At 38.4% G+C, this 111,308-nt stretch overlaps 1 protein-coding gene across 2 annotated transcripts; it reads right to left on the reverse strand.

Annotated features, from left to right (window-relative positions):
• Positions 1-9,435: 9,435 nt before the first annotated feature.
• Positions 9,436-110,960, reverse strand: fut8a (fucosyltransferase 8a (alpha (1,6) fucosyltransferase)). 2 transcript variants are annotated; one of them, XM_056245659.1, is made up of 11 exons: positions 110,808-110,946; positions 64,734-64,790; positions 39,336-39,832; positions 29,100-29,218; positions 26,135-26,297; positions 24,632-24,746; positions 21,530-21,767; positions 15,502-15,748; positions 14,565-14,741; positions 13,083-13,233; positions 9,436-10,823 (listed from the first exon to the last, which is right to left on the reverse strand). In XM_056245659.1, exons 3-11 carry the CDS (start codon positions 39,536-39,538, stop codon positions 10,491-10,493), a joined length of 1,746 nt encoding a protein of 581 aa, XP_056101634.1. In that variant the 5' UTR covers positions 39,539-39,832; positions 64,734-64,790; positions 110,808-110,946; the 3' UTR covers positions 9,436-10,490. The 2 variants fall into 2 exon arrangements, with proteins under 2 accessions (XP_056101634.1, XP_056101635.1); XM_056245660.1 differs by lacking the exon at positions 64,734-64,790 and having other exon boundaries at positions 110,808-110,960.
• Positions 110,961-111,308: the final 348 nt, after the last annotated feature.

Consider the following 111,308-nt stretch of genomic DNA (forward strand, 5'->3'; position numbering starts at 1 on the left):
TCGGACCTTCAAGTTGCCCTAGCAGCTCTGATAAACGTCCAAGAGTCTTTTCAATTTCGCGCTACTAGGGAGAGAAGTAGAAGGAAGGTTGTACGCAGGCGCACGGACTTGTTGTTGTTGTGTGGCAGTGCTTCACATTGCCACCTAGCCGCCTGGAGTGCATACTACATCGCATTTCTAACACTTTTACGTCTCCATATGCACGCAGATTTCCCCCCCATAACGCTCGTCTAAACGCAGAATAAAAAGTGAAAACGAAACGCCACTTTTGCGTTTTCTCTTCAGATCGTTTCCGTGTAAACATGGCCTAAATAACTGCCACCATTGCACTAAATTCAACATTATAAAAAAAATCATCCCAAAAATATTTATTTTATATTAAGCTGACAGGGTATTTTTTTATAAACCTGAAATATACTGTTTTATAAATAATATATGAAATGAAACAGTAATAAATGTAAAATAAAAGTTAACTTTTTTGTCCTTGTTTTTCTATAAAAAAATGTTGCCGACTCCAAAGTGCCCACTTGAAAACTCCTGAATTAATGTGTCTCATGCTTAGATGATTAAAGCAGTATTGCTATGATGGTAAAAAAAACTTATAAAGATTGAATATTGGTTGAACACTTGAATGAATGAAAAAAACAACAACATAGATCTGTGTCTCTCCTCATATTGTCTCGCACACACAAGCGTACACAGTCCATTTAATGACAGCACAAATGACAGACAATTACTTCTTTTCAATGCAGAATTCTGCAAAAAGCTTTTAAAGTAACGGATTCCATCTGCTGTCTGATGTGGTTCAGTGAATTCTCATTTACGAAGCTGACGAAGTCATTTGTCATTTCAAAGCATCCATACGACTCGCCGCCAGTTGGCTGAAAGAAAGCTTAAGGGGAAGTTTCACCGTTTAAAAGCTGCCGGGGTCACTGACATCATTTCGAGAGACGTCAGAGAATCTCTAAACTGCTTTATATTTGTAATGAAGGTCAGTTTAGGACTGGTTTAGAAGGGGTTGTGTCTGAAAAATGCATGAAAACCTCTTATCTGCGGGCCTATGAAGCAAGAAGCCATTGCTGTATTGTTTTGAAGACTGACTGAATTACAATTACAAACGTAATTGTTACACGCAAATGTGGTGGGGGTTCAACTTAAAGTCCCCCTGTAGTCAATCATTTTATACCTTAAAACTCATTTTTGATCACCAACTCCAAACTATTGCTTCATTTAGTGTAGACCTTGTATAGCCCCGCCCGTTTCTATCTATCTATCTATCTATCTATCTATCTATCTATCTATCTATCTATCTATCTATCTATCTATCTATCTATCTATCTATCTGTCTGTCTGTCTGTCTGTCTGTCTGTCTGTCTGTCTGTCTGTCTGTCTGTCTGTCTGTCTGTCTGTCTGTCTGTCTGTCTGTCTGTCTGTCTGTCTGTCTGTCTGTCTGTCTGTCTGTCTATCTATCTATCTATCTATCTATCTATCTATCTATCTATCTATCTATCTATCTATCTATCTATCTATCTATCTATCTATCTATCTATCTATCTATCTATCTATCTACCAAGGTTGTTGTGTTTAGTTAGTGTACTTGTTTAGCAAGAAGACAGTGAGTAAAGAGTGATGAGTAAAATAGTTCTACCAGCAAGACTCGGGAGAATAAATACTGTAACAATACATTTATTGATAGCCCAGCAAGCAATAAAGTTCTTTGGCGTAGGCTCCATCCATAGCTCGCAATCCGAGGGTCCGGACTCTGCATTTCCTGCCTGAAGACGAAGGCAGTGGCGCAGCCGACCCCCTGTGAGGTATAGGAAGGGACCATCCTGGTGGTGGTGGGGAGGATGGAGGTGAATGAAAGCGTCAGCATCTGCGAACTCAAACGTGTAAGTACTGGTCTTTTATACCGCAAGTATTAGACACGATTGGATAGATGAGAAGGTAATAAGTGACGTATAGCAATTGAGTCTTCCTGGCAGAACTTAATGCTAAAGCTTCCATTGAATTCTGCGACAAATCGAAATTAATGTCAGCGGTAACCGACAGCATGCAGATGAATGACAGAGCGTACCTTGTATTTAACCCTGGGTGTTCCTTTAATCTTATTAGATCAAGCCCACGCTACAAGACCGAAGGTCGTCGTCCAGCAAATGTTACAAACTCACAGTTTCTTGTTTCCCGACTGGTTACGGTCCTGAAACTCATTTCTCACACATTTACAGTCGTGCTCATAAGTTTACAAACACCTCGGAGAATCTGCAAAATGTGAATTATTTTAACAAAATAAGAGGGATCATACACAAATGCATGTTAGTTTTTATTTAGTACTGTCCTGAATAAGAAAGTTTACATTAAAGATTTTTACATGTCCACAAGACAAAATAATAACTGAATTTATAAAAATTACCACGTTCAAAAGTTTACATACCTTTGATTCTAAATGTGTCGTTACCTGGAGGATCCACGACTGTTTTTTTGTCCCTTGTTCGTCCTGAGCAGTTAAACTGCCCAATGTTCTTAAGAAAAATCCAAATTCTTGAGTTTTCCAGCATATTTTGCATATGAACCCTTTCCAGCAGTGACTGAGGACAATTGAGGGACTCAAACACAACTATTAAAAAAGGTATTCACTGATGCTCTAGAAGGAAACACGATGCAATAAACGGATAGTTCACCCAAAAATGAATATTAGCCCATGATTTACTCACCCTGAAGTCATCCTAGGTGTATATGACATTCTTCTTACAGACGAATACAATCGGAGTTATATAAAAAAAATGTACTCTTCCAAGCTTTATAAAGGGAGTGAATGGGTGTATGTCTTTGGAAGTCCATCTTAACGCATCCATCCATCATAAAAGTGCTCCACGTGTCTCCGGGGGTTAATAAAGGCCTTCTGAAGCGAAGCAATGCGTTCGTGTAAGAAAAATATCCATATTTAAAACTTTATCGACTAAAATAACTAGCTTCCGGCAAACGACCTTACGCATCGATTTACGCCAAAAGAGTAATTTGGATATTTTTTAATATAACTCCGATTGTATTCGTCTAAAAGAAGAATGTCATATACACCTCGGATGGCTTCAGGGTGAGTAAATCATGGGCTAATTTTCATTTTTGGGTGAACTATCCCTTTCAGAGCCGGGGGTGAAAACTTTTGCACAGGATGAAGATGTCTACATTTTTCTCATTTGGTTTAAATATATATATTTGTTTTATTTAGCACACCCCTTCAGAAGCAACAGTTTCCCGGAAGACAAATTAAGTACCATTTACCTTGATCTTCAAATTCAAAAAGTTTTCACCCCCCAATTGTCCTCAGTGTGAAAAGATGGATGTCAAAATAATACAGTCACTGCTGGAAAGGGTTCAAATATGCAAAAGATTCTGGAAAACAAGTTTTAGACAGGAAATGATTACATAAATAACACTGACAAATTACAACGATAAAAGTCAAGTTCACTTTTTAGTCTTAAGCCCTCGGGCCTAGAAAGGCTTACCTTAAGCACATTGACATTCAGTAACTGAGTCGTGATTTATTTAGGAAGGAATTATACTGTACCCTCATACCTTCAAATCTCTATTCTATAGTCCTGCATCTAGAGCGGAAAAAGACAGATGGAGAGGGAGAGGCGAGGAGCGGCTGTAAAAGTAAAGACGTTTAACGTGTGAAGAGATAAGAGCCGTGCTGCAATTTCTCGGCGTGTCGAGGCAGAGACGCAACCTCTTAATCACCCAAGCTATCAGATCAGCCCAGCTGCTAACAGCGCTAAAAGCCCAGATGCTAGAAGACCAGAAACATGCTGTTTCAGCCAACATGCAAACTAATGCCAACGAGAGGGAGATAGAGGGTGATGTGGGGGTCTTTGGCAGTTAATTGAGGCTGCGGGCAGTCAGGACGCTAATCATTCTAGAAAACCCATTCTAGAGGCAATGCTTCAATTCCTGCTTCTACAAATTGTTGCCCTTGATTAGAGCACTTCATCTCCTGCCTCCTAAAGAATTACAGCTGCTGTTTTGTAAATATCCAGTTCAGTTAAAGGGATAGTTCACGCAAAATTGAAATTCTGCCATTTGAATGTCATCCCAAACCTGCCGTTCTTTCTAAGGCACAAAGGGAGTTAATTAGCATTTTAGCTCTTAAAGTCTAATCTATTTTCTAAATGCATGCTATAAATCTTATTGTGAATGATTCATCCGTGTACGTTTAATTTTTGTTGACATCATAATATTCAAACCAAATGTCCATCCAAATCTCTATCTTTTAATGAACTGACAGACTCCTCTCTGGTGAGGTATGTCTGACTTATCCAAAAAATTAGTCCGCAACTACAATCTACAGCATTTCACATTCAGATGTGCCTCCATCCATTCAACAACCAATGGATAGAAGAACCAAGTCACTGCCCTACATTTTTTTCTTTTCGATAATCTGTTTCACTCGGATGTTCATTTCAATACAGAAAAAAAATTCTGTTACATTGTGAGGGAATATTTTCAGTAAATAAATTGAAATTCTGTCTGTTCCTCAATCAAAGTTATCAAATGGTTTAGCAATATGGGCCACTTTTATGATACTTTTCTGGAATTTTTGAAGTTTGTTTCATTATATAAAAAACATCATCATAAACATTCTGTTAATCATCTTCTTTTGGCTTCCACAGAAGAAAGAAAGCATGGACTAGCATGAAGGTAAGAAAACACGGACAGAATTGTAGTTATTGGGTAAACTTTGGTGATTGGTGTACCTTTAAGACATGTCGTCTACAGTGTTTTATAGCAAGGCCCACATTTATCTGAACTTGGAATCAGGTCAAAACACTGAGGAACCCGAGAGGCACCAGAAAAACAGATCCAGTCTCCTTCTGAGAGCCTCCAAGAACAACATGACATCCTGCTGGGAGAGAGAGCTTATTTTCCTATTTATTATATTTTCATAAGCATATGGGGTTCATTGGTCAGTTCAATAAATAATTGTGAATAGCAATTTCATTGAAATACCTGCTCAGAGTCTGCTGTGGTTTAATTAATGAGAGCAGTGTGTGACCTGTGTGTTCAGGAACACCTGGGAGAAACGTTCATTCTGTTTAGCCCACCACTGGGAACTGAACTTGGTTTCAGAGCTGTAATTTGGGCTATGGCAAATCGGGCTAATTTGGGCTATGACACACTCACACGCATGCATCTGATTTGTAATTAATTGTTGACAGGACTGAAAATCTCACCTCTCTATGGTACTAAAATTGCATAAGCAGGTGGCACATCTACACACACGTTTGATTTGAGACTTTCACTGTATTTACTTGGCGCTAATATCCCTTAAAGGGACTGTTCACTGCAAAATGAAAAGTCTGTCATCATTCGAAATTGAAACCTGTTTGACTTTCTTTGTTCTACTGAACCCAAAAGAAGATATTTTGAAGAATGTTCATAACCAAACAATTTTGATCGACCTCGACTTCCTTTCTGGATGGACGGAAAATTAGATAGACAGTCAGACAGAAAAACATACGGATGGATAGATGGATAGAAAATCAGGTAGACAGTCAGACAGACAAAGATACAAAAAATCATACGGATGTATGGATGGATAGAAAATCAGACAGAAAACCAGACAGACGATAGATGCATTTTTTAACAGAAAGCAACTTGCACTGAAAAAATATGTCAGTCCCATTGTTTTGTCTCAAGATGCACACCAGTAATGTTTTTTTTTCTAGGGCATGCTTATAAAAGCTACTGTAACGTCATCTTTATGTCATGATGTGAAGTTGTGGACTCGAGATCCTATATTAAGGGAACGACATCTTTTTTTAATGCATAAACTAACCTGTGTGACCGTTGCAACCTGGCATTATCAGAAATTGAATTTGAACTTATTTTGAACTAAAAATTACAAAAAAGTGCAGAATTAATATATATATACACAGGTCCTTCTAAAAAAATTAGCATATTGTGATAAAGTTCATTATTTTCCATAATGTAATGATAAAAATTAAACTTTCATATATTTTAGATTCATTGCACACCAACTGAAATATTTCAGGTCTTTTATTGTTTTAATACTGATGATTTTGGCATACAGCTCATGAAAACCCAAAATTCCTGTCTCAAAAAATTAGCATATCATGAAAAGGGTCTCTAAACGAGCTATTAACCTAATCATCTGAATCAACTAATTAACACTAAACCTGCAAAAGATTCCTTTTAAAAACTCCCAGCCTGTTTCATTACTCAAAACCGCAATCATGGGTAAGACTGCCGACCTGACTGCTGTCCAGAAGGCCATCATTGACACCCTCAAGCAAGAGGGTAAGACAGAAAGAAATTTCTGAACAAATAGGCTGTTCCCAGAGTGCTGTATCAAGGCACCTCAGTGGGAAGTCTGTGGGAAGGAAAAAGTGTGGCAAAAAACGCTGCACAACGAGAAGAAGTGACCGGACCCTGAGGAAGATTGTGGAGAAGGACCGATTCCAGACCTAGGGGGACCTGCGGAAGCAGTGGACTGAGTCTGGAGTAGAAACATCCAGAGCCACAGTGCACAGGCGTGTGCAGGAAATGGGCTACAGGTGCCGCATTCCCCAGGTCAAGCCACTTTTGAACCAGAAACAGCGCCAGAAGCGCCTGACCTGGGCTACAGAGAAGCCAAGACCCAACACTCTGGATGAGCTTAAGGCCGCTATCGAAGCATCCTGGGCCTCCATAACACCTCAGCAGTGCCACAGGCTGATTGCCTCCATGCCAAGCCGCATTGAAGCAGTCATTTCTGCAAAAGGATTCCCGACCAAGTATTGACTATTGAGTGCATAACTGAACATAATTATTTGAAGGTTGACTTTTTTTTGTATTAAAAACACTTCTTTTATTGGTCGGATGAAATATGCTAATTTTTTTAGACGGGAATTTTGGGTTTTCATGAGCTGTATGCCAAAATCATCAGTATTAAAACAATATAAGACCTGAAATATTTCAGTTGGTGTGCAATGAATCTAAAATATATGAAATTTTAATTTTTTTCATTACATTATGGAAAATAATGACCTTTATCACAATATGGTAATTTTTTGAGAAGGACCTGTACACTCACCTAAAGGATTATTAGGAACACCTGTTCAATTTCTCATTAATGCCAATTGATCACACGGCATCAACCAATCACATGGCAGTTGCTTCAATGCATTTAGGGGTGTGGTCCTGGTCAAGACAATCTCCTGAACTCCAAACTGAATGTCAGAATGGGAAAGAAAGGTGAGTTAAGCAATTTTGAGCGTGGCATGGTTGTTGGTGCCAGACGGGCCGGTCTGAGTATTTCACAATCTGCTCAGTTACTGGGATTTTCACGCACAACCATTTCTAGGGTTTACAAAGAATGGTGTGAAAAGGGAAAAACATCCAGTATGCGGCAGTCCTGTGGGCGAAAATGCCTTGTTGATGCTAGAGGTCAGAGGAGAATGGGCCGACTGATTCAAGCTGATAGAAGAGCAACTTTGACTGAAATAACCACTCGTTACAACCGAGGTATGCAGAAAAGCATTTGTGAAGCCACAACACGCACAACCTTGAGGCGGATGGGCTACAACAGCAGAAGACCCCACCGGGTACCACTCATCTCCACTACAAATAGGAAAAAGAGGCTACAATTTGCAAGAGCTCACCAAAATTGGACAGTTGAAGACTGGAAAAATGTTGCCTGGTCTGATGAGTCTCGATTTCTGTTGAGAAATTCAGATGGTAGAGTCAGAATTTGGCGTAAACAGAATGAGAACATGGATCCATCATGCCTTGTTACCACTGTGCAGGCTGGTGGTGGTGGTGTAATGGTGTGGGGGATATTTTCTTGGCACACTTTAGGCCCCTTAGTGCCAATTGGGCATCGTTTAAATGCCACGGCCTACCTGAGCATTGTTTCTGACCATGTCCATCCCTTTATGGCCACCATGTACCTATCCTCTGATGGCTACTTCCAGCAGGATAATGCACCATGTCACAAAGCTCGAATCATTTAAAATTGGTTTCTTGAACATGACAATGAGTTCACTGTACTAAAATGGCCCCCACAGTCACCAGATCTCAACCCAATAGAGCATCTTTGGGATGTGGTGGAACGGGAGCTTCGTGCCCTGGATGTGCATCCCACAAATCTCCATCAACTGCAAGATGCTATCCTATCAATATGGGCCAACATTTCTAAAGAATGCTTGTTGAATCAATGCCACGTAGAATTAAGCAACGCATTCTCATCCCAAAGCGTAATATTTTGACTCTTTTGCCAAAGCGTCTATATCCAACGCATATGGCACCCTTTAGCGTCAATATAATACGCTTCGGTTTTGGGTAGGTTTAGGTCTGGGGTAGTGTTAGGGTTAGACCACTAGGAGGCGCCATATATCTGCGTCTCATATGACGCTAAAGGGTGCCATGTGCGTTGGATATAGACGCTTTGGCAAAAGAGTCAGTATATTACGCCTTGGGATGAGAACGGGCTCAATTAAGGCAGTTCTGAAGGCGAAGGGGGGTCAAACACAGTATTAGTATGGTGTTCCTAATAATCCTTTAGGTGAGTGTGTGTATATATATATATATATATATATATAAGAACATAAAAAAGAAATGATCTGTGAATGGATTTAAAAGACTGCGTGATAGGATGGACAAAACCTGTTTTCTTGTAGGCCTATTTTATTTTACTTAATATTTTTATATTATTATTATTATTATGTCGTGGCTATGACAACTTTTATTCTGATAGATATAGATATATATCAATATAGACAGGTAAGATACAATAAAAATAATGTACTAAATAAATATTTTTACACATTTATCACATATTTATAATATGTTTGATTTTTACAGCATAACTAGGTCTTCATATTTTAGAAAAGGAATTCTTCCCAATGGGGTTTGTCAAAGCAAAAAGTTTGAAAACACCTGTTGTAGGCACATTCACACAGTCAGTGTCAGTGATTGACAACCATATTTTTCACACACTCTCAAACTGTCCTGCTCATTCAACAGCTTTCAAACAGTTCTCGCTATATCGCCTGACATTGTAAATATAAATAATGCCGACGTCTAGAACATTAGAAAGCTTTATATCACAGATCATATGACACAATCAGTTCAATAAGGTTCGGTTCACACAGATTTATTGACATAGCGATTTTGAGTCCTGAAAGTGTCAGGAAGCTAGTTCGGTTAACATACTCTCGTTTGTAACCAAACTGTGTGTGAATACAGCGGAATTTAGTGCACTAAATTAGCACTGAAAACATATTATGCTACTGTGTGAATATAGGCCAAATATAAAACTGGGACAAAAAACTGTTGTGCCAGCACAATAATTAAACAAAAAATGTAGTTTGTCTACACACACACACACACACACACACAATATTATAATACAGACATACACACAATAGTAAAATACAGACATAGACCAGATTTGGCTGATCAATTTATTTGATCTGCTTACCAAAGAGACAATGCCCGCAAACATAAAACAATGAACAACTCCTTCATGATTAACTAAAATTTATAATGACAGCAAGTGTCATTCTTACCATAATTATTCTTTCTCTTCTCATCACATCATCATTATCATATCATTAATAATATTAGTATCCTTATCTTCATATTAAGTGTCATTTTCGTATCTGTTTTGTATTTTAAAATGTAATAAAATGAAATGATCTCTTAAAAAACATGATGGACACACGGCTGTGGATAAGACACTACATGGAAAGGAGGGGAGGAGTGTAATTCTGCGTGGAAAGGCTGGTCCGTAAGGCTCCAGAGTCAAAACTCTTTCCGTAAAAGTCAATCGCCCTCATAGGCACCGTTTCCGCACACTTCACACACAAACGCACATACACACTCACACAAACACATGATAAACCTTACAGTGAAAATAAAAACAGCATAAGTCACATTTAAAAGCACAGTATGGCAGTGGAAATTAATAGCTCATGGGTGTGAAGAGGAGTGTCAGTTGGCAAAGCGATGGCATGAGAGAAACAAGTAGAGTGAGGCTAGAGTAAAGGATGCCATCATTGTGCACAAGGAGGTATAAGAGCATAGGAGGACGAGAATAACCCGGGTTTATGATTCCTTTTTTTCATGATCGGTTTGGAGTCGCAATGTTTCTTCTTCCAGTTGTGTTCTTAAATAAACTTATTTAGTCCCCTTCATTACCCGGAGATTAATTAGAAAGTACTACAGTACAGTGCCTTCCGTTTCTGTTGTCTTGAGTTCATGCCCTTTGTTTTTTGTCTTCCATGACCTTGATTGCCATTTCAGGGGGACTCAAGGTCCAAGCACCAGAGTTAGGAAGATGTCCCAAAACCCTTTGAAGAACCCCTAGACAACACACACACACATGTACACGAACACATTCATACACACTCACACACAAAGTGCATTCCCATTTGGGTGGTCCAGGGTTTCCTCATTTCATAAACAAAGAGTATTTGTACTGTCTTTCTCTACGGCTTCTTGAGAAGTTTGTCCGCCTCTGGGTACGTGGGATACTTCACTGTCTCGATCTTCTCTTTGACTTTATAGGAGGGGTAGAGGCCAGTGCGGCCCATTTTGCGGTTGATTCCCTTAGAGTATCCGTCCCAGTGATTGCCCGCGACGCCGATCAAGTCTCCAGGCTCTAGTGGGATGTCTTCGCTGTTACGTGGTTGGTGCGGGTAGATGGCGATCTGGTTGTGGGCGTTCTGCCCACCAAAGTAGTAGATGTCGTCGAGGGAGTAGAAGAAAGAGGAAGCGTCTGGGTGGAGAGTCTGCATGATCTCATAGGCCACTCGACACACCTGTGCACAGTGGAAAGGAAAACAAAGACACGTGTTCACAAGCTCCTTTCAAGCAGAATCATATGAGTGGAGATGAAAGGGATATGTAGTTTCACCTGACAAAGATGAATGGACTTTACAATGGTTAAGTGCTCCTCATAAAGAGATGAAGTGAAGCTTAAGGAATATTAGAACAAAATACCCACAGTCTGGAGCTTACTACACACAAAAATGTCAAGATTTCGGATTTCAAAATCAGAAACTTGGATCTGACTAGCTGGCCTTTGCAGGGGTTTTTAATCAGTTTGTCGGGAAACAAAATCTTGTTTAAAATGTATCAGACTGGCTGCTATAATGATGGATTAAGAAAAGTTTTCTTTCTAATTCTCGACATCCTGTGGTCATTTTTATGGATCTTTACGATTGTTGATTGGTAAAGTCTTGCTCTTGGAAGGCTACCATACTGTAGAGTAGGGCTGGGCGATATGGCCAAAAAAAGGATCACGTTAAAATTTTTCATATCAGTCAATAACGATAATTATAACAATAAATGTCTAATCTTTATTTCTTTCAAGTTTAAAGGCATTTTACTGTAGCTTGAGTTGGGATGCAGATGTAAATGTATGTGTATTAACAAAAAACAACCTAATTTTTACAGGGTAAAATTTGGTCTTCCATAGTATTTGGATCTAGTGTTTGGAGTATTTTAACCACAGGTAAAACCACACATTGCACCTCACTACCAGGGTAAAATATTAATTATATTGCTTCTATGGTATTTGTTATGAAAAACAGTAGCCTAAATACATTTACAGTAGTATAATACAAATGCAAACTGCTATAGATTAATAACAAAAAATATTCCACAATATTCCACATTTCTGCCACAATCCCATGTTTTCCCATGTTGGTGTTTCTACAGTAAATCATGGTAAATGTTGGCAACTTGTGGATCGAAAAGCCTTCTAACTGTATTGTTGTGGCTCAGTGTTTCTGGGTTTATTCTGTTTTCTGCATCAGTGTTGTTGAGAATGTCAGAATTGTTTCATCTGGCTTTAAAGTAGTTGAAATCACAAGGCTGATTTGTGATTTGTGGTTTGGTTTGTATGTGAGAACTCTGCACCGAAACGCTTTTCACCGGCTGTTTAGTGGTGGCGTGATTGAGACTGTCAGCAAGTAAATGCATTCACTTTAAGCTCAGTGTGTTTTGAGCCGAACTGATAAATGTTCTGTGTGGTGCGTGGTTCAAACAAGCAGCTCTGTGTTGTTCCACTTTTGGCACATTCACCGTTTATGTTTCTCATACGCAACAGAAATGGCAGGCCTTATCAGTTATTGCCACAAGCTGTGATGGTCTGCAACGCGCATGCGCAGAATTATTTGCAGTGCATAAACATTATATCGAACACTTATCGAAGTTGAGGTGTTCAGGGTTACTTGAAAATAACAGACAGGTGTGTTGGAACTGAAGTCTACAGAAAGGAAGTCCCTCCAGAAGCAGGGTTGGCTACACCTATGACTCCAGTGAGATCTTGGCTAAAAGTCTTGGTACACTGTGACATCCATGGTCTTTTTTTATGTGAGAGTGCACAATTGTAGCAAAGGCTGCTTCCGCTCGTCCCATTGATAGCTGGTTGGAGCAATCACACTGCATGACTGTGACTTCATCAGAAGTCATAATAGGAATTAATCAACTGGCAATAAATATGTCACACTAGCAATTTGTAATATACAAATATTAGTTAATATCATTGATCTTGACGGCCAAAATCGGCCGCCAAAAACTGTACAGTGTGAATTTGTCTTAAGTGGGCAATTCCTGGCCAGAATAAATAGACCAGATTTTTTGTCGATAGTAAAAGTTTGGATTTGCAAGACTATTTATTGCCAGACACCATTTCTGGCATGAAAACTAAAATCACAAACCAAACATAAAGTCAGCATGCTATTTCATAGCTAACCACAAAGTCTGCAGAGAGGACTTGAGTTTATCCATAAAGAAATAAAATAAAATAAACTGAAAAAAGCTAAAAAATAAAAATAAAAAACCTAAAGCAAATTCCCAAACCAATGTTTTGGGAAGAGGAACAAGAAGAAATGGAGAGTTATAGAATGGTCAAGTCTTAACCCCATAGAAATGCTGTGGGACAGTGCATGCAAGAAAAAACATGCACAATTCAGTCATCACACAGCTACAGGTGTTTGGCGAGCAGAAAGGGACATGACCATGTAGGAGACAAACAGAACAAAAACTTCTATAAGAAGTGGGTCAGACTGTACCTGTGAGGAGAAGGTGCACACTAAGAAGTTTGTCCTGGAAAGGAAGTGGATATCCAAGATGACTCCTCTCAGAGAGTTTTCAGTGTAGCGGTTGTGTAGCCCAGCAGACCATGAAATAGAATTATCACTAATAAATTCATAATCAGGGTACCTGCGAACAAACACAAAACAAATGTTGATTAAAAGGCCCTCCTGATGGCCCACCTCTTGCTGTTCCAAACCCCGGTCAGCTGCCTAGATTTGGCCAAATTCTAATGCAGCACTGCATGTATCCTTTGCTAATAAAAGAATCCCAGAATGCACTCTGTGCACAAAAGGACTTCCCTTTTCACATTAATAATGATTATTAAATCTTTCTAGTTATAGTTATCGTTACAGTTATCATCCATGGTGTGAAAGAGCCTTTAGGCCGTGTGTCCACCAAAACATTTTTAGCCAGCTGAAAATGCCAGGCGGTCTTCTGAAAATGCCTAGATGCGGGCGCTTGAGAGCTTTTCGGTAGCACAGCACTTTATTCAGAGACATTGTTTTAAATGATTTTGTTTCACTATTGTGCTTGTTGTTGTCATCTGCTGTCGTTGTACAAGCAGTATGTGACGGTTGGTTGCTGTGGTATTTATCTCGTCCCTCCTCCACTGTGATTGGATGGCTGGGTAAAAAGTGATAGTGATGAGCACAGCGTTTTACCCAAAGCTGAACGTTTCTCAACTCTTGGCGTCTGGAAAAATAGACACTCAGCACCTCGTCACGTTGCTGCCGTTTTTAAATTCGTGGCACTCCCATTGAAAACAACTGAAAAAATAGTCTGGCCTTGGGAAAAAACGCTTTGTGGTTGGCCTTAGTCAAGTTGATAGTCAAGTCAAGTCAAATTTATTTATATAGTGCTTTTTACAATACAGATTGTTTCAAAGCAGCTTTACAGAGATAACAGGAAAATAATGCAAAAAAGTTTGTTTCCAGAAGAAAATAGCGTCACAGTCCAGTTTAAGTAAGTTGAGTGATGTTTCATTTTTGTTTAAAAAAAGTTATTAATTTAGATCATTTATATAGCCGCTCTGGAGTAAACCATGATGTCATCGTCCAGCTCAGTTCAGTTCTTGTATAATAGTGTCAATGCAGGCAGATCAATATTATTGCTGAATATTAAATTAAATGTTAAATTTAATGTCCCCAACTAAGCAAGCCAAGCCAATGGCAACAAAGGTGTAAAAAGGCGACAGTGGCAAGGAACCAAAACTCCATCAGGTGGCCTTGGGAGAACCCAGGCTATACCCTTACAGTGTTTTATTTCAGTCACTTAATGATGATGTTCCATGTTGGTTAGAATGGTTACAACTTAGTGTATTCTTAATGATTCTAAGCTGTTCTCTTAATGATTCTTTTTTATTTCTAGTTAAAATATCTAAAGATCTTTAAGACAAGATCAATTTAATTGAGAAGAAACACTGCATGGGATACTAAGACTGTATAAATTGCACTCACTTAGACTTGGCCTCTTGCAGTAGAGAGGGGTCGTCGGTGGCAAGGTAAACCCGTTTCTTGTCCACATGCATGCGCTGGGCCAGGCTCTGGTAGTGGTCCTCCACATGCGCCATGTACTCTTCTATGGGGTGGAATGCCGCCTCCGTCCCTACCTTATCTGTCCGACGCACATGTACCCTGGAGAGAGGAGCAATTCCTGGGTCAGGATGATTGTGTGTGTCCGTTTGAGAAAGGGATTCAAGGTCGCCAAAGAACAGGAAAAAATACAGACCAGCAGAATACAATTGTGTTATTTTTTTTAACGGATGTGTAAAGGTTTTACGCTTTGGGGTGCCGGTTTTCTGAAAATGCCAACCATTATGTGTCTATGTGTGAGTGTAAGGATGGGCGCCTGAATAAAAAGATGACAGAAAAAGTACGAATAGTGTGTGCGAGAGAGATAGAGACAGAAAGATGGCTGTGAGTGGTTGCGCTCCCAGTAGAGAGCAAAGTGGGTGTAAGTGGAGATTGATTGTTGGAGCAGTGGTGGCTTGTGTGAAAGGGTCTATCTCCTCCTTTTCTCCCCCTCCTTCCCTCTCTCGCACATAAATACATTCAAAAACTTACAGTGCCTGTGTTTCCTAAGCTTGAGGAAGATTAAACACATAGCTTTAAACAATGGGACTACTATTGATAGTAATCATCATTATTATATATCAAAAAAAAAAATACATATATATATATATATATTTTTTTTTTTTAAATTGAAAATCTATTATTTTGGACTAAAAATTATTTTGAAAAAGCTTATGTTTTAGCTGATTGCTTAATTTCCCAAGAAACAATGAGTCACAATTATTTTAATAAGTATAGTAAGCATAGTACGTTCTGGCTTCACTAATAAAAAAAACAGTGAAATATGTGAGTGGATTTGATGGGATAATGTGTAATGTCTCACCCTATAATGGGGTGCTTGAAGCCCAGCTTGTTGGTGGCCTCTTCCATCTCCTTCATCAGCCAGGCCTGAGGGCGGATCAGGTACTTGACAAACTGAGACACCCACCACACGGCTGGATCTCCGTGAAGCCTCTGAAGTCGGTCCGCAAGGTCTTCAGGGATGGCCAGGGGCAGGTATGGGGGACGAGGGTGCAGGCTGTCCACGATGGGCAACTCTATGACCTGAACGTCCCGATCGTTTGCTTCACCTACAGACAAAGGCACAAGTCAATGAGCGGAAAAGATGAAGGAATGCACTGGAGAAATGAAATATTGCAGAATGGACTGTAAATTGGCCCAACATGCTTTTCCAATATGAGATTAATTTACAATTAGCAAGTCAATAAAGCTTGACGGAGAAGCTGCTCACAAGGAATAAAGTGTGTGGGCTGAGAACACAGGAGCAGGAGAGGAAAAAAAGACCCTTAGGCCACAAACATAATACACGTAGGTATAAAAACAGATTCAAATGCCTGCTGTACATCCTTTACATTACATTAACGCCTTTGGCAGGCGGTTTTATCCAAAGTGACTTACAGTGCATTCAAGGTGCACAATTTGTCAGTGAGTATATGCCACATACATCACATGCCTTCTTGCATTAGTGTGGCGGTAACAAACCTCAAGGGGTGAGGTGATGGAGTTCCCTTCAAATGTCTGTGCCATTACACTGGATGTGTTATTATGTGCTTACACGCATGCCAAGAGTATGTTTTAGGCCATGGGGATGTAGAATATATTGGAAGCCATATCAGTATATATATAATGCGCATATATACAGTTACTGTGCAAATGCCTTAGGCACGTTAGTATTTTCAAACACACAAAAAATGGTTTTAAGCCAGTTATTTATCTTTTGCTGTAGTATGTCATTAGGAAATATCAGTTTACATTTCCAAACGTTCCTTTTGCCATTAATTATAATAATCACCAGAAAAAAAAAACGGTTTTAAGACAGTAATTTATATATTTTGCTGTAGTGTGTCAGTAGGAAATATCAGTTTACATTTCCAAACACTCCTTTTGCCATTAATTGTAATAATCCAGTGAGATTTTTGTATGCACAAGGAGTCTGACAACAGCTGGTATGCTCCAAGCGGAGATCTGATCTCACCATCATTGAGTCTGTCTGTGATTACATGAAGAAACAGAAAAAACTGAGACAGACTAAATCCAGAAGAACTGTGGCAACATCTCTAAGACGCTTGAAGAAACCTACCTGCAACCAGCATACCGGCTGTTGTCAGATTCCTTGTGCATACAAAAATCTCGCTGGATTATTACAATTAATGGCAAAAGGAATGTTTCGAAATGCAAACTGATATTTCCTACTGACACACTACAGCAAAATATATAAATAACTGGCTTAAAAACCATTTTTTTCTGGTGAAAATACTAACGTGCCTAAGACATTTGCACAGTACTGTATATATATGCGCATTACATGGTGGCTGAAACACTCTAAAGATAGCTGGAACAAAAGGCAATAACTATTGAAAAATCCATATTGTTCCACTAGCATGTAGTAACGGGAAAAAAAACTTTATCAGGGAAAAACATCTTCAAAGAGACTGTGTGCCAGGTTTAAATTATGCCTTATGCAGCATTAAATGTTAAAAAGTATTTTCACACAAAGAAGTGTTGGAGAAACTCCCCAGCCGTTCTTATATAACCTTGCTGTTAGGCTCTTTGCATGAGGATGAGGTTTTTCCAGCCCAGCACCCCTCATTGCACTGATAAACAAAATAACTCTCTCTCTCTCTCATCCTCATTAGAGCAGCAAGAGAATCTAAATTACATCTTGTCCTTGCATCCCGATGAATAAATTGAAGGGGGGGTGGCTTCAGGGGAGGAGGCTTCTTTATTATTTTTAATTCATGTTGTCTATGCGTATGTACCGCTGAAGCGACACTGATTCATTTTAATGCCGCATGTGTTTGGGTGTGTATGTTGCTGGGGGTATTTTCTCTAAACGCCAGCAGGATTATCCTGAAGGATTTTGTTTGCCCTTCGACCCCGTGCGTGTTATAACTAGAGGCATTAACAGGGTTATGTTATGTACATTATTGAGAACCATCTCTCGAAAGCTCCACTAGAATGAGCCTGAATTCATTTGGGTATCGTCAGTATGGGCGTTTATTATGAGAAGCCGAAATGTTAATGTTAATGTGTGAAAACTGATGGCATGGAACTAGCAACACCAAGGTCATGGGTTCGATTCCCAGGGAACATAAAAAACAGTGAGCACCGGACCACATCGAGCTCCATCTTGAATACATTGCAAGTCGCTTTGGAAAAAAAATGCCTACCAAATGCATAAATGTGTGTAATGTAATGAGTTGGAATGGGATGTTTAATTTCACTCGCTCCATCTCTGTCAATCTCACTGGTCCGTGGAGTGCAGAAACTCAGACTTTAGGGCAAACTAAGAGAGACTGTGTCCTCTGGGAGGAAAGAGTGATGGGAAAGCGCTGCTTTGTTTTGAGGTCATTTCTTTCATGTTTTAAAGGCAGTTTCTCCTTCCCCTCTGCTTTCCTTTTAAGAGCACAGCAGGTTCACTCCAGCTGTAGAGAGATTTCCCCGAACACTGGATTCAGCCTATTAGACAGACTCTTACGCGGGACCAGTGTATAAAAATGACCGTAAGTGTGTTTCCCAACTGAACACTTCAAAAACATCCATAATTGAATAAATGTTCTTGCATTTATGAAAAACAATCAACTGACCAGCACTCCAATTGACAATTTAAAACAGCGAGATGCCAAAAAAACGTGTACTGAGAATTTTTTTTTTATTATTATTACAGTATATAAAATAAACAAAATGCTCATCCCCAATCTCAACACAAGAAACAAGCAGATGAAGTGTATTTTCAAGGTCCCTGATCACTTCTAAATTTCACCTAACCATCTGGCACATTTTTAGCATGGACTGAATTTAATTAGGGATGTGCTAATATCAAAATTCTGCCAATACTAATAAGCTAATAATTTGTTTTGTGTTATGGCAGATAACCGATAAATGGCAGATATTACAATTCTATACTATCTCGCTTGAATAAATAAAAAATTAACTATAAAAACTAAAATTAATCATTTCAAATGCAAAAAAAATTAGGCATCACAATATTATAATGTATATATTTGAGATGTTGATAAAGGTAATCTTAATGTGCAAATATGGGAAATAAGCATGAACAATAACATATCCAGTATTGACTGATATATCCGAATTCACAAATTCAAACAAAACTACCGGTATATTATCTGCCGATAACCGAAATACTGTACATCCCCTTTGTACTACAGTCTGTTAGCACAAACTTCTAATGAATAAGTAAGTATTACTCATTTAACATTCGAAGAGATCAGCCAATCATAGCTGAGGTAATTTGAAAAGTTTGGGTTCAGTACGATTGTTTTTACGATTAATACTTTTATTCAACAAGTATTCATTAAATTGAGAAAAAGTGAAAGTAAAGACACGGAACCCCTAAAGCAGGGATGGGCAACTTCGGTCCTAGAGGGCCACTGTCCTACAGAGTTTAGCTCCAACCCTGAAAAAATCACCTGCCTGTAACTTTCTAGTAATCCTGAAGACCTTGATTAGCTTGTTCAGGTGTGTTTGATTAGGGTTGAAGCTAAACTCTGTAGGACGGTGGCCCTCCAGGACCGAAGTTGCCCATCCCTGCCCTAAAGGTACGTGGTGGTGGAAAAAATGTAGGATGGGAGAATTTTTTTTTTTTTAAATCTTTTGCGTTCCCTCGCAAAACTTTTGCGTTCCCTCGCAAAACTTTTGCGTTCCCCCGAGAAACTTTTGCAATTCCCTCGCAAAGATATTTGCGTTCCCACGCAAAAGTTTTGCGTTCCCTCGCAAAGATATTTGCGTTCCCACGCAAAACCTGTTGTGATCTCGGACAGACACTTCCTGTTTAATGTCCCGCTGGCAGTGCTTCAGAGCTCCGTACGTTAATGGAGCGTTTCATAGTGTTTGAACTTGGACTCAAATATAAAGAAATGCGGTCCGTGCCTAACTCAAGGAGTTCAGTGAAGTTGGCAATATATTCAAATAGGCTATTCGAACTTCCCGGATCAATATTCTTGAGCTAAACGTTGTTAAAACACAAACGACACCTATTTACAATCACAGTTAACCGTAGACAACGAGCTACAACCCAATTCTCCTCAAAACGAGCTTTATAATATAAATTTATCTCTAAACAACAGCCGATTGAGACAAGTCCAAATAAGGGGCCGTCTGCAAAGTGCAAATCCCCAAACCCTTCTGCACATTTTATATTATTAAACATATTCTATAGCTTCACTATGACACACTGTAGCTACTGTCACCAAATTCAGTTCACACATCACCGCTCTCCTGCTGGTTATACTACACGTAGTTTGATAAAAAAAAGCATAATTGTTATGATTTTTTATTATGAAATAAAATCAGTAACTTCACAGTTATACAGTGTAATGCCATCGAAATTCAGTAAGCAAATATGATGCAAAAGCTATGGTTGTGACTATTATGTTAGCTGTGCACAGTACCAATATAATTTGTGTAAATAATAGGCCTACTTATTTTTTATGTGCTATTACTTCCCATACTATCTTTCCTGTAGCTCAAACAGTAGAGCGTTGGTGCTTGCAATGCCAAGGTCATGGGTTCGATTCCCAGGGAAAAGCAAGAACTGATAAGAATGTAAATGTGTACCTTTGGATAAAAGCGTCTTCCAAATGCATAAATGCAATTAAGTGTTCTATAACCAATATTAGAGCAGTGATGTGTGAACTAAATTTGGTGTGTTACAGTGAAGTTATTGAATATTTTTCATAATATAAAATGTGCAAAAGCAGTGTAGTATGACCAGTGGGTCACCATTGATGTGTAAGCTGAATTGGGTGGCACTACAGTTTGTAACATTGAAGTTAATGACTATTTTTGTATTTTTGAATATGAGTTGATGCTGTAGTCGTTTTTTGGGTTATATTGCACTTTGCAGATGGTCCCTTGACTTGTCTCTCAGCCGCCTGCACATAAAGATCCATTTAGCCTATATTATAAAGCTCGTTTTGAGGGGAATTGGGTTGTAGCTCGTTGTCTAGGTTACTGTGGTTGTAAATATGTGTCGTTTGTGTTTTAACAACGTTTAGCTCAAGAATATTGATCCGGGAAGTTCGAATAGCCTATTTGAATATATTGCCAACTTCACTGACCTCCTTGAGTTAGGCACGGACCGCATTTCTTTATATTTGAGTCCAAGTTCAAACACTATGAAACGCTCCATTAACGTACGGAGCTCTGAAGCACTGCCAGCGGGACATTAAACAGGAAGTGTCTGTCCGAGCTCACAACAGGTTTTGCGTGGGAACGCAAATCTTTGCGAGGGAACGCAAAAGTTTTGCGAGGGAACGCAAAACATTTGAAAAAAAAAAATCTCCCATCCTAAATTTTTTTCCACCACCACGTACCTTTAGGGGCTCCTTACATTTAAACAAACACAATCTAAAAATTCCTTTTTAAATAAATGCTATTCTTTTGAAATTTCTATTCATGAATCTGGAAAAAAACAAGCATCATGATTTCCACAAAAATATTAAGCAGCAAAACTGCTTTCAACATTGACAATAATAAGAAATGGTTCTTGAGCAGCATATCAGCATATTAGAATGATTTCTGAAGGATCATGTGACACTGAAGACTGGAGTAATGATGCTGAAAATTCAGCTTTACCATCACAGGAATTAATTACACTTTTAAATATATAAAAAAAAAAAAAAAAAAGTAAATTTATAATGAATAAAATGTATTTTGAACAAATAAATGTAGCCTTGCATTCAGCATAAAAAAATCTTACCAACCCCAAACTTTTGAAAGTAATCATTATAATAATAGTTGAAGTGTGAATTAGTTATTGCACTTTCTTGCCTTGTGTGTGTGTGTGTTATGTGTCCTGTCTTGTTTGAGTGTGCGTGTATGTTACTGACCAGACCAGTGTCCAGTGGAGGCCCCCGTGCGGTCAGTGCAAGAGTCGCTGACGGGTTTAAAGACGGTCTCCCAGCCGCCGGTGGCGTAGCGCCAGTTCTGTGACTCCAGTATGAGCGTGCGCTGTGTGCCATAGGCGATCATGAAGCAGTAGACCACATGATGCAGCTGGCAGCCGTACCCACAACCCTTATTGATGTTACACACCAGCTTGCGTGCCTTGCTGCAGTCCGGAGGGTTCTACAGATCAGTAAAGAGAAAGAGAGGTTTGAAGGTTTCTACACATACAGGACAGTTTTTGATACTGAAATCGTACCTTAAAATGTCTGAATTGCATTGCATTACAGTAGAAAGACAGTTTGAGGCTGCTGTATACAGCATTTTTACAGTCCAACAGGTTCCTTGATCTGCTAGATGTCAAAAACACCACATGAATTTGCATTTGGCAAGACAGACAGCTCAAGTGTCTTCTGTACCGTGCTGTTCACTGAGCAGTTCAAGACATTTGTATTATACATCTTTCAAGACCACCAGTAAGAAAAAAACATGATAGAATACAGAGAGAACCAGATTTGTCAAGTTCTCCAATCATCTCTGGCATGAAAATATTTTTAGTATGTGCTGGAGGAAATGATAAATTTGGCCCTGATGCCTGAAAAAAATAATGTCTTAATGATCTTGGCTGGATGAAAGAAAACGAAACAAACAGGACGAAAAATGGTCCCTCCATCTATTGCTGTTTCTCTCATACTGGGGCAATAGAGAGGAAAATGACTGGAGTAAAGAGAAAGGAAGGAGCAAGAGAGAGATAAGAGATGGATGACAGCAGTGTAGTGAGACAGACAGAGGACCGTCATTCTTCATAAGAGACAAGGCTTCTTTGTTATCAACCTGTCTGTCTCTCACACACAAAGTAAAATACACTCCATCACTTTAATCACACTCCAACTCTCATTACCGTTTCAACCCGTCTCTCTGATGGAGAGCATTGAAACAAAGTTATTAGCCAAAGTTAATGTAGTACAAGCAGTACAAAAGTTTCCCCCTGGGCCCAATGAATAGGTTCTAATACCAAGCAGTGTTTCTCAATCTTTGCCTGACCCATCAGACCCAATGCCTACCCATCATCATCATCAATCCAGGAATGTGTTACTTTTAACTCATATTAATACTGAATTTTATTTAGCATTATCATTAGATAGATATTATAACAATGCTTCACATTTAATGACATTTAATGGGATAAAAATGTAAATAATGTTTTGCTGTATTCAGCCTCAATATTTTAATGTTACAAATTATAAATAGATACAAAATATTTAATTGATGGATTCTATAAAACAATTATTATATATAATGTATTGTGACAATTATTGTGACAGTTTGCTATTTGAATAAGTTTTAATATGCATTCTTTTTTTTCTATGATGGCAAAGCTGAATTTTCAGCAGCCATTACTCCAGGGTTCATTGTAACAGAAATCAATCTGATAGGCTGATTTGGTGCTCAAGAAACTTTTTAAAGTCTAAAGTTTAAAGTCGTTGTCCTGCTTAATATCTTTGTGGTATTCTTTGATAAATAGGAAGTACAAAAAACAGTTCTGTATGTATATGAAAAAAAAAGAGATATTGATTATTTCATAATAATTGTCAACAAAAAACACGTGGTTGGCACAAACCATATGTATTCTAATTGCACATAAACCCATTTTAATGTGATTTGTCATATTTTATGTCAACTTACAGAGTTTGCTCGCTTTTACTAAATGACTTGAATACCACACTCTGTGGTATGCAAATAAAATAGTTTGATTGGACGCATGGCCTTGAGATTTAAAGCGAATGAAAGCCTAAAAATAACTAAGCCTATTTAGCCTCTATATGCACTTAGCATTGCAGACCTAAGACCCCTTTTTAGTTTATACCACTGCTTACTGTATAAAACTTAAAGATAAATCTATCACAAATATGCAGTTACAAATATGATTATCAGGTAAAAGCCACAATGTGCTGTTGACATTCCATCTTTAACTTCACCGTGTGACAGCGGTTTAAAGTCTTTCTGCAAGAGAATCAACAAAGAATCAGAATCAAGCTGAGCTCTGCTGATTACAGCCTATGTGCTTGTGCGTGGCACTGCATTGTGTTGCAGCTGAATGTCAGTTTAGTCTCCAGTGTGGAGTCAGTGCAAAACAACCGCCCCATTCCATCTCAGAGAGAGGGACAATATACTGCTGTCCCGCCAAATGAAATATAATCACCCCTCTCACTGATAAATGGGGAGAGGGAAGGAGGAGTGTGAGTGAGTGTATGGGATCTTGTTCAGCTAATATACTTTATTCTAAACAGACACCATGTTTAATAAAAAAAAATAAAAAAAACATACAGACAAAACAGAGGCAGTGAGGGATGGAAGCAGTGCCAATTACTATAGACATGAAGGGGGACCCCAATATTCATATGAGCCAAGCAATATGGGTTGTTCAATGAAAAGTATTCAAATTTTTACATTCCACAGTTCACATGCTGATCAATTAATTAAATGAGAACTTATTGAATGGAACGGTTCACAAATCGCACTGAATTATTAATTTGTGAATAGGATCGATCCAACTGCATCTGTTTTTGAGTCAACAACTCACTGATTTACATGATCCAGTCAGAGCGAGTCCAGTTAACAATTTACTGAATTCACAAGTCTGACTCAAAATGAGCTGAGAACGGGAGATACTTTGAGCTTGAGTGCGTACACGAAAAGTAAGTAATTTTTACTTAAAAAGTAATTTTTAATAAAAGATGATTTTGTTTTTTTGAAATGAATCGGTTAAGTAAATGATTCAGTGATCCTTTAATAATATCAAAAGACTCACTTGTAGCCAGCTACTGACAAAAGGCACACTAAGCGAATTTGGTTTGCAAATCTGAACAAATCTTTTGGGTGAACAGGATTCAAAGATTTTTTACAGAACTGAATCAAAATCTTAGCCACAAATACCATCTACTCGAACTCAAGGGACAAATGACTGAAAATGTAATCATAAATATAATAAAGCCTTTCTAAAAAACGTTTAAAAGGAAAACAATTAAGGTGAGTATGTGATGTACCTGTAGATACATGATTCTGTTCTGTACTAGGTCGGACACTTCTTGAGCTTCCTTCTCTCTCCAATCTCCAGCACCATCTGCCTGGCTCAGATGATACAGGTCAGTCATGATGGACCTAAAGATCACATAAACACCACTGTAAAACACAGCTCAAAACTACAAACAACCACATCACAGCGTTTCTGCTAATTACACCAATTGATTATGGCTAATTACAGAGCATTTTGTAAAGAAATAATATTAAATTAGTTTTACAGCCACAAACTAAAGTCAGCCTAGCCTATGCCTTGCTAATCATCCACAATACAATTAAGACTGTTCTAGTAATGATTTAAAAAATGTTTTGCGTCTGCTCGGCATTACATGGTCGCCTTTTTTCTCAAGTGTGAGAAAACGCACTGATCTAAACATACACACTCATTAAACCTCAGTAATGGTATTACTGCCACATGAGATTACAGCTGTTTAGAAAGAGATTAGATACAGAGAGAGTTTTTTCCCCTTTTAATAAAATGTAGTACATGATTAGGACAAGTCAAAGTGGAGCTTGTGCAAAAAATAAAAAATATATATAAAAAAATGTATTAAACAGTTATTCATTTTTCTATTGTATAATAAAATGTTTTGATGCCTGTACATCAGATATTTAAAATGTAGTGGAAAAAAAAGCTTATGTAGTGAATTTTTTCTTTTTGTATGTCTTTATATTGTATTGTAGGTTATCAAGTTAATTGTGTAATGCAGATTTAATGAGAGTATAGGGACTGGGCAATCGTTTCAAATGTATCCTTGCAGAGCGTTTATGTTATGATATCTTAATAGTTTTTTAAAGCTACAGTTCAGACTATTATTTAAATTAATTTATTCCGTTTTTATCGTAATTGTACAGAATGTTCTGTTTTTATATGTTTCGAAAAAAATATGACCTCAAACAGGAAAAAAAATCCTAAAATTGATTTCAGGGGGCGAATATATATATATCTTTTTTAAATTTCTCATATTAAGTTTACTACCGTTCAAAAGTTAGGGGCACGTAAGACTTTTAAAAAATACTTTTATTCAGAAAGATGCCGCAAAATGATCAAAAGTGACAGTAAAGACATTAATAATGTTACAAAATATTTCTATTTCAAACAAATGCTGTTCTTTTGAACGTTATATTTATCAAAAAATACAGAAAAAAGTGTCACGATTTCCACCAAAATATTAATCGGCACAGCTGTTTTCAACATTAATAATAAGAAATGTTTCTTGAGCAGCAAATCAGCATATGATAATGATTTCTGAAGGATCATGTGACACTGAAGACTGGAATAATTATGCTGAAAATTCAGCTTTGATCATAAGCTGATCATAGAATACATAAAAAAAAAAAAAAGAAAGAAAACTTACCACCCCGAATATTTGAAAGGTATGTAGATTTATAATACAGGCATATCTGCCTTACTGGTCAAAATATATATGCGAGTGTATTCATGATGTATACATATTTGTGTGTATAACCTTTGTTGGTGTCCCAGGTCCTGCAGGAGTGTGTCAACATGTTTCTGTAGTGCTCCAGTCTCCACCAGTCCCACTTTCTTCACCTCACTGCGTACGAAATACCACAGTTCCCTAACACCGTTCTCCACCTTCCTCCTTAGCTCCTCCTGGTCCTTTCCTGGGCCTGCAAACATGCAAAAACAAGCATTTGTTTATAATGTTTTTTTCAAAATAAATGCTGTTCTTTTAAACTGTTCATCAAAAAATCCTGACAAAATTGCTTTTAACATTCAACAATAACAATAATAAGAAATGTTTCTTGAGCACCAAATCAGCATATTATAATGATTTCTGAAGGATCAGGTGACACTGAATACTGGAGTAATGGAGTAATCACATGAATAAATTACATTGTAAAATATATTAAAATAGTTAATATATATGTAATCTGCTCATTGTTATTAAACCAAAAATAATAACATTATATACCATGCTCTATAGAAATCTATATTGACTGACGTCAAAATAAAATAAAAAAACTCATTAAAGAAGTTGCACCAAATAGCATTCAGGGATTTGTCTTCATATGTGGTGTAGAGCGTTTGTTTCGTGCTGTTGGCCATATGAAAAAAATATGTGTGTACTGTAGTCTGTGTGTAGGGGTGTGCCGGTTTCAGGATTGGTGATGACGGTTATGACGTGAGTCAAATGTGACGGTTCGTAACATAACCGTCGTCGTCCGGGGGTGGGGGGTTATAGGACGTTCGGTTGAATAACTGTTCGTCTGTTATAGGACAACTCGCTCTTAAAATGAACAGCAAGACAACTAGAAGTGAATGTGCTTTCCATTAAATGAATCACACACAGTAAACAAAACCTTAACAAATGAACTTTGCAATTTAGACGCGCAAACTGCGTGCCGGTGCGGTGAGACATACATGCTCGGTCATCCTCGGACGCGGCGCCGCGCGCGCTGTTACAAAAAAAGCCGTGCACACAGCCAAGCGAAATGAAGTCTTGCCGGTCTTGCGCACCCAGCGCGTCATTTTTTTGCCGTACGGACGCGTCGAGTATAAACAAGGCTTAACCGTGTCAGCGCGCGCTCTGATCGGTAAAGGGGGACAGACCTCTCCCGAATCATCTCCAGCACTCAGCCTCCGACGCACCACTAACTCCACCTCCGTTTCCCTCGTAAGCTGATATTAGTATTTAAAGGAGCTGTATGTAAGAAATTTATTTCAATTAATCATAAAATGGCCCTGAAATGTCACTAGACATTAAGAAATCATGTACATTTCAAATACTTATATCACTGACAACAGTAGTCTGGCCTGGATATTGTCATTTAAAAAGTGCAGTTGCAGCCCTCAACTGATGTTGATGTTGTCATGTTGTGTTTTGGTCTGATGCTCTACCCTCCACCTATCTACCAATCACGAAGTCAGTAGTGTTGCGGCATCCGGGTTGCCAGCTCTGCTCTAGTTACCACAGCTGCAGCTCGTCACGTTCCTGCTGGATCCTGCAGCTGATCTGGCAACCTCGAGTCAGGGAGGAGGGGGAGGGGATACACCACTCTACAGTAATTTGACAGTGATTGCAGTACTAGTTTTGGCCACAATCTTACATACAGCTCCTTTAAACATTCTCTATGATAAAAAATGTTTGTAAAAAATATTTTAATAGAGCGGTTTTGGCGGTTATAGAGTTCTAATGACGGTGTTCAACTATAACCGTCGGTCTCACGGTTATATAATAACCGTCACACCCCTATCTGTGTGTCCTGTGTACATGTGTGGATGCTATAGGCAGCGCAAAGTGTGTGGGATTAAAAAGCGGTGTCAATCAATAAGAGTGTCAGTGGCCGTAAAACAATCCGGAACATGGCTGTGACCCTCTGTGTATAGTGTTTCTCTAGTGCTTCCTCTCAAAAGATCATTCACTGCAATACTATAAGAGCTGATGACCCAGAAACCAGCCACAGAGGATGTGTGTGTGTGTGTGTGTGTGTGTGTTTAGGGTTATTATACAGGACTGAGGACAGGTTCAAAGCTTAACACCGTGTCTACATCAGAACGTGACAAAAGCAAATAGAACCCATTATAATCAACGATGCTGTCTACACCGAATGTGGCGCGACTCAACTAAGTCCCGATTGTAAACTGATGCCCCATTCTATTTCTGATGTACTTCAAAACTCGCATTACTTCTACTAGCATGATAAGTGAACCAGCATCCCTGGATCTCTGCTGGTCCACATAAAGTCTTAAATATAAGTTAAATTTATACACTATCTAACATATTTAGAATTACATTTATTTTTAAATGTGTCTGGAGAGTCTAAAGACTTTTTGGGGCCACAGTATATATGCATGTGTCTGTAGACAGAAGGCAAAGGGTGGCTAGAGGACGATTTACACAGACCGCCTGTAGTGATATGACCGTCCTTCACTGCAAATAATCACTCTCATACACACACACTTTTCATCCATATTAAAAGGTTCCTATTAATTTGACACGTTTCATCTTTCCTTCACTCAGTATTAACAGCAAGCTATTACTGCACATCTGAAAAAGAGCCGTTACACACACACACACACACGCGCGCACTACGCACACATGCGCACACATACACACGCCAGCGCGCGTGCACACACACACACACGCATGTGTTTACTCAACACTTTTTTTAGGATGACCAGAAGCTTACTAAATCTAACAAAACCTCCCTTTGAGAATGTCTAGAGACATCTTAAAGTAAAAAATAAATAATATAAATAAATTAGCTTTATATATTCAGAGATTAAATAAAATAAAATAAACATGAAAAATGTTTTCTTTTAGAGTTATGGTTTGGTTTGTATAAGTTAATTTGTAAACTACTGGCCTGACCCAGCGGGAAAAAATCCTATTGTTCTGTTAGCTTTACATGAAAACTATAAAATTATGTGGTGTCCATTTATTTAGATAAACGTATGTATTTACACACCATCAGCAGGGAGACTACGGTAAGAGTTGATCTTCTCCTTCGCTCTGATCAGTTGCTCTTCAAGTTTACGTAATTTACCCACGGCTCCAGGACCACCATCGGCCTGTCCGTCAGGTAACCTGGAAGACAGAGAGAGAGAGAGAGAGAGAGAGAGAGAGAGAGAGAGAGAGAGAGAGAGAGAGAGAGAGAGAGAGAGAGAGAGAGAGAGAGAGAGAGAGAGAGAGAGAGAGAGAGAGGAGAGAGAGAGAGAGAGAGACATGTTAGCATGGCCCCTTGCCTGGGGAACTGGCATATTCATGCGTTGTGCGTTAAAGCTTATGATCATTTGAACCGGTGTGAGCAAGAGTGAACGTGTGGCCTACTGGGTCAAGGTGAATTGTGGTTGGCTAATTTCCCAGGGGCCTTTGCTCCTTGCTTCCAGTTCCAATTTAATGCAATGATCAGTTGCGGCATCCTGTATACTACTCTCTCTCTCTCTCTCTCTCTCTCTCTCTCTCTCTCTCTCTCTCTCTCTCTCTCTCTCTCTCTCTCTCTCTCTCTCACATTAGTTTAGCTATCTAAATTGGGACATACCATTTTTATTGCTTTTCTATAAAGCCAATTATAATTTCCATACACCAGGAGTCTCAGACTCATATTACCTAAGAGCCACTTCATTCTGCTTTTATCTCTAATATATGCACAGATGTATCGGCCAACATTCGTATCGGCCGATAAAAGCAATGATTTTCACTACTCATCTGCTATCGGTCGATTGTTTAAAAACAGTATCAATTTCTGAAAATAAATAGCAGTTGAAAACAATAGCTCTGGTGACTCTGGTAACTTTTTTGCATTTTTATAATAATAATAATAATAATAACGATTTATTTTCACAAATATTATTCCACACACGGATGTTTTCAAATACCCCTATGAAAGGTTTCGTCAGATTTTGTGGCCAAAGTACATGCAAACACACACATCGCAGAGCTCGGCCCGCCTTTTTTCTCATGCACAGCTCTGTGCCCTTGCAGTGGGTTTGTAGTGGAAATCTGAGCTGTATTTGAAATGTGTTTAGCATGAATGGAAAGCATTGTGAAAAACTGCCTCACCTGAAAGAGAGAGAGACACCAATAGAGAGAAAGAGGGGGAGGAAAAATGAAGATAGGGCTGCAGAAGTCTTATCTGAGGAGAGAGGGATGGAAATGCATTCGTGTGAAGGCGTGCATAGGGTTCTGAAATGGAAAACAACACATTGCCATTTCACCTGGATGCAATTGGTCATATGGATGTCAGTCAACAGAAGGAATGACAGAGAAAAAGAGAAAGAAAGATGGGTGAAACTGAGAATGAGAGGGGGAATCTGGAATTGGAGAAAAATTGCCATGTCAAACATTTATGTCATTCTTGGCTGGTCAAGAACGAAACGAAAAGAGAGAGAGAAAGGAAATAAGCGAAATTGTGTGTGTCTGTGTGTGTTTGTGCAGGTTTGGTTGTACTTGTGAGGGCCAAATGTTCTCAGTTGTATAGTGAAATATTATCACAACCGACAAAAAGGACCTATAAAAAGTCTTGTAAATCGGCCAAACATGTCCCCACAAGGATGGCATTATCAGAAAATATTTTTTAGTCCCCAAGAGGAAACCGCTTTTAAATCATATTAAATTGTGTTTTTGAAAATGTAAAAAATGCTGAAAGATTTCTGTGATGGGTAGGTTTAAGGGTAGGGTTAAGCGGATGTTTAGGTATTTTACCTGAAAAAAGGCACAAATACTGATATGTGCGCTGCAAAATTTTCATTAAACTTCTGTGCTGCACTCCACTCCACTCCACACACGCTAACTTCCCCCTCTCTCATGGATTCAGATGCGCATCATTGCTTACAGTACATGGCTTGAATTCCCCATTTCTGGCGGGACCCGTGTCCAAAGTGGAACACACTTCCAAATCGGCTGTGGGGATTCTCATGAGGGGAAGTACTTTAGTGAAGTTTGCGAGTGTATGTCTAAAGCAAAGCGGAACACAGCCCTGATTTGCCATGACAAAACAGAGAAAACTGACCAAGAAGGAAGTTTATACTAATGCTCACTGTAGCACCTCTTGTGGCAACACTATGAATTGCAGCATGTGAATGTGCAACATTTTGAAACACTTCGATGTTTGAAATCAACCTTGTATAGCTAGAAGTATATGGTGTTCATTTACACTATTCAATGTTTGGGGTTGGTAAGAATGTTTATAAAAATTAGTCTCTTATGATCACCAAGGCTGCATTTCTTGAATGAAATATACAGTAAAAACAGTAATATTATGAAAAATCATTACAATTTAAAATAACTGTTTTCTATTTTAATATATTTTAAAATGTAATTTATTTCTGTCATGATAAAGATGAATTTTCAGCATCATTTCTCCAGTCTTCAGTGTCACATGATCCTTCAGAAATCATTCTAATATGCTGATTTGCTGCTCAAGAAACATTTCTTATTATATCAACGTTGAAAATAGTATTTGCTGCTTAGTATTTTTGAGGAATATGTGATGCATATTTGTAAATTACAAATGTATTTTTTTATTAATTAAATTTAGCATTAATCTCTTAAAAAAATTCTTACTGACTCCATACTTTTAAAGAATATAGTGTAATTGAGTAAAAGCCTAAACGCCTCTGACAGTGCAAGACCCCCCCCCCCCCCCCCATCTAAAACAACATTTAATGTAATCAATACATCAATAATCAATCAATGAGACTTTACCTCACTCTAAATCATTGTTCACTAAATATGCAGTATCACACATAAATAGGTCACATTCGAAATTACAGTAAATGTTGCGGATGCAATTTAATGTTGTCTTTTAGACTGGCACAGCTAACACAGTCCTGACACACACTTTAAAAACATAAACCTCCCAAACGGTCCCCCACAAGAGAACATTAGTGTATGTGTGAGAAACAGTAGATGGTCTTCTCTCTAATCCGGTAACATTTTCTAAGCCAGTAACAATAGAGGCTACACGATTCACATGACCTCCCTCCTCTTTCTTTCTCTTTCTGTTCTCCTCATACATCACCTCTCCTCAGAAACCTGAGCTTCATCATGTGGCATTACATAACCAGCAATCACCAGATAATGAGGCCACATCACTCACAGCAGGGGCAGAGAGAAACATTTAGAAACACACCAGAGTTTGGGAACGGCTGTCAGAGAGGTGTGATGGAAATCCCACGAGGCTTCGTGTTTTCTGCTGACGCTGAACTCCTGCGAGATGTTGTAGCAGCCCACAGAGACACTTGTACCAAAGTAGGACACATACACTTACAAAAAAAGCAGACAGGATGAAAATAAGTGTGAAAACCGTAAGTGAAAGATGCCGAAAACTGTCACACGCAGGCGAAAGTACCAACGGCTTGCTGTGGGCTATGGTTTTGACCCTCTATGAGAACATTTCAGAGTGACAAGAGCTGCCAGTGAGGTAGCAAACAGACAGTCAGTCAACCTCTTCAGTCATTACTGACGAATTGGAGGACATTTTGCATGACACCTGGTGTGTAGGTGTGCGTGTGACAGAAATATAGATGTGCAGAACAAGAACTTGATGATGCCACAACATGACTACAGTTTCACTATGACTAACCGTGTTAAGTGTAATGCAAGCTCAGGATTTGTATCCAGAAGGTTGCTGGTTTAAACCCTGCAAGAAGTGAGCCGAGAGCCATCACTATTGTGCCACTGAGCAAAGCACTTAACCCCAGGTGACTGCAGAGGGATTGTCCCTCTAATAAGTTCATGGTGCCATTGTGTTAAAGCTGCTGAAACAAATTTGTGTGGTCCTACTTGTGTGGTGATAGATTACAAACAATATCATAAGTATTGAAAACTATAACTGATTGGCATAGTCTCAAATGTCATTGTGAATATTACTAGAGGCTGAATGCACTTTTGCCAAGATTTATGCTCTAATTTGTAGTCTGGACGAGTCAACAATAATTGCTGAAAGTCAATTCTGCAGATTTTGGGTAGTTGATTTTTTTTTTTTTTTTCAGAAAATTGCAAAGTATATGCTGGGCACATACTCTATATTCATTAGACTATGATTCCATCAAAGAATGATTCCATTCCATCCATTTGGAGGATATCAAACATGTTTGATATTTTGAGCCGATTATAGATCTTTGTGTTTGTGTTTGGAATGAATTTGATTGTCTGGTAATGTGTGATCCTCAGTCATTTAGTGTATTAGGTGCCTAGTTTTTCTTTGTAAAAACCTTACACGTTTGAATTCAACAAAGAATTGCCTGTGAAAAACCCTTTGACTAATGCTTACAGGGATAGTTCACCAAAATTTTTAATTCTGTCATCTTTTACTCCCCCTCTTGTCATTCTGTCGAACATAAAAGAAAATATTCTGAAGAATGTTTTTCTCTATACAATGGACCCTATTGATTTTAATTGTGTGGACAAAAACAACAACACAAAACAAACATACCAAACACTGCAACACATACCTTCCTTTGTGTTTATACAAGAAGACATACAGGTTGAGAATGACATGAGCAATTTTCACATGACATGAGCAAAAAAGGTTTAACTATTAACTATATTAACACAAAACGTAGTAAATATGACATTTTGTCAGAAATTTGATAGCAGTAGAACTAAATGTGTTTAGCATTATTTTCATAACAAATGACACATTTTCAATGATAGAAACCAAACGGATGATTTGACCTAGTCGTATTACAAATAGCCTAGTTAGACTATGGATACTACATGAGAACTGTGTTAATTTTTCATAAGGACAAAAATGAAATAAAGAACTTTAAAGGCTGGACCTCAATGAATTATGGAGGAAGCTGTCCGTTTTCCTCTGGAGTAAAATCTGTTCTGTTCTAATGATCTTTGATTGCAGGAAAGAAAATCCCTTTCTTTGTGTGCCTTCAGAAATTTCAACAGGTACATCAATAATTAAAAGCCAGATGAAAGGAAAACAATATCTGTTAAGGAGCCCCAACTCACTGTCAGAATATTTGAACTAAGACCTATAAAAATTAGGTGTTAATTAATGTTTAATTATTGAAGAAATTGTTGTTAATAAATGGGAAGTAAATTTTAAATTGGTGGCGCTATACTGTCAACTGTCCGTTTCTATGGAATAAAATAGGCAACATTATTGGTAACTGCACTTATTGGTACAATACAATAAAAATATCATTATTTTAGGTAAAATGTTCTGTTAAATCCCAGCTCTGCCGCAGCGTGTGCTATGTGTGTGCGTGAAGTCAATGACTGTGCCTGTTTGCAAATGATGAGGCTTCTAAAGTGCACATTTGTTATACAAATGTGAGTAGGATCTGAAATAAGTGTGTTTTCACATTTACAGATGACTGGTGGTGGTGTGGAATAATTTGTTTTGAAAATTTGTCAATGTGAGTTGTGTGTGGGAAACCTAAATCAAAGCTAATTACAGTTTGATGTTTTTTATTACAGCTGCACCAAATAGAGAGGCCAAATAAAAGGCCAAGTCTAAACCCAAGTGTAATTAGTCACATTTAGTAGGTACTAATGGACTGTCAGTGAATCCAGAGTTCACAGTCGCTATGGCGATGCAATGCCAGGCAAGGACCTCATGGTGTGACTGGCTCTTAGCTCACGTGGGGCGTGGCCTCTCAGCAGCATCTATTGGCTGGACAGCCATTTATTGAAATCAAAGCAAAATCTGAAATTAAATCTCTCCATTGTTTCTCCAAGACAGTAATGAGATTAAATGGAGAGCGAATTGAGAAAAGATTACGAAAGAATTCAGCAATCAAGTCAGAGATCTCGATATGAACTCAAATACCTATTAGATATGCCATCCAAATATATCATCACATTTGTTTCTATTTTTATTTCTCCCAAGGAATAAATATCTAAGACCTGAATGTGTAATGTGACTATTTCATTAAATCTCCTGAGCTATGAAAGAGCAATAAAACTTTACGTTTTGCTGCTGATAAAAAAAATCTATTTCATGCAATGAATCCATCAGAAACATTTCATAATATATAAAATTGTCTTAAATGTAGATCCAGGCAAACACAGACAGCCTTGCACATGCTGGCACATGTCTTTGGGATATCTGTGTCATCATAAAAAATGTACATATCAGCTCTTATCATGAAAAACATCAGCTTCATCATCCAAAGTCCATCTCCACCCTTATCCTTTCCAGTTTTCCTGCACACACACGAATATATATCTAGAGACAGTATTAGAGGAAGGAGATGAACCACTCTGAGAAAAATCATAACGCAGAATACGGCTATCAAACATGATGAACTTGGAGACAGAGGAAAGTAGATGAGGAGGAGATGAAGCATCAGTGGGCTCTAATAGAGAATCGTAGTGTGTGTGTGATAATTCCCACAGGAAGTGCTTAATGAAGGACTGACAGCACTGATAATGTTCTGTGGTGGTGAGATAGGAGGAGAGCTAACCGTTTCAAATCGTTAGAACTGTACATGTTCATAAATTACAAATAACACTTTCTTCATTCTGTCCTACTTCGAGTAGGGCACGCACGCATATACACACTCTTAGGAGTCAAATATCTCTATGCAAACCCTTCATCAGAATTCAAATTCAGGAGTTTACTACATCAGAGAAATCAGAGCAACTGAAAACATGCAACAAACAACACTGACTGTTCATTGCTTTTAACAGAAAAGCTCTAAACAGGTTAATAGGTGGAGTTCTAGGTGGTTAAGGCTACGTCTACATTAATCCGGATACATCTGACAACGGGGTTTTTGTTTCAAAACAATCTCCATCCACACTAGCATTTTCCAAAAGTTTCTCATCCATACTGAAATGTTGGGAAATGTTAAATTCACCTTACTGTGCATGCGTAGTCTTATATAAGCTGACTGAGATGATACAGCCGGAACAGACATAATAAAGTTCTCATGCTATTCTTCTGGCAGGATCATTTTATTTAGTAAATTATCTCACCATTCACTGATGCGTACAGGTCGCACTCAGTCACCATTATATGTTTGGTCTAAAACGGAACTGCACTCATGTTTTGCCGCAGGATTGCAAAAATATTGATCTCGCACACCCCTAGTTCAACTAACAAGAATTTAATATTAAGTAACTTATAGACATTATAGACACAGTATTGCCAATATAAATAGTTACAAACAAAGCCACAGCAAGAATCTACTGTTGCACAGCTCCCAGCATTGGCATTTTATTCCTGAGCAAATCAGTTTTTGAACGAATCGGAGTGAATGACTCAATCATCCAAAATCAAATACTGTCTGTGTAGGTACTACTTCGCGAAAAAAGTATGAATTTCTGTTGTATGAATGAATTCTGAATTTACTACTATATCCACCATGCGACTTACAGTTGCATCACTTCACTGCCATTCACAACTGCTCTCCTGTTGCATAATCGGATAGTAAAGTGTCCTTTGGATACACACTTCAGAATCTTGTAGTAGTAGGTCATCCAGGTACTTTTTGGCAGCTGCTTTATAAATACTTTGAATTCAAACGTACTATTCATTTCAGGTATTGTTTTTTTCCCACTACTATATAGTAGAGGAGCCGGCATATTTGAACACAGGGTTAGTATACTCTATGTGAACGGAGGATTGTCATCATTGCAGTGTGACACCCAACATAAGTTATGTGCCACACTAATCCAGATTTGTTTGGGGTGTGGTAATCAACATTATGCCACAAATGCTGTCAATTGAACTTAATTTATACTGATCCTATTCCTTTTTATGGATATTTCTTTCTGTCAGTCTGGCGTGTGTGACACCGGTAAAGGCAGGTCACTAAAGTCAACAGATTCTTTTCATGGTTTTCATTGCCCATACAGCAGTTGTTTTCAATCATGTATAATTGTCTGTAGCATGCAATGATCAGTAGCTGAGAAATACTTCACTGAAACTGACGACAGTTGAAACAAGCATGCCTTCAAAGCAGTTTCTTTTTGAAAACGCTTTTGAAAATTTTACTACAGTATAATCTGAAGCCTTTGTCTTCTTTGTTCTGAAAAAAAAAGTCCCCCCCCCCCCCCCCCCCAAAAAAAAAAAAAAAATCTGTTGTTCTTGGCTTGTTTACATCCAGTCAGGAAGTAGGATGTGCTGTTTCCTCTTTTTGTTTATGGGAGGACAATTTTCATACAGTCTTTTTATGGTGCTGGTGCTTCCAAACACTTTCCGTGATGTTTACCAAGTTTTTAGATGCTTTATAGCATTCGTAACTATTTCGGAATAGTCAAATTTGATATTATAGGTCTTTAAAAACAGCACCTGACAACGCTATTACACTGTGTGTTCAATAGTAAACACTCACAGGTAACTTAACTTAATATTTGAATGTCTTGCTTGCAAAAATTATTTAGCTTTTTATTTTTGTAAAGCACAATGTTTACATTCAGGGGTTGAATGAGAAATAATTAGTGTTTCAAACAGCAGAAATAAAAAAATTATTAATTTTTTTTTATTTATGGCCTCGGACACTATTGGATCATCTAAACATAAATTATCAGACAAAAAATAAACTAACTATCTAAACTAATTATCAGACACTATTGGATCAACTAAACATAAAAAAATTTATAAGTATCAGTCATAAAAAAACAATATTAGGCTCAATATTTGTTTGTTCAGTTAAATTGTAAGTGTAAGTGTAAGGGAAAGAGGCTGGAAAATGGCCATCCATCCATTCATTTTCCAAACCACTTGTCCAATGTAAGATCATAGTGGCCAGTTGGAAAATGGTCATGAAAAATTACGTTAATTTTTGGTGCACGAAATCTTAAATGGAAATGTGTTGCATGGAACTGTTTTTATAAGATATAGGTTGAGGAATAAAAAAACCTTTATGTCACGCATTGTATTATGTTTAGATATATTTTTTAAATTTGGGATTGACATGTGTATGTACCGGTAATCACTGTCAAATATCAGATGAAAGAGGCACATTTGTGGAATACGTCATCCGGGTCATTTTAATAATTTACAATAACACTCATAACTGAGTTTACATAATGCATAAGCAGATAGATGACAAGTCCACAGCTTAGTGAAATACACGTTACACACAAGTTTGCATACTGCAAACACACGGCTTTAAAGCACAACACACACACGTTTAGAGGAAAACTATAGCAGGCAGGTGACCTGTGAGGAAATGCGTTTCCATCCGATGATTATAGAAGGTTTCCCTAAGGGTAATGATCATTTAACTAGCAAAGCAGTTCAAATTTAGCCCAATGGCCATATGTCAAAATGCCACAGTACATGATAGGAAGTGACTAGTGCAAACCTGACCATACAAGATCAGACCCTTTGTAACCCAGCATGTGAAAACAGACCAATAGAGCTACACTATCATAAGGGATAACAGAAACATTGCTAACACCGAACATTTGTCTGAAAGCAAATTGTCTTGAAATGTATTGTACATGATGAATTGTCAGTAGCAGTTTAAATATATGAATTTATAAACGCAACTACTCTGGGAGGGTTTTACCATGCTGAAAGGACTGGTAAGCTATTAGCAACCTAAAGAACAGTACACGTTACAACCCTCATAATTCATCCTTTTTAAAGCTTTGCAAATTTCAACTCCTTATTGTTTGTCATTGCAAAATTTAAACTATATTATGATTATTATCACTCAGCTCTAATCTGCTAAAATCAACTATAAAGCATTGAGATATTAGAATATTACAAACATTAACATCAGGATGTTCTGTAAAGTTGCTTTAAAACAATGTGCACTGTGAAAGCGCTATACAAATAAATTGACAAGATAAACTTGATGACTTCACCTATTAAATACTTGGTTGTTAGAGGACTACTAGTCAACAATCTTGCCCAATCCTACAGAATTGTAGTGAAAGAATAGATTGAATAGATTGAAAATAATGCTGAAATAAAATAAAAAAATATTAGATATTAAACTGTAATGTTAGTATTGTTAGTATTGTAAAAAATATTACTAATATATATATATATATATATATATATATATATGTATATATATATACTGCTTGTGGTTAGCTAGATACATTTTGGGATAACTTGTGGAAATGTAGGAAGATTATAATCCAGCTCACATATCACATATTAGACTTCTCAAACCTGTTGGCTTAGAGTACCTGACTAACCAAGTATCTCAGGTTTGAAGATAAACAAGGAAAATGGAATAATTTGAAAGAAATATCAGACTTGAAACATTTCACCAACCTGAGTGTCTCAGCCATGCGTCTCAGATCTTCATTCTGCTGTTTCAGCCTTTCCAGCTTGGCCAGAATCTTGGAGAGCTCTCTGCTGGACCGTTCCGGATGCTCGCTGTCCTTCACAAGGTGACCCCCAATGTAGAAAAGCAGCGTGCCCCAGGCCAGCAGCACCAGCATAATCCAGCGCCAAGAGCCCGTCCACGGACGCATGGCGCCTAGGGCTGTCCAGCGGACACACTCCTTTCACAACACAGGAGTTTGAGGCATGCTCAGCTCAGCGGTAGCGCACCACCTCGGGGCTCTTCCAGAGCGGAAGGGGGATTCAGGGGTCGCTGGGTCTCGTTTGCGTGTGCGCTTAGAGGCTTGGAGGTTATATCATGTCAGCAGAGAAGGCGAGGGGAGGTTTGAGATCCCTTGAGACTTCTCTGATGAGACTTCACTTCAGAGAACCGATGGCTCTGATGAGTTCCTCTTCCTCTAGGGCCTCTGCAATGGTTTCTGGTCCTGTAAAAACACAGCAGCATATATGATCAGTGAGATGATAGGACATGCTGCTCGCGCTGACTGTGAGAGATAAAGGCGTAAGTGAGCTCTGAGATTATCTATCAGCTCCACCCTTTCCTTCTCAAGGATATGAGACTGGATTGAGCTGACAATGCAACAGTCATACAGCTGTTACTGAGGATTAGAGTGAGCTCAAGGAGTGAGCTGTGAAAGTTAGATGTCAAGTCAGCAGAAAAATGAAAGCGCGCATAATGAATCCCTCAAAATTAATCAGTTACGGAAAAGCAGAGAAGAAACGACAAAAGAAATAAGAGTGATATGGAGAAAAAGAGAGACCCTAGATCTAAAGAATTTTGTTTTGTAACACATTTTAATGTTTCCATTTTATTTATGTTTTCTATTTATTAAGTGAGGTTTAAAATCGTACAGAGCATATAAAACCATAAAAAAAGTACACATCGATAGATATATCACTTCACAGGAAGTAGAGGAAAATTTACCCAGTAGTCATTGCACACCACCTGAATATCTCTTATACAGGTCCTTCTCAAAAAATTTGCATATTGTGATAAAGTTCATTATTTTCCATAATGTAATGATAAAAATTAAACTTTCATATATTTTAGATTCATTGCACACCAACTGAAATATTTCAGGTCTTTTATTGTTTTAATACTGATGATTTTTGGCATACAGCTCATGAAAACCCAAAATTCCTGTCTCAAAAAATTAGCATATCATGAAAAGGGTCTCTAAACGAGCTATTAACCTAATCATCTGAATCAACTAATTAACTCTAAACCTGCAAAAGATTCCTGAGGCTTTTAAAAACTCCCAGCCTGTTTCATTACTCAAAACCGCAATCATGGGTAAGACTGCCGACCTGACTGCTGTCCAGAAGGCCATCATTGACACCCTCAAGCAAGAGGGTAAGACAGAAAGAAATTTCTGAACAAATAGGCTGTTCCCAGAGTGCTGTATCAAGGCACCTCAGTGGGAAGTCTGTGGGAAGGAAAAAGTGTGGCAAAAAACGCTGCACAACGAGAAGAGGTGACCGGACCCTGAGGAAGATTGTGGAGAAGGACCGATTCCAGACCTTGGGGGACCTGCGGAAGCAGTGGACTGAGTCTGGAGTAGAAACATCCAGAGCCACCGTGCACAGGCGTGTGCAGGAAATGGGCTACAGGTGCCGCATTCCCCAGGTCAAGCCACTTTTGAACCAGAAACAGCGGCAGAAGCGCCTGACCTGGGCTACAGAGAAGCAGCACTGGACTGTTGCTCAGTTTTGCATGTCATTCGGAAATCAAGGTGCCAGAGTCTGGAGGAAGACTGGGGAGAAGGAAATGCCAAAATGCCTGAAGTCCAGTGTCAAGTACCCACAGTCAGTGATGGTCTGGGGTGCCATGTCAGCTGCTGGTGTTGGTGCACTGTGTTTTATCAAGGGCAGGGTCAATGCAGCTAGCTATCAGGAGATTTTGGAGCACTTCATGCTTCCCTCTGCTGAAAAGCTTTATGGAGATGAAGATTTCATTTTTCAGCACGACCTGGCACCTGCTCACAGTGCCAAAACCACTGGTAAATGGTTTACTGACCATGGTATTACTGTGCTCAATTGGCCTGCCAACTCTCCTGACCTGAACCCCATAGAGAATCTGTGAGATATTGTGAAGAGAAAGTTGAGAGACGCAAGACCCAACACTCTGGATGAGCTTAAGGCCGCTATCGAAGCATCCTGGGCCTCCATAACACCTCAGCAGTGCCACAGGCTGATTGCCTCCATGCCACGCCGCATTGAAGCAGTCATTTTTCCAAATGGATTCCCGACCAAGTATTGACTATTGAGTGCATAAATGAACATAATTATTTGAAGGTTGACTTTTTTTTGTATTAAAAACACTTCTTTTATTGGTCGGATGAAATATACTAATTTTTTTAGACAGGAATTTGGGGTTTTCATGAGCTGTATGCCAAAATCATCAGTATTAAAACAATAAAAGACCTGAAATATTTCAGTTGGTGTGCAATGAATCTAAAATATATGAACGTTTAATTTTTATCATTACATTATGGAAAATAATGAACTGTATCACAATATGCTAATTTTTTTAGAAGGACCTGTATATAGGATGGATGGAAAAAGCTTTTTAGTTTTTTTTTAAACCTTTTTTTTCTTCAAATTAATTAATTAATTTACACTAAATAAAGGAGTTTGGGGTATGAAACCTAATATTAAAACTATTTCTAAAATTAATAATTATATACATTTTATATAAATATTCCAAAACTGCATGAAGTATTGTCTGTGTTTGATGATGTCCCAAATGAACAGAAATAATATACAAAATATAGAAGATCTAAAAACCTACCACAATTTTTCTTTACTCATTTTATTGACTGCCAAGATAGAAGGCTTATTGTTTTTTCACACAAGATTAAAAATGCAAATGAAATGTACGTAATGAGGTCATGTGACAACCATGCTGCATGTTACTGTTTGAGATGTTTGCATAATGCATTCTGTTTCACATAATTTAAAAAATAGCAGGCAATATTACTTGTACACTGTACTGTAAGAAGTAGTCTTGTATTCCATGCACACTGAACACACTGGTCACGCTCTCGTTTTCGTGTGAATCCAGTGAAGTCTTTTTTAATCTCATCGCATTCAATTCAGACTGCAAACTCTGGTCAAATATAATTTATTTTTTCACTCACACACACACATACACACTCTGTGACTTTAGTTCAACTTGTGAATGCTTGCCATTCATTTATTGACTTAAATGAGCAATCACATTCAAATTACACTTGTATCACAATCTCAAGATAATACACGCAGCACACCCACGAGCAGCCTAGGTCGTATCTTAAAAGTGAACCATTTACAGAGCTGAAATAATGTGCCACTCACTCTGCATGTAAAAGTGGCTGACGAATGGGGACTATCTGACAGATTGGGGAACGTAGGCACTGCTTATCCTTCATTATGAATGAGGGTGGAATATAGAGAGTCATTATGGATTTCTGCACAGAGCATATACAATGCATTATAGATTGCGGTGGTGTGTCAGACCCAGTAATCAAAGGCTGCAGTGCGGGACTGAATCAATAGAGTGACCTTCTGCTAGTGTCTCAGTACAGCAGACCGGCAGCTATTTATGCACATCACTACTGCAGTCAACGGTGCGCGCACATGGGGCACTACTACACACTAAACTCTGGGATTTATCCACACTCCTGCTGGCATACACTGAAATTAGCTTCAAATCTAATCATTAAAGCTTTTCCTTGCTCTTTTAAATTACCAGTACACTGTGTAGACGTACTCAAATATTCTAATCGAAAAGCTCCTTCCCCAAACTCCCCAGCTTAAATTATAAAACAAGATAAGATTTTTGTATGTTTTTTAAAAGAAGTCTTTTATGATCACCATGGTTGTAATATAACAATATAGTGAAATATTAAAATGCTGATTTGCTGCTCAAGAAATATTTCTTATCATTATCAATGTTGAAAACAGTTGTACTTTGTGGAAATCGTGATCCAATCAGGATTCTTTGACAAATAGAAAGAACAAGAAAAATTATTTTGCCACATTGTAAAAGTGTTTAATATTGCTTTTGATTAATTTAATGCTGAATAAAAGCAACACACACACCCACACACACGCGAGCATGGCATGTGTATACAATTACATAGATATTATACATCTATTTATTTATACAAGTATTTTGTGTCATAAATCTTTTAGTTTTAAAGTTTTAAAGATACAGTAGCAAAAAAAAAGAGAAAAAAAGTTCTTCAGTAAAATACAGTTGGCTCAAAATCCTTCTCCTCAAAACTCGATTTTAAACATCCAATATTTTCTAAATGGTTGTGATTGTGTTGCGAATGAATGACACATAATTTCTCCAGGGCAGAAGAGTGCAATGCAGGACGACATATCTCTTTACTACACTGTATTAAGTGCCTCTTCAGCATGACATTCTACTTATTTAAACTTGTAATTAACTCAGTACACTCTGTGCTGAAGCTAAGATTGCCAGTTTAATATACAAATGTATATTACAGAGTGTGAGAGTCTTAGTTTTAAATGAGAATTGGGGAGCAAATGATTAAAATACTGCAATACAGCGAACCAGACGATTTGGTGCTGAAAGAAATAATCTGTAAACTGCACCGTCCCGCAAGAGTGCACCACCCTTTACCCCCCTTCTACAGCTCATGAATAATTGAGATCTGCATAGTGACACAGCGGCGCACAGACAAGGACAGCAATAAATCCATAATTAATGCCTGCATTTATAAAAGCGTGCAGGGCTGAACAACAGCCTGTTCAGGTTAGGGTGGATTTCTGCAGGGTTTCAAGTATCTTTCTTCCCCTTCTTGTTCCAAACCGAGGCCAGGGCAGCAAAACAAACTCCATGTTACAAATATGTTAGAACTATCACTTCTACCTCTAAATATTGCTTTATAAATAATCTTCTTGATCAGTTTCTACTCCTCGGCATACCAGATAGCTCGATGTTGCAACAGAAAGACTCTCTCTTTTCCAGCACTTCAGACACAGTTGCGCACCTTTGCGCTTAAAAAAGATTAAGGAAAATAGTCAGATGCCGTGGTATAACAAGCATACTCGGGCCCTCAAGAAAGCAGCCTGAAAAATAGAGCGCAGCTGGAAGAAAACAAATCTAGAGGTATTTCGCATTTCGTGGAAGGAAAGTGTTACTGCATACAGAAAGGCCTTAACAACGGCTAGATCTGCTTACTTTTTGACTCATTGAAGAGAACAAACACAATTAATTTAATTCTCATTAAATTAATGAGAAATAAAGCTTCAAATTCAGACGTTTCCCAACAACACAGTAATGACTTTATGAATTTCTTTACTTGGAAGATTGATCAACAACATGTATGTTAGACCTATACCGACTATGCTATTGAAAGAGATGCTTCCAGAAGTTATGATTGTCATTAGGATAGATATGGATTAGGATTAATATAAAAAATTGGATGACTAGTAATTTCCTAACACTTGATGGCTGCTCTGTCAAGTCTTCATCATCAGTTAGGAACCGGGTGTGCTCTTTGATACCAATCTTTCATTTGAAAGCCACATTTGTAATATCTGTAAAACCGCATTTAAAAATATCTAAATTATGACATATGCTCTCAATGACAAACTTAAAAAAGTTAGCTCATGCGTTCATGACCTCAAGGCTAGATTATTGTAATGCTTTACTGGGTGGTTGCCCTGCATGCTTAATAAAAAAACTCAGTTCCAAAATTCAGCCGCTAGAGTTCTTACTAGAACCAAGAAGTATGACCATACAGTGTTTTCTCTAGGATTTTTTCCAGCCGTGGTGGCAGGCCCATTTCGCCAGGGGAGGGGGCGTGGCCCATGAGTGATATTCCCATTGGCCACGCCCCCTTATCCCAGGTATTTAAACCTCCCCTAAGCATTATAACATGAAAGGCGCCAATAGAGGGTATGCGCATGACGTCACCGTCGGCTGGAGTGAATGCGGTCACGCCCACAAGTGGCAAAAAGACTGAGCGGCAGCATTTGTTTTCAGCGTGAACGCCGTGAAAATCACACAAAACACATCTAAAACGGGAAAGAGCTTTGCGATTGACTGTACAACTAGATTTGACCAGAAATCTGAGGTACTGTATATTTTTACAGACTGCAAAAAGCTACAGAACAGACTATATTCTGCATAATTGGATGTTTTTAAATAAACACTGACAAAAAACTATACAAGTTTTAGGGCTGGACGATATGATGATATACAGTATAACATTAATGTAAGTGATCACTCGGATTTAGACCTATCTATATTGTATTTATATAAAACGTTTACAGGCAAATTGTCTTCATTTATTTCCCCGGCGTCGAAATCAGGCACATATAAATGTCAGGAAACACGATTCCTGGCTGCATGTCAATATCCATGGATCACTGGATCTTTGATAAGTTGTAAGGAACACTATATCGAGTCCAACTTTTAGTTTAAACTGATAATAGTTTGTTTTACTCGCGTTAACGCAGTTTCCCCTATTAACTCCAGTCACGCAGCAGCTCTTCTGCCACTCAGTCCCGCTGAGGGGGGCGTGTTCCGGCGGGGAAGTGACGTTAATGCATTCCCTCTATAAGAGCGGCAAAGCGATTATGCGCATCCCGTGTTAAATTTCAGTTTACTTACAGTGCGCATGAAGAACAATTCATAGTGCTCTTTACTCTAGTGCTGTAGTAACAGACACCCGGGAGAAAGGAATATGATTTAGAAAGCGCTATAAACTCCAGCAAGATAAAGTAATTTTATGCAAACTATAGATCTTTATCTACAAATAAAGTATAATAATGGGAACATTGATCTTGAAGAGAGTGTCGTCGTGTTACTGTCGTACCCGAACGTGACATGCTGTTTGAATGCTGAATGGAGAATGACGGAGGAGATATGAGTTTCCATTAAATTTAACTTAATGACTTAAATATACATTTTTACCTCACATTATGCTATTGAATGACTTTAGAAGTCTTGGAATATAGTGCGAAAACTTTATGGTGCTTTACAATGTTTTGTATGCCTTTAGTGGGGCTTAACAATAACAAATATCGGACCGAGAAGCTGCAGCCGTGGCGGGATGATTTTAGGTGTGGCGGCCCGCCACGGCAGAATGAATGTAGCGGAAACACTGCCATATCAGCCCGGTTCTGTTAACATTGCATTGGCTTCCTATTAAAATTTTCATACATTTTAAAATACTTACACTCACTTGGCAGTTTCAAATCACAATCAAATTGCATTGCAATAACCTGCATCAATATGTACCATATTGTGATGTTGTTGCCGAAGCCCAGTCATAATATCAGCTTGTTCTTGTTGATGGTGCAAAAAACAAAGTCAGTTCATGCACTTGATATAGCTGAGCAGCCATGTATGCAGTCATGCTATGTTGACTTTCACCATTAGGTTTTTCATAACTCAGAAACTCTTCAGTGTGACACGAAAGAGTTTGTTGTACTCTCTACAAACTTTAAATGCAATTATTTTTCTTGATGGTGCTGGAAATGACAGACTCTTAATAGATAGTTCACCCAAAAATGAACATTCTGTGACCATTTACTAACCTTTATGCCATTCAATACATTTATGACTGTGTTCTCTTCCGTTGTGATGTCAATGGTACATTTACATTTTTCTCATCCTCAGAAGAAAGAAAGTCATACAGGGTTGGAACAGCATGAGAGTAAACAAATGATGGCAGTGTTTTCATTTGTGGGTGAACTACTCCTTTAAAATGCAAACTAACAATAATTATAAATGCTTATCGATTCAAAGTTGTGATGATAGACTATCACAATACAGTAGCGTATTGATCTTTCCTCTTTTTTCTGTTGGTTCCTTCCTAAATCTTCAGTCGATTTTTTTTTTTAAATGATGTTTTATTGTCATTTCTCTGTTATTGCAGCTGTAAATGGCGATCATGTTCCGCTGTTAAAGATTTATCTTTTTTTTTATCTCTCTCTCTCTTTCTCTCTCTCTCAATCACACACAACACACAGTAAGGATAATAGACTCCAAAATTTCCTTTCCCATACTGATGTGCAAAATGTCAGCTCTTTTCATTCCAGTATAGGTACATTGTGGGAGCTCTACATTTCTATGGACCACTCCCACTGACTTCACATAGCATTATGCAGCCTGACTCCTGTACAGATCCAATGTCCTGTGGGAATCACTGATAACCTGTAAGCTCTCCATTCAGGTAGAAGGTGAATGCTTTAATCATTCAGAAAGATGAAAAACAAGCATGTCATATTCAGGTGTGGTCTGATGCACATGCCTCACGTTTTGTACAGTATCTAGAGCAGTACAACCCATGGGGCTTAAATGTGAGCAGGTTCACTGGGCCATCACATACAAACACAAAAACACAAAAGGTGACAAACTGCTCTGGTTCTTTTTGTGTTCACACTGGACTACTAGGGTTACAAGTGAAATGTACGTGGACTTGATCTTTCATATTAGATCCTGAGATTTCAGCTCTAGAAATTTGACACAATAAATTTCAAGGTCACTCCAAGAAGGATGACGCAAGATGGAAAATTGTTCCCTACTGAAAAAGATCTCAGAGGACAGCTGTGCTTTTGCTTAGATCAACCAACAAGAAAGTGGACTACCAGTTTTCTACCATGAACTACTTAGAGACAAAATGTACATTTAAACAATTTACAATTTTAATTATATCAGTGGTTCCCAATTCTAGACCTGGAGTATAAAATATGCATCTAATATATCCAAATTACGTTTATTTTCAATATTAAATATCGAAACAGAGATTTATCACACAGTTTAGCCCATTAAATATAACAATTCACAAATTAAATTAATAACTTAATATTTATATGGTAACAATTTACAATAATGTCTAATGAACTAACAGTGACCAATATATTCTGTACAGCATTTATTAATCTTTGTTAATGTTAGTTTATAAAAATACAGTTACATGTTAGTTCACTAATGTTAACAAATACTCTTTTTTTCAAATAAACTAAGATTAATAAATGCTTTAGAAGTATTGTTAATTCTTAGTTCATGTTAACTAATGTTAAAACAGAAACGTTCGCTTCCTAAAAAGTCCCACAATGCACTGTGAAAATTTGGGAGCATCGAAGCTCACTATGTTCCCTTAATGGAAGTTCTGAAGTGAAAAACATAAATCACGCGAGCCACTACACATAATGACATACGATAGATGTTTTGAAAAAACAAACTCTTATTTAATTATTTAAATAATTAGATGCATAAATATACAATCGCTAGACGGGTACTGAACATAATCTAGCTAAAATTCATACTTAATTTATGGCTGAAATGCTGCAGGTATATGTAACATTCAAAGTATTTACCATAATGTACATTAAATAACATTTTTTTTTAAATATTTATATTTTATAACATTTATAAAAAAGCATTTTTCAGCTTTTGGATGCAGCTTATCTCAGCAATCATCACTACCAGATGCTCCAACACCTCAACTGCTTGTAAAACACCAGCCCTAGCTGTTACTTTTTGCTCTTCCACATTAGCTTCTGTGGAAATCTCATGGAGGCATTGAATAAACTTGGCCAGGTCAAAAGGCATGCTTGTCCCTTGGTAAACTCTTACCGCATTGCAGGAAGCTGCATTTATCTTGTTTTCATAGTGATCCCAATATCAATTATATGCAAATGTAGGCTTAAATTTAGGCGTGAGTAAACTCGCATCTTAAAACTCTTAAATTCTGATCAGCGTTCTCTCTAAGCTGCAAAGCTCCTCTGATGCTGATCCCATGCAGACAATAGTATGCACACTAGTCAGACTCAAAAAAAGTTTGGAAAGATTTTTGGAATTAGAAAGTTAGCAAGTTTTTTTTTAGAAGGAATTATGGAAGAACATAATGGCCATGCAATATTTTTCTGTCTTGCTAAATTATTTTTCATAAAACAGCTAGACGCAATGGGAAAATGAAAATGTCATTATTTACTCCCCCTTCATGTCATTCCAAAATTGTATGACTTTCTCCTGAGGAACATAAAAGAAAATATTTTGACATTTATTTTTGTTCACATAAATGGAAGTCAATGGTAAAAAGACAATGAGGTTTTGTAAATGGAAGGATTTTCATTTTGGTGTGAACTATCACTTGTTATCCAACAAAAATTTTGCGGTTTTAAACGCAAAGGGTGGTCACACTAAATATTGATTTGATTAAGTTAACCGTAGTTAATTGATAATGCTTTACAGCATTTTTACACAAGTGCCTAAAACTTTTCACAGTACTGTAGCTTTGCAGGTAGATTTCTTCAAGTGTCTTGGAGACGTTGCCAGTTCTTCTGGATTTAGTCTGTCTCAGTTTTTTTCTGTTTCTTCAGGTAATCATAGATGAAGACTCAATGATGGTGAGATCAGATCTCTGTGGAGCATACAGGCTGTTGTCAGACTCCTTATGCATACACAAATCTCACTGGATTATTACAATTGATGGCAAAAGGAGTGTTTGAAAATCAGTTCCTTTTGGCTTAAAACCATTTTCTTTGGGGTGAAAATACTGACGTGCCTGAGACTTTTGCACTTTTTAGTACTGGATATATCTATATATCTGAGGCATGTCATAATGTGATCAAATGGCTTTAGATAGAACATTGTGCCATCCTACATCTTAAAAACTAGGTTGTGAACAATTTGTGTGAGGATTAGAAATGTCTATAGTGTGAAACTGTGGCCGAAGTGTGAAAGTTGTGCAAGAACCTTGCATGTTTGCAACAGAGTTGCACTCATTGTGTGTGTGTGTGTGTGTGTGTGTGTGTGTGTGTGCTGAGACACTATGTAAAATGAGTGGCTTGCGGCTATCACAGATCAGAGAAAAGGTCACACCTGCTCGGAAAGAACAGAAACATTCCCAGAGACCTGTGAATGTGTGTATATAAAAAATAATTATGCAAAAGACGGGGTCTGTTCGAACAGGGGGTGGGAGGGCAATTAGGAGGGAAAAGCTTTGGTTTGTCTCTTTCATCAGTTTTATATTCAATAAGTGTCACATTAGGCAGGCAACACCTGTTAAGGCAATCTGGTCTTCCCTCTCTAGGTGTATTAGCTTGTGTGTATTTGAAGCGGTTTAAACCACACTGAATACTTGAGCTACTGTATACTAATATAACGACTTCTGTTTTCAACATTGATAATAATAATAAATGTTTCTTGAACAGCAAATCAGCATATTAGAATGATTTCTTAAGGATCATGTGACACTGAAGACTGGAGTAATGATGCTAAAAAATTCAGCTTTGACATCACAGAAATAATTAAATAATACAAATCAAAAATGAATTCAAATAGAAAACAGATATTTTAAATTGTAAGAATATTTCACAATATTGCTGCATTTTGGATTTTAACGTGGTAAAAACAAAAATGTTCATTTTGACAGCCCTAAAGCATGGAACTTGCATGTTTGTAATTATTGCATTTTAGATATATTAATTAAATATTAATATTCATTTAATAACTGTGTGTGTGTATTTGAGTGTGTATATGTATATGCGTAAAAATACATACATTCAAGACAAATGCCATGAATTACTAAACACACACACACACACACTCATTACACTTAGGCTTTTGTCTCTGCATGAGCAAGGCCTTCGAACATGAAACCCCCAAATGGAAACTGAAATCAAGTCATAGTAACTCACTCAAGTTTCATCAGATCAGATGATCAAGACATGATCTCAGACAGAGATGATGTAAAATAATAAAAGAATAAATAAAACTAAATATTTACATTAGCTTAAAAAATGCAAGTGGTGCTTGCCTCTGCAAAACTTGCCACCATGATGAGTGGTTGCTAAGCCATTGAAGAGTATTGCTGTGTGGTAGCTAGGGTGTTCTAGTTAGTTTCTAGGTGGTTGCTTACTGGCCCAAAGTGGGGTTGGCTATCATTCATATAATGTAGAACAAACAGTGCGAAACGAGGTATGCGGCAAAGTTTAAAACTCAAGCATGGGATGGGATATGCTTCTCTTTTTATGCACCGTGTTCAGCTAAACTAGACTTTCTGTGGACCATGATCTCGCACTTCAGGCTTAGGGCTTTAGAACAAACCCGTAACCCTAAATATGAGCAATAATAATACTTGTCTCAGTAATGGACCATAACCACTTCTGATCTTGTACTATATGACTGCTCAGTCCTTGCTATTTAATTGTAAAATCTGCATCTGTAGGAGTCAACAGAACTCCAGCAAGAGAGCAGCCAGAAAGAGCGGAGCTGAATCCTCTCAGCACTTTAGAGTGCTGAGTCAAGAGCTATAATAGACTCTTGGTGAGCTGCAAGTGCGATTGGGGATGTGTGCCTGAGGTTGGGTATAAATTTGATTTAGCTTCTTATGAGAATGAAGAGGTTGAGTGTACATGTGGGTGTATATTTTATGGTATAGGTATAGTGGCTATCAAGAGCGAGCTAAGATAAATCGGTATGCATCATGATAGCAGTAGATGAACAGTGGATGGATGTTTAGTGAGAACATATTACAGCTTAGGTCATGAGGTAAGTACAGAGCTATATTTTGTCTTAATGGAAAAGGCACTCGATGTCGAGCAGCACTACGGCAGTGTCTGGAAGGTTGTCAGATGTATTTAGTGTCAGGTTAGCTGTTTGAGGCTGTAGGATAAATTAAGCCTCGATTCAGCCCTGATCTGCTCTTTTTATGAGCCCATACATTAGATGACCTTTGCTCCGGCACGTGTGCTAGGAATGCATGCAAGAATATGACAGAAAGAGAGGCTCAAAGGGAAAATTGGCTTGTCATTCTGGCTTTGAGCTATGAGTGAAAAAATGGCAATATGTGCTGGTCTATATATCTCAAAGTATACTCAAAGTAAAAATATTAAAAGAAAATATTTAAAGGACTTATTTTCACCTTTCCCATGAACATCTGTTGCACTCTTGCAATCATGCATTGCATAAATACTGTGCAAGCTGTGAAATCAATGCAGTGCAAGCCATGAAATGTTACTGGGGTCACAGGTGTGAGAGGCAGGACAATGTGGGAAGTGTCAAGAGACTCGTGGCTGCTCAAAATATGAGCATGAAACCTCTGTTATAACAAACTCTCCATTTGAGTTTTGAGTGAGAGAACAGTAGGCGTTTTTGACACGGTGATTACATTCCTTTACTGTGAAGCAATCACACACAGGACTCTCAAAAGGAAGAAAAGACAGCATAAAACTATCAAAAGGATAGTATTTGGTGGAATGGAAATAAAAAAATAGTTTTAACACCATGCCAGCTTCTGTAGCTATTCCCTGGGAAAAAAAAATAATGGGCACTTTCCACAAATAGGGTACAAAATAAGGCAACAACTCTTAAAAACTGAATGTGTTGTTTTTTTTCTCAAGAGAAAGTGAATTGGAGATGCATAACTTTTAGAGAATATTGATTGTCAACCAAGAAGTCAAGCTAAATATAATATTTTATTTTTTTACAAAGAATCTTAACTTTTTTCTATTTGTCTAAATACTAAATAATAGTTCTATTACAAAAAAAAAAAAAAAAAATAGTTATATTATATTATATTAAACATTAAAAAATAACATATAGGCTACTATTCAAAATGTTAGGGTCAGCAAGGTTTTTTTTTTAAAGAAATGTATACTTTTATTCAGCAAGGATGCATTACACAGATCAAAGGCCATACAGTAAACAATTATAATAATATCATTTTAATGTTTTAATAAAACATTTAAAAAATCTTACTATCCCCAAACTTTTGAACAGATGTGTACAAATAAATAAATATGAATATGACCATAACATCAGAGAGAGAGAATGAGAGAAGACAGATAGCCCTGCACATGAATAATTTACCTCCACTTCAAGTACACTCACCGGCCACTTTATTAGGTACACCTGTCCAACTGCTCGTTAACACTTAATTTCTAAGCAGCCAATCACATGGCGGCAACTCAGTGCATTTAGGCATGTAGACATGGTCAAGACAATCTCCTGCAGTTCAAACCGAGCATCAGTATGGGGAAGAAAGTTGATTTGAGTTACTTTGAACGTGGCATGATTGTTGGTGCCAGAAGGGCTGGTCTGAGTATTTCAGAAACTGCTAATCTACTGGGATTTTCACGCACAACCATCTCTAGGGTTTACAGAGAATGGTCCGAAAAAGAAAAAACATCCAGTGAGCGGCAGTTCTGTGGGCGGAAATGCCTTGTTGATGCCAGAGGTCAGAGGAGAATGGCCAGACTGGTTCGAGCTGATAGAAGGGCAACAGTGACTGAAATAACCACTCGTTACAACCGAGGTATGCAGCAAAGCATTTGTGAAGCCACAACACGCACAACCTTGAGGCGGATGGGCTACAACAGCAGAAGACTCCACCGGGTACCACTCATCTCCACTACAAATAGGAAAAAGAGGCTACAATTTGCAAGAGCTCACCAAAATTGAACAGTTGAAGACTGGAAAAATGTTGCCTGGTCTGATGAGTCTCGATTTCTGTTGAGACATTCAGATGTTAGAGTCAGAATTTGGCGTAAACAGAATGAGAACATGGAACCATCATGCCTTGTTACCACTGTGCAGGCTGGTGGTGGTGGTGTAATGGTGTGGGGGATGTTTTCCTGGCACACTTTAGGCCCCTTAGTGCCAATTGGGCATCGTTTAAATGCCACGGCCTACCTGAGCATTGTTTCTGACCATGTCCATCCCTTTATGGCCACCATGTACCCATCCTCTGATGGCTACTTCCACCATGTCACAAAGCTCTAATCATTTCAAATTGGTTTCTTGAACATGACAATGAGTTCACTGTACTAAAATGGCCTCCACAGTCACCAGATCTCAACCCAATAGAGCATCTTTGGGATGTGGTGGAACGGGAGATTCGCATCATGGATGTGCAGCCGACAAATCTGCGGCAACTGTGTGATGCCATCATGTCAATATGGACCAAACTCCCTGAGGAATGCTTCCAGCACCTTGTTGAATCTATGCCACGAAGAATTGAGGCAGTTCTGAAGGCAAAAGGGGGTCCAACCCGTTACTAGCATGGGGTATCTAATAAAGTGGCCGGTGAGTGTATGTTCCCTTTAAACTATAAGCTATTAGCAATTAGCCAAGGTGGTTGTTACACGTTAGTAGCTGAGAGAGATGCCATTGCGTTTGCTTTACTGTAGTGAGCAGCAGAAGACGCAGTGAGTTGTTAAAAATCAGGCTCAGTGTCTCTTCTTAGGCTTGCGTGGAGTATTGATCTGAGTATCGCTTGGTTAATGAGCAGCACTGATGATTCCATGAGTTGGTTTCGCTAGAAAAGCCTAATCGGTTTGCAACTGCCTCCAAGGGATAAAAGAACATGAGTGTGTGAGCGGGCATGTCAGAACTCTGCCCGTCCTCAAACTCACCACCTCTGGCTGTATTGAGTGCACTGATGTGAAAGCAATCATGCTAATGTCTCACCCTGTTGTTTCATGGGTGGAGGATAAAGCCTTTCATTGGCGGAACATATGTCTCACCTGAGTTTTCTCTCGCCTGCTATTATTTGATTATTACTTGATTTTTCTCTCTCTTGCTTGTCGGTGCTGATTCTCTGCTTCAATGGATGAAGGCACAGCCGTCATATTTATCTAGAACAGGGCTGTCCAAACCTTTTTTAAAGGGGACTAGATTCGATGTTGTGGAGACGCCTGGGGGCCGGATACTTCTCCTTTATTTTATATTAGGGGTGTAACAATATATTGTGTCACAAAATATCATAAAACAAAAATGCAACAAAATGTATCGTGGATAGTGACAATCTGTATTGCGTATCGTTCACCCAAAATTAAAAAATTACTGTGTGAGAAAAAGTTTACAGCGTTTTAGTACATTAAACTACTATATATAATGTTGATTATGCAATGGGGGAATATTTGTGAGTTCATTAACATGCGGTGACAATGGCAGATGCACAAAGTAAAATTTTATGCTTTTTCAAGAAATATGAGCGATAAGGAGAAAAAGAGCCTACTTCACCTTTCTCATTTCCAAGACACACATATTTCATCACTGGACTTCAATGACACAAATTGACAAAATGCCAAATGATTTTGTCTCATTATAACAGGGGAAATAACTTAAAATACTGTCATTTATGGTCATACAGATAAGAGTAAGACATCATTGTATATGGTCTTAATATATTTTGAAAATGTAATTATACTTTCAAATCGATAGCAAAGCTAAATTTTCAGCATCATTACTCCAGTCTTCAGTGCCACATGATCCTTCAGAAATCATTCTCATATGCTGATTTGATGCTCAAGAAACATTTCTTATGTTATGTTCTTATGTCTTATGTTGAAAAGAGTTGTTAATCTTAAGTACACATTTTCAGGATTCTTTGATGAATAGAAAGTTAAAAAGAACAACATTTACTTGCAATCTTTTAATGCATCCTTGCTAAACAAAAGTATTTTTAAATGACTGACCCAAAACTTTTGACTTGCGGTGTATAAACAACCAATTTCTTAGTATCCTTACAATTGTAACTAAGAGATCTCTTAATTTAGTGTGTTTGTCGCAGCTGGTTCCATCCCCCTGTAACTCATGGCTGCCACTTTCAGACTTTCTGAGCCAAACATCTTTAAGTCACAATAGAGACAGAGCCATGGAGCTCTGGCTGATCCTGGCACCTCATCCTCCTTCTTTACAACCACAATGGAGCCTCTCACTGCATCCAAAGGCTCTTTTCTAAGCAGATCTGCCTCCTCTGACATCCCTAAACAATGGAGGGCAGTGATCTCTGACAGTGGCCCACAGGGCCATCGTCTGATTAAAAGGAAACAAAGGAGATGGGTGACCTCCGTCCAAACATCTAATCTTAGAGCCACAATGAAAGGAGGCAATGTTTTGTCCAATGCTTGGTTTCTCGAAAGCTGACAGTGCTAGCTGTGGATAGATGAAGCTGGGGCTGGACCTGAAGAAGGACTGCAGACACTGGACCTACTCCAATCTCGTGATACAAGAATGCTGATCGGCCTTCATTATTCAATTAACAGCCTGGCTTGCAACCAACCACAAACACACGCTCAATTGCCATAAAGGTCATAGCTGCTAAATACACACATTCTAAGACGTTTATCTGTAAGTAACTGTATGTTGAACATTGCTATATGGACTGTGTGGCAGACAGCGTGCAAGAATGTCAACATCACAGCATTCTTCTATTTGATGCGGGTCAACACACATCCTGTTTCTCCCCTGCACCGCTGGGACAGCAGTCAGCTCATGCGGGCTCCTGTGGAAAACGTTTGCTGTGGCAGCAGCTTCAAAGCAAATATGAGGCGCAGGAAAGACAGTAAAGGGATTTCAATGCAGCTAAGCCTTTTTCTGGGACTTCATCAAGTTTTAACCACCGCAGCATGCATATCTCTCTTAAATAGTAAAAAGAGTGATATGTGCTCTTTTAGTTTGGCCATGCTAAAGAGCAAAGAAGTCTGGACCTCTGCAAGGAGATAGTGAATGCCTATCTTTAGAGGGCAGCTACAATGCCATTTCCAAGCACTTCACAGTATCTAGAACAGCTGTATGTTGCATTCAAGACAGACTGAAGTTTGTCCATGATCATTTAAAACAAGGGTATGAGTTTTGGAAGTCTGTGCTGTAGTCTAAAGAGACAAAACTGAATCTGTTCGGGAACATTTAATTAGCTTTTGTTTGGCGAAAGAAAGGAGAGTCCTTCAACCCTTAAAACACAGTTCCCCAAGAGGGCTAATAACTGTGACCTTAACTGTATTTATTATTTTCTAAATGAATCTTATTGATTTTATTTGGAACGATTCATCCATGAATGTGTCTGTTTTTATAAACTCAATCGTTCGGTGAAACAACAGGCTTCTCTCTGGTGATGTATGCCAGATTTATCCAATCGTTTAGCCCGCATAAACCCCACCCCTTTCTTAGAATCAAACGGCCTCCATCCAATCAACAACCAATGGATAGAACCAAGTCTCCGCCCTACATTTTTTTCTTTTGTGATAATCCAGTTCACTCAGATGTACTGTACAAAACAGATTACAAAATCTGTCGCTACTTCCGTTATATCACAACTTTAAGTGTTGGGCAAAATAAATAAATAATACAACATAATAAATGATATAAAAAATTTCAGATATATTTTTTTTAATTATACATTTAAAGTTAGAAATGCAAAGTGGGCCAGCCAAAAAAGAAAAAGAAAAAGAAAAGACTTACTTTTGTGATGTGATCACTTAAATGGGTCCACAGTATGTAGAATCAAGTAAATCTGATTTTCAATTATTGGTTAATCTCATCAACCCATTATGTAATATGTTTTTGTTCACAGTGCTCTATTGAGATAAGACAGGAAATAGTGCATGCAATGACTTCAGTATTTTTTAGTAAGCTCACAGTACACAGATGTCAGATTCCATGAAAAGCCCCATCACCCTTGCCATATGAATAAGATCATGTGAGTGCTCTCAGAGATGCCATGAGCTGACTTTATTGGTATTTATTTAGTGAAGAAAGATTCTATAAGCACTGTCCAGCAAACAAGCCCTTCAGCCAACATTTCCTGAAGACCACAAAAAGCTGTTGCTAAGCAACTTGAGCATCTGGAGCAGGGCCAATCCTGGTAAAATACACAGGCATTCAAATAAGTGTAACTTCAATGCTTCAGCAAATAACAGACATCTGAAAAATAAATTCAGCATCACTACAACTTTTTGTACATGTTTATGCTCATTTCTAGCTAAAAGTGCACTAACATTAATTGAGTTTGCTGTTACTGATTCAGACTGATAATGTGTGACTGATTCTTGAATCAGTTTGACTGATAAACAAAAAAAAATAAAAAAAAAATAAAAAACAACAACCAGCTCATAAAATTGTGGCGAGCAGGACGAGGTCGAGGGCCGTGGGAGGACAGCGTGAGGTCGGTGGCGTAATTACTATGAGCGACACCTGCGCAACGCACTGGTCTCGTATCTCTCACGACCCTAGACCTCGTCCTGTTCGCCACAAAAATGTATTTTGTAAATCAGGTCATGTATTAGTCGTGCACTGTAAAGACTGATAAATCTCATAAAAAAATGTATGTCAATGCAAAAAAGTGCCAATGTTGAATTGATTTTAAATATCTAATAAGTCATAATGTTGTAATTTTCTGGTCACATTTGCGACCCATTTAGCTGCAGTCTAAAACTCTGTAACAGTATGTTAGAGGAAGAGTGACTGCTTGTGAAAATATGTTTTTTTCTTTTCCTATAAATTTGCTAAGTTGTCACAAATCTTTTTTTTTTTTTTTTTTTGCTTTGTCATTATGGTGTATGAAATGTAGATTGATGTGGAAAAATGAAGGGGTACCAATACTTTCACAAGGCACTGTATATATACAGTGCATATGTTTTATGGTGCGTGATTTGACACCTTTACCCATATTTGTGTTATTCTCAGGTTAGGCAAGTCGAATCTGACCTATATTATAAGCACTTTAAAATACTTACAATCGGACAGAAGACTTCTCTGTGGTCTGTTCTGGCTCAACGTAACAAATCAATGCCCCGGGAGGCAGACTTTGTTATAAAAATAGAAGTCAATTTATTGATTACAATCAGATTTGTAGAACTTGTACTGCTATTTATACTCTATATAAGTATTAAGTAAAGTACAAATATCAAAAAGTTTTTCAAACAAGGCAATATCAGCGATGGTTCTGGTGCCCGTAGGAGCTTTTCAGGTGGTCACAAAGCAGCCTCTGATGTCACTGTCATCGTCACAGATATTTAAAGATAAATTAGTGACCTCCCCAAATTAAGTAATCAAGACTGGCAACGCCCCCCTTAAAAAGACCTGTCTTATGTCTTCTCCTCCACATATATATATATATATATATACTGTATATATATGTATGTGTGTGTGGATGTTTGCTAACCGAATGAGCTGAGGTTAAAGGAACACCTACCTAAGTGATTTGTTTGAGGTGTGTGGTGAGTATTGAGGGGAAAAGTGTTTTGTTAGGCTGATCAATGTATTTGTAATCAACAGCTGGTAAGATGATGGAATTTTATGCATCACTGTCTGATGCTGAGATTATTGTGTGTGTACAGGTTTGGCTATGCTGCTGAGGGCAAAATTGTTGAAAAAGTCTTCCATTGAAAACATCAAGAACTGACTTGTGAGGACATCTGAAGTTTTGTGTGAGGGTTATAGTTGGGATTTAATAAATATTATCACATAAAAGCCACTGCATCTATGTTCTCACAAGTGGAATGAAACCAACATGTGTATACGTATTAGGGGTGGAACGGTACACAGAAGTCACGGTTCGGTTCATACCTCGGTTCAGACATCACGGTTCGGTACGATTTCGGTACAATGGAGGGAAAAGCAAAACAAAAATGCAGAAGGCATTGTATTTTTTAAATAAGTTTTATTAATAAAGGCATAGAACCAGTTTATTTGTAGTGCACTGACAATAGTTTTATATAATTCGTTTATTAATTAAATTAATAAAAAGACAAAAAGACCTTGCGATATGTTTGGTAATTGTACCTGAATTAATTTAAAATTAATTTGCTATATTTCAGATAAATATATTTGTTTTCCTTAATTTTAATTAACATTATTAATTAACAATGTAACATTATTCTCATCTGAATTATAAATAATTGATTTCTGTATAAAATAATATTACCATTAAAAATGCATTCGATTTTCTTTTTTAATCAATGTAGAATGTGTGAGATTAGTGCTCCGAGGACGAGAAATGAAAACCAATGCAATATGATGAATGTCTAAAAGATGGGACCCACAGACTGTTTTGAAATGTAGTTGGATAAATATGTTTTGCTTTTAAAAGTGTGTGTGTGTGTGTGTGTGTGTGTGTGTGTGTGTGTGAGAGAGAGAGAGAGAGAGAGAGAGAGAGAGAGAGAGAGAGAGAGAGAGAGAGAGAGAGAGAGAGAGAGAGAGAGAGAGAGAGAGAGAGAGAGAGAGAGAGAGAGAGAGAGAGAGAGAGAGAGAGAGAGAGAGAGAGAGAGAGAGATTTTGGTTTGGTGACAGTTGTAGGTTACAGTTTGACAAGAGTTTACAGTGTGACAAAAGCACAATGTTGTGTTTTATTGCGAGTGTACACACATATAAGTAAACACTTTGCAGGTTTAATGATCTGTAAAATGACGGAGTATGTTTTTTATGTTTCCACTGTTCAATCGCGGCCGCGCCTCTCTCTCACACACACAAACACACACACTCCAGCATTGCAATCTTGACATCGCAGCCTGTTCATTATGTGGTCACACCAAACCCGAATAGAGCGTTAAATTCGCGTTTATCGCGTCTAGTTCGACGCTAGTCCAAAGCGCGTATAAAGCCAACGTTTGAAGTGAACGCGCGTTCAGAGCTAAGCCGATGGTACAGATTATGTGTCCCTAAAGAACCCGCGTATCTAACAGTAGTTCCGCATTACATTAATTAATTTTCACGCGAGTTTTATTTATTTTTATACCGTGTATTCTCCGTGTAAATTCGTGCACCGAACCGTTTCGGTTCGGTACGAATACATGTACCGTTCCACCCCTAATACGTATGTCTGCTTATATGCCAGAGTGTTTTTTCTTTTTATAAAGTAGAGAAGTAAAACATGAAGAAAGTCTGACTGCCATCTCAACGTGCTCTTTATATCTATCAGAAAATTTAAAAAATAAGTAAACACAATGGAGACAAATATGAAAGAAACAAATGTGAAAGGTTGTCAGATGTCAACAGAATAGTAAATGACAGCCTTATCACATGCATACATCTCCTGTCTGTCATCAAAGCTTTGATAATAAATGCTCACATATCTTTTTTTATCAGGAGAAAATGTTCTGATGATATAAAAAAGTAATGCTCAAAGAGATGACCTGCAAGATCTTAAATGCTAGTTTCAAATCGGTTTCTTACAGGAGTATCTGATCTTATCCAACATTCTAAAAAAAGATTGTCCAGCAACTCTCTGTGATCTGATTATTCATAAATGAAATTTCACATTAAAGGGGTCCTATTATGCTGTCACTTTTTCAACTTTAGTTAGTCTGTAATGTTGCTGTTTAAGCATACAAAAAGATCTACAAGGTTACAAAGCTCAAAGTCCACTCCAAAGGGAGATATTTTATTTAACAGAATTCACTTTCCAAGGAACTACAACCAACGGCTTGTTTGGACTACAAAGCGATTTTTCCGGATCTTATGAAGTTTTTTTGTGCGCAAAAAACAAACAAAAATAACGACTTTATTCAACTATTCATTTCCTTCTCTGTTGGCCTCGAGATTTCACGTAGTGAAACTGCGCAAAGCTTCTAGGTTGTAAGTCACACGCATCACACACATGACCAGCGTCGGCCAATAGTGAGCCTGCGTGTGACATACAACACAGAACCGTTGCGCAGTTCCACTACGTGAAATCTTGAGGCCAACAGAGAAGGAAATGAATAGTTGAATAAAGTCGTTATCTTTGTTTGTTTTTTGCGCACAAAAAGTATTCTCGTCGATTGATAAACTTAAGGTTGAGCCACTGTAGTCACTCAGACTATTTTAACGATGTCTTTAATAACCTTTGGGCCAGCCAGTTTCGATCCCTTAAGAAGCCTATGGAGGAGTGATCCAGCTCTCAGATTTAATAAAAAATATCTTAATTTGTGTTCCGAAGATGAACGAAAGTCTTATGGGGTTGGAACAACATGAGGGTGAGTAATTACTGACAGCATTTTCATTTTGGGGTGAACTAACCCTTTAAGGATTTTTCATAGATATTTTATTCAACAGAATTCGGCTATATTAAGCCCAGCAGGATAGGCCCTTAGACATAAGGCAGGCTTGTCAATACTTCGCCTCAAATGTCTTCTCATTAGCTCACATGGCAGGAGTCTAATGCATTTAGCAGGTTTGGCCTTTTCTAGGAACTTTGCTTTGGTCTTAATGAAGAGCCTATAAGAACGTTAGAGAGAAACCCAGGTGATTCTGGAGCTAAACCCTGGGCTTCATGACGTCTGTCATCATTTCAAACACTGAGAAAATGGAGAGCCACATTTTGAGTGTCTATCTTTAGGAAGAGCCTAATAATGAAACTCTTGAGCTATGAGATGTGACACATTTGCCCCCCGACTGTGTCGTCTGATGGAGGGAAGAGAGAAAAAGAGAGAAAGAGCGAGGGAGGGGAGAGAAGAGAAGAGTGTTCTGAGGGGGTTTAAGGGGAGTGAGGCTGAGAGGCTGCTGTCATGCTCTAGTTGGCCAGTTGAAAGATGGTTGAGACACGTTTAAGAGGGCGAAGGAGGGGGGTTTATGCAGGGATTCTCCTTCGCTGAGCAGCAGCTCTGAGTCTGGACAGACACAGAAGTGGTAACAGGGCTGACTCACTCAGCCCACACGCAGAAGAACGCTATTTCACCCAGAAAGGAATATTAACGATATAACAGCCTCCACTCAAAACTGCCAGACCTGTTGCGAGCGCTCAGAAGCATGCAGAAAGAACATATGTGGAAATAATTCATCAGATTCATATTCAGATTTGCACACATATGGGAAGCACACATGCATCCATCCTGATCGCTGAATCTGAATGTAGACTACGGCAATACAATCGTACATCACAAAAGTTCACAGGCAAATTTGGACTAAAATCTCTTCTCTATTTAAATAGGCTCATTTCACACTCTCACTAAATAATTTAATGATCTATTTAACAGCATTAAAAAGTAAACTGTATATACTATTCAAAAGTTAAGGGTCAGATTTATTTAAATTTTTTAAAGGAATGAATACTTTTATTCAACAAAACAAAACACTTTTAAATGTTACCTTTCTATTCATCAAATTATCTTGACAAAAAAATCGGTTTTCACAAAAATATGATATATTTCAACTTTTATAATATGAATAAGAAATGTTTCTTGAGCACCAAATCAGCATATTAGAATGATTTCTGAAGGATCATGTGACACTGAAAACTGGAGTAATGATGCTGAAAATTCAGCTTTGCCATCACATGAGTAAATTATATTTTAAATATAGTCAAATAGAAAACACTTATTTCGACTGTAATAATATTTTACAATATTACTGTTTTTTACTGTATTTTTTATCAAATAAATGCAGCCTTGGTGAGCATGAGAAACTTTTGAATAGTTATGTACATTTCTAATACTTTGAAAGAAATGAACATTTCCACCACACCTCATCTTCTGGCGTAGAATTGAAATGTTTAATTTTTAAAAATGGCCTTTGTCTTTCTAAGACTCTTTTAATAGACTGTAAAAAATGATCGATTACGTCATCGATTGGAGCCAAAGTGTACCCAGTAGTGATCCAAAGGTTTCACCTATACAGTATGTAACGGACGTAGGCCAGTAAGAGCTATGCGTGTAAACCTCATTCACATGGCCTCGAGAGGCGCGCTAGCGACTGATGCCAGCAGCCGTGATCTTTAGCACCGTTGTTAGTGTGCCCACCTCCCACGCCAGAGACCCTGGTTTGTATCCCGCTCAGAGCGGGTCAAGTAGGACCGGTTACACATACTCCCGCAGACTCAAATCACAAGTACATCTGTCAAGTTGACGATAGATTCGATTAGATGATAGGGTGGGATTTATAACCTATACTGCAGCCAGCCACCAGGGGGCAATCAAAAAGTTTTGCCTTCACTTGTCAGGATATGTGCGGCACACTTGATACTATTAGCATTTATGTAGCCAAAATAAACAATTAAACAAACAAGCTGTTATTTTTTAATAAAAATCAACCCCTATGAATATAAAAGTGCCTGAACTTGAAGAAACACCTGATAATTTATCTCATATCAATACAAATATTTTCAACCCTCATCCAGATTGTCAGCCAACCTTTCAGCCAATTAGTGAAATTTATTCTGTCCTAGAATCCTTATAAAGCAAATTTATAAATTGGACATATAATATTTGTAGGTTTTGAAATAAAATATTTTATATATCTCTCCACAGACTTCCTGCAGGATCTTCATGCAGCCCTAGGGCTTAAAAAAACTTGGCTTTAGAACCTTGAATCGATATTTTACTTCTTTGAGGCACTTTAGCGGACATCAGTGAAGTGAGCCGCATGAGAGAGATTGAAACTTATCTCACAGATTCACTCAGACATGCTGAGAGTCTCTCTTCTGTTCGGCCCAGTTTCAATCTCAATCCAGTTATTATATTGAGATTCAATGCGATATACTGAATTGTGAAATGTGTATTGCAGATTACCTGCAACACCTAGCCTAAAGCAGACAGTTGTTTACCACAGTTAAACAGCACATATGTAGACCAACAAATGCAACAGAGACAGCTTACCAGACTGTGTGTCCAACAAAAAGCTTAGCTGGGACATGCAAGGTTGAATCCCTCCCCCTGTAACACAAGAAAAAAAAAGAGGTAAATATTCTCCTCTTTTATTTATTTATTTTATTATTTTCTTTTCTTTCTTTTTTTTAAGAGTCAGCAGGAAAGAGTTCTCAGACAGGGGTAATTTGTCTTCTCCTCAAGGGTATTCATGAAAATGACTGGAAGGCACATGCAAGTGTCAACAGCAAAACTTTTGAGGTGAAGTATAGTATGTGATGTGAGAGAGATTCTGTTTTGAGAACCAGAACTATCCATTGTTCCTGACTGGTGCTGATGTGGACGCTTCAGTCCATGTGACTATCGCGGATTCGCACATTGCGATATAGATTAAATGTTAAATTTCAAATTAATAAAGCAGATGTACGTAGTTGTTTTGATCGGGTTAAGGTTGGAAAAAGTCCAGGCCCTGATAACATTGGTGGTAGGCTGTTGAGGAATTGTGCAGAGCAGCTTTCAGGGATTTATTCATTTATTTTCAATGAATCATTACAAGTCCCTCGTCTATGGAAAGATGCCATTGTGGTGCCAATTGTGGAAAAAAAGAAATTCTCCTTCTCTGATAGATTATAGGCCTGTTGCACTAACCTCTTTGGTTATGAAATCTTTTGAAAAAATAGTAAGGAAGGAGATTTTAGCCTTAACACAGTCAGCACTTGATCCTATGCAGTTTGCATATAGATCTGGTAGAGGAGTTGATGATGCCACCTGTACCCTACTGAATATGATTTTAAGACATTTGGAAGGCAAAAAAAAATCATGCACGTTTGCTATTTATTGATTTTTCTTCTGCTTTTAATTGTGTTCAGCCTTTTATCTTGCGGCAAAGAAATTGATTGATAATTTTCATTTAGATTTAAACATTGTGTGTTGGTTGGTGGATTTTTTAACTAATAGATCCCAAAGAGTACGTGTCAATGGAGTGTTGTCGAATGTATTGTTGTCTTCCACTGGTACCCCACAGGGTTGCGTTTTGTCCCCTCTTTTGTTTTCTTTATATACTGATGGTTGTCGTAGTATTTTTAATGGGAGACACATTGTTAAATTTGCGGATGACACTGTGATTGTGTCTCTTCTTAATGAGCTTGAATCAGACTTTGGTCCAGTGACAGATCATTTTATCCAATGGTGTGATGCTTCATTTTTAAATATTAATACCTCAAAAACAAAAGAGATGTTCATTGGTTTCCGTAAGAAGAACTCTATACCTGTGTTGCCTTCTGTCATAAAGGGACATCAGGTAGAAGTGGTTACACAGTATAAATATTTAGGGACTGTATTTGATGACAAACTACAATTTGAGGCAAACACTGATATCATTAGAGGAAAGGCTCTTCAGCGTATGTATTTTCTAAGGAAACTTCGAACTTTTAACATGGATGTTTCTTTTATGAAAATGTTTTATACCTGTTTTATTGAAGCTGTTTTAAGTTTCTATTATTTGTTGGTATGGTAATCTTAATGTTAAGAATAGGAGGAAGTTGACAAGCATAGTTACAATGTGCAGTAAGATAGTGGGGATCGACTTAAGGACTATCACACAAATTTATGAGCATAGGATGACTAGGAAGGGCCAGTTAGTCCTTTCTGATGTCACTCATCCATTGTGTATTGAACCTCAACTACTTCCTTCAGGACGGAGATTTAAACTCCCCTTGTGCAAATCAAATAGATATAGAAATTATTTTATACCTGCTGCAATTAGGTTTTAAAATGACACAAATACAGGGTATGCAAATATTAAGTCACATTAGCTATGTTATGTATACTTCCAAATAATGCGTTAGTCATCGGATTGATGGTTTGAAAAGCCTTCATGTAAACCAGTTAACCATGTAAACCATCAGATTGAGCTCGATCCGAATGAAATGTCGATGGGATTCAAAGGGGTGGTGTAAATCTGAAATAATGCGATAAATAGGAAAAAGCATGTACATGTAATCCCTTGCACACATGGGCAGTGCCATGATATGCATATCTACCAGAGACCTTTCATAATAAGATCTTGGATTGTGCTTGTAAACATAATATCTATTGTGAGATATAAAGTTGGAATTAAGAGAAATAAGGATGAAATATAAAGATGGCTATACAGTCGCAATCACGTGTATAATTTAAATCTTTTATTAATTAATTTATTTTTATTGCACTCTGAGGCAGAAACGGGCTTCCATCAAACAGTCAACTTGACCTGGCAGCATTTTTTAGTTTTACCGTAGAGCTCAATGTTTCTAAAAAGTGTATGATGGGGAATAAATAACACTTATTTTCTTTATGAATTGACAACTGCACAAGAGACTTCTACGTGCGTAACAGTCAAGATAGGAATATGCATAATTTAGATACAATTTTGGATCAAAATAACAATCCTGATCTCATGTGAGGATAAACCATTTCCCACACAAGGGAAGTAAAGGGATTCATATTTCATGCCACAGCACTCTCAGAATAGAAGAGGGGAGAGTCGATCACAAATCCTGTGCTTGGAGTATTAGAGCACAGAAAATGCAATGCTAGTTATGTTTTATTAAATGCTCTCTTCCAGAGCTACCGCACCTCTGAGATGCCGGTGCTTAATATTTCACCGGCAGACATTGGAATTCTGACTGAGGAAGGGGAGATGTGTGGATCCTGTCTCCGCAAAGTCCAATCGGAATGATTTATGAGCGGTTTGGTCATTGGCATCGCAGTCAGCTGCACAGAGGACATCCGCAGCAGTGTCTGTTCTTATAGTTCGGGTTGGCGACAAATTCTTTGCACAGGAAAAGTGGCAATTTTGTCAGAGCCGAAAGCTTAGTCACAATATATGTGTGACGCAATAAATAGCACTTTTTTTTTTTGCATTATTCACACCATATGCAATGCTGGGTTTTACTCTATCCTCTTTCTTTCAGGGATTTTCTCTTAAATAATGTGTTTGCACCTGTTTAAAAAGTGAAGGCCTTGCGGCCCTCTTTCAAGTCCAAACTTTGGAGACGTAATGCTGCAGGGATTGTCTGGTGGAAGTCTGCTACAGTGCATCAGTGCATGACAAAGCACCATTTTGAAACCTAAGATGACAAATGGCACACCTACGGCCTCATGGACTGTACAGGCATTGTTGCTGATGGAGAACTAGGTGTATGAGTATAACTTAAAAAAAAGAAAAAAAAAAAAGAAGAAGAAGAAATCAGTTATCAATATATTATTTAAAAAATACATCACTTGTCAAACTAACAAACTTATATGTGTATATAAAACTGTATTCAATTTTGCATCAAAATTAAATTATTAAAAACTTAGTTAAATATGATAAACATTTTAAATGAAATAAATACAAAATCGTGATTTATTAATTTAATAAATGCGCTGTTACATTACCTATCAAACATTCATTAAATAAAATATAATTTAAAAAAATGTCTATTTATTTGTTGATGTTTCATTGTATCTATGATGTATCTATTGGTCAGTGTGAACCTACCTTCTGAGCAAATTATTGCTGGATCAATACAGAATGATTTTTTTGAAGGGGTTTATAAAGATGCAGTTTCACTTTCAAATCTGAAATGCACGCCAAAAATTCGGACTTGTAAATGATAGGCAAGAAATCTCGGTAATACTTGAGTCAAGTTATATTAAGAATCATTGTGCATGTACACAAAACAAAGTGCTTGTCATCAGGCTCATTACAAACACTGACTGAGTAGAGGTTTTAACTGCAAGTCAGCAGTCTTCGAGATTAAAGGTGAAATGAAAGGTGACGTGTCAGTTGGCATGTGATGGGCGCCACTGTAATATGTTTCTATTCATGCTGGGCAGCAGCTGCAGACTAGCACTGTCTCTACAAGCACGCAGGGATGGGACGGCGGCAAACCGCAAACAGTCCTGCAGTGTAAATGTGTGTGGACCTGTGCCAGGTATAGGCGCGCACAGACACACACACACACACAAACACACAGATCTAGCTGGAGGAGGTAGAAGCACAGATGGGCATTTCTGGATGGATGCGTCTCCTGGAGGGGTCAAAAGCAGTGGGAGGTGTTGGCAGGCCTGTAATGTTGCTACACCAGCACCTCACAAAACACTCACACACTATCGCAAACATATGCTGTCACTGAAAAGTGTATGTGAAAATGACAAGAGACAAGAGATGTCCCAAACTTAGACAGCTAGCTAGTCAAGGCTGTATGCACTGTGATTCTTGCTGTCCTTAACAACAGCTGCTTGTTAGATTGTTTGATGTTATGATTTGACCCATGAGAGACCCCCCGGCAGACTGTGCAACATCAACTTTTTTTATGTCACACTTCACAATACACATTTATACTAGGTGATACATAAGATTTGATTACGACTTTGTAAAATGCATTCATATCCTTGTAGAACTCGTAATTACGACTTGTATCATCTGACCGCTGCATCATGTGGAAATACTCGAATGTAGTTAGGCAGTTGCATGCACAAGGATGCATTATGTGTCCTCACGTCCTTCTGAGTTCGTTCTTTCTAGGTCGCCTGTCAAGACTGGTCTCCACGAGAACGCAAGTCCGTTCTTTGTGTTCTTGGAATTGAGAAATTGCCTAATTATATTATAAATGCATTTGCATAACAATTGTTGCATTGTGGTTTTGTGAATTGATTTTTCAAATTACACCTATTAATTTTGGTGTTAATAGTGTTGCCATAGAAACGCAAAATTCTGAGTCCGTGAACAGCTCAACAGTAGCACATCTGGGTTGTCATCTAGTAATAACGTGATTACGACATGCATGGCAAGAATGCAACAATAATATACTGGCCATTTTTACATCACCAATCAGTTAATACCATACAGCTTAAGTCAATTGGACATAAAACTATAGGAATAAAAGAGATGATTTCCTTCAAACAATCAATACTAAAATACATACAAATAAATATTAAAATAAATAATTTTTTTCACATTCAGAAGTTCATTTTCTAGTCACTGTGGAACCACCTGAATATTTTATAAGAGTAACATAATATTAATTATTATTGTCATGATTTCTGTTTTTAATTATTTATTATTCATTTTATTTAAAAGGTCTACAATAAAAATAAATAATAGTAATACGTCTGTCCTAATTCACGATCACACAGTATTTTACGGTGGTCTATATAACCCCCCCTTTTTTATAAATTTTTAAGGCTTCTCATTTTTTAGATATGGAGAAACGCTCTTATCTAATCCTCTGTGTTGTTGCTTGTCATTAGATTTGCATTATAATCTATAACATAGATAGGAAAATACAGTGAAATGAGCTTAATACTGCACATACTAACCAGCCTACACCACAGACTTCGGATCTCTGAGGTCATCTGGAGCATTCCCTACAACACCGCATAAGGTGTAACACTGCCAGAACTCCATTGAGGGTTCACCACAAAGGGAATTCATCTGTGAGGAAATCACACTAAGCAAACACAGAAATCTCTTACGATCTGCGGATGTTATCTAAGATAGTGACGTCTTGCCAATATTAGTGTGCACCCACCCTTAAGATGAACTAGGTTCCGGAGCCTATTTCCGTGTGTGTATCTGAGGTCCTACACACAGACTGTGATTCCAAAGAAAAAGGAAGTGGAGAGAGAAAGAAAAGTGCAGGGTAGACTGAAATAGTCAGAAACAAAACTTTGTTTGGTCTCATTTCTCCAAATGCTTCTCTCTTTCTCCCTCTTTTCCTTCCACAGACACAATCACAAGTGGTTGCATATTCATTTCTGTCAGTTCTCTTGAGTTTTGTGGCATTTAGTAGGTGTCCATTTCTCCATTAGCTTTGAAGCTATCTAGTGTACTCCAAGAAGTTGGCAAAACAACCTTTAGTGGATACATATCTTTCTCTACTGGGGAAATACTAATGACTCATCCTGCACTATATAATTGTTTGTCTAATAAAATGCTCTATAGATTGTACCCACCTAAACCATAGGTCATTTTAGACATAATTAAAGCTTGCTAGCTACAAAAATAAATAAAACGTTCTATATGTATTACATCAACAAAGAGAATAAAATGTGATTTAATGGGGTTTTAAAAGAGAAAAATCTTAAGACTTGCAAATTAATGTTTAATGGCTGTGAAGCAAATGCTGAATAGAGCAAGTGTGCAACATTTTAAACAGGGCATAAATTTCCTCTCAAACTACAGGCAATGTGTGAGAGGTGCTGTGCCGTCCCCTAGAGCACCAAAGGCAGTGCAGATCAAGAGTTAAAACATGGAGGTGGGGGTCTTTTGCATAATAATAACATGATAATCTGGATATGCAAAAATCCAGTGTGAATGATGGTTTTGAATGCAAGAATTATGTGAAGGCGAACAGCATAGAGCCCTAAACTAAGCCAGAGCAGAAAGATACAACATGGACACACATATACCCTTACACTTCACTTCTTTAATTGTGAGACTAACTTCATGCTAATAAAGCTGCTGATAGAGTAAATTTAGAACACCAGAATATGTATGCATGGACACACGCATACACTCACATGCACATGCTCAAATGTTTATTCTCCAGTTCTTGGATGCATACAGTAGCTAGTAGGGCATGTGAACATTATGTTAAGTGATGTTCGTATTTGAATTAGAGCTCTGCAGTCGGTTTTAACGATATGCTGATGAGCGTTTCGTCGAAAAAAACAGCACTGGTTGTTGCCCCAAGGGCTGAAAAGCAGGGTGACAAGGAAGCTGTGGGGAAGGGTGTTAAAGAATAAACTCAGCTAAATGTGGTTTCTCCTCAGGCCATGTCCACAAATTTGTTCCATATTCATCTTGTGTTAAGGCTGGCTGTTAAACCACTTTTGTTGGGGGATTCGACACACATGTCGTCCAAAAATTTGAAAAATGCAGTTTGATACAGATAACGCATGGTCAATGTTAACATTTGTACATTAAAAATGACAACAAAAACAAAACAAAACAAAGGAAATCCCTCTCGAGGACTTTTAGGGTTGATGTTCACACCAATTGCAGTTTGTTTTTGGTTGTTATACAAGAGCAACTGCTTGGAATAATTCATAATTATATACATAAATAAATGTATTTATTTTAGGGATGCACCGAAATAAAAATTCTGTGCCGAAACCGAAACTTCTGGATGCACTTGCCCGAACACAGAAACCGAAAATGACTTAAAAAAAAAAGATATTATTAATTTCTTATTTTAAAATATATTTTGTATTAATAGGCCTATATTAAAATAATATTAAATATCAATATATCAATATATTATTCTTCATTCAGTTCTTTGCAACATAATCAGATTTAACAGATTTATTTTTTGACCAATTATCAAAATAAAGTAGTCCTATAAAGCTATTATTATCAGAGCATGTGAGCAGATAGCAGGGAGAGGATCAGTGAAAAAGAGGGTAGCGTAATTTTACCAGCATTGCCCAGCACGGCTATACACACACGTTGCTTTTCCGGTGAGAGCGAACGGTAAATTTTTTGACCGTTTGGGGCGTGAGCGACAGAGCAGAGCGCACAGCGCACACTAGAGGTCTGCAATCCTGTTGGGTCCCGATGAGGCCCGACACGCTGAGTCCATTCGGGCCGGGCTCAGGCCATTTTTTCTTTTTTTTACGGATCGGACTCGGGCTCATTTAGCTTATCTCCTATCATTGTGCCCATAATATACACGCAGAGCGCAAGCTACTGTATGAAATATTGTTATATGGATAATATTATATAATACATCTCCTACGCAATACATCGCCTACGCAATACTCGATTACCAGAGTAACCGAACACGCGTGCAATGCATTAGCTTGCATTAGCTTACAGGTGACTATGCAGACCATCAGGGAGAAGTTGGAGCGTGGGGAGTTACTAAAAGTTCCCAATGCTTCAAGAAAAGCTGCATTTTGTAAGAGTTTTGATTTGATGACCACAACAAACAATGAGCTTGAAGCCTTCAACAGTGGATGCTATTCTTTTTCTTCACAACACTCGCGAATAAACAGTGAATGATGACTAACGTACATGTAGCCTAACATTACACAGTTCAACGGACAAAAAACGAAAATACTATTTTCGGCTGATAATTTTCGGCACCCGAAATTCTTTTTTTTTTTTTTTATCTTAGATTATACACAAACTGCTGGGAAAGTTTTTGTAAAATTTACTGACAATTGCTAATTTATATAATTACTGTCAAAAAATTCTGGATCAAGGACAGCATTAAACCTATCTTGGTGGTGGAGGTATAGTGTAACATGAGCTGTGTGCTGAAAATTAATGTTGCAGGCTTAATCCCAGTTCTTCTCCCAGTGAAAGTGTTTAACCTTGAGTTACACCAGATTCTTGCATAGAATGACTAGATCAACTTGTTTGACTGATGACAACAACATTAGGTCGTCTCTCAGCATGCAACACACACAAGAAGGCAAAGCAACAACGAAAGCCACTAGAGAGACAAAGCATTGTTTTTGGTCTTGCTTTGCCATAATCATAAAAAAAAATTCTCGTGATCTAAACAGATTTTTTTTTTTTACTTTTGACTTTTTCCTATATCTCGACATATAAAAAGATGTTTCGCTTGAACTCAGGTGGCTACAGCGATCTGTCACGCCACATTTAAGAAGGCACATAAGACATTTATTGTTTGAATTTTGTGATAAATGGAGATAATTTGAAAGCCAATGACTTTTAAGTAAGAAAAAAAGCAAAAAAACTTTTTGAGATCACTGGATGGGAGGCACGCTATACAAATAACTTGAACTACGTACGATTCATAGGGTCAAACAGAACCTGTCTTAACAGCGCGTTTTTTTTTTTTTGTTGTAACTGAGTTATGGTCTGGCAAAGCGTCATAGACAAATCATTTCCAGAGGGGCGTCACCAACGGACGTCGCGGATAGACCTAAAACCAATCAGATCAATGAAGGAGATGACGTATGCAGAGCGGCAGAAACATCTCCGAGTGTTGTTCTTTGCTCGGTTTTTAACAAAAGGGAAACGTTCAAATCGCTTAAAACACACGCGATAGCTGATTCGAACGAGTGATGTTCGACGGCGGCATCCATCTTTGTAATGTAGGCTACAAAATCTGCTTCAAAATCCCAGCGCTGTTGTCATCGTGTAAAGCCCGCCCCAACGTTTCCGATTGGTGCCTCGATTTCGGCGGATTGGAAATGAGTTTGAATGAGCTCTTTGCCTGACTAACTTTCAGAGCAAATCTAAATTTGCCGGAAGTTGTCTGGGTTTTCCCAGGCTAGGAATTAATGCGTTATCGCAATAAATTTGACAGCCTTAAATTCTACACAAGAAACATTTTCTACACACACGCTCACACAGTTTGAGTTGCAGTCAGACACGTTTTTTCTCCTCTTTTTGGTTAGCAGCACACAATCGGCTGATGTCTGATAATGGCTTTTATCGGCCTCTTAGTGCTTGAAGTACACAACACCACACATTTCTAATTATATAATTAAGGAGAAATTAACAAAAGAATGCTTAGTTGACTTCTGTAAGCATGAGGCCCCACAACGACAAAATACACACACCAAAAGAAACATCTTTCATATTATAAGGACCAGTTTTTGAATAAAGAGATCAATGGTCTGTTCAATAAATGACATCACTCACTGCCATGAACCCAAAATAATTTAATTTGCATAAACAAATAACAAAATAATTTGCATAACAAGCAAACTTATTTTCCATTTGATAACAGAAGCAAAAAACAAAAACATGCCTGGATAAACATTGAGAATGCTGCCCCTTTAAAAATAAACAAATAAATAGCCTCATGAAACCAGCCAGTAAAATCCTTACAGATATTCTTGAGTGAAAATATATGGTGTTGGAAGCCCTTCTCACAGATAGGGATAGTTAGCACAGATTTCTCTAATGGTCTGAAATTCTTGTTTTACAACAGCAGACCTCAGCAAGCAGAGGCTAAACATGGCAGACCTGAACCTGCAGAAGTTCACAGTGTCAGGCCTGATGGTTCTTGCACATCCTTGCACTCCCCTCTACACTCCCGACTTTTCTTCACAAGGGTGATGAGTTTCAGCATCATTAAGCCCTCACCATTCTTCACCAAATTACTGAGTGTGTTGAAATGTAATTTATCTGGCGTAGAACATATTCAGTGTTCAAGAAAGACTCAAGCAAACCAACAATTGGTAATGCCATTGAGACAGATTTGAGGGTGTGTTCCTGTGTGTTTGGGAGAATATGTCTGACAGATGGTTGTCACTAGGTTAGGGCTGCACGATTTGGGCCAAAATGATAATCACGATTATTTTGATCAATATTGAGATCACGATTAATTATCACGATTATTTGTTGATTTTAACCAAAACAAATGTTATTGTCACATAGGCTAATTATAACTGCTTTCACATTATGCTACATTCCTGCTAATGTACAACTATGTGCATCAAAATAAAACAGGTCCTCTTATTCACCAAAATTCAGTGCATCTCTTTAAAGAATAAATAAAAACAAATAAAACAATAAAGAAAATGTAGCAAAACTTCAACAGGGCACTATTTTAGATTGTGTAAATATAAAATAAAAATATAAACTTGCATTGTACCTGCATAATGGATGTGAATAAAACGCACAAAATATACAATCAATAAAAAACAAATATTCCATAACAGAATGTAACCAAATGAGAACATTTCAAGGCAGAACTAAGCACTTAGCACTATGGAAGTTCGATTAATGGATGAAATTCAGAGTCATTGTTATTTGACGCTTAAGAAATGTAAAATGTTGTGGTACAGTGTCAGTGATTAGTCTTACTGCATAAATTGAATCTTATTTAATCCTCCAAAGTGTATGTGCTTGAATTATTTCTACTTATTAAACAATAGTTCAAAACAAGAGTTTGTAGTACTGATTATTGGAGTCCATTAATCGAACTTTCATGCCTCTTATATAGTAATTATATATTAATATGTAGTATGTATGTACCAATTTACTAATGCTCACACTCGGTCTCTCACGCGCACCGTCACTCGGTCTCTCTCGCCCGCTGTCGCTCGTACGCAGACACACTCGGTATCTCTCGCGCACTTTCGAGCGCGCTCTTGGACACTCGGTCTCTCGTGCACTGTCGCTCGCGCGCAGACGGTCTCTCTCGCGCACTCGGGCTCATGGAGGCACGTGATCAGACAGTGGTTTACGGAGCGCTAGATTGGCTTTACAAAAAAAAAAAAAAAACTTTGATACGGAGTGTTCTGTGAATGTAATGACGCATTTTAAATATCGCTCGGTCACGCGAATTTGATCGTGGGAAGCCAAAATCGCGATCGTGATTAAAATTCGATTAATCGTGCAGCCCTACACTAGGTTCTGGGCAGGGACTCAAAGAGATTTTGAGATGGTCATATTGATCTGAAGGCAGTTGGACAAGACTGGTCAGATAGAACGACAGAATGAGCTTACAGACAGAAGGACCTTGAAGGATCATTACTGGTCTTGAGGTTCATTCAGGCGTAAAGCAGTCGTCTCTCAGGATATCTTTAGTAAAATGAGGCAACGCTCGACTACTTTTTAAAAAATGTAGAATCAATCACATGTCTGAGTCATAAAAGTAGCCCATTCTTTAGATAAAACACCATTCTGACATGTTCACAAGTCTCTGTCACAAAATCCAATCTCAATCTTTAATACCATTCAGAAGTAATAATTAATAATTCTCAATTTATTTTTAAACTTCACTTCTTCATTTCTTCACTTCATTTTTTAAACTTAGGCTACTTAAAGGTTCTCTAAGCGATCCTGGGTGACGTCACTTCTTGTTGACCTTCGAACTATTGTCAAACAAAACGGAGGCTAGCTAGACCCTCCCTCCTCCTCATCCGCACACTAACCCCCCAAACCCTTCTTGTCGGTCATTGGCTGGAACAGTTTGTTATGTTTCGTGGTGCGGGTAAGCCCAGTTTGTTTTTGTTGCCGTTTGTGGGGCCTGGGTTGTCTGCAGAGACCGCGTTTTTTTACAGTGTGTTCAGGGGACAGGCAGCTAGCGGATAGTGAGGAAATATTTGCTGTATGTGACAAAAAAAGTTTTGGCCTAAAAAACGCGTGACATCGCTTAGAGCACCTTTAACCCTCTGGGGTCCTTCATTTCAGGGTCACACTCAGGGTCTTCGGGACCAAATGGTCCGGAAGGGTTTGATTCATATTTATTAAAAGAAAATCATATATATATTTTTTTACTTGTTTTTTATAAAAAAAAATTCTTTTATTTTTTGGTGTTTTGAGAAAATTTTATGATTTATAATTAATATTTATGCAATAATTATGACCCATTTTTTCCCATTGAATATAATATAATTTTTTTATAAATATGTTTTTTTTTTTTTTTTTTTTGTAAAGCTGTATTTCATTTTAGAGTCAAGCCTAGGCCTCATGAAAACAATTTTTGAAATGAGATGGATGCCATCTGCTGGACACACTGAGCATTTTTATCACGCAATAGCACATTTTTACCACTAGTGGATTTACAGCTCTCTGTAGAAAGGGTTCAGAATTCTTGTGAGTTTTGCACATCTTTGACAATTTTTTTCAGGTTGTTGATTTTAAAATATAATAACAGATTCTCAAATACTATTTTTGTCTTGTTTTTTGTTTGTTTGTTTGGTTTAAATGGTAATTTGAAGTGCCAGTTTTACTTTATAATACAGATTATTATAAATATATAATACAGTGTGTGTGTGTGTGTGTGTGTGTGTGTGTGTGTGTGTGTGTGTCTGTTTTGCACTCTTGATGTTTTAGAGATTCACCCCTTCACTGTTGAGTCCTTTTTTCTGCATCCTGGCTGATTTGTAGATTGTATGCAAAAAAAAAAAAACTCTGACAATTTCCCATTCATTTCCTATGGGGGTCATTTTTGACCAAAGAGCAGAAGTGTGACGACCACTTAGCATGCTTGGATCATGACCTCAATATTTTTTGTTTGTTCACATACCTAATACCATAAAAGTCACCTAGTTTCGTAACATTCCGATGAAGCTGTGATTTTTAAAAATTCAAAACATATTTATGTAATCTGAATTTATTAGTGTGTTTGTGTATAAAAGTGTGTGTGTGTGTGTGTGTGTGTGGATGTGTCTGTTTTGCACTCTTGATGTTTTATAGATTCACCCCTTCACTGTTGTGTGCTTTTTTTCTGGATCGTGGCTGATTTGTTGATTGTACGCACAAAACAACTCTGTATTGTCACATTTTTGTCAATTTCCCATTCATTTCCTATGGCGGGTCCATTTGGACCCGAAGACCCTGAGTGTGACCATTTTTTTTACAACCACTTAGACTATTCAAATCCTGTCCCCAATTTTTTTGGGTGTTCATATACCAAGTACCAACAAAGTCACCAAATTTCGGACCATTCCGATGAAGCTATGATTTTACACATTTTTTTATTTAAATTCTTCGGGTCCATTTGGTCCGAAGAACCCCAGAGGGTTAAAAGTCTCAAGTCAACTTGTTTTAAACATAACTGTGCGTTCACACTTCCGCTGGCAAGAGCGGCAAAATTCGCTCTCGTCGCCCTACCAACAACGCCGTGGAAAGATTCGTGGATGCTCTGATGACTTTATTTAAAGGGGCTGCAAAGCAAACAAGTGTTGATCGTTATTTGTGCAGACTGACCAAGTAAGGTATAAGTTAACCTCATGAAATCTTTTAAATGTGTAAGTAAGAAATTGATCGATAGAAAGAGCTTAACAATTATAGTGACATGTTTGCTAACTAAATAAACCAAGTTCAAGCCATTTGTTTGGTGTGGCTTTTGTGTTTATGGTTAAGTGCTAATCTGCTAAGCATTCTAGCGCGAAAATGTTGCCTATAAATAGTGTTGCGCGTTTTCTTGTCAAATTCACATGATCGACCTCTCCTCCATTTTGCGTGGGAACCAAAGTTTACAGGGCTGCGTTCTCTGGAATCCTCTCAAGCGGAGGACTTCTACATTCCGATTGGTTGCCACCGAACTGCGTCATAGCTCATTACCATAAAGTTGACCTGACTTCAACTCTCCTCGCCGCGCTCACTGTCCAAGACGCGCTGCACCACCCTCGCCGGAGCTTGCCGCCGGCTCACATTGAAAATGAATGACTTCCGGCAACTTTGACGCTCTCGCCAGAGGCGGGCACAGTAAAGCGCCACCCACGGTGGCTGAGTAGCACCGGCGGTGGTACGCCAAAACACATATTTTTGTATGTGAATGCTGTTTTACATGAATATTATGACAGGAGTGAAGCACAAAGCTCTGTTTACAAAATAAATAATAGGTTAGCAATTAAATGTTACATCGCAGCCATGGAAACGTTTGGATTCATGACGAAGGAGAGAGTTGTGCGTGAGCCCATAAATGTAAGATTTGTCGGCTTTGTATTTTGTTTTGCGATCTGGTCACCCGATTATCAGCAAATTTAACAATATTTCATTAGTTATTCCACTGGAAATGGAATCTCTTGTTTCTTTTCCCAAATCTTCACTCACGTCTCACCCATTTCTGCAGGGGATTATAAACATTTCTTCCTTTGGTTCGCTTTTAATTAGGCCTATTATTCACATTTTTTATAATGGTAAAGTAAAAAAACGCTGTAGGAAAGATAGCCTTCCTTTTAACACAGTTTGTGCTTGTTATTATAGGCCTACCTGGTAAGGCGCGTCAAGATTATTTGTAAAGTGCAAAATCCAACATAGCTTAAATGTCTTGCCCTTGTAGAAGATACAATTTACTCTTCAGAGTTTTTACAACAAGTAGAAAACATGAAGATATTAGAAAAGAGATGGTCTCTTTCCTGCTCGTGTGCACATCCCTCTCAAATCACAGAGCGGTAAGTCACGTGTCTTTGTGTGGAAATATAAAAGTTTAAAAAAATATATATATCAGTTTCTCCCGTACGATTTTTTTCAGGAGGGGTGGTAGATCCCCCGAAACTGCTACGGAACTGTTACGGATATGTGCTGTAAAATTTTTAGCAATCAAAAAGCATGTGTAATTTATTTAAATCATGTATAATGAATCATTAAACTTATACAACAATTTAAAAAAAAGTCAATGAAATTATTTTTTTCACACTAATTCTGTGTTGTGTTTTTTCCGGTAATCAAATGAAGACATAAATCACTAATTTAATTTATTTTAATCATATGAAATTAAACAAACTTTTTGTCAAATAATGTGCTGCACAATGAGCTTTACTGTTAAAATTAAAACATGAAAGAAAAATCTATTATTCCTTAAAAAATAAAGTTTTGATGATAATTTATTTGTATTAGTGTTAGTATTATAACATTGAGACATATCTAAATTCTACTGTACAACAGAAATATATTTCTGTCAAGCTAAACAGAACTTTTATTTTGACGGGTTGCCGTGAAGACCTTTGAGTTTCTAGGCCCTATTTTAACGATCTGAAACGCAAGTATCAAGCGCGAAGCGCAAGTAACTTTGTGGGCGGGTCTTGGGCGCTGTTGCTATTTTACCGGCGGGATAAATGACTCTTGCGCCCGACGCAAGTTTAAAAGGGGTTGGTCTCAAATAGCTTCATTATTCATAGGTGTGGTTTGGGCGTAACGTGAAATAAACCAATCAGAGCGTCATCCAACATACCCTTTAAGATAGGGCTGGACGATTTTGGCTAAAATCATAATCGCGATTAATCGAACAAGTTACCTCGATTACGATTATTGAACGATTTTTATTTTATTTTTTTATTCTCATATGTCACTGGCAAGGCCTATACTGTAAATATGTATGTATTTTTTTTCTAATGAAAGAGTGCATAATCCTCTCTTTGTGGTTCTAAAATAAGGAAACACACAGATAGCTTTTAATGCTTATTAAATATTTCAAAATATTAAAACATTTAGAAAATAGTTCTTTTTGTAAACAAAATAAATTATTGTAAATATTTCCATATTGTAAAATATAACTTGTATAAAACTAAAAAACGAATCCTTTTCATATTTTGTAGCATTTGTAAATGCTTTTGTTATCGAAGGCTGCTTTGTGGAGTGGAGGCACTTGTTGCTGGGCGTTTGTTAGTCTCTCTCTTTTTTTCGCGTGTTTCTTTGGTACAAGCAGCTCCTGTTGCTGAGTTGACTCAGTATTTGAGGAATCAGAGAGTGCGTTCACACCATCACACACAACCCGCAAAGACATGTGACATGTCTAAGCAGCATCTATAGTTTGCTGCGATTTCTCTCTCGAGAAACCACGCTTGTGCATTTTTTGTCTCTGATTCGATCATAAACTAGCGCATTATGTACCGTTTCACACTGGTGAACGATCCCGGCTCAAGCACCATCATTACAACAACGGCTTTTTTTCACACAGCACGTGTTTCGGGACAGAACACGGCAATGTTACTACCGTATGTCCCCAACCTGGCACCAATCCCGGGTCGTGTTTGCGTTCACACAGAAGGTGTTTGTTCTGGTAATTTCTCGGAATCAACGCAGTGTGTGAAAGGGGTTCATCTTGCTTCAATGTCGCAGACTGGACGGGGCGGAGTTACGTGACTACACACGTGGTAATATGTTTAAGGGGAAAGTTCATTAACACACAGTGGGTGGAAATACTAATAGGATTCAAAAACTGAAATAACCGACATGGTAAAATGACGTCGGTTATAGGCTCTGAATTTCGGTTTCGATTATTTTTCGATTAATCATCCAGCCCTACTTTAAGAGCAGGTGCGCATGTTGCATGGCGGATTGTTATTATTATGGCGGATTTACCAGGCGCGCACCAGGAGCGGTTCACAGCCGAGGAGACCGACGTTCTTGTCAGGGCAGTGAAAGACAGAGAAGTGACGTTGTATGGGGATAAGAGATTTTTTTTTCCTGGTTCTTGACGGACAAACTAATTTGTCAGATGTCCTTATATACATATGTGTCTTGCCACTATTGGGCAAACAGGTCTGATCCATCGTTACTACAATTAGCCTGAAAAATTTGGGTAAATGTGTAAGCTAGATTTAGGCCTAATTTTTTTTACATCTTCATGGACACCACAATGATTTCCCTCATGTGTTAATATTTTTCCTTGTTATAATGTATGATTTGCAAAAATAAAAACTGCTGCATCTGTGTTGATGAGAGAATCAAAGTGTATGCGCGTGGTGCACCCGCTACATTATGGCCAAGCATGCGCGCTTAAAATAGCATTATGGACAACGCGCAACGCGCCACTGACTTTAGACTAGGTTTTTTCTGGTCAGTGGTGGAATTGTTTTCTGGAACTGCAAAATAGCACTATATAGGGAATGTTTGCGCCGAAACACGCCTCCTTTTTGCGCCAACCCGCCCAGAGAGCGCAAGTTCATTTCCTAGTTTACCGACGTGCGTCTGTGGGGGGAAAAGCCCGCTTTGCGCGGGTGCAAAATAGGAATGATACATGCGTCAGTGTACAAAGTCATTTGCGCCGGGTGCAAGATAGGGCCCTCTGTGTGTTTATGACATGATGATAGTTTTTCTCACAAAGTGACTTTCAGAGTGGATCTAGAGTCTGGAGAGGAAGTTCATGCATTTGTGTCCTCATATAGGCAAAAAACAGTGCGAGCGTCACACGTGCTTCAGTGTGTGTGTGTGTGTGGTAAATGAAGCTGCACCATTTATTCACACAGAACATGCAGGATTCGTATTTAAATAGTCTTTGCGGTTTAATATTCACACACTAGTCTATATCGCGATTTGATTTCAAGTGTACTGAACTGGTTTCTATTTATTCATCAATAAATTTACAGTAAATTCCGTTTTTATGACTGGATTTCGTCAGCGTTTTAGGTTCTAAACGCTGATTTCGTCAGCGTAATGTTAGGGGAAACACATATACACCGGTATATATATACATATATATTAGGGGTGTGACGAGATCTCGTGCCACGAGATCTCGCGAGACTAAATATGACGAGATTTCTCGTCGAGTGAAAAAGCTGTCTCGCGATATCCCCATTAATATTCCACCGCTACACTCACATTCGCCTAAACTATCGTTTTGTTGTTTTTATAAAAAAATAAAAACCATTATAAACTAATGCAAAAGTCTGCTCTGCTCATCCAGCGCGAGTTGCCGTTGCAATCAGTGCAGCACGAATCACAGTTCACTGATCGCGTGACGATGGCGGAGGATTCGTTGCGCAACAGACTAAACGTCTGGTAAATGTCTTATCATTTAGAATGCGCGCTCAGCACCGCTGCTCCCTATACGCGCGGTCACGAATTTGTAAGTGAAAGTAAAACACAAGCTCCCTGATGTGCATTGCGCACAAATTAGGCTGCATACATAAAATAATCCGTCTCCCAATACCCATCTCTGGACTGTTTATTTGCGGCTCTGGTCTCTGTTGGCACTGCGAATATTGAGAGAGCACTGTAACGTACAAAGGACAACAGACAAGGGAGGCTCCGTTTCTGAACTTATAATCGGAACGCAAGAACAACTGTAGAGACAAACAGCCTCGTTTCTCTCGGCCTTTTCCGAACTCACCGCATTAACCCTATAACTGCCGGTGCAAAATAAAACCGCAATTTCACAACAATTATAAAGAGTCTGTGTGCTAACTTTGATTATGGTTGCACTCGCACTTATTGTTTGCACTTAATAAGACTAAGAGAAAACAGTTATTTATTTTTGTTATTTATACGGTTTTTATTTCTCTGTTAAATGTGTGTTAAAAGGAGTTCAGTTAGGAGGTCACACACAGCCTCAATCAGAAGTTCTGAAAGCTCTTAAATGTACAGTAAGGTCTGAAGAGACTAATGTGAAATTATACAGGAGAAAAGCCAGTCAATAAAAACCTTTTACAGTGCTTGAATATTGTTTTCTTTCAATGCATTTGATAATTCATACTCATAAAGTAGACCTGAAATGACATGCATTAGAAGATTATTAGTTAAAACATTGAAAAATGCACCTGCATACTATTTTTCCAGCCATGAATTTTGTCATTGAGGATTTCTGAAAAATTGTGCAAAAATCTCGTCTCGTCTCGTTCTCGTGAACCCAATCTCCTGTCTAGTCTCGTCTCGTGAGATAAGCGTCTCGTCACACCCCTAATATATATATATATCAGGGCTCGAATTTCGGCGCGGGATTGCGGGTATTGCGCATAATTCTAATCATTCCCGCAGGTCTCCCATTTATAATGCGGGAAATTCCCGCAATCGTAATCCACACAGATAATAAAATCAAATCATTCTTTTAACAACTATCTTCCAGACGCAATTTCACAAACAGCGTGAGTGTTCAGCGGTGCCGCGCGTCTTCTATCTCTTCTCATAATGTGTGCAAGGCAGGCATCAAGCGCTGCGGCGATAATACACACTCGCGTTTTGGAGTCGGGACCATAGACTGTAAGGTCGGGACATGACGGAATATTCACTTGCACAATCGGGCCAGCAGTGCATCGTGACTGAAGTCTTTTTAAGTCTTACCAGTTTAAACATTCAAGCGATTTTAAACTAAGCAGTGCTCGCGCGCTCTCTGAGAGATTATTTTCCATGCGCACATTCATAGAAAATCCGCTTCAAAAACAGCTGGCCAGTAACTATTTTTCGCGGATTATATTGCTTTAACACGCAAAATTGTCAATTTCGGTCTTTGTGAGTAGGCTATACTCTAAATATAGTCGGTTTTGTCTTTAATAAGCCTAAAACGCATGCCAGTATAATGAACACAGGATCCGTGCACTAGCTCTTAAAGTGACGGAAGCCATATGTGTCTGTCATTAATTTTGTTGTCAAAACAACAAAAGATGGCTTTAAGTTAAAGGAATCAGGATTAATAGCCTATGTATTTAATTTATTCAGGACTAAAATACTACCCAGTGTTATTTTCCATTTGATTACTTTATTCAGTATCTGTATATGAATACTAGTGTTAGACCTATTCAAAAACTTTTCTCTTTAATTGTCTTTATTTGTATCTTTATTCTATTGTATTTATTTGTGTTACTTTTTTCAATTTAATTAAACAATTTAAATCAAGCTTCCTTGTGATGTGTAAATTCTTAACAACAATATTACCCCATTGTAAAAATGCAATGAGCACAAACATTTAGGCAAGATAAATGTAATAATTTTGTTTGGAAAAAATGCCCCCCCCCCTTTCTCCCCCTCAAACAAAACAAATCCCCCCCATGAGAATCATCTAAGGGGGATTTCCCCCCCATTTTCATATATACACAGGGCCTGAATTTCGTTTTGGAAAATGGGGGGGAAATCCCCCATAGATGATTCTCATGGGGGGGAAATCCCCCTTAGATGATTCTCATTGCATTTTTACAAAGATTGATCTAAAAGCTCTATAAGGACTTACTGTGTGTTAGGGCTGTGAGTCTGACGGACCGGTGGCAGTTTTTTACCACCGCGGTGGTAATGGACCAACCACCGGCGCTGGCACGGTGGTTGGGGGGTGATATATATATACACTCACCGGCCACTTTATTAGGTACACCTGTCCAACTGCTCGTTAACACTTAATTTCTAAGCAGCCAATCACATGGCGGCAACTCAGTGCATTTAGGCATGTAGACATGGTCAAGACAATCTCCTGCAGTTCAAACCGAGCATCAGTATGGGGAAGAAAGTTGATTTGAGTGACTTTGAACGTGGCATGATTGTTGGTGCCAGAAGGGCTGGTCTGAGTATTTCAGAAACTGCTAATCTACTGGGATTTTCACGCACAACCATCTTTAGGGTTTACAGAGAATGGTCCGAAAAAGAAAAAACATCCAGTGAGCGGCAGTTCTGTGGGCGGAAATGCCTTGTTGATGCCAGAGGTCAGAGGAGAATGGCCAGACTGGTTCGAGCTGATAGAAGGGCAACAGTGACTGAAATAACCACTCGTTACAACCGAGGTATGCAGCAAAGCATTTGTGAAGCCACAACACGCACAACCTTGAGGCGGATGGGCTACAACAGCAGAAGACTCCACCGGGTACCACTCATCTCCACTACAAATAGGAAAAAGAGGCTACAATTTGCAAGAGCTCACCAAAATTGAACAGTTGAAGACTGGAAAAATGTTGCCTGGTCTGATGAGTCTCGATTTCTGTTGAGACATTCAGATGTTAGAGTCAGAATTTGGCGTAAACAGAATGAGAACATGGAACCATCATGCCTTGTTACCACTGTGCAGGCTGGTGGTGGTGGTGTAATGGTGTGGGGGATGTTTTCCTGGCACACTTTAGGCCCCTTAGTGCCAATTGGGCATCGTTTAAATGCCACGGCCTACCTGAGCATTGTTTCTGACCATGTCCATCCCTTTATGGCCACCATGTACCCATCCTCTGATGGCTACTTCCACCATGTCACAAAGCTCTAATCATTTCAAATTGGTTTCTTGAACATGACAATGAGTTCACTGTACTAAAATGGCCTCCACAGTCACCAGATCTCAACCCAATAGAGCATCTTTGGGATGTGGTGGAACGGGAGATTCGCATCATGGATGTGCAGCCGACAAATCTGCGGCAACTGTGTGATGCCATCATGTCAATATGGACCAAACTCCCTGAGGAATGCTTCCAGCACCTTGTTGAATCTATGCCACGAAGAATTGAGGCAGTTCTGAAGGCAAAAGGGGGTCCAACCCGTTACTAGCATGGGGTACCTAATAAAGTGGCCGGTGAGTGTATATCGGCGTGCCAGCGCCGGTGGTTGGTCCATTACCACCAACCGTGCCAGCGCCGGTGGTTGGTGATATATATATATATATATATATATATATATCACCCCCCAACCACCGTGCCAGCGCCGGTGGTTGGTCCATTACCACCGCGGTGGTAAAAAACTGCCACCGGTCCGTCAGACTCACAGCCCTAACACACAGTAGGCTTGGGCGGTAATACGGTAATATCGTATACCGCGGGATCTAAAAATAGCAACGGTATCAGTTTCAATATCGTCATACCGTCATAAAAAAAATCCAATGCACTTATATAGAAGACAAGGATTAAATATTAAATATAATTTATTTAATGGCTAAAAATGCTTATGTGTGGTTGTCATCACGTGACAGTGTGGAGGAGAAAGAGTGGGGGAGAGAGGGGGAAAGATGGCAAGTTGCGCACCGAGTGACCTGGTCTCGAAGAAGAACACGACTTCTGCAGTTTGGCAGGGATGGGCATTTCAAGCAAAAATAATATTTGAAGATCGCCTGGTATTATTTGATTATTATTCGAAAATCGCACCCCTCCACCATATGCACACACACATGCATGTAGGCTACACAGCTATACAGCGGAGCGGTGTGACACTTAAATAGGCTATAAGTAAAAAAAAAAACGTATTTTTTTTCATATTTATGTTTAATAATATAATGTTGTTATTTTTTTATTTCATCTATGTTGATTATATGAAAAGGAAACTGCATGAGATGAATAAGATAGGATGATAAGATGCCCAATATCGGAAAACATTTGGAATGGGTCAGACATGATTTTTGACCACTTATTACATTTTGTTTTCAATTCAATTCAATTCAAATTTATTTGTATAGCGCTTTTCACAATACATATTGTTTCAAAGCAGCTTTACAGAAAGTGCATTTCAGAAATGTACATAGAAGAATATAGTTAGTTAATCATCATGTATTAATTTAGGGCATAACATTTCGCCGGCGTCGAGTCGTCTCATCGCAGGTGTTGGGGCATCTGAAGTCTCCGTGAGAGGCTTTCGTTTTGTAGAAAGCCTTTCTTTAAAGTGAATTTCGTTTTGTATAAATTGTATCTTAATTTTAATCAATGTTTCATCAACGAATTGCCTGGAGTAATAAATAAAAGCATATATATTAGACAATATAAGCCGGACACGGAGGCACCGGCGCGTGAACTGGAGCGCGTCTCCTAAAAAAACGAAACTCAGCGTAGGCTATAAGATAGATTCCTTAAATATCTGAGAAGTGTATATATATAGTAAGCTTGAAATGTCTACTTTTAAACAAAACAATTAAAAACTAAAAGAAATGGGCTGCTCTCTGTGTAGGCTAATTCATATGAAGTGTGCATTTCTCTCTATGCGTGTTCACTACTGCGAAGATGCGAGTCTTCATCGTAAACTTTATCTGTGCAGCCACTGACATAGAAAGTTTTTCATTAATAAACAATTCAAATGTTTCATGCATTATAATTACTTTTGCCGGTTCTTTGTGGCAAGCTTTATGCGTGCTTTGAGATGCAGAATAGGCAATATATTACGAAAACGCTCATTATGGTTTAGCATTCTCTCCTATATATATTTAAGTAATTTAATCAATATAAATATGTGATTAGACTAATGGCTTAAATCAACTACTACTAGTCAACTAGAAAAAAAACCTTTAGTCGTGCACGGGCAGCCCTACTTCACATGTTTTCTAACCAGCATGTCACTGCGGGCGTTCTGAGCGCGCGACGCTGAGTGGACTGAGCACGCGGCGCGGGATCTTCAGAAATGCGCTCTCTGCTCTGGAGGAAATATTACCACTCCGCTCGCATGCTCTGGTGTGAGACAATGTGCATCTTCTCCTGTTGTCTGAGAGTTGATTGACAGCTTTTAGATGCATTATTGGCATCGCCACCCTCTGGTTGAACGTGTCACCACCGCATCAGAACGGAAAACATGGGGATTTTTTTTAGACCATAATCCCACAACCTATTCCATATTCTATAATAAAATCAAATATTCGAAAATTGTGACTCATCCCTGCTCAAACCAACAGTTTGGTGATGCCTTCTGAGCCTTATGTCATAATTTTGAATTATCACGCGGTAATACCGTATACCGCGGTAAAATAGGGAGGAGGTTTGACGGTATCAAAATTTGGATACCGCCCAAGCCTAACACACAGTAAGTCCTAATAGAGCTTTTCATGAGCTCAATCAGGATAGAAACGATAAATCTCTACCGGTTTACAAATTTCTACCGGTTAATCGTGACAACCGGTATATCGCCAACCCCTAATGTTGGTGCGAGTTATATATGCAACACAGTCATAAAACCACATCGAACTAAATAACTGACCCATCTATTTTTCAAACCCTTCCAGAAACAACAAAGAAACATGCAATTTTAAAAAGGTGTCAAAATGTTCCAGCCCTTCAGATCAAGGCATCATTCACATCGTTTTCCTGACTGCACAGAATAAACAAACCTATCATCTGCAATTTTATTATGTACTCACTAGTAAACATCACTCCACTGAGGCTTTCAGAGAAAAGATGACACATTGACATCTTTACATTTTCCAAGACCATAGCTTGAAAACCAAATTTAAAATGAAGAGCTTAAAGATCAAACTAAGACTCAGGAATTTGACATGACTGTACACTGAGAATACAGTGAAAGAGTCCTCTGTGCTCTATAGCATGTGTAGGAGTTCTCCCTAGGACACACATAAACGCCTGTAAGACAATTAATCAGAGACCAAAGACAATATGCTTTTGTCTTGGCTTGAGCCATGCTCAAATTGGCACTGCAAAGAACATTTGAAACAACACAAAAAAAATCACTACTGGGCAAGGTAACAAGCCACTCATAATTCTAGCCATTTTTAGTTGATCTAATATATTGTACCATTCATCAATTTCATCGGCTTTAAGTTTTAGGGTTGGACGATATGACGATATATATTAAGGGTGTCACGATTTTGATTTTAAATTGAAATCGACCGAAATTAAGTCACAATCTCGAACTTCGAATTAAAAAATGTAATCGCCAATGCTGCCACGGCCCCATGTCACGTCTGGTCGGCGTGCCAAGCGGAAAAAAACACGCGTGTTGAAGTCATAGACGGTTGAAGTGCTGCGAGTCTATGGTCAACCTCCTCTAACTTAGCTACAGCCATTCAAAAGATAGCATGGCAACTGCAGATGCAGGAGATCCATCGACAGAACTTGAACCCCCTCCTCTTTCATTGAAGTCGCAGGTGTGGAAGTTTTTTGGATTTCCAGTGAGTTATGTTGACAACGTTCGCGCTTCAAAAAAGCCACAGTTTGCAGACATCCCAAGTCCCGCGGAAGTTTCGAGAGTCTCCTGCATATTGATAGCGGCTCCCTGATGCACGCAAATGAGTTAAAATCTCCCGGAATCTAGAGTGAGCGAGCAAGAGCGCGCATACGAGACAGAAAAAACTGTGCTCCAAACTGTATAGCGCGCGCACGGCAGAAAGGGAGAGAGCGAGAGACCTTGCGTGTGTGCCTCATGAAGCGCATGTAAGACAGAGAGCATCCTGATTGGCCAGTTTCCACTTTAAAAAAATAAATGTAAAAATCGAGAATCGAATCGAACCGTGACCTTAGAATCGAAAATTTAATCGCATCGAGGGTTTGGAGAATCGTGACACCCCTAATATATATATATATCACGGCTTGAATTTCGGCGCGGGATTGCAGATATTGCGCATAATTCTAATCATTCCCGCAGGTCTCCCATTTATAATGCGGGAAATTCCCTCAATCGTAATCCACACAGATTATAAAATCAAATCATTCTTTTAACAACTATCTGCCAGACGCAATTTCACAAACAGCGTGAGTGTTCAGCGGTAGGGCTGGGCGATAAAACGATAACGATATGGATCGCGATAGACACGTGATCGATATCAATAAAAAATGTGTTCGATAAAACGTTCGATATTTTTTTCTTCGTCGGAAGAAACCACAGGTTGCGAAGCAAGTTTGGTTGCATTAACAAAGGGACTCGCTCTCTGGTAACCTAGCAAAGTAGGGAGTGGCACGCTAACAGGCAATCATGTAACGTGTCAGTTTGGTTGCGCCATATCCAGACTCATGTTGCAGAATCGTTGTCTCGTGCTGCTGGGTTCCTCTTCAGTAACCGGCGATTGATAAGCAGAAAATGAGTGCCCTTCATCTGCATGCCATGCAGGCTAGAATTGCGAAACATTATTGGATAATTCGCTCTATTCGCGTTTGATGTGAACACAGCATCATAAACAGGCTGCGATGTCAAGATTGCAATGCTGGAGTGTGTGTGTGTGACGTGTGTGTGTGTGTGTGTGCGATCGCGCGCACGAGAGAGAGAGAGAGACACGCGGGCGCGATCGAACAGTGGAGACATAAAAACATACTCCCGTCATTTTGTTAATACAGGACATCATTCAGTCTGCAAAGTGTTTACTTATATTTGTGTAGGCCTATACTCGCAATAAAACACAACATTGTGCTTTTGTCACACTGTATTTCTTGTCAAACTGTAACCTACAACTGTCACACACCGTTTTAAAAGCAAAACATTTATCCAACCCCTTTTTAAAACAGTCTGTGTGTTCCATCTTTTTGACATTCGTTATATCGCATTGGTTTTCATTTCTTCTCCTCAAAACAGAGCACTGATCTGTTTATTTTTAAGTTACACATTGATTAAAAAAGAAAATGAAATGTGTTGGTAGTATTATTTTATACGGAAATCAATTATTTATAATTCTGATGAGAATAAAGTTAGGGTTAATTAAAATTAAGGAAAACAAATATATTGATCTGAAATATAGCAAATTAATTTTAAATTCATTCAGGTACAATTACCAAACATATCTCATATCTATCTTTTTATTAGTTTAATTAATAAACCAATTATATAAAACTATTATCAGTGCACTATAAATAAACTGGTTCTATGCCTTTATTAATAAAACTTATTGGGATTGTAATTAGAGGAAGGTTAAGTTTAAAATAAAAATGTATAAATGTAATATATTTTTTCTCCTGGTCCTTATTTTAAATGGGTCATAAAAAAATCAATAATTATCGATATCGACCGATATGAAACACTGATATCGTGATACAGTTTTCAGCCATATCGCCCAGCCCTATTCAGCGGTGCCGCGTCTTCTATCTCTTCTCTCAAAATGTGTTGTGCAAGGCAAGCATCAAGCGCTGCGGCGATATTACACACTCACATTTAGGAGTCGGGGACTTGGGACATGACGGAATATTCACTTGCACAATCGGGCCAGCAGTGCATCGTGACTGAAGTTTTTACCATTTGCACGTCTTTTTAAGTCTTACCAGTTTAAACATTCAAGCGATTTTGAACTAATCAGTGCTCGCACGCTCTCTGAGATGATTTTCTATGCGCACATTCATAGAAAATCCGTCTCAAGAACAGCTGGCCAGTAACAAAAGTTATTTTTCGCGGATTATATTGCTTTAACACGCAAAATTGTGTCAATTTCGGTCTTCGTGAGTATACTCTAAACATACCGTAAAACTTCAAATAGTAGCCCGGGCTTTTATTTTCCCAAATCGTCCTACTGCACCGGCTTGTATTTGAGACAGGCGTCTATATGAGACAGGCCTTTATAATTTAGTGTTGAGATGTTGTTCATTGAGTGTATAGGCCTGTCTCTAATCTCTAAAAATCTCCAAATGCTCCACGTGAAACTGCGGTCTTCCGACCTTTTACTATCGCGTCGATTTTGATTAATATGCGCGAGGGAGAGAGAGCAAGACAGCGCTCGTGTTATTTGAAGACGTGAGAGTGCGCGCGCGCGGCCGGGGCGCTCTCTCTCTCTCTCTCTCTCTCTGCTCGTAACGCGCCCTGTCAAGCGCAGCAGTCATTCTATTCTACATCACTCACCGATCAAAAAAGGCTTTGGAGGGAGTAGGGATGGGACGGTATGAAAATTTCATATCACGATTATAGTGACCAAAGTTATCACGATTATCAATATTATCACGGTTTTGTTAAAATGAGATGGAAATGTTCAAAAAGAACTGATGCTCACCCTGAAAACATTTGAAAATCAACAAACAAAAAAATACAATTAGCAAGCTAGCAGCTATGCACTTTTTTAAGCATAAACATTATATTAACATTAACATGGAGCCCTGAGAGTGAGAGGTATAAGTTTCCTAGTGCAGATTTTAATGAACCCGTCATTAAACCCTATCATTAATAATGATAATAACACTTATGGATGTGTGTAAGTTATTATGACTGAATATTATTATTATTAATAAATAATAAATCACTTTCTCTCTCTCTCTCTCTCTCACACTCACGCGCGCACGCACGCACACACACTTTAAATGAACAAAATATGTTGGTTGGGTCAGGGTGACTAAACTACTGGAATACTTATAATGACTGTTGTAAATAGCAACACACTACACAGCGCACATCCATGTCTCGGATCACCGTGGACGCAATCTCTGGTTTCATTCAAATGTGTATGTCTTGCGTCTCAGTTTTGACTGTTTTGAAAATTAAATCAGAGTAATTTAGTATTAATACTACTACAATATTGTTGTAGTGATCACATTTACTTTACGATTGATTTGGACACTGTAACTTGTATAATGGATTTATAAACCGGCAAGATTTAAAAACATTAAGTTAATCACAATTCAATATTTCATGTCCCTTAAATTATTTCTGTGGTAAAAAATAAAAAAATAAAACTGTAATAAGTTTACTATGAATGAATACAATGCATTATCCCTTAAATGTCACCCTTAATAGTTTGAATATGTTTGTTCGTCTTGGCTCAAATCCACTTGCTGTAAAACTTTTCTCTTCGCGGAAGCTTTGCAATAATTACAAGTGAGATAATGAAATAATTCATCTCCAATACATTTTTTGTCTAATTATTTGCCCAAGTTAGTTGTGGTATTAAGGTAAAAATTAACTCAGTGGGTGGTTGTCACGTAACGTTAGATGACTTAGCAGATTTGACGTGTTCCCCCCTTTTGCAGCGACTTTCCTCTTGCAAGATTTGCAGACAGGGTGCCCATCCTCGATTAAATTGCCCTCGGGACTCTTGTAATAGCCAAAATACGACCATACCTCCGATTTTGTCCTCTTGGATGGCTGAAAAATCTCCCGTGCGCTGTCACTGACTTCCGCCATGTCTTCTCGCGCAAAAAAACAACATTGCATCTGCGCGCCTTCTGAGTGCTCGCGAGTCGCGCCTGCGTCAGACTGATTCTGGCTGGACAGGATTTACCGCGAGTTTTCAAAATCACGATAATCAAACACGGTTTTTATGATAATTAAATTTTTAACGATAATACTAACCGCCAGGACATTTTATCGTGGTTTATCGTGAAACCGGTAATCGTCCCATCCCTAGGAGGGACAAAAATTTGCTTTGGCGGCCGCCTAAAAGCGGACGATCTGACGGTTTTAGAGGATTAAATACAACCCGAAACTAAAAAAACAGACCCGGCCTCTATTTGAGACCGGCCTTTATTTACCCAAACCTGCAGCCACACCAGGCGTGTAAAAGAGACAGGCGTCTATTTGGGACTCGGCTATTATTTGAAGTTTTACGGTAGTCGGTTTTGTCTTTAATAAGCATAAAACGCATGCCAGTATAATGAACACAGGATCCGTGCACTAGCTCTTAACCCTCTGGGGTCCAAGGTGTTTTTGGGGTCCTTGAGATGTTTTGACATACTCTGACATTTGTGCTTTTTTCAGTTGCTTATAAACATATTACTGGCAAAGGTGTAATTACACTCTATTTAGCACACACAGGGCTACCATAATGTGTTATCAACATGTATGTACATTTTTGTATTTTTGAGAGAATATTGTTTATGCGTGGTTATTGAAAAAACTAAAACTTAAAGTTTCTGAAATAAGGCCACAAAACACATACTAAATATGTGTCCACAAGACTTTTGACTAATGGATGTTGTCGCCTAGAGTTTTTTCTTCAAAATGATCTGAAAATCATCCTGCCTTATTATTCACATAAAACAATAGATTGGTTTAAATTTAAAAATGACACTTTTTGATTGGAAAGGCAATATGCGCAGGGGTGTGACCTGCTGTGATTCACACCTGAGAAGACAATGGGCCCGCATAATGAGCGCATAATGGGGCTGCATACTAATGACCCTTTCATTCAGGTGTGTCACTGAGCCACAAGAATGCAATGACAATATTATATATATACATATACATATATATATATATATATATATATATATATATATATATATATATGCCTATATAATACAAAATTGGTTCACAGTTCCAATTATTTATTTATTTTTCAAATTGTACTTGCAAATTGTATAATATCAAATGTAAAAATTTATAGTAATTGTGCAGTTAATTATCATACTGTTTTTACAGAAAGTTTGGGAATGTATCCCAAATGTGTCACTAATAAAACACAATACAAATAATTTAAAGAGGAGGCTTATATTGAGCTTTTAAGATTTACCTAAGATTTATTTATATGTAGCCTATATTTTTGCTATTTTAATAAAAAGGTTACAATTACAACAACAATTAAAATTTTAACTATATTTCAAATGTAATCTTTCTTTGTATTATATACTAAAGTATACATTTTATCATACATATTTCACAGTTGCGGATTAATTAGTTTGAATATAGCTTACAATCGAACAAATACTATAATAACATCTTAGCAAACAAGCTTATTTGATGTGGCAGTATTTTACAGTAAAAACGACATCTTGTCTTTCATATGGAACATATCGTTTTTATGATTAGGACATATAAATGTTAATTTGCAGTTTAATACGTTGCTTATACAAAAATATTTTATTTCAACATATTTCAGTCGATTTTTACTCATCTCAGTATTGGAATATAGTTAGGTAAAAGCTGTTCATTCATTCACACACAAAAACGCGATTCAAACAGTCTTTTTGTTTACAGACACTATTCCATATCGCGATTAGCACAAAGCACTTGAAAATAAAGAATGTACCTATTTCCTCGGCTGGATCCGTTGCTCCTCCAAATGAAACTACCTGTAGCCTACTTCTGAGGTAATTTTTTCCAGGATTATTATTAAGATAGTATTATTCCTCACAGCGTCGTAAATATGAGTCTCTTTCGGTGGGTTATCCAGCTGATGTGGGCGTGGATCGCCTCAGAGCATTTGTGTTTGAATAGACCGCGCGCTCCGTGGGCGTGGTCAAATTAACTTTAATGAGCTGAGACGAGAACGACTATCATCTCTCTCTTTTTGTACAGATTACATAAAATGAGAAATTTTTTTTTTAATATAAATTACTTCATTTAAAAGAAGATAATTCAGGCTTCATGCCTGTGTGCCTGTATACCTGTTTGACTGAGTATTTGCAGAGTTACAGATGATTTTTCGGATGCGTTTCAGAATGGACTTCACTGACAGAGAGAACGCAGAACGCGCATCATGTTTATTTTTCTTTATTAGGCGAAAAGCACAACACTTTGTTTTTATTATGAGGTTCCACAAAAAAAATACAAACTTAACAGGATCGAATGATGTGCAACACTTATATGTAAGATCAAAATTAACAGAGTAATTTGAGTCTCTTTTGCACTGATAAGGAAAAAAGTGAGCTGGTATCGCCGGCGAGACCGCCGACCCCAGAGAGTTAAAGTGACGGCAGCCATATGTGTCTGTCATTAATTTTGTTGTCAAAACAACAAAAGATAGCTTTAAGTTACAGGAATCAGGATTAATAGCCTATGTATTTAATTTATTCAGGAATAAAATACCACCCAGTGTTATTTTCCATTTACTTTATTCAGTTTCTGTATATGAATACTAGTGTTAGACCTATTCAAAAACTTTTCTCTTTATTTGCCTTTATTTGTATCTTTATTCTATTGTATTTATTTATTTATTTTATTTTCTAAAGTCTAACCTTAACTAATTGAAAATAAACCAAAAAAAAACTTTGGTTCTGTATTGGAACTAAAGAAAAAAATTCTCCAAGGCACATATGTAATGGGCCACAACCCTTTGTCTGGAGGAAAAAAGACAAACAAAAAACAGAGTGATGAATCGTTGAGGATTTCAGAGACGCAAGTAACTCTGACACTCTGATCCATTGCCGAGGGCACGAATGTGAAATGGAAAAGTTCTCATCAGGAGTGGAAAGGCCTTCTTCTGAGGAAATAAATGGAGGCACCCACACCTCCAGCTCACGGAGGGGAGACAGAGAGATAATGAAACGGCAGGCGGATGTTTGTTTATCGACTTTTATGAATTCTATTTGATCTTGCTTCTGTCGTCACTTGTTGGCAAAAACACAAAACTCCCTTGTGCCGCTGGTGCCGAGGGTGGGCAGGACAGCAGAGGGAATATGACAAGGAATGCAAGCAAGCAACAGATGGGAAACAGAGTGGCCAATTACACCGCGCTGTAAAAATGGCAGGGTGTGCGGCATGAGAGGAGGAGATGAGGTGATTCATTCAGACAAATGATACCTCTCTCACAAGCTGCCTCCTGCTAGAACACTGTATATGTCACGCCAGGTTTCCAGCTAGCATGCAAGGTAAAATGTAAGCGAATAAATGCAACATGCAAACCACAGAGGAGGCTGCTAATGTATAATGTTGAGTGATTTCAAATAAATGTTGTAGTGCCGTGCGGTAGGCCACAGGCGTTAAGAAGCTTTTGCGGAGCGCCTCTGTGATTGTGTCCCAAGGGCATTTCAACCGCCCTGAAATTCTATTTCCCAATGCCGAAAAGCCTGTTTATGCGCGACTGTTAATGCTCACAAAAGACGCTCTGATCACACCAATAAACCGTGCAAATCACTGAAGCACCGAAACATCCATTCGCACCAAACTCGAGCATGCAGTGATGCAGAGTGTGTCACTAGGCACGCTGATTAGCATGGATGTCAGTGGAGCACTAAAGAGGGCAGCTCATCCAGTGCCAGGTCCTCAGCAAAACAGACCCCATACAGTACTGCTCTCTGCATCATTTATGGGCATTCATTCAGTCACATTCACAAATTATCAAAATTAGGGCTGGGCGATAAACGGTGTCATATCAAGATCACAATAAAAATTACGACGATAACGATGATAAGCTCTGTCTGGATATTTTTTCTTGATATAGATTAATATAGCAGCCCATCACACAGCAGAAATAAATGCGACAACAGCCAGTCAGTGCTTCTGCGTGTCTCTGTGTGAATGAACGGCGCGGTTTCGTCTGATACACAAACTGACACGTGTCGCTCACAGTAGTGATGGGCCATATGGCAAAAATATCATATCACCATTTTTTCAGGAAAATCACGATTCACGATTTTTTTTATCACGGTTGGTTTTACTATTTTGCAAGTGACTGAGCATAACAGCCAAACTTATGTCCCTATTTTAAAAACAAAGCCTTAGGTAACAAAATATAAAATAAAAAGAATGGCAGACATTTAGGCCAAAGTGGTGAAAATAAAAAATCTTTGTCATTCGTTTCTTTGTTAATGAAAAAAAAAGAACAAAGATACACATTACACAACTTAATATACAAATTGCATAACAGTGCATTGTTTTTTTCCAGATTCAGTAGGTGTATTTAGCAGTAGCATTGAAAGTAATTAAATGAACAAATATGAAATTAAAACACTACATAGACTGCACTGTATAAATTATACATTGATTCTTATTAAAGCTACTATTAAAGTTCTCAGTCAGTGAGTGATTTTCTCTTTGTGTTTTGTTGTTTTATTAACATTAATAGTTCCCCCAATAATGAAAAATTTCATAATGTACTCTCTCAAGTTGTTTTAAACCCGAATAAGTTTCTTTCTTCTGTTGAAAATAAAAGTTATTTTGAAGAATGTGGGTAACCAAACAGTTGCTGGTCCCCAGTGCCCTTCTACTATGGGGACCATCAACTGTTTGATTGTTTGACCAGCAACTAAAAATATCTTCTTTTGTGCTAAGCACAAGAAAGAAATTAATACAGGTTTGGAACAACAGTGAGTAAATAATGACAGAATTAAAAAAAATTTGGTGAACTATCCCTTTAAGGACAAGGGGCAGCATGTTTACTATTAGGTTACTGTCGCTTTAAGACCGGCACGCGACGCATCTAATATACACGCATGACACACGTACCAGATTTTCTCTCAAATGTTTGCTTTTACTTTAAACATAACCAACTCTGTTTATGTAAACCTTGTGTGTATTTGACAGTATTAGCGCAATGAGACTCTAAAGATAACTTAGCCCAGTAACCAGGCGCTGTTTGACAGGCTTTTAGTTCTTGCGCTTCGGGTGTACGCGCTCAGAAAAGCGCACGTTAGAACAGTGCATCAGTACGCGAATGAAATGTTTAACTGGAAAGGCTTTAAAGCACATGCAAATAATGAACTTTTGTGAATTGCAGTGAACTTTTGTGAATTGCAGTATGTTGAGACAGAGGCGCCAGAACTGCAACTGATAGAATGCACTGTAACACGATACTACGATATTTCTTCAAAAGCAGATCGTGAAGACATTTTAATCGTCCATGAACAAAAATCGTGATATCGCACACCCCTATAGCTCACAGTGTTTACAGCGTCTGCTGTCTCAAAATATGAGAACATGAACACATGAACTTCATCTCCAGAGCTGCTTTGAGAGTCACTTCACAAGCTTTTCACCATTTCATTTGAGATAAACTACCGTCAAATACACACTGAAACTAAAACTGAAAGATTTTCACGACAAACCGTCAAAATAAAAGTCAAGTTTAACTTCAAGAAATTATGACAGAAATATATCACTACTGTAGCCTATACTAAAATGTACTTCTCAAAGTAAAAATAATAATATTATTATTATTTCTATGGATATCATAGAAATTAAGGGTGCTCCGATTGATCGGTGCACCCTCGGAGACTGCGCGAGGCACAGAGCACTGTATCCATGCAACTGATCGCCGCGCAACGAGCGCGCAGCTTGAGTTCAAAAACACATTTTAGCGCTAGATTTCTTATTTAATAGCGAACTAAATTAATGATCTGCTAGTTAACTGAAGATGTTTTATTTATTTATATTAGGTACATGGTGGGACAGACTTCACTGGATCAAAAAAAAAATCAATCTAACCATAGATGTGACCAGTAGTGGTGGCTTTCTTAATCTGTTTAAAATAATTTTGCAAGGGTTCTTCACACACACACACACACACACACACACACACACACACACACACACACACACACACACACACACACACACACACACACACACACACACACACACACACACACACACACACACACACACACACACACACACACACACACAAAAGGTTTCTCTACCTCTCTCTTCCTCTCTAAATGCCCACAAAATCTGACTAAGCACCCCAGAAAAAAGCAAAGTTATAGATACAGATATGGAAGTTGTTAGTTTTTTTTTGTTTGTTTTTTTTGTGCACTTTACTACCTGTGGTCCTTTAAGTGTATTAGAAAAACTGATGGCTGACTGACTCAAAACAGTATTTTGGCTATAGCCTTTTTTGTTGCTGTTTTTAGTTTAAAGTAGTCTAAAGCTAAATTTAAAGACTCAGATGTTCTGTCTTTTATTTATTTTATTTTATATTCTACAGGAAAGTTGTATGTCAAGCCCTAAGCTGCTCCCAATAACCAAGCTGCTATGTTAATACATGTTGCTTGCAAATAAATACACAGGTGTCAATTCATGATGCATTGTCTTCTCTTAAATGTAATACTTAATGTACAGTGTTGGTAAATATAGCTTAATAAGTAATGCTACATGATAAAAAGAAGTCTTCAAATAGACCCTGTAATCGGTGATCGGTATCGGGTAAAACAGCTTCCAGTAATCGGCGATCGGTGATCGGCCCCAAAAATCCTGATCAGAGCACCCCTAATAGAAATATCATACAACCAAGATATTTTTTCATCCATGTTTTAATTTTTTACAGTTCTGTTGTTCAGCATCTTATTAAACAAAGTTAATTGTTATATTTTAAAAGCTTGATTAAATTGTTAAACGTTTATATAAATTTGCATTAAATCATAAATACTAAAAAAAAAAAAAATCTAATGGATTTCATGGGGCCCTAAATTAAAAGGTAGCTACTGTGGAGTTTAATTGTGAACAAACAAGATTACATGTTTACATTAATTCTTAAGGTCTAACAAATATGTGGAAAATATTTCCTTCCCCAATAATGGTAGGTAAATGAACATTGTGATAAATATTGATATCGTATGCCTGATATGGAAAAAAAATATTGTGATACACAGCCCTAATAAATATTTTAATGCTTGATCCCAATCACTCCCTTCCTCTGTTCTTTTCACTCCTTTTTTATGATCTCATTGTTATGAGACTGAACAGAGACCAAAGTCCTCACTTCTTTACAACATATCTTTCAACAATGTGTTCAATGTTGAGCGATAAGGTTGGCCAGGAGGCAAATCTGGCAGGTGCCATTTATCATATGTGTTTTTGTGCCTTGCAAATGTAAATGTTTGGTTTTCTATTATTTCTGTTCATCTTGTAAGAATCAGTTAGAATGGATTGATAACTATAATTATCAACCCATCACAGTATGCCATTGTTTTCCAGCAAACATGTTTATGAATTTATAGCTGTCATGGAGTTAAATTATAGCTTACAGCGTAATTTGAATGTAGGCTATACTGTTGCAAATTAAAAACTTAATTAATTTGTTTGTTTTGTAAAGGAAACTTTGAACAGACATTATAAAATACATTGGGCATATTTATAAGGAAAAATTCAATGTGGGGCTTAAATTAAAAACTGTCTAGGTGATGTAACTGTCTGGAGAAAAGTCTCAAATGGCTAAAATTCTTGAAAAAACAGTTTATATTTGTATATATTTTATTGTCAGTATTCCTCTTGCCAGTCAAATCTCTTGACTATCCAGAAAAGGTTAATCAGTTTAACAAATGCATTAAGGGCATATACCCAGCTATACAATTTTGCATCATCATATATCAATGTACACTTAATAAAATAAAGAGTCTTGCTGAACAAATACAGTAAAATCAATGTCCACTAAATCTTATAACGTATTCTGCGTGTGAAACCAAAGTATGTTGTAATTGGCATGAGCGGCAATCCCACTCTTGATCCCAATTAAGACAACCTGTGCCTTTTCAACACAAAAGGGCTTGCCACAACACTATGAGGATTAGCGAAAAATTAAGTCGACAAATCCACTGATCAGATTATCTCTCCGAACAGGATCTTCTCTGCCTTACACGCCTCTCGCTGGCACAGGCTAATGCTACTCCATGGTGTCTAAACTGAAGTCGATAACCTGGCTCAAAGATGCCGCTCCACAAATAGTCGATTTCAAAGTGAATGAAAGAAGGATGGAAGAAGGAAATAGACATTGCAACAGAGAGATGAAAAGAGTAAACGGGAGGTTAAAGAAAGGGCACTGTAACCAAACAATTCGTCACCTGTACGGTAAGGGAAAAGAAAAAGATTCTGCCGGTCTGTACTTTTTCTCTGCTTTGCTCAAAAATGATGGAAGTGAAGAAAAGGACAGAACCCAGAATGTGACATATCTCCGCTGTCTCTCTGTCATCAGTGTCACATGAGGTTTACTTCTCTGGTTCTGTACCAAATTAGCATTCGACTCATCCTCTGCCCTGTGCTACGCTACTAAAATCCACCGGCAGCTGATAAACACTGTGATCATAGCACTTGGCCAGCGGTTACATGGCCTTGCCTTGCAATAGTTTGTAAGGAATAACTGATGCATAGAGACAAAACTGCAAGTAGCATGTTGACATGCAAGCTGATGCATGTGAAGTATAGCAGTATGAAAACTTTCAAATTGAAGCTTTCGATGACAACCTGAGTTAGCTTTCTGGCTCAAACCCAGTTGTGGTTTTCTGCAGTTTTTGTTATATGTAGGCGGCAGAGCCCACCTGAGCCGAATCCCCGGGCTAACAACTCTACTTAGTGGGTGAGGGGCAGCTGGGCTTCTAGCCAAAAGGTATAGCCAAGATTCGCACACAAAACCAACAACGAGTAACAACTTAGTGTTCAATTCCCCCTATGTAAATAGCAATGGAGAGAAGCAAATATTTTACTAGTGCTCCAAGTGCTAAGGTTCAAACAGGAGTGTCTGGAAAGATCTTATCAGACATTCCCTATAATATTACATAGTACATTTTGGTTTCAGCTGAGTGGGGAAGCAATTTTCAGAGGGCAGAAATGACAGAAAGAGGAAGAGAGGAAGAGAGAAAGAGACAAAGAGATAGCAAGAGAGAGGGGGTAGACTGGGACTTACAAAAGCACACTCAAGTCTATACATTTGTGTCCTGTGAGGTTTGGACCATCTTCTTTTCTTCACACCCCAATGGCAGGAGACAGAATGGGACAAGCAGATGTTCTGAGCCAGGATGGCATATAAACCAAGTGACTGTAAGGAAGCAAGTGCTGATTTAAGCTAAAGTGAAGGTTCTGTGCATTACCCACCATGTCTCCTGCAACTGATAGACTGTATCATGTACTCTGAGAGTCTGTATGTTTGAAACTGTTAAAGGTGAAATCCAACCAAGCCAAACCCCTTCAATCCTCTTATGACAATCCCCCACCCCTGATTTGTGCATAAAAGGGATAACAACACTGACATACAGTCCAGCTCTGACAATCATCAGCCATAGCCATGCTTGAGCTTGACCCATCTCAACCTGATGACTCTTGGGTGGTAGCATTTCGTGGATGAGATGGCCTCACTCTGCAAATTGGGTTTGTTTAATAACGTTTTAATAGACATTCTATCTGCCCTCTGATCCTACCTCTGTTGCTTTTTATGCGGATCTCCATCCAATCTCTGTGAGTACCGCAGAGATGCTTAATTGTCCCAGAGAAGCCGTTAGCATTCCACTAGGCATTAGGGATGCCATTGAGCATGCTCCAGTTGAGCTGAGACAGCAGTCTCACTCAGGTCAGTGCTGAGCAATGCAGACTACAGGACTGGATGCCTCAAAAATGCTTCCATCATCCTTACCTCAGACATAAGTCCCCTGGGTTTTTTAGCCTAAAGCCTATTTAGATAGAAAGCAAGGTGTAAAAAAACTGAGGGGTACAGTAAATCACTATTTTTTTTACAGGAGTTGTTTTCCAAACAACATTAGAGTTACAATAAGTAGCAGATGACTGATTTGAATGGGAATGACATATCTACTCACTCAGATGGGAGTCTGGATGTGGGCTTTACAGAAGGTGCATGCATTATTGAAAAAAAATTGTTTTTGAAAAGGTACTTGAGCCAACAGCTGTTTCGTTTGCCAGAAAGTTGTCAAAAGATCTAAATCCATAATGAAGGTGCAGTAGGTAGTGGAGTGACAAATTTCGTTTTACTTCAAAGTAAATGAGAAGAATCGTTGTGAAAAAAAAAATAGTATTCCACAATCACAGACATTTCTATCCAGGTGGGAAAGATTTCTCAGAGGACCACAAAGTTTGTGGTCCTCAGAAGACCTTAAGTTTTACTGAGGCTGTGTGAGAAAAAACGGACATTTGATTTGGATGAGATAACAAAAATTATGTTTTATTAACAAAGTTCGGGAGGAGCACGTTCAGATAATCAACTCAATTAGCATCAGTATATTTACAACATACCTCCGTTCTATGACAGTTTTCCAGCATCCCTCCACCACCCCATCTCCTCACTTCTAACTATTCCTATCCCAACCTGGGATGGGGAAGTAATGGGTTCCGAGCTCAGAGCCCTCCCCTCGGACAGGACGCCAAATACGCATAACCTTTACTCTATTTAATTAAATGTAAGTGTGAACTCGTGAAAAGTACATCTGCGAAACACAAATTTACCTGACCTCTATTATGGAGTGTGTGCCAGAGGGTGTGTCGAAGTTGGGTAGGACATAACTCTGGTGGGACAAGGTCTGTTTGCTGGCACATAGTGCTGTGTTGAAAAAATCGATTCACCAATTCTGAATCGATTTTCATATTAATTTCTAAAGATCGATCCGTAACTCAGAGGATCGATTTTAATAGGTTTACATTTTCCCCGTGAACTTTAACTTGCCGCGACTGGGAGATCCCTGTATGCGCATTGAAAGGCTTTCACTCAGCGCGCACATTGTTACGACAACGGGCTTTGAGTGAGTCATTAAACCGTTCATTCAACGAACACGTTCAAAAAAGCTGATTCATTAAAAGAGATGTAATGAAACAAGGTGTTAATTATTTTTTAACTTTGAGTTCCACTTTTCAAGGCTCAGCTGAGCAGCAATGCGTCGCATGGGTAACGCTGAAGCTGATGCTTTACTTATTAGAGACCAATATGGCATTGATTCAATGCGTGACTCGCTGATTTTATTTCCCCGCGGCTTCCTCGCGCAGTGGGATGCTGACCAGCGCTGCTGCTGACGCGCATTTATGGTAAATACCCGTGACGTGAACGTTAAAAGGATGATACGACAAATATTTCGCTTTCCTTTGACACGGCAACCTTTTTCACAAATACATATATGACTTCAAAGACAGACGCAGGTAATCGCACGCGCTCTGCCGATCTCTCTCATTCACTGTCTGTGCGAAGCCTCTGTAGGCTACACATCACCACGATAAACAGTCTTGTTTGTTATCATTATGAACTTGTTTAACATTCAATACACATGCATGAAGTTCAAAACAAGAAGGGTATAGCCTTATAAAAAACGTGAATATCGCGGTTGCTGCGGTTACTTGCAATCCTCTGCGGTTACTGCTGCTGATATACCTCTGCGTCCTCTGTCGTCTACACCAGTGCAAGTTTGTGAAAGCAGTTGTATCAACACTCTGGAAGGGGAATTGTTCTTTACAACCATCCATACTCCATTAATTTGCAGTTAAATGTCTATAATAATTGTATCAATATGTTGCATAACTACAGTCCTGTAATTCAACAGCTGGAAAAAAAATATGCTTTTTTCAAAAACACTTATCTTAATCTCGAAGATCGGATCGGATCGGATCGGATCGGATCGAATCGAATCGAATCGAATAATGATAATCGATTCAAGATCTTGAGAATCGGAATCGAATCGATTCTTGAAATTTGAATCGAAACCCAGCACTACTGGCACAGATGAAGAAGTGGGAATAATGATAGCAAAAACCAAATACATTACATTCTCTTGTAATTCTGACAGTCACAGAGCGAGGACCTGCTGAAAAAGAACCTGGCTTCTGAGACGGTCAAAGTCTATTTCTGTTGATAGTTTTCCCCCTTTTCTTAATTGAAGTAACTTTGGCCTCATTGTCTGCATGTAGCTTAAGCAGAGGACACAAATATTGTGCAAACTGCGCGCCTCTGGGTTCTCAACTCCAAACAAGGGTCTGAGTTCAGTTTATTGAGGACTATTCACCCTACGGTCTGAGAGAGTCTACCAACTGCCTTTGCAGAAGTGCATTTGGCACAATCGCTCATCTTCATCTATCTGCAATGGCAAGGGCATGAATAACTTTTGGAAAAAAACTGTGTCTTGCAACACATTTCCCTTGGTTTAAATGAAGCCTTGCAGTAGGTAATCATTGACTATGCTACTGCAAATTCACAGCTTCAGGGCAAATATACCCATTTATTCATTCAGACCATACGTTTATGCAAAAACATAATTTTTCTGCAGGGGTCAAACAAGGTCTGTGGTTGGTGTAATCCTGACCCTTCATCTCCTTGTGTGTGGGCAAAGGCAGAGCAGTTCCCCTGCAGCTGCCAGAGCGACGCTCCACATTACAGTGTGGTATTTATAGCCGATGAAACAGCTCCTGTCGTTGGCCACTGTCATGTCTGATGGGTGCAAAAGCAGTCAGCTAAGAACCTACCAGCAAAACACACACAAATGCACAAGCATGCACACACACTGACTTTTACCATCTCCAAAGGGCTCTGAAGAATGACTCACAGTCTCCCTTGTCCTGGGAAAGAGAGAGTTAGTAAAGACAATGGCTGGAACGCTCTTCCTTGCAGCCCACTGCCACAGAACTAGAATTGGGAAAGAGTGAGTGCAAATGTTCATCATGTGGAAAGCTACATGGTCTGCCATTAGGATCCCTGCCAAAGATCTCATCCATGTGATTATCCCACCCCACCGCAGCTACTTGCTTCATCATCCATCTCATGCAAACACACACACACCTGCACTTGTACATGCTAGTCCCTGCCGCCCAATCCCACACCTCTCTGCCGTTCCAAGATTTTCCATCTCCTGCTCAGAGAGGCAAACTACACTATCATTAAAACTGATCAGAACCTCTTTATCCTTGCCCACTGCCCACATTGCTATGGAAACTCAGCCAAGAGTAGTCACCTGATATTGGCAGAATAGAAGAGATGAGCAAGGGGAGCGGGGGAGGGGAATGAGATTCCCTTCACTCCAGTTTGATCCGTGATTTTGAGCTTTATTACAGCCCCCATCCTGACCTTCACTTCACAGCATGGGCCGAATGTATGTTAAAAAAAAGTAGCAAAGCCCTGCACTCTATTACTCCTCCATTCAATCTCAATAAAACAAGCATAAACCAGAACCGTCTTTCCCTGGGTTAATAATTCATCCCAGGAGACAATTATCTATTTAGGGCATTATTAGATTTCTCAGTTCATTACTCAAATATGACAAATGTGACAAGACAGACATGCATGCAGATGATTTCCACTAGGCAAATGGTCCTGTTACATGATCATGTGACTATTGCGACATGTGCAGTCACCACATTGTGTCATTAATTTAAGTAACACAAAACAAAACCTATAAAGGTAGCTTGGGATCAGGTTGGAAGGTGAAACTACACATTATGGAAATCCCATAACCACATATTAGGTTTTCAAGTTAATGTTTCACGACCATAATTGTGTGAGCAGAGTGAGTCAGTGCAAAACATTCATGGAGCAGAAACTGCAATAAGACTCCAGGGGCCTATGAAAAAAAAATGCATATTTATGGTTCATTTGTGAGAGTTGTGATTGATCGAAGAGAACTGAGATTAAAAGCAAACTTTCAACAAGAGACATGATCACACGCTACTAAAAACTTACATGAATGTAAAGGTTTATAAAATACTGGAGTAGAGATAAACTTCACTTCAGCAAGATAAGGCCACATCACACACTGACTATGAACTTTATAACAGACAAATGTTTTCATCTAAATATAAACATGTGAACAGGTAGGCCTGCCCCCAAATAGTCGACTAAACGTTAGTCGACAAGAAGAGGCTTAATCGACCAAAATTGTATCAGTTGGTTTGTCGCAGAAAAGAAAAAACTCCACAGGAAGTGGCAACGTCACGTCCGCGAGGGACAGATCGTTAATGGCGGGTCCTTGCGGTTATTATTGGATGTCGCGCATAGGGCTGTCGATTTTTGAGACATAAATGTTCATTGAATCGATTGTAAAATCGATTTTCCATGTCTAAAGACGTTTCCATTTTCAACGCCATATAGGAAAATCCACGGACAACTAACAGGCATTAGGACGAACGTAAAGAGTGCGCTTGAGACGCGCACAAGTCAGCAATATTTCTGATGATTTATTGGCATGAAGTTTCGTGCACAATGACAAACAGGAGTGCAAGATTCTCGAAAAACAATAAGCAGAGTGGACTGCCATAACATCAATGAAAAACATTACTGCAGGCTTCGACATGGCTGTGTTTACGATTATAAATGTCAAACAAATTTCGCCTACGTAGGCGATTGTAGGCCGAATCTGTATCTATGCATGAGACTGTCTGAATACCGGCAGAATTCACATTTTTGTTGTAAAAAAAACCACATTAGGCAGAAGTATAGTATAGTTTGTATGTGTGTTTGTCAGAGCCTGCAGTTGCTGTGTGACGCGCGTTCGCTGCGGGCGTGTCGTCATGACGAGCTGGACGCGCTCCGAGAGAAGGCCGTTAAAATCGATTCCCTATTTTCGTTTTCGATACTTGTGTCGGTTGGTCCGATCGATTGTGCAATCGATTTTCGAACGTAAAGTGACAGCCCTAGTCGCGCAGGAAATCCAAATGTTTGTCTATCATCCACCAACCTCTAATATGGCTTATCATTTGAAACAAGTAAGTAGTAGCGACTACTCTGTTTGTGGATTTTTAAAAAGTAATTCCCAGAAAAAGTCCCCTGGCTAAATGAAGCTCCCCTTAGGGAAGTTACAGGGACTGCCATTGGCCAAGGCAGCTCTAAGGACCCTGGCAAGTAAACATAGCAGAGTAGTGTCAAATTCATTCTCTTAGTTTGTCTGACTTTAATGTGAAATGTGAAGGAGTGACTGCTACCTGACCCATAAAAATCGCTTTGGTTGGTGTTTAATATAGTCAGGCTGTATATTCAGTCAATATTTATGGTTACTTAACTAATCATATTTTCCAGTTTATTTCTTTAAACAATGGAAAAGTGCTAGACTGAAACCTGGTATTTATAGTATAGCTATAAGCTATGACATATTTGTATGAAATGAAATGCTCATATTTTCGTGTTCTGCTGTACATCTGACCTAAGGCCAAATGCAATGCAAATCAACTGATACAAGACAGATTCAGAAAGCAGTTTAATTTTTTGATGAGGACCATCTGACTTTGGAGGAGAAACATCTCATCTCTAACCAGAAACCTAAGCTTGTGAAGGTATTAATTATCACAGCAGATTTAATTATATCATTAATTCCAAGTCAAGCGAAATAAGCTGCCTCAATGCAAAAAACACTATTAAAGATGTATGTTGAGAGATTGCACACGAGTCCAAGTACTGTAGACGTAATAACGCACTTGACTATGAAAGCTCGTTATTTGTGTATGCTTGGAAAAGCAGGGACTGGGCAGAACATCTGTAGAACACATTGATTTTACAAGGCTCTTAAGTGAGGCAAATGTTTTCTGAGCATCGATTAAAACAGCAGACGACATGACAGGAGATAAAAACCACAGAGTAGCCTTAAAAGAGTGAAGCCAAATTGTTATATGATGAAAATTAATGGTGCCCGTCCTGTAGTGTGTCTAATGTGTGTGATAGTAGATTAAGTAAGGAAGAGCACTGGAGGAGATGCCTATGATGTAGAAATATGCTGTCAAATTCTGATCCCAATGCAGTTTAGAAACATTACCTTAAAGCTATAAAGAATAGTAAAAGGACTTGTGGGAACTGTGTTAGGAAAAACAATCATCATCATAATAAGTGGTTTGTATTGTTGTAATAACAGGCAGAGAAATATGTAAATGCCATCATCATATACTCACATTCACACAAGTAATCCGCATGATTCATGCACTATATTCATGCACTATATTCATGCACTATATTCATGCACTATACACTATAAGTCATGCATTAGCTTTGTTTGGGAAACTACATTTTGTACTGATCATATTAACAAATTTCTTTTTTTCTTTTTTTTTTTGCTCAATTGGTTCATTGAAAAGATAAACCAATCAAACGAATCGCTTATTTACAAATCTTACCATTTTCTTCATGTGCTCTCATGAACACTCCATGAAGAACTAAGACGGACGTTAAGATTTATGGAAAATAATGTCATTCTGTTCCTCACACAATTGCTTTCAACACAAAATATTGAGTCATGTAGACAACTATTATGACAGATTTATTCCAATTTTGAGGGTTGACATCTTCAATCCCCATTTAGTCTTTTGACGGTGGGGGGTGGGGGGGGGGGGGGGGGGGAGTCATAGAAGGAACAACATGAAGTTAAGTAAATGAAATTTTATTTTGTGTTGTTAACTATTTATTTAAACACCATCTGCAGTCCTCAGTAACACGCTGCCTTCTTCCTAGGGGTCTAAAAGTAAACACTAAGATTTCTGCAGTGGCTTCACGTTAACTTGCCTTTCTCCTTTCTACCCACATAAACATGGACACGCTCCTGCTGTGGTGTCTTCTGCTAAATGTCTGGCTAACGTACCGGACATTTACGCTGCACCACTTCAACAGCAGCCCTGATACAAACCATTTACTAATTTAGTCAGGTATATTGGTATGGTAGATTCGTTTCCGCTAACGTTATGGTGTGGATTCGCTGAAAGTAGGCTTCCTATATTTGGCACAACAATCATTCGCAATCGTCTTCAACTCTTCCTAGTACATAAACACATTATTCATTGTGTCCGTGCTCGTAATGGCTACAAAATGACAGTCTGACCAGAGCATACTTCGGTATCACGGCGCGAAAACACAATGCGCTCGAGCTGCAAACCTGACCGTTATTTTCCCCGTTCAGCAGTCGAGGCAGCTAGCAACAGGCCGGGATGGAGCGAACTCACCGGCGATAAAAACACCGTTTTCCTTAACGTAATGCGGTCGTATATAACGGCGACACACTTACCTTGATTTGGCACCGGTTACTTGTATCTCCACAGCGCGTATGTTTTAATGAAAGGGATGCTTGGCGAGTCGTGGCGGAAACAGGAACTGGGAGACTGACTGCTGCTGTCTGAATTCTCGCTGCTTGGCTCTTGAGGAGGCTGCTCGCTGTCACTGGGCTGCACTGCGCATGCGTGTGTCAGATCACCACGATACAAGTGCTCCTCAGCAATGAATACAATTTCTTGAAACTCATTATTCATGGTTTTGCCAGCGTAATGATACTGATTTTCTTCGTGCAAATGTGACAAATAGTCATTTCACTAATGACACCGCAGACAAAGCAATTTAATGCGAGCGATCGTGTGGGATTGTATTAAAAAAGTAAAGCCCACTATTATGCAAATATAACACACTCGGGGTAGTAGGCCTATACATATTTTAATAATACATATTAGATTTCTAATAAACGTCCAGTCTAACATAGGCTACGAAACAGAATCAATGTCCAGACATGTTTCTA

This window comes from Rhinichthys klamathensis, unplaced genomic scaffold, assembly GCF_029890125.1.
Source record: "Rhinichthys klamathensis goyatoka isolate OS25496 unplaced genomic scaffold, OSU_Roscu_1.1 h1tg000032l_1, whole genome shotgun sequence".
NCBI lineage: Eukaryota > Metazoa > Chordata > Actinopteri > Cypriniformes > Leuciscidae > Rhinichthys > Rhinichthys klamathensis.

Bases quoted from the DNA above. Each gene is read 5' to 3' on its own strand.
- fut8a (XM_056245660.1), bottom strand. From the start codon at position 39,538: ATGCGTCCGTGGACGGGCTCTTGGCGCTGGATTATGCTGGTGCTGCTG. The intron at 15,749-21,529 runs GTCAGTAACATA...CTTTGTCTGTAG, and splicing joins CTCCACTGGACACTGGTCTG to GTGAAGCAAACGATCGGGAC. The intron at 13,234-14,564 runs GTGAGTGCAATT...GTTTGTTCGCAG, and splicing joins CTGCAAGAGGCCAAGTCTAA to GTACCCTGATTATGAATTTA.